Below are 132,182 nucleotides of genomic sequence, written 5' to 3' on the forward strand. Positions count from 1 at the left end.
AACCGTGTGGGTAGGGGAGGAGGTTGTAAATGAACTAAAGGAGCTGCTCTGTTGATGGGGGATGCGTTTGATGATTGAATGAGTGCAGTTAGAGTGAGTGAGGGAGGGACGGAGGGAGACAAACAAATGGGGATGGAAAGCTGTGAAATGCAGGTGAGAGTGTTGCAGAGCCTCGACACCAAAGGCAGACTGTGGAAAGGCCCAACGGGTCGGGCAGTGTGTGTGGGAGAGAAAAAGCTGGGTCAGTGTTCCAGGGAACTGCACAGCGGGATTTTCCGCTTCTGACAGAAAGAGAGAAGCGGAGTTTGGTGGGAATTTTGAACTTGACATTGAGTGCTGAAGGCTGCAGCGTGCCCAGACGGAAGGTGGGCTGCTGTTCCTCTGGCTTCTGCTGAGCAGCTTTGGACCAGTTGGGAGTTGGTTGGGAGAAGGATGGGGAATTAAAGTGAGAGGTAACTGGAGGATGTGGGTTTACTAATTCTCTATTTTCTCCCAAATCTGTAACAGTGAACCAGAAGAAGGTGTCTTTCTGCCAGGGTAAGTGAAGCGGATCGGTGTGTGTGACCGGGGAATTAAATGCTGCAAAGGGGCTGCAGTACTGGTGGGGGGCTCATCCTGAAGGAGGGGTGAGAGCATCAGGATCAGCCCCCAACCGGTACTGCACGCCTTTGGTCCACGTTTGGCCCACATCCCTCTGTACCTTTCCTATCCATGCACCTGTCCAGGTGTCTTTTAAACGTTGTCACTGTACGTGTCGCAACCACTTGCTCCGACAGCTCATCGCATAAACACACCACGCGCTGGGTGAAGAATTTGTCCCTCAGGTCCCTTTGAAATCTTTCACCCTTCACTTTAAACCTCTGCCCTCTAGATTTTGTTTCCCTTTCACCGGGAAAAAGAGTGTGTGCATTCACCCTATCCATGTGCCTCATGGATTCATACACCTGTGACTGGTCACCCCTCAGTCTCCGACCTTCCAAGGAATAAATCCCCAGCCTGCTCAACCTCTCCCTGTAAGTCAGGCCTGCATGTCCAGGCAACATCCTCGTAAATCTTCTATTCACCCTTTCTAGCCCAATGACACCTTTCTTACAGCAGGTTAACTGGACCTGTGCACAATACTCCTGGTGAATTCTCAGAAAAGTCTTGTACAACTGTATCATAACCTTACAAATCCTCTACCTAATGCCCTGACTGGTGAAGGCCAGCAAGTTAAACGCCTTCTTCAGCACCCTGTCTATCTGTGACTTCACTTTCAGGGAACTATGCACTTGTACTGTTCGTACCCTCTGCTCTACAACACTGTCCAGGGCCCGACCGTTCACTGTGAAAGTTCCACCCAGGTCTGACTTCCCAAAGAGTCACTCCTTGTACTATATAAATCGAAGGGCGTTTCCCATTCTTCGGTCCATTTCCCAGCTGACGAAGATGACCCTGTAATTTTCGATGAATTTCTTCACTATCTACGATCCCACCTATTGTAGTGCCATCTGCAAACATACTACCCATGCCTTGTAGATTGTCATGCAAATCTTTGATAGAAACGATGAACCTGAATGGGCCCCGCACCAATCCTTGTGGCAATCCGCAGGTCGCAAACTCCAGTCCTCAGAATACCCTGTGGCACATATCCGTCTACTTCCCACCATCGTCCGTGATGTGTCCAATGAGTCCTGAAGGCTGCAGCGTGCCCAGACGGAAGGTGGGCTGCTGTTTGTCCCAAGAATTGCAGAGTGCACAGCTGAGGTCTGAGCTCATAAACTTCACCAAGCTCCATCTCTGCACAGCTGACCCCCTAATTCTAGATCTGTTTCAGTCTCCTCAAGCTCATGGGACCCACAAAAGCCGGTGATACACGCTCCGCTGACATGTAGATGACAGTGGAACGCGGTGTCTGTAACCGTGTGGGTAGGGGAGGAGGTTGTAAATGAACTAAAGAAGCTGCTCTGTTGATGGGGGATGCGTTTGATGATTGAATGAGTGCAGTTAGAGAGAGTGAGGGAGGGAGGGAGACAAACAAATGGGGATGGAAAGCTGTGAAATGCAGGTGAGAGTGTTGCAGAGCCTCGACACCAAAGGGAGACTGGTGGAAAGGCCCAACGCGTCGGGCAGTGTGTGTGGGGAGAGAAAAGCTGGGTCAGTGTTCCAGGGAACTGCACAGCGGGATTTGCCGGTTCTGACAGAAAGAGTGATGCGGAGTTTGGTGGGAATTTTGAACTTGCCATTGTGTCCTGAAGGCTGCAGCGTGCCCAGACGGAAGGTGGGCTGCTGTTCCTCTGGCTTCTGCTGAGCAGCTTTGGACCAGTTGGGACGTTGGGTTGGAGAAGGATGTGGAATTAAAGTGAGAGGTAACTGGAGGATGTGGGTTTACTAATTCTCTATCTTCTCCCCAATCAGTAACAGTGACTCAGAAGAAGGTGTCAATCCGCCAGGGTAAGTGAAGCGGATCGGTGTGTGTGCGTTTGGCGGTAAATGCAACAAAGGCGCTGCAGTACTGGTGGGGGCTCATCCTGAAGGAGGGGTGAGAGCATCAGGATCAGCCGCCAACCGGTACTGCACGCCTTTGGTCCACGTTTGTCCCACATCCCTCTGTACCTTTCCTATCCATGCACCTGTCCAGGTGTCTTTTAAACGTTGTCACTGTACGTGTCGCAACCACTTGCTCCGACAGCTCATCGCATAAACACACCACGCGCTGGGTGAAGAATTTGTCCCTCAGGTCCCATTGAAATCTTTCTCCCCTCACTTTAAACCTCTGCCCTCTAGATTTTGTTTCCCTTTCCCCGGGAAAAAGAGTGTGTGCATTCACCCTGTCCATGTGCCTCATGGATTCATACACCTGTGACTGGTCACCCCTCAGTCTCCGACCTTCCAAGGAATAAATCCTCAGCCTGCACAACCTCTCCCTGTAAGTCAGGACTGCTGGTCCAGGCAACATCCTCGTAAACCTTCTTTGCAACCTTTCGACCTCAATGAGACATTTCCTACAGCAGGGTAACTGGAGCTGTGCACGATACTACTGGTTCATTGTCACCAACGTCTTGTACAACTGTATCAAAACCTTCCAACTCCTCTAATGCCCTGACTGCTGAAGGCCAGCAAGTTAAACGACTTCTTCAGCACTCTGTCTATCTGTGACTTCACTTTGAGGGAACTATGCACTTGTACTGTTCGTACCCTCTGCTCTACAACACTGTCCAGGGCCCGACTGTTCACTGTGAAGGTCCTAGCCAGTTCTGACTTCCCAAAGATTCACTCCTTGTACTATATAAATCGAAGGGCGCTTCCCATTCTTCGGTCCATTTCCCAGCTGACGAAGATGCCCCTGTAATTTTCGATGAATTTCTTCACTATCTACGATCCCACCTATTGTAGTGCCATCTGCAAACATACTACCCATGCCTTGTAGATTGTGATGCAAATCTTTGATAGAAACAATGAACCTGAATGGGCCCAGTACCAATCCCTGTGGCAAACCGCAGGTCACAGACTCCAGTCCTAAGCACACCACTGCAGCATGTCCGTCTACTCCCCACCATCGTCAGTTATGTCTCCAATAAGTCCTGAAGGCTACAGCGTGCCCAGACGGAAGGTGGGCTGCTGTTTGTCCGCAGAATTGCAGAGTGCACAGCTGGGGTCTGAGGAAATGAACTTCACCAAGCTCCCTCTCTGCACAGCTGACACCCTAATGCTAGATCTGTTTCCGTCTCCTCAAGCGCATCGGACCCCCAAAAGCCGGGGATACACGCTCCGCTGACAGGTAGATGACAGTGGAACGCAGTGTCTGTAACCGTGCGGGTAGGGGAGGAGGTTGTAAATGAACTAAAGGAGCTGCTCTGTTGATGGGCGTTGCGTTTGATGATTGAATGAGTGCAGTTAGAGAGAGTGAGGGAGGGAGGGAGGGAGACAAACAAAAGGGGATGGAAAGCTGTGAAATGCAGGTGAGAGTGTTGCAGAGCCTCGACACCAAAGGCAGACTGGTGGAAAGGCCCAACGGGTCGGGCAGTGTGTGTGGGGAGAGAAAAGCTGGGTCAGTGTTCCAGGGAACTGCACAGCGGGATTTGCCGGTTCTGACAGAAAGAGTGATGCGGAGTTTGGTGGGAATTTTGAACTTGCCATTGTGTCCTGAAGGCTGCAGCGTGCCCAGACGGAAGGTGGGCTGCTGTTCCTCTGGCTTTTTCTGAGCAGCTTTGCACCAGTTGGGAGGTTCGGTTGGAGAAGGATGGGGAATTAAAGTGAGAGGTAACTGGAGGATGTGGGTTTACTAATTCTCTATTTTCTCCCCAATCCATAACAGTGACTCAGAAGAAGGTCTCGATCCGGCACTGTAAGTGAAGCGGATCGGTGTGTGTGAGCGCGGAATTAAATGCTGCAAAGGCGCTGCAGTACTGGTGGGGGGCTCATCCTGATGGAGGGGTGGGAGCAACAAGATCAGCCCCCAACCGGTGCTGCACGCCTTTAGTCCACGTTTGGCCCACATCCCTCAGTACATTTCCTATCCATGCACCTGTCCAGGTGTCTTTTAAACGTTGTCACTGTACGTGTCGCAACCACTTGCTCCGACAGCTCATCGCATAAACACACCACGCGCTGGGTGAAGAATTTGTCCCTCAGGTCCCTTTGAAATCTTTCACCCCTCACTTTAAACCTCTGCCCTCTAGATTTTGGTGCCCTTTCACCGGGAAAAACAGTGTGTGCATTCACCCTATCCATGTGCCTCATGGTTTTATACACCTATGACTGGTCACCCCTCAGTCTCCAACCTACCAAGGAATAAAGACCCAGCCTGCCCAACCTCTCCCTGTAAGTCAGGCCTGCATGTCCAGGCAACATCCTCGTAAATCTTCTTTGCACCCTTTCCAGCTCAATAACACCTTTCCTACAGCAGGGTAACTGGACCTGTGCACAATACTCCTGGTGCATTCTCAGCAACGTCTTGTACAACTGTATCATAACCTGCCAACTCCTCTACCTAATGCCCTGACTGTTGAAGGCCAGCACGTTAAACGCCTTCTTCAGCACCCTGTCTATCTGTGACTTCACTTTCAGGGAACTATGCACTTGTACTGTTCGTACCCTCTGCTCTACAACACTGTCCAGGGCCCGACCGTTCACTGTGAACGTGCCACCCAGGTCTGACTTCCCAAAGAGTCACTCCTTGTACTATAGAAATCGAAGGGTCTTTCCCATTCTTCGCTCCATTTCCCAGCTGACGAAGATGCCACTGTAATATTCGATGAACTTCTTCACTATCTACGATCCCACCTATTGCAGTGCCATCTACAAACGTACTACCCATGCCTTGTAGATTGTCATGCAAATCTTTGATAGAAACGATGAACCTGAATGGGCCTAGCACCAATCCCTGTGGCACACCGCAGGTCACAGACTCCAGTCCAAGTCGAACCCTTGCAGCATCTCCCTCAACTTCCCAGCATCGTCAGTTATGTGTCCAATGAGTCCTGCAGCGTTCCCAGACAGAAGGTGGGCTGCTGTTTGTCGGCAGAATTGCAGAGTGCACAGCTGAGGTGTTAGCTGATCAATTTCACCAAATCTCCTCTCTGCACAGCTGACCACCTAATTCTTGTCCTGCTTCAGGCTCCCCCTGCGCATCGAACCCACAGAAGCCAGGGATACACGCTCCGCTGGCAGGTAGGTGACAGTGGAACGCGGTGTCTGTAACGGTGTGGGTAGGGGAGGAGGTTGTAAATGAACTAAAGGCGCTGCTCTGTTGATGGGGGATGCGTTTGATGATTGAATGAGTGCAGTTAGAGAGAGTGAGGGAGGAAGGCAGGGAGACAAACAAATGGGGATGGAAAGCTGTGAAATGCAGGTGAGAGTGTTGCAGAGCCTCGACACCAAAGGCAGACTGGTGGAAAGGCCCAACGGGTCGGGCAGTGTGTGTGGGGAGAGAAAAGCTGGGTCAGTGTTCCAGGGAACTGCACAGCGGGATTTTCCGCTTCTGACAGAAAGAGAGAAGCGGAGTTTGGTGGGAATTTTGAACTTGACATTGAGTGCTGAAGGCTGCAGCGTGCCCAGACGGAAGGTGGGCTGCTGTTCCTCTGGCTTCTGCTGAGCAGCTTTGGACCATTTGGGAGGTTCGGTTGGAGAAGGATGGGGAATTAAAGAGAGAGGTAACTGGAGGATCTGGGTTTACTAATTCTCTATTTTCTCCCCAATCAGTAACAGTGACTCAGAAGAAGGTGTCACTCCGCCAGGGTAAGTGGAAGCGGATCGGTGTGTGTGACCGGGGCGGTAAATGCAGCAAAGGGGCTGCAGTACTGGTGGGGGGCTCATCCTGAAGGAGGGCTGAGAGCATCAGGATCAGCCCCCAACCGGTACTGCACGCCTTTGCTCCACGTTTGGCCCACATCCCTCTGTACCTTTCCTATCCATGCACCTGTCCAGGTGTCTTTTAAACGTTGTCACTGTACCGGTCGCAACCACTTGCTCCGACAGCTCATCGCATAAACACACCACGCGCTGGGTGAAGAATTTGTCCCTCAGGTCCGTTTGAAATCATTCACCCCTCACTTTCAACCTCTGCCCTCTAGATTTTGTTTCCCTTTCACCGGGCAAAAGAGTGTGTGCATTCACCCTATCCATGTGCCTCATGGATTCATACACCTGTGACTGGTCACCCCTCAGTCTCCGACGTTCCAAGGAATAAATCCCCAGCCTGCACAACCTCTCCCTGTAAGTCAGGCCTGCAGGTCCAGGCAACATTCTTGTAAATCTTCTTTGCACCCTTTCCAGCTCAATGACACCTTTCCTACAGCAGGGTAACTGGACCTGTGCACAATACTTCTGGTGCATTCTCAGCAACGTCTTGTACAACTGTATCATAACCTGCCAACTCCTCTACCTAATGCCCTGACTGTTGAAGGCCAGCACGTTAAACGCCTTCTTCAGCACCCTGTCTATCTGTGACCTCACTTTCAGGGAACTATGCACTTGTACTGTTCGTACCCTCTGCTCTACAACACTGTCCAGGGCCAACCGTTCACTGTGAACGTGCCACCCAGGTCTGACTTCCCAAAGAGTCACTCCTTGTACTATAGAAATCGAAGGGTCTTTCCCATTCTTCGCTCCATTTCCCAGCTGACGAAGATGCCACTGTAATATTCGATGAACTTCTTCACTATCTACGATCCCACCTATTGTAGTGCCATCTACAAACGTACTACCCATGCCTTGTAGATTGTCATGCAAATCTTTGATAGAAACGATGAACCTGAATGGGCCCAGCACCAATCCCTGTGGCACACCGCAGGTCACAGACTCCAGTCCAAGTCGAACCCTTGCAGCATCTCCCTCAACGTCCCAGCATCGTCAGTTATGTGTCCAATGAGTCCTGCAGCGTTCCCAGACAGAAGGTGGGCTACTGTTTGTCGGCAGAATGGCAGAGTGCACAGCTGAGGTGTTAGCTGATCAATTTCACCAAATCTCCTCTCTGCACAGCTGACCGCCTAATTCTTGTCCTGCTTCAGGCTCCCCGTGCGCTTCGAACCCACAGAAGCCAGGGATACACGCTCCGCTGGCAGGTAGGTGACAGTGGAACGCGGTGTCTGTAACCGTGTGGGTAGGGGAGGAGGTTGTAAATGAACTAAAGGAGCTGCTCTGTTGATGGGGGATGCGTTTGATGATTGAATGAGTGCAGTTAGAGAGAGTGAGGGAGGGAGGCAGGGAGACAAACAAATGGGGATGGAAAGCTGTGAAATGCAGGTGAGAGTGTTGCAGAGCCTCGACACCAAAGGGAGTGGTGGAAATGCCCAACGGGTCGGGCAGTGTGTGTGGGGAGAGAAAAGCTGGGTCAGTGTTCCAGGGAACTGCACAGCGGGATTTTCCGCTTCTGACAGAAAGAGTGATGCGGAGTTTGGTGGGAATTTTGAACTTGACATTGAGTGCTGAAGGCTGCAGCGTGCCCAGACGGAAGGTGGGCTGTTGTTCCTCTGGCTTCTGCTGAGCAGCTTTGCACCAGTTGGGAGGTTCGGTTGGAGAAGGATGGGGAATTAAAGAGAGAGGTAACTGGAGGATCTGGGTTTACTAATTCTTTATTTTCTCCCCAATCAGTAACAGTGACTCAGAAGAAGGTGTCACTCCGCGAATGTAAGTGGAAGCGGATCGGTGTGTGTGACCGGGGCGGTAATGCAGCAAAGGGGCTGCAGTACTGGTGCTGGTGGGGGCTCATCCTGATGGAGGGGTGAGAGCGTCAGGATGAGCCTCCAACCGGTACTGCACGCCTTTGGTCCACGTTTGTCCCACATCCCTCTGTACCTTTCCTATCCATGCACCTGTCCAGGTGTCTTTTAAACGTTGTCACTGTACGTGTCGCAACCACTTGCTCCGACAGCTCATCGCATAAACACACCACGCGCTGGGTGAAGAATTTGTCCCTCAGGTCCCTTTGAAATCTTTTGCCGCTCACTTTAAACCTCTGCCCTCTAGATTTTGTTTCCCTTTCACCGGGAAAAGGTGTGTGCATTCACCCTATCCATGTGCCTCATGGTTTTATACACCTGTGACTGGTCACCCCTCAGTCTCCGACATTCCAAGGAATAAATCCCCAGCCTGCCCGACCTCTCCCTGTAAGTCAGGCCTGCATGTCCAGGCAACATCCTCGTAAATCTTCTTTGCAACCTTTCGACCTCAATGACAACTTTCCTACAGCAGTGTAACTGGACCTGTGCACAATACTCTTGGTGCATTCTCAGCAACGTGTTGTACAACTGTATCATAACCTGCCAACTCCTCTACCTAATGCCCTGACTGCTGAAGGGCATCTGTGACTTCACTTTGAGGGAACTATGCACTTGTACTGTTCGTACCCTCTGCTCTACAACACTGCCCAGGGCCCGACTGTTCACTGTGAAGGTCCTAGCCAGTTCTGACTTCCCAAAGAGTCACTCCTTGTACTATATAAATCGAAGGGCGTTTCCCATTCTTCGGTCCATTTCCCAGCTGACGAAGATGCCCCTGTAATTTTCGATGAATTTCTTCACTATCTACGAATCCACCTATTGTAGTGCCATCTGCAAACATACTACCCATGCCTTGTAGATTGTCATGCAAATCTTTGATAGAAACGATGAACCTGAATGGGCCCAGCACCAATCCCTGTGGCAAACCGCAGGTCACAGACTCCAGCCCGAAGAACACCCTTTCAGCATGTCCGTCTACTCCCCACCATCGTCAGTTATGTGTCCAATGAGTCCTGAAGGCGATAGCGTGCCCAGACGGAAGGTGGGCTGCTGTTTGTCCGCAGAATTGCAGAGTGCACAGCTGGGGTCTGAGCTAATGAACTTCACCAAGCTCCGTCTCTGCACAGCTGACACCCTAATGCTAGATCTGTTTCAGTCTCCTCAAGCGCATCGCACCCACAAAAGCCGGTGATACACGCTCCGCTGACAGGTAGATGACAGTGGAACGCGGTGTCTGTAACCGTGTGGTTAGGGGAGGAGGTTGTAAATGAACTAAAGGCGCTGCTCTGTTGATGGGGGATGCGTTTGATGATTGAATAAGTGCAGTTAGAGAGAGTGAGGGAGGGAGGGAGGGAGACAAACAAATGGGTATGGAAAGCTGTGAAATGCAGGTGAGAATGTTGCAGAGCCTCGACACCAAAGGCAGACTGGTGGAAAGGCCCAACGGGTCGGGCAGTGTGTGTGGGGAGAGAAAAGCTGGGTCAGTGTTCCAGGGAACTGCACAGCGGGATTTTCCGCTTCTGACAGAAAGAGAGAAGCGGAGTTTGGTGGGAATTTTGAACTTGACATTGAGTGCTGAAGGCTGCAGCGTGCCCAGACGGAAGGTGGGCTGCTGTTCCTCTGGCTTTTTCTGAGCAGCTTTGGACCATTTGGGAGGTTCGGTTGGAGAAGGATGTGGAATTAAAGAGAGAGGTAACTGGAGGATGTGGGTTTACTAATTCTTTATTTTCTCCCCAATCAGTAACAGTGACTCAGAAGAAGGTGTCACTCCGCCAGGGTAAGTGGAAGCGGATCGGTGTGTGTGACCGGGGCGGTAAATGCAGCAAAGGGGCTGCAGTACTGGTGCTGGTGGGGGGCTCATCCTGAAGGAGGGCTGAGAGCATCAGGATCAGCCCCCAACCGGTACTGCACGCCTTTGGTCCACGTTTGGCCCACATCCCTCTGTACCTTTCCTATCCATGCACCTGTCCAGGTGTCTTTTAAACGTTGTCACTGTACCGGTCGCAACCACTTGCTCCGACAGCTCATCGCATAAACACACCACGCGCTGGGTGATGAATTTGTCCCTCAGGTCCGTTTGAAATCTTTCACCCCTCACATTAAACCTCTGCCCTCTAGATTTTGGTTCCCGTTCACCGGGAAAAAGAGTGTGTGCATTCACCCTATCCATGTGCCTCATGGTTTTATACACCTGTGACTGGTCACGCCTCAGTCTCCGACGTTCCAAGGAATAAATCCCCAGCCTGCACAACCTCTCCCTGTAAGTCAGGCCTGCAGGTCCAGGCAACATTCTTGTAAATCTTCTTTGCACCCTTTCCAGCTCAATGACACCTTTCCTACAGCAGGGTAACTGGACCTGTGAACAATACTTCTGGTGCATTCTCAGCAACGTCTTGTACAACTGTATCATAACCTGCCAACTCCTCTACCTAATGCCCTGACTGTTGAAGGCCAGCACGTTAAACGCCTTCTTCAGCACCCTGTCTATCTGTGACCTCACTTTCAGGGAACTATGCACTTGTACTGTTCATACCCTCTGCTCTACAACACTGTCCAGGGCCCGACCGTTCACTGTGAACGTGCCACCCAGGTCTGACTTCCCAAAGAGTCACTCCTTGTACTATAGAAATCGAAGGGTCTTTCCCATTCTTCGCTGCATTTCCCAGCTGACGAAGATGCCACTGTAATATTCGATGAACTTCTTCACTATCTACGATCCCACCTATTGTAGTGCCATCTACAAACGTACTACCCATGCCTTGTAGATTGTCATGCAAATCTTTGATAGAAACGATGAACCTGAATGGGCCCAGCACCAATCCCTGTGGCACACCGCAGGTCACAGACTCCAGTCCAAGTCGAACCCTTGCAGCATCTCCCTCAACTTCCCAGCATCGTCAGTTATGTGTCCAATGAGTCCTGCAGCGTTCCCAGACAGAAGGTGGGCTGCTGTTTGTCGGCAGAATTGCAGAGTGCACAGCTGAGGTGTTAGCTGATCAATTTCACCAAATCTCCTCTCTGCACAGCTGACCCCCTAATTCTTGTCCTGCTTCAGGCTCCCCGTGCGCTTCGAACCCACAGAAGCCAGGGATACACGCTCCGCTGGCAGGTAGGTGACAGTGGAACGCGGTGTCTGTAACCGTGTGGGTAGGGGAGGAGGTTGTAAATGAACTAAAGGAGCTACTCTGTTGATGGGGGATGCGTTTGATGATTGAATGAGTGCAGTTAGAGAGAGTGAGGGAGGGACGGAGGGAGACAAACAAATGGGGATGGAAAGCTGTGAAATGCAGGTGAGAGTGTTGCAGAGCCTCGACACCAAAGGCAGACTGGTGGAAAGGCCCAACGGGTCGGGCAGTGTGTGTGGGGAGAGAAAAGCTGGGTCAGTGTTCCAGGGAACTGCACAGCGGGATTTTCCGTTTCTGACAGAAAGAGAGAAGCGGAGTTTGGTGGGAATTTTGAACTTGACATTGAGTGCTGAAGGCTGCAGCGTGCCCAGACGGAAGGTGGGCTGTTGTTCCTCTGGCTTCTGCTGAGCAGCTTTGGACCATTTGGGAGGTTCGGTTGGAGAAGGATGTGGAATTAAAGAGAGAGGTAACTGGAGGATCTGGGTTTACTAATTCTCTATTTTCTCCCCAATCAGTAACAGTGACTCAGAAGAAGGTCTCGATCCGGCACTGTAAGTGGAAGCGGATCGGTGTGTGTGAGCGCGGAATTAAATGCAGCAAAGGGGCTGCAGTACTGGTGGGGGGCTCATCCTGATGGAGGGGTGAGAGCGTCAGGATGAGCCCCCAACTGGTACTGCACGCCTTTGGTCCACGTTTGGCCCACATCCCTCTGTACCTTTCCTATCCATGCACCTGTCCAAGTGCATTTTAAACGTTGTCACTGTACGTGTCGCAACCACTTGCTCCGACAGCTCATCGCATAAACACACCACGCGCTGGGTGAAGAATTTGTCCCTCAGGTCCGTTTGAAATCTTTTGCCCCTCACTTTAAACCTCTGCCCTCTAGATTTTGTTTCCCTTTCACCGGGAAAAAGAGTGTGTGCATTCACCCTATCCATGTGCCTCATGGATTCATACACCTGTGACTGGTCACCCCTCAGTCTCCGACAACATCCTCGTAAATCTTCTTTGCACCCTTTCCAGCTCAATGACACCTTTCCTACAGCAGGGTAACTGGACCTGTGCACAATACTCCTGGTGCATTCTCAGCAACGTCTTGTACAACTGTATCATAACCTGCCAACTCCTCTACCTAATGCCCTGACTGCTGAAGGGCAGCAAGTTAAACGACTTCTTCAGCACACTGTCTATCTGTGACTTCACTTTGAGGGAACTATGCACTTGTACTGTTCGTACCCTCTGCTCTACAACATTGTCCAGGGCCCGACTGTTCACTGTGAAGGTCCTAGCCAGTTCTGACTTCCCAAAGAGTCACTCCTTGTACTATATATATCGAAGGGCGTTTCCCATTCTTCGCTCCATTTCCCAGCTGACGAAGATGCCCCTGTAATTTTCGATGAATTTCTTCACTATCTACGAATCCACCTATTGTAGTGCCATCTGCAAACATACTACCCTTGCCTTGTAGATTGTCATGCAAATCTTTGATAGAAACGATGAACCTGAATGGGCCCAGCACCAATCCCTGTGGCAAACCGCAGGTCACAGACTCCAGCCCGAAGAACACCCTTTCAGCATGTCCGTCTACTCCCCACCATCGTCAGTTATGTGTCCAATGAGTCCTGAAGGCGACAGCGTGCCCAGACGGAAGGTGGGCTGCTGTTTGTCCGCAGAATTGCAGAGTGCACAGCTGGGGTCTGAGCTAATGAACTTCACCAAGCTCCGTCTCTGCACAGCTGACACCCTAATGCTAGATCTGTTTCAGTCTCCTCAAGCGCATCGCACCCACAAAAGCCGGGGATACACGCTCCGCTGACATGTAGATGACAGTGGAACGCGGTGTCTGTAACCGTGTGGTTAGGGGAGGAGGTTGTAAATGAACTAAAGGCGCTGCTCTGTTGATGGGGGATGCGTTTGATGATTGAATGAGTGCAGTTAGAGAGTGTGAGGGAGGGAGGGAGGGAGACAAACAAATGGGTATGGAAAGCTGTGAAATGCAGGTGAGAGTGTTGCAGAGCCTCGACACCAAAGGGAGACTGGTGGAAAGGCCCAACGCGTCGGGCAGTGTGTGTGGGGAGAGAAAAGCTGGGTCAGTGTTCCAGGGAACTGCACAGCGGGATTTTCCGCTTCTGACAGAAAGAGTGATGCGGAGTTTGGTGGGAATTTTGAACTTGCCATTGTGTCCTGAAGGCTGCAGCGTGCCCAGACGGAAGGTGGGCTGCTGTTCCTCTGTCTTCTGCTGAGCAGCTTTGGACCAGTTGGGAGTTGGTTGGGAGAAGGATGGGGAATTAAAGTGAGAGGTAACTGGAGGATGTGGGTTTACTAATTCTCTATTTTCTCCCCAATCAGTAACAGTGACTCAGAAGAAGGTGTCACTCCGCCAGGGTAAGTGAAGCGGATCGGTTTGTGTGAGCGGGGCGGTAAATGCAGCAAAGGGGCTGCAGTACTGGTGGGGGGCTCATCCTGAAGGAGGGGTGAGAGCATCAGGATCAGCCGCCAACCGGTACTGCACGCCTTTGGTCCACGTTTGGCCCACATCCCTCTATACCTTTCCTATCCATGCACCTGTCCAGGTGTCTTTTAAACGTTGTCACTGTACCGGTCGCAACCACTTGCTCCGACAGCTCATCGCATAAACACAGCACGCGCTGGGTGAAGAATTTGTCCCTCAGGACCCTTTGAAATCTTTCACCCTTCACTTTCAACCTCTGCCCTCTAGATTTTGTTTCCCTTTCACCGGGAAAAAGAGTGTGTGCATTCACCCTATCCATGTGCCTCATGGTTTTATACACCTGTGACTGGTCACCCCTCAGTCTCCGACGTTCCAAGGAATAAATCCCCAGCCTGCACAACCTCTCTCTGTAAGTCAAGAGCGCTGGTCCAGGCAACATTCTTGTAAAGCTTCTTTGCACCCTTTCCAGCTCAATGACACCTTTCCTACAGCAGGGTAACTGGACCTGTGCACAATACTCCTGGTGCATTCTCAGCAACGTCTTGTACAACTCTATCATAACCTGCCAACTCCTCTACCTAATGCCCTGACTGCTGAAGGGCAGCAAGTTAAACGCCTTCTTCAGCACCCTGTCTATCTGTGACTTCACTTTTAGGGAACTATGCACGTGTACTGTTCGTACCCTCTGCTCTACAACACTGTCCAGGGCCCGACCGTTCACTGTGAACGTGCCACCCAGGTCTGACTTCCCAAAGAGTCACTCCTTGTACTATAGAAATCGAAGGGTCTTTCCCATTCTTCGCTCCATTTCCCAGCTGACGAAGATGCCACTGTAATATTCGATGAACTTCTTCACTATCTACGATCCCACCTATTGTAGTGCCATCTACAAACGTACTACCCATGCCTCGTAGATTTTCATGCAAATCTTTGATAGAAACGATGAACCTGAATGGGCCCAGCACCAATCCCTGTTGCACACCGCAGGTCACAGACTCCAGTCTGAGTCGAACCCTTGCAGCATCTCCCTCAACTTCCCAGCATCGTGAATTATGTGTCCAATGAGTCCTGCAGCGTTCCCAGACAGAAGGTGGACTGCTGTTTGTCGGCAGAATTGCAGAGTGCACAGCTGAGGTGTTAGCTGATCAATTTCACCAAATCTCCTCTCTGCACAGCTGACCCCCTAATTCTTGTCCTGCTTCAGGCTCCCCCTGCGCATCGAACCCACAGTAGCCAGGGATACACGCTCCGCTGGCAGGTAGGTGACAGTGGAACGCGGTGTCTGTAACCGTGTGGGTAGGGGAGGAGGTTGTAAATGAACTAAAGGAGCTGCTCTGTTGATGGGGGATGCGTTTGATGATTGAATGAGTGCAGTTAGAGTGAGTGAGGGAGGGAGGGAGGGAGACAAACAAATGGGGATGGAAAGCTGTGAAATGCAGGTGAGAGTGTTGCAGAGCCTCGACACCAAAGGCAGACTGGTGGAAAGGCCCAACGGGTCGGGCAGTGTGTGTGTGGGGAGAGAAAAGCTGGGTCAGTGTTCCAGGGAACTGCACAGCGGGATTTTCCGCTTCTGACAGAAAGAGTGATGCGGAGTTTGGTGGGAATTTTGAACTTGACATTGAGTGCTGAAGGCTGCAGCGTGCCCAGACGGAAGGTGGGCTGCTGTTCCTCTGGCTTCTGCTGAGCAGCTTTGGACCAGTTGGGAGTTGGTTGGGAGAAGGATGGGGAATTGAATTGAGAGGTAACTGGAGGATGTTGGTTTACTAATTGTCTACTTTCTCCGTAATCAGGAACAGGAACTCAGAAGAAAGTGGCGGCCGTGGCTCTCTGCTAGGGTAAGTAGAATTGGAGCAGTGTGTGCGAGCGGGGCGGTAAATGCAGCAAAGGCGCTGCAGTACTGGTTGGGGGCTCATCCGTTCGGAGGGGTCTGACCCCTCCGACAGTGACGGACAGAAGCCCCTCTCCTCATGCTGCCTCTCCAAGAGTAAGGTGGTTCTGTTCTGCAGGGTCTTGCTTCGCTTCTTCATCTACTGTGTGTGGTAACATGTGGAGTGCTCTGTGCCGTTGTGGTCTGCTCAACTGACGTAGGTAGTGACGGTGGAGACAGTGCAGCGGAGAATGACTGTGGTGGATCATCAGCGGCTGGGCTGCCATCTGAGAGATTTAGAGCAGACCCGACTGTTCTTGAGAGTTCAGAATAATTGGAGATTTGTCTGTTGGGAAGGAAGGAACGGGCGGTGAGAGATTACACTGTTGGGTATGTTGTACACTGTAATAGCAGTTCGAATACACAGAGAGGAGGAATTCTTCAGGGAAATCACAGGCAGTCCTGGTTCTGTCCCTAGGAACTGACTTCCCCGTCAGTCAAAGTCATCTGTTTAATTCGTATCGGAGCGCTTTGCATACATACCCTATCATTCTGCCATAACGAAACACGTGGAGTGTATACTGTATCATCAAACCCTTTATTGTTACATGTTGCTTGAAAAAAGCTTTAAAATGTGGATGAGTTTGCTCAAGGTCAGATTTCCCTGAGTTTGGCCATTCGTTACCTGGGAAGCCCCTGTCAGGTGAAGTGCACAAACTGTGGTGTGGTCGTAACATGGGGTTTTAATCATCCTTTTGTCAGCTGGATGGTCCATGTGTTAAGAGCAGGAAGGATGAAGGGTTTCTCAAATGTATCTCCAGGTTAATTTTCTTGACCACTATGTTCCTAGTCCAGTGAAGAAAATGACCTCACTGGATCTGGGGTTCTGGGGAATGAAGGGTTTCAAGGGTAGCTAGTTTGGGTAGGGGAGCATTCGGATAATAGTGATCATAATATGGTTTGAGTTCTGGTTAACTGTAAAAATGGAGAAGGAGAAGTTTAAAGTAAAGATAATGTACTATTGGTATTGGTATTGGTTTATTATTGTCACTTGTACCGAGGTACAGTGAAAAGCCTGTCTTACAAACCGATCGTACAGGTCAATTCATTACACGGTGCAGTTACATTAAGTTAGTACAGAGTGCATTGAGGTAGTACAGGTAAAAACAATAACAGTACTAAGTGTCACAGCTACAGAGAATGTGCAGTGCAATAAGGTGCAAGGTCACAACAAGGTAGATCGTGAGGACAGCGTCCATCAGTGGCACAGGTGAAGGGGAACCCAAGTTTGACAGGACTTTGGTCTCCTCCTAAGGGAGAGATGGTTCGGGTACAGTTGAGGCACATCCCATGAGGGACAGAGGAAGAACAAACCAATCCAGAGTTCACTAAATGATCAAAAGTATACAGAGCAAGGAAAAGCCAAAAGACGCTCCTGGGTTCGAGTGTTGGTTTGTTAATACCAGTGAGAACCAGCTGGCATACAAAAGGGTGCGAGGGAAATGAAATCTAAAACAAAGCAACAAGACCATGTGAGGGAAAATTGTCTGTCACTGTTTGCAGAGAAATGGTGAAAGGGAGGAGTGGGGCCCATTCTGGGCAAGCATTGCAACTTGCACATGGATGCTGTGGGCCCCGTTAGGTACTGAATGAGTATGTTGCTTTTCTCTGACAAGACAAGAACTACAGGCTGTTGAGCCTAACATCGGTTGTGGGAAAGTTACTGGAGGGGATTCTGAGAGACAGGACCTGCCTGCATTTGGAAAGGTGAGGAATGATTACGGGTGGTCAGCACAGCCGTGTGCATGGGAAATTTTGTCTCTTGAATGTGATTGAGTATTTGAGGAGGTGACCAAGAGATTTGGCAAGTGAAGAAGGTCGTCTAAAGTTACGTCAGGATCTAAATCAACCGGGAAGGTGGGTCTAGGAGTGGCGGATGGAATTTAACTCGGTCGTGCAAAGCAATGCATTTTGGGAAGTGAAACCAGGTCAGGACTTACACAGTGAATGCTAGGGCCCTGGGGACTGTTGTAGAACAGAGAGACCCAGGGAGACAGGTACATAGTTGTTTGAAAGTGGTGACACAGAGAGACAGGGTGGTGAAGAAGGTGTTTGGCGCGCCGGCCTTCTTCAGACAGGACACTGAGTACAGGAGTTGGGACGTCATGTTACAGCTGTACAAGACGTTGGTGAGGCTGCATCTGAAGCATAGTGTGCAGTTCTGGTCACCACCGATAGGAAAGATGTGATTACGTTAGAGACGGTGCAGTAAAGATGCACAAGGGCGTTGCTGGGACCGGAGGGCTTGAGTTATGAGAGGCTGAACAGGCCGGGACTGTTTTCCCTGGAGTGAAGGAGGCTGAGGGGCGACCTCATAGAGGTTTATAAAATCGTGAGGGTTTATAAGGTGGACGGTCACAGTGTTTATCCCAACGTAGGGGAATCTAAACTAGAGGGCAGAGGTTTGAGTTGAGGGGAGAGATTTAAAAGGGACCTGAGGGGCAGGGGTTTCGCACAGAGGGGGGTGGGTGTGTGAACGAGCTGCCAGAGGAAGGGGTAGAGGTGGGTACATTTACAATGTTTAGGAACATTTGGACAGGGATTTGGGCCAAATGCGGGCAAAAGAAACATGCTGGCTGGTACGGGACTTCCTGTGCTGTATTACTCTGGTTGCCCAACGCACCAGTGACGCCTCTTCTCCACACTTGCCCGGTCAAACATCCCCAGTCGTTTGGGAACGGTTCACTGCAGGGTCCGTCACCTTTCTGCCGGTCAGAGTCTTCCGTTCAGTGAAGGGACTTCTACTCCTCTCGGGCGGTTTAGTCTAACCTTTTTTTGTTCCAATTTTCAGGTGGGAAATCTGGTTCCTTGTGAAGCCCAGCGACGATTAATCATCGCGGGAGACACGCGAAGCCGTACGGAACTCCCCGCCCTGCTAAACACTGCTTTCTCAGCTACTAACATGCTCCCAATACCGGCTCATAATAATCACAAGACTGCGCACTTCACCCAGACTGACATCGGCTCCCTGCGACTGGCCCGGGTGCGACCATCACCCAGTCCGCGTCACACACCGGTCATCCCAGGCACGGCCACCGGACCGGGAACCCAGTTCTGCGACGTCCTCCGACGGCGATCCTCGGGCTGAGCCTCGTCGTCAGGAATATCGGACCCCGGCGGAGTCGGCGGCACTCAGGATTCCGGGCGGCGTTTGTGGAGGGATGTCCGGCCTGAGAACACCAAGCCCACATCCGCATGGGAGCCAGGACACGGTGCACGGACAGAGATGTCCAGCTCCGGGCTCCTCGTGCCTCTCCGTGTCCTTCCTGCGATCGGGAGTTCCGTCCACAACAGCGAGGACATCCCTTGGGGATGCCCGGGATTGCGGGAGGATAGCTGCCTGGCGTGGCCCCATCTGAGGTCACTGAGGGAGAGTCCACAGTTGGTTATCACACGGCTGCCAACATTGGACCAGTGCACACACTGGGCCGGACCGTGCGCAGAGTTTGATGCCACCCGTCTGCTCAGCTGACTCATTGGACTAACTATCCTGGACTCTCTGGTGATGGAAAGGGTTCTTGTATTTCGACGCTGTTACAGATGCTCACTGTGCAGGCAGTCGCGGCCGCTCCCACTCCGGGCTCGGTGCCAACCCTGCCACGCTGCCGACCTGTATGGCCGTGTAATGATCCAAAGCTGCGTCCCAATGTGCAACTTCTCAGTAAATCTTCAGCTGTTTGCATTAACCGGGTCTCTGTCTCTTGACAACATTCTCTGCCGTGGGTACCGTCAGTGCATTGGGAGGTGTTCTCAGCCGCGCCTCTCGCATCGAGAAGCCGGCTTCCAGGGAAGTGTCAACAGCGGCCTGTCTCCGGGTTCCCCTCCCTCCCTGCCGATTCTCCCCTGCTGCCCACTCCCTCCTGATTCGGTTCACCATGAAGGCACACTTCCAGCAGCCAAAAGCCTGGCGCCAGCTGTCGGTCTCTGCCAACAGCAGCACCCTACTGTTTCCGAGCGTGTGACAAATGGGATAACTCCCCCGAGGGATAGCATGGGCCCGACGGCACAAAGGGCCTCCCGCGTATGGGGATGGATCACTCACCCTGACTGCAGGGAGAGGTGGAGGGGTGGCTCTGGCCGCGGTTGGAGGTGGGCGGATGGCAGGCGGATGACCAGGGCAAGAACCGCCACACACACCGGTCACCCTGGGACAGCGGGGGCTGTCAGACGGCACCGGGTCAGACATTGACACACTCTCCCCACACACACGGCGGAAGCAGCAGGGGAGACGGTGCTAACGGGAGACGGGGAAACCGGGAAGACACGGGGACGGGGGGGGGGACAGGGATTGGGGAACGGGGCGTCACGGGGACCGGGGAACGGGGGTACACGGGGACTGTGGGGGACGGGGCGTCACGGGGACCGGGGAACGGGGGTACACGGGGACTGTGGGGGACGGGGCGTCACGGGGACTGTGGGGGACGGGGCGTCACGGGGACCGGGGAACGGGGAGACACTGACACGCTCTCACTCTAGACACTGGAATTTAGAAGAATGAGAGATTGGAAGTTGAACGCGTCAGGGTAACTGACAGGGTGGGTGCTGAGAGGATGCATCCCCTCTCGAGGAAATCTCGGAGCAGTGAAGCACTGTTTCAGTAGAGGAGGTCACCCATTTAAAAGCAGGTGAGGGTGTTTGTTCTCCCAGAGGGGGCCTTTACCCCAGAGTGCTGTGGAGGTGGGGCCACTGAATATCAGCTTAGAAACAGGCCCTTCCACCCATCATGTCCATGCTAACCATCAAGCTCCCATTTACACCAAGCCGGCACTCAACACCTTGTAATCATCTCACATTCTCTGAACGCCACTCGTCCTCCCATTAAACTGTAATTAAAATTGTTGAACCCATTAAAAGTTTACATGGGTCGTTTTCCAGGAAATTTCCAATGCTATATTCTAAAGATAATTTTACAAGAAAGGCAAACATGACCACATTCCAGAACTAATTCATTAAACTTAATGGTTATTACAGTATTGTTTCCAGCAACACAGAGTATTTTTAAGGAAATCAATTAGAAAAAAACTTACGGTTTCTGCAAATATTTTACCATGAATCATTGACAAAGCAAATGGATAAAACACTAGTCTGTAGGGATGTGCACAAGGTGTCACTCCCCCGTGCCGGAGTTCATTTTACACTGGACAACCGCACTCACCTTTCGTCATTTACTAAAACAAAAGGAAACACGTTTAAATTGTTGCTTTAAGTTCAACTCAGTTTCATCTTGCTCAGCATTTACATTTTCTATTGCTTTTACATTCCAGAAATGCTTCCAATGTGGTCTGAATACAATAGTGGTATCAATACGTTAGCAAGTTATTTATGCTGGGGTAGAGATTTTTAACTCATTGAACAAGGAAGATCTGAGAACATCTCTGCAAAAACAACTTCCGATGTAACTCCAATTTCAGATTCACTATAATTAAGAGATCACTGCAAAGTACAGGACCATTTCTGAACCTTCTGCTTGTCCTTCAACTATGTGAGACACAAGAGACTGCAGGTGCTGGAAAGGTTTGCTGAGTTCCTCCAATAGTCCGTTCTACTGATCCACTCCTGCGGAAGGAAGCCATGGGCTTGAGTTGGTCATATTCCGTACAGTTACAGACGTTTACATTACTCCAGTACAGTGTTAGTCACGTAAGCAAGGAATTGCATGGCACCCTGCTGTATATGACAACAAACTGAAGCTGAATCTGAATCCCCTTCTGCAATGTCTCCTCAAGAGGAGTCAGGTTTGCTTGAAGGTATCTTTATTAGTCACATGTACATTGAACCACACAGTGAATTATCTGGTCGCATCACAACCTTTCTTCCCTGTGGTTTGCTTCCTTCACGTATTGCAGAGTGTAGCCCGATGCTGTCAGACCAACAACGATGAACAAGTTTGCTGAAGTTTCCCTGGGGTTCCCTGGTTCTGGTTGCCTGTGGACGGCCCTGGTGGTTGGCAGTCAGTGGTGGCATTGCCTTCTGGTGCCCTTCACTATCGGGGAGAACCTCTGGAACAGGCAGAGCCCCGGCCCAGTTACTTATTCCTTGTGTTCCTCCGCCAGAACTGGGAAGAGCTCACAAGGCCAAGATAGATTGATCTTTGGTCTACAGGGGTTAAGGAGTGAGGAAGAGGTATTGGTTTGGCAGCCCATCCACCATCCTGAACACTCATCTCTTCCCCTGGTGGCGCAGAGCGGCTGCAGTAGGCACCACCTACAAGGTATACCGTGCTCACTCACCCAGGCCACTCCAACAGCACCCTGCAAACCCGCAGCCGGCAGCAGGCCCAGGGGGACACCACCACCTGCAGGTTCCCCTCCTGACTTGGAATCATATCACCAGTCTTTCACTGTCTGACGAGGTGTCGGGTCCAATACGGTGGAAATGGTTCCAATACATTCCCGGATTTTGACCAATGCGGTTTTAGGGTGATCTTTGAAAGAACATTCCAAGACTAAAGTCCACGTGGAGACAAAGGAGATTGCAGGGGCTGGAATCTGGGACAGAGACAGAACACTGGAAGAACCAGCATGTGTGGAGGCAAAGGGTGTATGTGGATGTTTCGGGTCAGGACCCTGCACCAGGACAGTCCACATTAACCAGACTAACGTGACCAAAGAGACAAACGACTGCTCGAGTGGGGCTGTGGTCAGAGCTTGCAGTCTATGGGCTCCACGGCCAGGTGCGGCCTGAGCTGCAGGTCAGCCGGGGAGCCAGGGCCGGGGCAATGATTGTGTCTGCAGGGATCCCATTCACGTAACACGTGAATCAAAGCAACACAGAATGTGTTAATGATGCCCATCCCCCCAGCAGTCTCAGTTCAAACAGGAGGGTACTAACCAGGGATCTTTCCTCACGTTCAGTCAATCTCTGCAATCTCAGTGTCAGTTTAAAGCCCGTATTTACCGCCCGTCCCCACCTGCCCCTGGAGAGGGTCGCGGTGAGCTGCGTCCTTGTACCACTGCAGTCCTTCCAGTCAGTGAGGGTGCCCCTACAATGCTGCTGGGGAGTTCCGGGATTTACACTCAGTAAGGACAAAGGAATGAGGAAACATTTCAGGATGGTGTGTGACTCAGAGGGGAAGCTGCAGGTGGTGGCGTTCCCCTGCTCTGCCTGGTGCTTAGACCAGAGCAGCACAGGAACAGGCCCTTCGGCCCACCACATCTGTGCCCACCATGATGCTAATCCAAACTAATCCCATCTACCTGCAGAAGGGTTATATCCCTCCAATCCCTGCCCGCTCGTGTGTCTGTCTAAATGCCTCAAACACCACTGTCGTATCTGCTTCCCCACTTCCCATGGGGCCCCAGTGTTCCAGGCACCCGCCGCTCTCTGTGTAAGATGTCTTGTCTCATCAACCTGCTTTAAGCTTTCCCCCTCTCACTTCAAAGCTTTGCCCTCCAGTATTTGACAGCTCCATCCTGGGAAAAAGACTCTGTCTAGCCTAGCGATTCCTCTCATAATTTTATAAACTTCAATCAGGTCGTACCTCAGCCTCTTCCTCTCCAGAGAAAACACAGAACACAGAAGATAGACCGGTACAGCACAGTGGGGCCACTATCTCAACCAAAAACAACCCAAGTTTGTCCAACCTCTCCTCATAGCTCATGCCCTCTAATCCAGGCAGCATCCTGGCGAACCTCTTCTGCTCCCTCTCCAAAGCCTCCACATCCTTCCTGTAGCAGGGCAACCAGAACTGCACACAATACTCCAAGTGTGGCCTGACTAAATTTTTATACAGCTGTAACATGACTTCCTGACTTTTATAATCAACAGCCCAATAATGAAAGCAAGCACGACTTACACCTTCTTTACCACCTTATCTAATGGTGTTGACACTTACAGGGAGCTGTGGACTTGGACTTCAGATCTTCTTTGTCCATCAGTGCTCCTCAGGGTCCAGTCAGTTACTGCATGCTTTCCTCTTACGCTCGATCTCCCAAAAGTGCAACACCTCACACTTACCCGGCCTGAACTCCTTCTGCCATTTCTTTGCACACATTTCTAACTAGAACAATATAGAACAGGAACAGGGCCTTCAGCCCACCATGTTGTGCTAAACTAATTAAGTTAGTAATTAAACACCTGATAAACTAATTCCTCTGCCTACACTATGTTCATCTCCCTCCGTTCCCTGCACATCCATGGGCCTATCTAAGAGCCTCTTAAATGTCTCTGTCGTATCTGCCTCCACCCCCACGACTGGCAGCACATTCCAGGCACCCACCGCTCTGTGTAAAAAAACTTGCCCCACACATCTCCTTTGAACATATCCCCTCTCACCTTAAATGCATGTCCTCCGGTATTTGACATTTCCACCCTGGGAAAAAGATCCATCTGTGCCTCACATAATCTTAACAGCTTCTCCCAGGTCTCCCCTCAGCCTCTGCTGCTCCAGAGAAAACGTCCCACCTTTGTCCAACAATCTGCTGGAAGAACTCAGCAGGTTGAGCAGCATCAAGGTTGTGTGTTGCTCCAGATTCCAGCATCTGCAGTCTCTTGTGTCTCCAAGTTTGTCCAACCTCTCCTCATAGTACATGCCCTCTAATCCAGGCAGCATCCTGGTGAACCTCTTCTGCACCCTCTCCAAAGTCTCCACATCCTTCCTATAATGGGGCGACCAGAACTGAATGCAATACTCCAGATGTGGCCTAACCAGAGTTTTATAAACTTCCCGACACTTGAACTCAGTGCCTCGACTAATGAAGGCAAGCATGTCATCTGCCTTCCTTACCACCCTACCAACTTGTGCAGCCACTTTCAGGGAGCCATGGACTTGGTCCCAAGATCCCTCTGTACATCAACACTGTTAAGGGTCCTGCCATTAACTGTGTACTGTCCTTTATATTTCACCTCCCGAAGTGCAACACCCCACACTTGCCCAAATTAAACTCCATCTGCCATTTCTCTGCCCATATCTGCAACTGATCTGTATCCTGCTCTATCCTCTGCCAGTCTTCTGCACTATCCACAACACCACTGATCTTCGTATCATCTGCAAACTTACTAACCCACCCATCCACGGTTTCAGCCAAGCCATGTATGTGCGTCACAAACAGCAGAGGTCCCAGTACAGATCCCTGAGGAACTCCACTAGTCATGGACCTCCAGCCTGAATACGTTCCATTGGCCACTACCCTCTGTCTTCTACGGGCAAGCCAGTTCTGAATCCAAAATACCGTTACCATGGACCCCATGCATATTAATCTTCAGGATGAGCCTCCTATGAGGGACTTTGTCAAATGCCTAACTAAAATCCATGAAGACAACTTCCACAGCTCTACCTTCATCAATCACCTCCTCAAAAAGCTCAATCAAATTAATAGGACATGACTTGCCCTGCACAAAGCCACACTGACTGTCCTTAATTAGGCCATGGTTTTCCAAATGCTTCTAAATCTCTAAGAATCCTCTCCAATAGCTTCCCTACCACTGACGTGAGACTCACCAGTCTATAGTTTCCAGGATTCCTTTCTTAGCTACTTGCCAGTTCTCCGGGACCTCGCCTGTGGCTAGAGAGGCCATTAAGATATTGTCAAGATAGCAGGCCCTGGGGATTTATCCACCTCAGTGTTCTGTAAGAGACCTAACACTACCTCTTTCTTTATCTCAAAATGCCCCGGCATATTAGCACATTCCACACTGATCTCCCCGTCCTCCACTTGCTTCTTCTTGGGAAATACTGATGCAAAGTACTCATTCAGGACCTCGCCCACATCCTCCGCCTCCCACTTCCCTCCCTTATCCTTGAGGGGCCCTCCCTGCTCCCTCGTTATCCTCTTGCTCTTGATGTATGTGTTGAATGCCTTGGGATTCTCTTTAATCCTACTTGCTAAGGACTTTTCATGGCCTCTCCTGGCTCTCCTAATCCAGTTCTTTTCTTGCTTCTTTATAATCTTCAAAGGCTCCATTTGATTTTGGCTTCCTAAACCTTACTTAACCTTCCTTTTTCCATCCTTGTCCGTCCTTCTGACTGGAACATCCCTGTCCTGTGCTCTGTGCAGTCGGTCTTTAAACACCCTGCGCATGTCAGATGTGGACTTGCCCAGAAATAGCTGTTCCCAATTAACTCTCCCTAGTTCCTGCCTAACGCTCCCATAATTTGCTCGGCTCCAATCTAATACTCTCCCACAGGGTCCATACTGATCCTTATCTATAGCGATCTTAAAACTTAAGGAGCTGTGGTCTCTGTTCCCTAACTGTTCTCCCACTGACAGGTCGGTCACCTGGCCAGGCTCGTTACCCAACACCAGGTCTAGTACGGCCCCTCCTCTCGTTGGACTATCGACATACCAATTTAAGAAACCCTCCTGGATGCACCTAACAAATTCTGCCCCGTCTAAACCTCTTGCACTAAGGAGGTCCCAGTCTATACTGGGGAAGTTGGTCCCCCACGACAACAACCCTGTAGACTCAGTGGATGAGCCCTCCATTATGTCCCACTTGAGTGCTGCTGTGATGTTGTCTCTTATTAATTGTGCAACTCTCCCCCTCTGCTACCTCCCTCTCTAAAACATTGAAACCCTGGAACCTTAAGCATCCATTCCTGTCCCTCCCTCAACCAAGTCTCTGTAATGACCACAACATCATAGTACCATGTACTGATCCAGGTCCGAAGTTCATCATCCTTACCCATAATACTCCCAGCATTAAAATAAACACAATTCAACCCATCCGTCCCGTCGAGTCTATTGCCCTGTCCCTGCCCATCTTCCTTACAGACTTCGTCATGATATCTACCTCTCTCTCAATCCCTCCACCTACTGATCTGGTGCTCTGGTTCCCACCCCGCTGCCAAACTAGTTTATACCCTCCCAAGTAGCACCAGCGAACCTCTCGACCAGGATATCGGTTCCCCTCCAGTCAAGGTGCAACCCGTCCCTCTTGAACAGCTCACCATTGCCCCAGAAGGGGTTCCAATGATCCAAGAACCTGGAATGTTGCCCCCTGCACCAATTCTGCAGCCACACGTTCATCTTTTCTATTCCTGCCCTGACTAGCATGTGGCACTGGGAGTAATCCAGAAGTTACTAGCTTTGAAGTCCCACTTTTCAGCCTCTTTGCTGACTCCCTATACTCACTGTGCAGGACCTCTTCCCCCTTTCTACCTAAGTTGTTGGTGCCAATGTGCACCACAACCTCTGGCTGCTCACCCTCCCCTGTGAGAATGTTCTGCAGACGTTCCAAGACATCCCTGACCCTGGCACCCGGGAGACAACACACCATCCTGGCGTTTCTTTGGTAGCCACAGAATCTCCTGCCTGCCCCCCTATCGAGTCTCCTATCACTATTGCTCTGCTGACTTTACCCTTCCCCACTGAGCCTCAGAGCCAGTCACGGTGCCACTGACCTGGCTGCTGCTGCTGTGCCCTGATAGATCATCCCCCTAGCAATATCCAAAGGGGTTGCTGAGAGGACTGGCCACAGGGAGACCCTGCACTGTCTGCCTGCTCCCTCTACCTTTCCTGGTGGTCACCCAGCTATCAGCTTCTGCCGCTTAGGTGTGACCACCTCGCTAAAACTCATATCAATGGTGCTCTCAGTATTTCAGGCGATCCTAAGTACGTCCAGCTCCAGCTCCAACTCCTGATGCGGTCAGTCAGGAGCTACAGCTAGGCGCACTTTGTACTGGTGAAGTATTTGGGGACACTGGCAGTCTCCCGGTTCTCCCACATCCCACAGGAGGGACATGCCGCTGCCTGAACTGCCATCCCAGCTACTCTAATAGGGAGAGTAATCCCAAGGAAAATCCACACTGACCTGTTTCTGCTGCTCAGGGTTCCCTCACCGAACTACAGCTTCTGCCCACGATGCCTGCCCCAAACTGTCTGCTCCACTGGACCCTGCTGAACCTGGTAAGATGCTGCTCAGCCTGGAAAACCGGCCTCTATCCTGCTGAATACTTCGACAACCGTCCTCGTCATCCACACAGCCGGCAATGTTTGTGTCGTAGGCAACTTACTAATGAGTCCACCTACGTTTTTGTCAGAGGTCCCAGCATGGATCCCTGTGGAACACCAGTGGTCACAGACCTCCAGTCAGAGAAGCGCCCATCCACCACTCCCCTCTGTCTTCTACGGACAAGCCAAATTTTTAATCCAAGCTACCAATTCACCATGGATTCCACACGCCTCAATCTTCTGGATCAGCCTACCTCATGGTTCTTTGTCGAAACCTTTCCTAAAGTCAGGTAGACAACATCCACAGCCCTACCCACAAAAACTCCGCAAAAACTCAATCAGTCTGTAGGACATGACCTGCCCCACACAAAGCCATGCTGACTGTCCCGATGCTTTACCAGCTAAAAGTAGATCCTAATCCTAAGAATTTTCTCCAATAACTTCCATACCACTGATGTCAGGCTCACTGGCCTGAAATTTCCTGGTTTGTGTCTTTCCGGATTTTGAGGTAACCCTTGGCAGTGTGTGTGCCCTCCCGGCTATCGGAGTAACCCTGGGCAGTGTGTGTGCCCTCCTGGATATCGGGGTAACCCTGGGCAGTGTGTGTGCCCTCCTGGGTATCGGGGTAACCCAGGGCAGTGTGTGTGCCCTCCTGGGTATCGGGGTAACCCAGGGCAGTGTGTGACCTCTCAGGTATTGGCGTAACCCAGGACCAAGGGTAACAGGGTGACACTGAGGACCAGTGCCCTCAGATCTCCCTTAAGCTTCTGCCCTTTCACCTTGAGCCTGTAGTTGTTGCTCAGGCCACGCTTGCAGTGATAGAGAGGGTGCAGGAGACAGCCACCAGTATGTTGCCTGGAATGGTGGACTCCAGTTACAAGGAGATATTGGATGGCCTCTGGGTGAGCTTATGAGGGTCTATAACATTATGAGGGGCATAGGTTGGGCAGAGTTATCCCCAGGCAGGAGAGTCGAGAACGAGAGGGCACAGGTTTCAGGTGATTGGAGACCGGAGGGGTAAGTTTTCCCACACAGAGGGTGGTGAGTATCTGGAACGAGCTGCCAGAGGAAGTCCTGGAGACTGGTACAATTACAGCGGTTAAGAGGCATGTGGACAGGAAATAGTTTGAGGAATCTGGGCCTAATGCAGGCAAGTGACTAGCTTAGATAGGCACCATGGTCAGCAGGGACGGGTAGGGCCGAAGGGCCTGTTTCTGTTCTATACAACTCCAGGATTCTCTGGGATTCACTCCCCTCTGAGAGGAGAAGACTTCCACTGTAACCCACTCACAGAGCCGCCCAGCCGAAGACCCTTGTAGTTGCTGAGAACAGTGCCCTGACACGTTAGTCGGTTTCTATCCCCGCACACGCTGCCTGTCACGCTGAGTGTTCTCGCAATGTTCGCTTTTCTTTCAGACCTGCAGCTTCTCCATTCCCAGAGAACCCTCGATTCGATGGTATCTCATGTTGTTTCATGATTTTGTGTGGAATTTATCAGCGAGTGGTGAGGGTCCAAATATGCAGCGTGACCCAGTCCCCCGGGACCTGCACCGTTTGTGCTGAACATTCGCTAACAGGATTGTCCGATGTGGATTCTTTCCAGAGATCCGGTCAATGTTATCAGTGGCAGAAAACTACCCCACCAACTCACCCACACCCCACCCACACCCTCATCTCACCCACACCCACAGCCCACCCACACCAACCCACACCCTCATCACACACACACCAACCCCCCCACACACATCACACCCACAAACCACCCCACAACCCCACCCACATCGCACCCACACCCACCTACAGCCCCACCCACAGCCCCACCCACACAGACACAGACCACACCGACGCCCCACCCTTATCGCACCCACAAACCCACCCTCATCCTCACGGATGCCCCAACCACACCCCCCATACTACACCTACACCCCTACCCTCACGCCCACCCACGACTCAAGCACACCAACACCCCACCCACACCCCACCTACACCCACCCACAACCCGCCCATACCCCACGTCTCCCCGACTTCCACCCACACTCTCACCCACAGCCTCACCCCACCCTCCATTCAACGACAACGCTCCCCACGACCACTCAACCCCCCCCCCCCAACAAGCAAAATCCCCCTCTCTGTCGACCGCCCTGCCCCGCTCCCCGACAGCAGTCCCCACCCCGGCCGCCCTCCCCGCTCCCCCCACCCTCCCCTGTTACAACTGGGTGCCGGCAGTCCCCACCGGCCGTCCAGCTGGGTGCGTCCATTGCCCCCTTAATCGGCAGCCCGGGCTGGCGCGGCGGAGGTCGGAGGGCAGCGTCAGCAGAGGGTGGGGCCGTGGAGCGAGTGTGATGCCCACCACGGCTGTGAGGTCCGGGGGTGCAGCCCCCGCCGGCACTCGGAACGAGAGTGTCTGCAGCAGGGCGCTGAAGAAGAGGGAGAGCTCCGCCTTGGCCAGACTCTCGCCCGCACACCATCTGCGGCCTGCGGGGGGAGAAACAGTCACAGACCTTCCCCCACAGCACAGGAACAAGCCCTTCGGCCCAGCAGGTCCGTGCCGGCCCACTAACACCCATCCCGTTTCATTATCTCCGCAGTCCCATCAATGCCCCCAGATCCTCCCCCTCTGGGGGCCGATTCACCCACTGACCCCGCACGTTTCTGGGACGTAGGAGGGAACTGGAGCGCCCGGGGAGACCCTCCCTCCCGGTCACAGCGAGAACATGCAAACTCCGCACAGACAGCGCCCGAGGTCGCGATCAAGCCCGGGTCACTGGGGCTGGGAGGAAGCCCAGCTGAGGTGCCCACCCGCAGCAGAGGGACAATGATCCGGCCCCGTCAGGTGGAATCCCCAGGATAAAATGCTGGGAAGACTCAGTGGGTCGGGCAGTGCCCGTGAAGAGGGAACCAGTTCACGGTTCAGGTCAGAGACCCTTCGGCTCAGACCTGCACCGGGCTCGGTGAGTCGGTGTCGCAGTCCCGCACACCTCGGCTCGCCGGTCCATCACTGTCGCTGGGCGTGACCGCGGGACCCCTCCCCTCCCCACCACCCCTGGGTCATACTGCGGGATCCCTCCCCTCCCCACCGCCCCTGGGTGTGACCCCTGGTACCCCTCCCCTTCCCACCGCCCCTGGGTCTGACCCGTGGTACCCCTCCCCATCCCCAGTGCCTCTGCATCTAACCCCAGGGACCCCTCCCCACCGTCCCGGCTCTCATGCCCGGTATGCCCTCCCCATACCGACAGTCCCTGACTCTGACCCCCGGGACCCCTAACCTCTCCACCGTCCCTGGGTCTGACCCCCGTGACCCATCCTCTCCCCACTGCCCCTGGGCCTGACCCCTGGTACTCCTTCCCTCCCCACCGTCCCTGCATCTGAACCGCCCCGAACGCCCTCCCCATCCTCCCGGTCCCTGATTCTCACCCCGGGGACCCACATCCTCCCCGCCGGGAGTAGGTCTGAGCTCCGGGACCTCTCCGCTCCCCGGCGGGGTGAGTGAGACCGCCGGGACCTGTTCCAGCACACTGCGGGAGCACCTTCACCAGAAGGACGGCAGGGGTTACAGGCGGCGGCTCATCCCCACCTTATCCGGGGGCAGTGACTCCGGGCCCTGCCCCCGACGCCCAGATCGGAGACCCCCATCGGCGCGCAGAACGTCGGGTGTGTTCTCCAATGTGGCCGGGACTTGGGTGGGAGCGAAGCGAGGTGCCGTTGGTCACTTCAGTGGGACGGTAGGGACTCCGCTCATCACTGGTGTCCAGCCTTGCCGAGGCACCGGACCCAGCCCCTACCTGCCGAGAAGGGCATGAAGGCGTCTCTCCTCACGACCCTCCCCTCTCCGTCCAGGAAGTGAGGCGGGTAGAACTCCCCCGGCCTCTCCCACTGACTTGTCCCGCAGCACCGAAGTCAGCGGCGGGATGATGTGAGTGCCCTGGGAGTCCAAGCAGGGTCAGTCAGTCAGGACATTGCACACGACAGCAGGCCACTCGGCCCCTCCAGCTGCTCTCCCATTCAGTGACATCAGCTCTGCTCTTACCCCGGTCCCAGCTCCACCTGCCTCCCCCTCCCCCACACCCACCATTTCCCCTAAACCTTGACCCCGAACGCACTCCGGGACCGCGTCTCCCCTGGGGGAAGAGAATCCCTCCCCACCTCTGCCTTCAGCGGGCACCTCTTCCTCCGCCCCCCCCCCCCCCCCCGCCGGTTCTGGATACCCCGGGCTGGGACAAGCTCCTCCCAGCTCCCACCCCTCCCCTCGCCCGACAGTCCCTGCACGACTCCCGCTCGCCCACTTACCTTGGGGATGAAATATCCTCGGAAGTTAACGTCGGCCGTGGTCCGGTGAGGAAGGTTCAGGGGGACAATGTTTGCCAACCTCTGCGTCTCATGGATCACGGCGTCCGTGTTTGCGGTCATCCAGCGCCGGACGCCGCTCCCTGCCGATCACTGTGTCCAGTCCCTCCTGCACTTTCTCCGGAGGAGAGAGGTGGCTTTAAGTCCCAGTCTGAATCTCGCCTGTTGTCCCAGGAGCGGGACAGAGTGACGGGGAATGGAAATCAACACACTGCAGATCCGAAATCACAGAGAGAGTGCTGGACACACTCAGCAGGCCGGGCAGCGTCTGTGGAGGGAGAAGGAGTTCAAACACCCTCAACAGAAGTGAGGCTCGGCCTTTGCAACCCGGCCTGATTTCTCCCGAGATACCAGGGACGGCAGATGCCGGAGGCCGGGCAGCAGCTGTGGGGACACAGGACAGTCAGCGTTTCTGGTCCAGACCCTGCGTCTGCGCTGAGAGCTGACGGGAGGCGGGAACCAGTGTAAACAGGTGGGGGGGGGGGGGAGGGCGGAGCAAGAGCTGGCAGGTGGATCCAGGTGAGGGGGCGCCCGGCAGTTGAGGGAGGGGCGAGTGGGAATGACGTCAAAGCCGGGGGGGGGGGGTTATAGGTGGGCTGAAAATGACAATCCGATAGGTGGAGCAGAGAATAAAGGCAGGGGAGGTGGGGAGGGGAACCGGCGGAGGGATGTGGGGGTGAGAGGAGAAGGAGGGTGGGGAGGGAGTGTGAGGGGCAGATGGGGAGGGGTGTGGGAGGGGCAGGTGGAGAGGGGGTGGGGAGAGAGGATGAGGGGAGATGGAGAGGGGGTGGGGGTGGGGGGCAGATGGGGACGAGTGGGGGGTGAGGGGCAGATGGGGAGGGGTGGGGAGAGAGGGTGAGGGGAGATGGAGAGGGGGTGGGGGGCAGATGGGGACGAGTGGGGGGTGAGGGGCAGATGGGGAGGGGTGGGGAGAGAGGGTGAGGGGAGATGGAGAGGGGGTGGGGGTGGGGGTGGGGGTGGGGGGCAGATGGGGACGAGTGGGGGGTGAGGGGCAGATGGGGAGGGGTGGGGAGAGAAGGTGAGGGGCAGATGGGGAAGTAGGACAATTAGGCAGTACAGGAAGTAAGCATCTCTCGTTCTGAATGTCCGGTCTCCTGGCCATCAGCAGGACGCCCAGCGAAAGGTGGTGGAGGTGGTCTCCATGCCAGCGATAAACAAATCGTTTGTCGTCATCAGCAAGTTGTGCTCATGGATGTGTGTGCCCGGATTGCCCGCTTCCTATGAGAGAAAACCAGGAGTGCTGGGCATCACTGGAGGCGTGGACCGGCCCGGTTGGTGCGACAACTGGCCGGGTGCATCGGGAGAACTCTCACGTCTTGGCCTGACGGACCATCGCCTTCCCCAAAGACCCCTCACGCCCCACTGTTGGGCCCCAGGGAGCTGGGTGTTCTCCAGGGGCTGCCATTTCTACCTGGGGCTGGAACTGATTTCGGCGAGACTGGGTGGCCGTTGTTCCGTTGATTGTTTGTGACAGGGGCGGCTCCGCTTCAGCTCAATGGGAGGTCATTCGGTCCCTGAAATGAAGGTCAACCCCTGACCTACACACCCCCTGCACCCGTCAGTTCTCCTCACGGGACAGTGAGAACCAAGCGCGCTCTTAACTTCCATTTCCATCCATTTCTTCACGTGGACCGGGGTGTCAGTGACCAGGCCAGCATTTATTGCCTATCCCTAACTGCCCCCGGAGAAGGTGGGGGTTGAACCGGCTCCTGGAAGCCCTGCAGTCCGTGTGGGGAAGGGGCTCCCACGGTGGTGGTGGGGAGGGAGCTCCAGGGATTGGACCCGGTGACGGTGAAGGAGCGGCGAGATGTTTCCGAACTGTGGGGGTTGGAGGGGAACCTATGGGTGGTGGTGTTCCCCTGTACCCGTTCCCTCGGCGGCAGAGGTGCTCCTGGGGTGACCTGGGTCAGCAACTGTCGCTATCGTGAACCTTGGGCCCGAAATGCCCCCACTCTAACCCGGTCAGGTTTGTCCGCCGCTGCTCCCACCACGGCGGCTCTTGGCTGAACATTGTCCTGACCCGCGCTCTGGTCTGCCCGAGACCCTTCTCTCCCGTCGCTCCCCAGAGCCCGGCAGACCGAGTCCTTACCTCCTCCTGCTTCACCATGAAGACATCGGTAAAGCTCCGCACCTCGCCCTCCTTCAGCGCCTGACGGTTCTCTTTGAGGAAACTTCGGAGGAAGTTGTGAACCCTGCTGATGTTCCGCGCTAACCTGCGGTGAGCTCCGGGGAGGTAGCCCAGCTGCGGGGGAAGGGTGAACGGAGGTGAAAGGGTTCTCTGTTCGGGAGAGGGGTCGGGGGCAGCGTCGGGGTCAGACACAGGGTGGGGGTTGGGTTCGGGGTCAGAGACATGGTGGGGGTCGGGGTCAGACACGGTGGGGGCTGGGGTCGAGGTCAGACACAGAGTGGGGTTTGGGGTTGGGGTCAGGGTAAGTAACAGGGTGGGGGTTGGGTTCTGGGTCGAGGCCAATGGCGGGGTTACAGTTCTGAGTGGGGTCAGAGTCCCGCTGGAGTACAGCAGCGGACAATGGGAAGAGTTTACCCGGTGTCTGACTGTGGAGACCGGGAGGAGGGAAGGGGACGGCTGTAACCTGGGGTCAGGTCCACCTCATCACCCACCTGATAAATAACTGCACCCGCACCACATCCACACACCTCCGGCCGTTATTCCCCAGGCCACCTGTGACGGGACCACTCTGCGCGGACTTACACCAGCCCCTGTCAGGAGTGGATCATCATCGTGGGGATGACCTGGGGGTCGGGGTCAGACACAGGGTGGTTGGAACCTGGAACCTGGAACCTCCCTGGTCCCCGTTGGGCCAACCCAGAGGTTCCAGATAAGGTGTCCAGGCCTGGAGGTGAAAGGCCACCACCCATTCTCAGTGTCCGGGTTGACGTTGACCTTTGCTGCAGGTTCTCCGTACACGTGGACTCACGCCAGTAACCTGCGACTCTCACCTGGACCTGAGGGGACGCAACAAGCTGCAGGTTTTCGTTCACCAGTTTGATGAGGGTGACAAACGTTTCGTCCTCATAATTAAATCGCTTTCCGAGCACAGTTCATTGGGCTGGTGGTGTCGAAGGAACGGCCTGCAATGAGAAGGTACATCTCAGGGAGAAGACACCGGCTTCCTGGTGGTGGGCGGGACGCGTCCCAGCGCCATCCCTGACCGCTCCTCACTCCGACCTTCCATCACTCCCTCCCTGCACCTCCCTGGTCCCCTTCGGGCCATCGCAGAGGTTTCAGGTCAGGTGTCCCGGTTTCCTTCTGGACCAAGCAGCGTTCCTGAGGCTTGAGGCGCAAACGGCCACCCACCCAGACATCTCCTGCTGTGGGTGAGCTGGTGCTTGGTTTGAGCTGTTGAGAGGAGCCAGCGACGGAGGTTGCTGCAACAGCCTCTCCCCTGACCCCTTGACCGGTCACATGTCCCATGTTCACATCCTCACAGCCTCTCCTCCCTCCCTCCACCACCCCACGCCCGGGACAGGCTGCACCATGAACCCCACCTCTCTCCCCGTTGAAAGCATCCAGACCGGTTGCATCACGGTCTGGGACGGCAATTCGAACGCGCAAGAAAGCAGGAAGCTGCAGAGAGTAGTGGAGTCTGCCCACCCAATACATCATGGGCACATCCCTCCCCACCATCGGTGGTGTCTACAGGAGGCGCCGCCTCAAGAAGGCAGCGTCCGTCGTCAAATCAACGTCCGCAAGCCTCCTCCTGCTCCCCGCCTCTGGTGTTCTTCTGAAGTGAGGCCGGTGCCTGTTTGAAGGGGGTGGTTCAGGCTTGCGCGGTGGTTACTTCTCCCCTGGTCCACCACTCCCCCACATGGGGCCATTGTCTCTCATCCCCCTTTCACCTGGTTCCACCTATCACCTGCCAGCCCCTGTCTCAACACTCCCCGTCCACCCCCACCCCATCCCAATCCCCTCCCCTTCCCGGGACATTTGTCCATCATCAACCCCTCACCTGGTCCCAGCCCCCCACCCTCCCCCATCTCGATATCTGGACCACCTGCGCTCTCCACTCTCAGTCCTGATGCAGGATCTCGACACGAAACGCCGACGATCCCACTATCTCCACAGAAGCTGATCGACCCGCTGAGATTCTCCAAAACAGGCTCATACAGCATGGAAACAGGCCCTTCGGTCCAACTCGTCCTTGCTGACCAAGGTGCCCAGCAAAGTTAGTCCAATTTGCCCACGTTTGTCCCATATCCCGCTAAACCTTTCCTATGTCCGTTGTCGTTATTGTACCACTTCCTCTGGCAACTCGTTCAACATTCGCTTCACCCTCTGCGTGAAGAACTTGTCCTCAGCTCCCTTTTAAATCTCTCCCCTCTCACCCTGAACCCGTGCCCTCTGGTTTTAGTTCCCCTTCCCTGGGGAAAGGACTGAGTTCATTCACCCTATCGATGCTCCTCATAATTTTATACACCTCTGTAAGATCACCCCTACCCTCCAAGGAATAAAGACCCAGCCTGCCCAACCTCTCCCTGTAACCAATCCCTCAAGTCCTGGCAACATCCTCGTAAATCAACAGTTTGTTTCTTGCTCGGAGTGTGGAGTGGACTCTTCCTATTCCCATGGGACACGGAGCCGTCCTTTCCCCCTGCAGGGGCCCAGTCCCAACCCGGGCCGTCCGACTCTCACCTTCAAAGGACTGAATCAGATCCTTCAGGTCGAAGCTTCCTCCAATATCGTCTCTTCGATCAGCCGCTTGCCCATCCCGCAGGGTGGAGATGGTGAACCGGCGCATCTGTTTCCAGGACTCGCCCTCGGCCAAGATCACCCCTGCGGGCAGTGAGACAGCGACAGAGCAGTGGCAGAGCATCAGCACCTTGGCTCCAACGTGGCCGTGGAATCCAGGGACAGGGGGCCCGGAGCCAGCGGCATCATTACAGGGGGCCCCGCCGGCTACAGGGTCACGGGTGGAAGTTTGTCCCAATGCCCCCTGAGACCTGAAAGCTCATGGGTGGTGTCTACGTGAGAGAAAGGCCTTCCGTGACCCCGGAGTTCTTCAGGGTGAACGTTTGGACCGTTTGCCTTTGACGCAAAGAACGCCCGCAACCCCCGCAACCCCCCCACGCCACCCCCACCCCCAGCGAAGGGTCGCCACGAACGGTCGGGAGGTGGCCCAGGTTTCACAGGTGGGATTGGTTGGGTAACGGGGAGCACAGCACCGCGGGACCCCGTCCCCCTCCCACCTCCGCCCCTCTATCTAGAGGGTCTTGTCTTCTAATTCCCGCCCGCCGGGTTGAAGGGTGGGAGTGGGTTCTGGCGCCGCCTGACCCCTCCTGGCCGGTTGTTCAGAGACTTGAAGATGAACACACGGAACACGGGAGGAACTCAGCGGGTCGGGCAGCATCTGTTGGGGGTGGGGGTGGGGGGGTGGTGTAGTGGGCAGCCGAAGGTTCGGTTCGGGATTCTTCATCTGGACTGCAACGCCGACTGCCCACCCTCCTCCACAGATGCTGCCCGACCCGCTGAGTTCCTCCAGCGTTCAGTGGGTTGAAGTTTGGAGTCTCGGACCTCCCCGCAGTTGGTCCACACAGCGCACGGCCGAGGTCACACTTAGCGAGGTGGGTGTCCCGGCATGGCGCCACCCATGATGTGGACCCACCGTTGTTTTCTGACCTCCTTTGTCATTCTGCTCTGGTGTTGCCCCATAAGCTCCTCGGCGTGGTTGACCAGAGCGTCCTTCACCACCTCGTAGCCCATCAGCACTACCGTCCGGTCCCCTCCCAGGCGCAGCGAGAAGATCGGCCCGTACCTCTCCGACAGCTGAAAGACCAAGGGCCGGTGTCATGGCGCCGCGTCACCGCCCGAGTGGTGCCCGTCTTTGGGAATTGCTGGCGGCAGGGGGATGGGAACACAGCCCGGTGAGTGAGTCGGGGGGGGGGGGGTCCCAGCCTCTCACCGAGGGCAGTGGGCGTCCCGACCCCGAGCCACGGGGGATGGGGGCTCTCTCTGGGCCGGCGGACGAGTGGGTGAGTTGGCCGCTGCATCACAGCGAGAGTCCGGCTGTAACGGGGAGGGGTGTGGGGTGGGGGTGGGGTGGGTGGGGTGTGGGGTGGGGGTGGGTGGGGGAGGGGTGGGGGGGTGAGCTGGGGGGTGGGTGGGGTGGAGGGGGTGAACAGCTTCCAAGCTGTCGGTGTTGCCCCAGTTTTACAACCCCGTTCCTTCCAGAGGTGGAGCCACATCTGTGGAGCGTTGTCTAAGTGTGAGGGGTGGGGACATGGCTGGCGACACTACCATTTATTACCCATCTATAACTCCCCCCCCCCCAGGGAGGGGAGGTGTCACCCCACACTAGCACACGGCCCTTCGGCCCACCGAGTCGGTGCCGACCAGCAAACACCCATTTGCACGAATTATTCTGCCCCAGGACTCCCCCAACCAGCGGCCAATTCCCCCATCGACCCGGTGGCTGTGGGACCTGGCTGGAGACCCGCGCACCCGGGCGGTCACAGCGAGAACGTGTAAACTCCACACAGACAGCGCCCGAGGTCGGGATCGAACCCAGGTCCCTGGGGCTGCGAGGCAGCGGCTCCACCCTGTCTAACCCCCACCACCCCCCCCCCCCACTCCGCCAGTGCCCGCCCTCCTTACCTCCATGAGAAACAGGTGAAGCTTCCGCAGATTTAGCTGATGTAAATTGCCGGTAACGGGCAGCCCCTTCGGACAGGGCGGGTAGCCGGCCACCGGGTCTCGCTTCGCCCTGAACGACATCAGGGGCCGGAGGAGAGCGCAGAGCACCAGGGCGGTGCTGACGCCGAGCGCAGGCAGCTCCCACAGGACCATTGTGGCGGCGTTGTGCTGTCTGAGCCGTGTCCAGCCTCACGGTACAAAGGGTGTCCCGCACGGTGCTCCCCCCTCTCGCCCACACACTCCTGTCGAATCAGCTTCAGGTCCCACAGTACAATGTTTGCACTGAAGTGAACAATTAACCAGAAATGATACTCCGATTGTTCTGCAGGGTTGATCAGTAATCTCCCTTCCGTAGATGACACAGTATCTCCATGTAGAATTGTTTGATCGGACCGTGGAGGGTCAGCGCCTGAAGGGGCACCGGTTGTTGTTTGTACAGACAGTTGGAAATGGAAAGTGGGAACACCAAAAGTTGGTGAAAGTCATTGCAGATCCACTGGGGCGGAAGCCACTAAACGTTGTAGAGGCGTGGAGAGATTCGGCAAGGTAACCGGCCGTTCGGCCCATCGAATCCACACCGGCCACCGACCATCCTGTAGACTAATTCCACCTTTATCCCATTTTATTTTATTCTCTCCGCAATCCCATCAACTCTCCCCAGATTCCACTCACCTACTTGGGAATGTGGGAGGAAACCGGAGCACCCGGGGGAAATCCACATAGTCACAGGGAGAACGTGCAAACTCCACACAGACAGCGCCGGAGGTCGGGATTGAACCCGGGTCGCTGGCGCTGGGAGGTAGCCGCTCCAACTTCCATTGCTGACTTTCATTTCCATGAAAGCATGTTGAGCGCGGTGGGACTAACGTTCTGAGATGCGTCTACTTCAATGTGAAGAGTATTGTAGGTGAGGCAGATGAACTCAGAGCGCGGATCGGTACGTGGAATTATGATGTTGTAGCCATTAGTGAGCCTTGGTTGCAGGAGGGGCAGGACTGGCAGCTCAATGTTCCGGGGTTCTGATGTTTCGGACATGATAGAGGGGGAGGTATTAAGGGGGGAGGGGTGGCATTACTCATCGGGGAAAATGTCACGGCAGTGCTCAGGGAGGACATACTCGAGGGCTCGTCTACTGAGGCAATCTGGGTGGAAGTGAGGAATAAGAAATGGACGACCACATTAATGGGACAATATAATAGACCTCCCAATAGTCAGTGGGATTTAAAGCAACAAATTTGTAGAGAGATAGCAGACTGTTGCAAGAAAAATAAGGTTGTGATAGTAGGTGATTTTAACTTTCCACATATTGACTGGGACTCCCATACTGTAAAGGGGTTGGATGGGATAGAGTTTGTCAAATTTGTTCGGGAAAGTTTTCTCAATCGATATGTAGAGGATCCAACTAGAGAGAGCGCAATACTGGATCTCCTCTTGGGGAATGAGACAGGGCAGGTGACAGGAGTGTGTGTAGGGGAACACTTTGGATCCAGTGATCATAATTCCATTAGTTTCAAGATAATTATGGAGAAGGATGGAACTGGTCCTTGGGTTGAGATGCTATACTGGAGGAAGGCCAAATCTGATGGCATCAGATCTGGCAGGCGTGGACTGGGATAGGCTGTTCTCTGGCAGAGAGATGCTTGGTAAGGTCTAGGCAGTTAGGAGCAAATGAGGTGCTTGTGGAGTATAAAAAATGCAAGAGAACACTTGAGAGAAATCAGGAAGGCAAAAGGAGGACACGAGGTTGCTCTGGCAGACAGAGTGAAGGAGAATCCCAGGGGTTTCTTTAGCTATATTAAGAGCAAAAGGATAGCAAGGGACAAAATTGGTCCTCTTGAAGATCAGTGTGGTCATCTATGTGTGGAGCTGCAAGAGATGGGGGAGAGCTTAAATGAATATTTTACTCTGGAGACAGACACAGAGTCTATAGAACTGAGGCATAGGTGTGGTGAGGTCATGGACCATATCCAGATTACCAAATAGGAGGTGCTGGCTGTCTTGAGACAAGTTAGGTTGGATAAATCCCCAGGGCCTGACCAGTTGTCCCCTTGGACCTTGTGGGAGGCTAGTGCAGAAATTGCAGGGGCCCTGGCAGAGATATTTAAAACATCCTTTGCCACGGGTGAGGTGCCGGAGGACTGGAGGATAGCTAGTGTTGTTCCCTTGTTCAAGAAAGGCTCCAAGAATAAGCCAGGAAATTATAGGCCGGTGAACCTGACATCAGTCATGGGTAAATTATTGCAAGGTATCCTGAGGGACAGGATATATAAGTATTTGGATAGACAGGGCCTGATTAGGGATAGTCAGTATGGCATGGTAGGTCATGTCTAACCGATCTAATCATCTTCAAGGAGGTTACCAGGAAGGTTGATGAGGGAAAGGCGGTGGACGTTGTCTCCATGGACTTTAGCAAGGCCTTTGACAAAGTCCCGTGTGGGAGGCTTCTCCAGAAGGTTAAGTCGCTCGGCATTCAGGATGAAGTAGTCAATTGGATCCAACATTGGCTTAGCGGGAAAACCCAGAGAGTGGTAGTAGATGGTTGTGTCTCTGACTGGAGGCCTGTGACTAGTGGTGTGCCACAGGGATGGGTGCTGGGTCCGTTGTTGTTTATCATCTATATTAATGATTTAGATGATAATGTGGTGAACTGGATCAGCAGCTTTGTGGTTGACACCAAGATTGGGGGCGTAGTGGACAGCGAGGAAGGTTATCAAAGCTTGCAAAGTGATCTGGACCACCTGGGAAAATGGGCTGTAAAATGGCCAATGGAATTTAATGCAGACAAGTGTGAGGTGATGCACTTTGGGAGGACAAACCAGGGTAAGACTCACACAGTGAATCGTAGGGCTCTGAGTTGTGCGGTAGAACAAAGGGACCTGGAAATACAGATCCATAGTTCCTTGAAAGTGGCATCACAGGTAGATAGGTCATAAAGAGAGATTTTGGCCCACTGGCCTTCATCAATCAGGGCATTGAGTACAGGAGTTGGGATGTTATGTTGAAGTTGTACAAGTCGTTGGTGAGGCTGAATTTGGAGCATTGTGTGCAGTTCTGGTCACCTACCTACAGCAAAGATATCAATAAGCTTGAAAGAGCGCAGAGAAAATTTACACGGATGTTCTTGGGACTCGAGGATCTGATTTATAGGGAAAGGTTGAATAGGTTAGGACTTTATTCCCTGGAGCACAGGACAGTGAGGGGACATCTTATAGAGGGACAAAATTATGAGGGGTATAGACAGGGTGAATGCATGCAGGCTTTTCCCCCTCTGGTCGGGTGAGGCAAGAACTAGAGGTCATAGGTTTAGGGTGAAAGGTGAAATATTTAAGGAGAATCTGAAGGGAAACATCTTCACCCAGAGGGTGGTGTGAGTGTGGACCGTGCTGCCAGCGGAAGTGGTGGATGTGGGTTCAATTGTAACATTGAAGAGACATTTGGATAGGTCCATGGATGGGAGGGGTTTGGAGGGATATGGTCCGGGTGCATGTAGATGGGACTAGGCAGAAAATCATGTCAGCATGGACCAGTTGGGCCGAAGGACCTATTTCTGTGCTGTAGTGATCTGTGACTGCCTCTCTTTCATTCTTGACCCCATGGTGGGATCATCCAGAAAGTCATGAGGCATGGGATCCATGGAGATTTGGCTGCGTGGATTTGGAACTGGCTTGTCCACAGAAGGCAGAGGGTGGTGGTAGGTGGAGAAAATTCTGCCTGGACGTCGGTGATCAGTGGTGTTCCGCAGGGATCTGTTCTGGGACCCCTGTTGTTTGTGATTTTTAAAAATGAATTGGGTGAGGAAGTCGAGGGATGGGTTAGTAAGTTTGCAGATGACACGAAGGTTGGTAGTGTTGTGGATAGTGTAGAAGGTTGTCGTAGGTTACAACAGGATATAGACAGGATGCAGAGTTGGGCAGAGACGTGGCAGATGGAAAATTGTGAAATGATTCACTTTGGAAGAATGAACTTGAAGGCAGAGTACAAGGTTAATGGCAGGATTCTTAGTAGTGTGCAGGAACAGAGGGATCTTGGGGTCCAAGTCCATAGATCCCTCAAAGTTGCCACACGTTGATAGAGCGGTTCAGAAGGTGTATGGTGTGCTGGCCTTCATTTGTCGGGAGATTGAGTTCAAGAGCCGTGAGGTAATGTTGCATCTCTATAGAACTCTGGTTAGACCACACTTAGAATATTGTGTTCAGTTTTGGTCGCCTCATTATAGGAAGGATGTGGAAGCTTTAGAGAGGGTACAGAGATTTACTAGCATGCTGCCTGGATTAGAGAACATGTCTTATGAGGAAACGCTGAGCGAGCTAGGGCTTTTGTCTTTGGAGCGACGCAGGATGAGAGGCGACTTGACAGAGGTGTATAAGATTATGAGGGCCATAGACAGAGTGGACAACCAGCACCTTTTCCCCAGGGTGGCAATGGCCAATACCAGAGGACATCCGTTTAAGGTCAGAGGAGGAATGTTCAGGCGAGATGTCAGAGGTAGGCTCTTTACACAGAGAGTGGTGGGTGCCTGGAACACACTGCCAGGGGTGGTGGTAGAGGCTGATACAATAGGGACGTTTAAACGACTCTTAGATCGGCACATGGGAGTTAGAAAAATGGAGGGTTATGGGCTGTGTAGGAGGGAAGGGTTAGACTGATCGAGGAGCAAGTTTATATTGGTCGGCACAACATCGTGGGCCGAAGGTCCCGTACTGTTCTTTGTTGTATGTTGTCATTTTCCATTCCCGACCTGACTGTACCATCAACAACCAGTTCGCCTTTCACCTGCTCTCTCCTGGTGACACTGACCTTCACAAGCAGATGAAACAATTACACCCACTGTTGCAATGGAGATAATATGTCATTTATGGAAAGGAATTTACTGATCAACCCGCAAAACAACTGCAGTATCATTTCTGGTTAATTAATACACAAATTAGAAAAAGATTGTCTGACGATGCATTTGTTAAAGGCACGTCCTGTTTGAACAAGTTAGTTTGAGTGTGTCGGTGAAACGAATGTATGTTCCGATGGGGTGGGGGGGGGGGGTGGGCGGGTCAGGTAGAAGCCACGGATATGGACTTGTTGAAGGCCAACGTGTCAGTGAAGCCGAGGTCCAGTGGATGGAAGGAAGGCAGTAACGGGGTCAGAGAGCAGTGGTGAGCAGCGGGAGGGCTCAGTGTGAGAACCGCTGAGGTGCAGTAACGGCGCGGATTTGGTGCCGAGAGCATCCTTTGAAAGGGCGGGGTAGTACAGACGTCAGCAATGTGGGGTGTGGGGTGTGGGGTGTGGGGGTGGAGGGGGGGGTGGGGGGGGGGAGAGAAAGCGATCGGTTTGTTATTGTCCCCTGTACCGAGGTAGAGTGACAAACTGTTTCACCTGCCGTGCGGAGGGACCGTGGGCAGGTTAATGCCCTGTGAACTCACAGCCTCCAGAGGTGGGGCTGCCCATAGCTCAAAGTCCCGGTCAACACTTAAACATCCAAATACCGGGAATAATGAAATATCGTTTTATGGAGTCACAGAGTGGTACAGCACGGAAACAGGCCCTTCGGCCCACCCCAGCCATGCTGACCTATTTACCCATTTACCTGTATGAGGTCCATATCCTTTCTGCCTTGTCTAAGTGTCTGCCTAACTGTATCTCAGACGCACTGACTGTATCTGATGCCACCGCTTCCTCTGGTAGCGAGTTCCAGATATCACCCACGCTCTGCGGACAACAGAACTCACCCCTCGGATCCCCTCCCACCTGTACCCTCTGGTGCTAAGGTCAGGGTACCCCCTGACCCTCGGGTACCGGGAACTAATCCCCTCACCCCCGGGAGTAACCTTCTTACCCCCGGTCCCTCCTCCCGGGAGAGTGGAGTAATCCCCTCAGCCCCGGGTAGTAACCCCCTGAGTCCGGGTCTAGGGGAGTAGGCCCTCACACCCGGGGAGTAACCCCGTCACCCTTAGGTCTCTGTGAATCCCACCCAATCCTCCCTCACCGCTGCCGTCCGGGGGCTGAAACTCCCTCCACGTAACCGCTCGCTCCATAAAGCTCACCGAGCCCTGGGTCGGAGGGCCGCACGTTCCGAGCGCTCCTTCACATCACCAGAACAGCCCTAGAAAAACACAGACTAAAGTGAGGGTGGAGAAATTTAAACAGCATTTAAATACTTAATCACGCCAGGTTGTTTGAATGTGCTGGGCGGTTTGTGATTAGAGGGCCCTAGCGCTGCTGGTGTTCTGATGCCGCCGGGAGAAGCGCTCCGCCCACCCTGAGCCCCGGCTGCTTTCACGGGCGGGCATTAACGCGGTACAGCGCAGGGTGTGGGGTGCACGCCAAAGTCCACGGCGGGGGGAGGGGGGTGCTTTCCAGGTCACCCGCCCCCCCCCCAACCCCCCGGCGGGACACAGAAGAGAGAGCGGGGAACTGAGATGGAAGGTCAGCCATGAAGGGATAGAATGGCGGGACATGCTCGAAGGGTTGAGTGGCCTCCAACTGCTCTGATTGTCCATGTTGCTGGGTCTGAGTGTGTGTCTGAGGTACCTGGTACAACACCGCTCTGCGTACAAGGACCTTGGTCCCACCTCCTGGGTCAACGCATGAGGTCTCCTCCCAGGAGCCCAGGTGACCACCGTTGTTGCACGGTGAATGCCTGAGCTCAACCCGGCAACCCGCACGACCTCGTATATCACGGCGTCCGTGAAGGGCAGGTTCTTTCTGGATTCCATCCGCGCCGGGGGGCAGCGCTGGCTTCCAACCTCCGCTCGATCTTCTCCTGAACCGTCTCTGAAAGACCCGGGCTTTCCCTTCTGTCCCCGCTGGGGGGTGAGGGAGGGGAGAGATGTTCACATGAACATCCCCTTGTGGAATGGTTTATAGAATATCCCAACCCCAGCCCGCTCCTCATGCTGGGACACCATGTAACGTGCCGGAGACAGGCCCTTGGCTGCTTTACCATCCCTGCAGCCCGCGGAGAACAGGGGACCGAAAGGCCCACGCTCGGTGCTCGGTACTTGCCGGTGTTACCCCGGGGAGGCAGCTTGGAGATGTCAGTGAGAGATGATCAATCTCAGGAGTTGGAGGATGTAGACCGGGGGGAGGGGGGCTGTTTGAGGGAAAGTCCACATCTAACACGTGGGAGTCCTTTAAAGGCCAACTGAGTTGTGTCCACGGCCAGCACGTTCCGTGAGGGTGAACGACAGGGGTGACAAGGTTCGGGAACCTTCGATGATCGCAGACTATGGGAGGTTTAAGAAGCTGAAATCGGACGGTGACCATGAACACGAAGGAAGCAAGAAAGAACTGAAACAATTAGGAGGGTCGAGGGGGCCATGAAATACCTTTGGCAAGTAGGATTAGGGGGAATCCCAAGACATTTCAGTAGGGACAAGAGGTAGCTCGGGAAGGGCAGGACCGCTCAAGGACACGGGAGGGAATCTGTGCGTGGAGCCGGAGGAAGTGGGTCCAAAATGAATACTTTGGATTGGTATCCCCGAGGAGAAGGGCATAGATGATGCTGAGATCACGGAAGCGTGCGTTGATATTTTAGGGCATGTCGATAATAAAAAGGCTTTGGGTGTCTCCAGAAACATTGAGGTGCAAAGGTCCCCAGGACCTGATGGGATCATTCCCAGGATACTGAGGGAAACAAGGGAGGAGATTGGTGGGGTCTTGACCGAAATCTTGGTAAATTGGTTTATTGTTGTCACATGTACCGAGGTGCAGTGAAAATTTGTTTTGCATGTCACTGAGGGAAAGGTAGCCACAACTGACGCCTGCTTGTCTAAAGGGAGTCCTGCTCCACTTTCCGACAGACATCACACTCGATCGACACAGGAAATGGTAGCTCCATAGTGGATTGTTAATGCATAGCGGGATCTTTCCCTCCATGTCAGCAAAACAAAAGAACTGGTCATTGACCAGGAGGGGGCCACTCCTGTTTCCGTCAATGGTGCTGAGGCCAAGAGGGTTGATAGCCTCAAGTTCCTAGGAGTGAACATGTCTTGGTCCTACCACATAGACACCACCATAGAAAGCTCATCAGCGCCTCTACTTCCTCAGGAGGGTAAAGAAACTTGGCATGTCGCCCTTTCACACCAATTTTTATCAATGCCCCACAGAAAGCATCCTATCCAGATGCAACTGATCTGCCCAGGACCTAAAAGTAACTGCAGAGAGTTGTGGACACAGCTCAGCACATCACGGAAACCAGCCTCCCCTCCATGGATTCTGTCTATTGTTCTCGCTGCCTCGGTAAAGCAGCCAACATAATCAAAGACCCCACCCGCCCCGGACATTCTCTCTTCTCCCCCCTCCCATCAGGCAGAAGGTACAAAAGCCTGAAAGCACGTACCACCAGGCTGAAGGACAGCTTCTATCCCGCTGTTATAAAACTATTGAACGGTTCCCTAGAACAATAATCTGGACTCACAATCCTCCTCGTTATGACCTTGCACCTTATTGTCTGCCTGCACTGCACTTTCTCTGGAACTAACACTTTATTCTGCATTCTGTTATTGTTTTCCCTTGTACTACCGCAACGTTGGAATGAAATGATCTGTATGGACGGCAGGCAAAACAAAGTTTTTCACTGCACCTCGGTACACGTGACAATAAGAAACCGATTTACCATTTTACCAACACTTCTACTCAATGTCTCAGCCGATGAAGGCAAGCATACCATACGCCTTCCTCACCAATGAAGGGTCTCGACCAAGATGTTGACTGTCCATTTTCCTCCTCAGATGCCGCCCGACCCACTGAGTTCCTCCAGCACTTTGTGTGTTGCTCCAGATTCCGGCATCTGCAGTCTCCTGTGTCTCCACCTTCCTCACCACTCTGTGTTCCCATTTTCAGACAACTATGTAACAGCATCCCCAAAGTCTCTCTGTTCTACAACCCTCCCAGGGCCCTGTCACTTACTGTGCATTTCCTGCCCTGGTCTAACTTCCCAAAATGATTCACTTGGCATGACTTAAATTTCACCTGTCATTCTGAGCAGTACCTCAATATCCCTCATCAGCCAGGGTTCCCTAATCCTGCCAGCCTTGCCCTTCACTCCATCAGGAACATGCTTGCCCTGAACTCTCCAGATCTCACTTTTGAAAGTTTCCCTCTTGCCCGACATCCCTTTACCTGTTAACAGTCTCTCAATCAACTTCTGAGTTCCTGTCCGACGCCATCAAAATTAACCTTCCCCTAGTGGAGGACTAACTTGAGGATCAATCCCATCTTTTTGCATAACTATCTTGAAATTAATCGAATTGTGGTCACTGGTGCAGAGGTTTACCCCACTGACACATCAACCACTTGGCAGATCATTTCCCAACAGGAGGTCCGGTGTTTCTCCCTCTAGTTGGGTCATCTCCATATTACTTCAACAACCTTTCTGGGACATACGGAACAAATTCTGCCTCACCAAAACCCTCAGCAGTCGCAGGCCAAGTTACTGGATGTTCTGCTGTAAACAATCAACGGCATTTCTTCTTCAAAGAATAAATCCTGTCAGACTCGGAAGTCTGTGACCAGCTGCCGGGGGTCAGAGGAATCGATGATTCATCCCTCAACTCTGCATCAGAGGGCTGGGGCAACCTACAAGGGCAGCACTGACACCCAGGCTCTCAGTCCTGGAGCACGACGGAGGGAGGTCCGCACTCCCTCCAGCATCGATGCACAGCACCCTCCAGATCCCATAAACCCCCACATCCCAACAAATATACCCTCTCCCCCACCTTCCCCTCTGCCCACTGCACCACCCCGTCAACATCCCGTCCATATACCCCTCCCTCTCACCCTGCCCTCCTCGCCCGTTCTCCCCTTCTCCTCCTCCCCTCCCACACTCTGCATTTCCCCCTCCCTCCCATTCCTCTCTTTCCTACTTTCCCTCCCTCCCCGTCCCCTTCTCCCTCCCTCCCCTCCCTCCCTCCCCCGTCCCCTTCTCCCTCCCTCCCCTCCCTCCCCCCGTCCCCTTCTCCCTCCCTCCCCCCGTCCCCTTCTCCCTCCCCTCCCTCCTCCCTCCCTCCCCCCCCCGTCCCCTTCTCCCTCCCTCCCCTCCCTTCTCCCTCCCTCCCCGTCCCCTTCTTCCTCCCCTCCCTCCCCGTCCCCCTCTCCCCGTTGCCACCCATTCTCCCTCCCTCCCATTTCCCTTCCCCTCCCTTCCTTCCTCCCTCCTACTTCCCTCTCGTACTCCCACTCTCTCTCCCTCCCTCTCCTCCCTATCTCCTCTCCTCCCTCCCACTTCCTCTCTCTTGCCCTCCCTTTCCTCTCCCTCCCTCCCTCTCGCTCCTCCCTCCCTCCCACAGAGTACAGGGAAGCAGGAAGTTGAGCGCCGCCGCACCGCACAGGAGCGGAGCGGAGTTCCCCGGCACTGTCTCCCGGCCCGGCCCTGCCCGGCCCTGCCCGGCCCTGCCCGGCCCGGCCTGTGCGGGACTACCCGGAGAGACTGGGCCTGGAGCGGCTGAGACTCGGTCCTGGACCCGGCGGCTGCGGGAAGCTGCAGTAACGAAGGCTCATCAGACAAGAGCTCACCTGGAGAGGGGAGGGAGGGAGAGGGGAGGGAGAGGGGAGGGAGGGAGAGGGGAGGGAGAAGGGAGGGAGGGAGAGGGGAGGGAGGGAGAGGGAGAGGGGAGGGAGAAGAGAGGGAGAGGGGAGGGAGGGAGAGGGGAGGGAGAGGGGAGGGAGAGGGAGAGGGGAGGGAGAAAGGGAGAGGGGAGGGAGGGAGGGGGGAGGGAGGGAGAGGGGACGGAGGGAGGGAGAGGGGAGGGAGAGGGAGAGGGGAGGGAGAGGGAGAGGGGAGGGAGGGAGAGGGAGAGGGAGAGGGGAGGGAGGGAGAGGGGAGGGAGGGAGAGGGAGAGGGGAGGGAGAGGACGGAGAGCGAGGAGGACAGGACCAAGAGGGAAGGGGACAGGATGGAGGGAGAGATGAGGGAAAGTCACAGGGAAGGGGAGGAGGGGAGGGAGAGGGGGAAGAGGAGCAAAAGAGAGGGGGAGAGGAGGGAGGAGGAGAGGAGGGAGGAAGGGAATGAGGGGAGGGGGAACCAGGGGCAGAGGGGAGGAGACAGGAGGCAAAGAGAGAGGGAAGGGGAGAGAAAGAGGAGGGAAAGGTTGGGAGAGGAGGGAGAGGGCGAGAGGTGGAGGGAGGGAGAGAGGCGCAAGGAGGGGGAGGGCGAGGGGGAGAGGTGGAGGATGAGGGAGAGGAGAAAGGAGGAGGAGAGGGATGAGGGTGAGAGGGAGAGGCGGAGGGAGGAGGAGGGTGGTAGGGAGAGAGAGGGAGAGAGGGAGCTGAATGGGGAGAGGTGGAGGGAGGGGGAGAGGGTGAGGGTGATTGAGGGTGAGAGAGAGAGGTGGAAGATGAGGGAGAGAGGAAAGGAGGGTGGGAGAGAGAGGGAGAGGCGGAGGGAGAGGGAGGGGGAGAGGCGGAGACCGAGGGAGAGGGAGAGGGAGGGGGAGGGAGAGAGGGAGGGGGAGGGGGAGGGAGAGAGGGAGAGAGAGGGGGAGGGAGAGAGGGAGAGAGAGGGGGAGGGAGAGAGGGAGGGGGAGAGGCGGAGACCGAGGGAGGGGGAGGGGGAGAGGCGGAGACCGAGGGAGGGGGAGGGGGAGAGGTGGAGACCGAGGGAGAGGGAGAGGGAGGGGGAGGGAGAGAGGGAGGGGTTGAGGGAGGGACGGAGAATGAGGGAGGCGGAGAGGGAAAGGTTGGGAGAGGGGGAGCAAGAGGGAGAGAGCTGGTGGGGGGAGAGGGTGATGGTGAGGGAGGGGAAGGGCACAAGGGAGGGGGAGAGGGAGAGTGGGAGAGGTTTAGGGAGGGAGAGAGAGAGGCCAAGGGAGAGGGGGACAGGTTGGGAGAGTGGGAGGGAGTGGGATAGGGAGGGGGAGAGGTGGGATGGGAGGGGGAGTGTGGTGGAGGGAGGGAGCGGTGGGGAGGGGGAGTGGGGCAGTAGGAAGAGGAGGGGCGGCAGGACTCCCCCTCACCTGTACTGCTCGCTCCATGAGGAGGAACTGAAGCTGTTCTGTGAGACGGACAGGAAGCTGATCTGTGGGATCTGCCGGGACAGCCGGGAGCACAAGTATCACCAGTACCTCCCGGTCAACGAAGCACTGGAGATATACAAGGTGAGCCTTGCCTTCAGACCCTCCCTCAGGGTGGAAGGAGACCGGCTTCACAGGCTCCCTGCCCAGTGTGGGATCAGATTCTGCCACGGGTGGGGCAGGAGGGGTCTGGCCTGGTGGGCGTGGGTGGTGGGGAGGTCTTCCTTCCACCAGGACTCCCTGATCCTGACACATGGACTCCCATCCCATCCCAACACTTCTTCCCATCTCATTCCCAGGATTCAGAGTCACACAGCATGGAGACAGGCTCTTCAGCCCAACTGGTCCATGCAGACCAAGATTCCCATCTGAACATCCCATTTACCCAAGTTTGGCCCATATCCCTATCCATGGACCTGTCCAAGTGTCCAAGGTAGTTGGAAAGGACCAGACAAAATATGTTCTCCCCTCGGGGGGGGGGGTTCGGATCTGGAACACACTGTCCAAGGAGATGGTGCAGGCAGAGGCTGCCACAACTGGACATGAACTGCAATCACCGAGGCAGAGAAGGTTATGGATCAAGTGCTGGGAAATGGGATGGTGCTCAGCGTGAAGGTGATGGGCTGAAGGGCCTGTCTCTGCTGTGTAAATGGCCACGACATCTCCCTTGAAGCCTTTGCTCTGCCTCCTCCCAGGATAAGCTGAAGTCTTCCCTGGAGTCAGCCAGTCGGAGGAAGGCCGCCATGCTGAAGGCCAAGTTCCAGCAGAAGCAGAAGATGTCCGAAGTGCAGGTAAGGCTGGGCTTTTGGTGGGACCTTCCCCGCCCCGCTCTCCCGCCCTATCCTGTCACGTCTCTCCCCCTGCTTCTCGCAGGAGCAGTCGCACAGTCTGCAGAGCCACATCAGGTTCGAGTTTGCAAGGATGTACCGCTTCCTGAACGAGAAGGAGCAGCAGCTGAGCCATGATCTCCGGGACATGGAGGGCCAGATACTGGGAGAGATGGAGGAGAACCTGCAGCGGATTCAGGACACGCTGGACTCTATCGAGCGGTTACTGGGACAGCTGCAGACCCACATCAACCAACAAGACGTGATGGCTTTACTCAAGGTGAACCATGGGATTTAGATCCAATGCACTGGTGCCTACTCGGGAGAAGTGGTGGGTCGCATCTGGCCCATGCAGGAATCTCAGCAGGTCCTGACCCATCTCACCACTGGGTTAAACGTCCAGTGATCCTTGCACATCTTGACACAGACAACAACCAACTCTTGTCATGCCTTTAAACAGAGAACACAGAAGACACAGGAACAGTCCCATCGACCCACGATGTCTGCCCTGAACACGACGGTGAATTCAACTAAATCCCTCCATTCCCTGCACTTTCATGTGTCTAACTGCTGCTTAAACACCACTATCGCATCTGCCTCCACCACCCCTGGCAGCCCGTCCCAGGCACCCACTGCTCTCTGTAAAAAAAACTATCCCACACATCTCCTTTAAACTTTCCCCCTCGCACCTTAAAAGCATGTCCTTTGGTTTTTCTACCCTGGGAAAAAGACTCTTGACTGTCTACCTTATCTATGCTTCTCATAATCTTCTGTGCCTATCAGGTCTCCCCTCAGTCTCCGCTGCTGCAGAGAGAACAACCCAGGTTTATCCAAGCTCTCCCTATAGCTCATCCCCTCTGATCCAGGCAGCATCCTGGTGAACCTCTCCTGCACCCTCCCCACAGCCCCACATCCTCCCCGTGAATGGGGCGACCAGAACTGCACTAGCAGGCAGATAATATGACCGCTCAACACCCTCCCAGTTCCAGCAACCCACAACCTCGGGCGCTGTCTGTGTGGAGTTTGCACGTTATCCCTGGGACTGAGTTGGGTTTCATCCCACATCCCAAAGACGTGTGGGTTGGTGGGTTAGTTGGCCACGTAAATCACCCCTTGTATCAGTGAGTGGTAGAGTCTGGGAGAAGATGGATGTGAACGAGGGAGAATAGTTCGTGGGGCTACAGGGAAATGGGAATGATCTACGGGGAGCTGGCATCAACTCGATGGCCCAAATGGCTCCTGTTTTGGGTCAGGTGAGTAAGGATCCCATTCCAGATCTCTATTCCCGGGTCTCTGATGACTCAGTAGGGGATGTGTTGATAAACATCACTCAGGTAAATGAGATGAGTCAGTGGGATCACCTCAGCTCCACACCCAGCTTGCAGTTCAGGTATTGCCCCACTGTTTACACTCACACCTCAGTAACAGGAGCAGACGGCCATTCTGCCCCTCAGGCAGCCCTGCTGTTCACTGCCCTCAGGGCTGACCCTGACCTCCCCATTGATAACTCTGACAAAACACCCAGTTTTTACATCACCTACATTGGCTCTGTCCTCACCTCCCCCACCACCAATAGACAGTGAGTCCCAGACCATCCCCACTCCCTGGGTCGAAAGGTTTCCCCCTCACCCCCTGTATCCTTCACCATAAATCTCTGCCCCCAGTCCGTGAACCATCCAGCAGTGGGAACACCTTCCCTCTGTTCACCCCGCCTCACCCCGCCCTGATCCCATCCACCCCCATCCCATCTCCTCCCAACCTTCTCTCTCTGAAGGCAAGTCCTGGCTTCTCCAGTCTCCCCCCCGGGGCTGAAACCCCCCCCTTCCCTGGAACCGTTCCAGTAACTCTCCCCCCCACAGCCCCTCCGGAAAGTACCTCCTGAAAGTACAGATCTATTGGACTCAACCCTCAGGCTGCAGTGACCAAGGTTTATATACAGACTGGTGGCGGAGAGGGCAGTATTTGTGTGATGTTAGTGTGTTGAAGTTTTCAGGGTTACTAAAACCTTTCTCTTGTCTGTTTCAGGAGGAAAGCATTTGGAACAGGAGGTAGGAAAACAAAGTGTTCTTGAAGTAACATACGTGTGTCAAACTTTAAAACAGATGCCACTGGGTTCTTATGATGTTCAAACTTTAATTTGCAGGTTCAGTGACAAGCACAGTTCACTGGAAGTGGTGAACCTGGACCTACCCCTGGGGATATTCAAAGGGCCTTTGCAATACACAGCATGGCGTGAGATGTTGGAGGCGATCAGTCCAGGTAAACAGACTGACATACTCTCAATTCCAGTCAGTGGAACAGTGATGGTTACAAGCATTCACTGAAGTGCTGGATGAACAGGGAGTAGGAAGATGCTACACACAACACTGGAGGAACTCAGCAGGTCAGGCAGCGTCCATGGAGGGAAACGGACAGTTGACATTTCAGGCCGAGACCCTTCACTAGGACTGACTTTTAACAAAGGGCAGGAGCAGGCAGAAACAATGGGCCTACCAGGGCAGTTTTGTTTGTGAATCTTGTGTAGGAGGTAAAAATGGACAGAATGGGGTTGGGGAATGACAGGTTGGAGGTTGTGGAGGGGAGGTCTCCGGGGGGAATGAGGTCTATAGGGTCTCGAACTGAAACATCGACTGTCCGCGTTCCTCCACAGATGCTGCCTGGCCCATTGAGTCCCTCCAGCAGTTTGTGTGTTGCTCCAGATTCCAGTGTCTGCAGTCCACTGGCTCCAGCGGTAGATGCTGGCTGTGTGCTGCCACTACCAGCAATGGGGGGGGGGGGGGGGGGGGGGAGGGGTGTGGGGGGGGGGTGTAATCTGGGCTCCTGAGCCTGCTGAATATTTCATATTGCGGGAGGATTTCAGTCTAAGAGCGGAGATGTTCCAAGTATACAGGCAGCACCTGGATTATTGTGCCCAGTTTCAGCTCGGGAAGGAAGCACGTGATGGAGGGAGGGGTTCGATTCCTGGGATGGTGGCTCTGCTGGATTCAAGGTGAGATTGGGTAGGTGTACAAGGGAGGAGGGAGCAGAGGGTCACACATGTTAATGGGGTGGTTGAGTGCAGCACAAAGGCTGGCAGGGTTTGGTAGGGTTAAATGGCCTGTGTAAGTAGTGGAAGCAATGACATTGAGCAGGGATTGGAATGGACACCACACATTCAGTTCTTATCATTTGACTGTCTGCATGTATGAAAAACCATGTTCCCTGTGAATAAATGTCTTACAGAACATTGGTCACTTTGACAAGAGGACAGTGACTGGCCTGGGTCAGGGTTCTGTGCTCCTCCAAAGGGCTGAGTGAGTTGGTAGAGGACTGGCAGATGGAGTGTAATGTGGGGAAGTGTGAGGTCCTGCACTTCAGTGAGAGGGAATCAAAGGGTGGATCATTATCTACATGGGGGGAGGCTGCAAGTGAGTGATGTTCAGAGGGGTCTAGGTGTTCTGGTGCATGAGTCACAAAACGTTAGCAGGCAGGTCCAGGAAATAGTAAAGGCAGCAAATGGCATGTTGTCCTTTATTGTGACGGGGCTGGAGGTTAAGAACGGGGAGGCTTTGTTGCAGTTGTACAGGGTGTTGGTGAGGCCACACCTGGAATACTGTGCACAGGTTTGGTCCCCTTACCTAAAAACCTCTTCTTGTAAAGGGTGGTGAGTGTCGGGAATTCTCTGCCCTGGTGGGTGGTGGAAGCTGGATCAATGGAAGCATTTAAAGTGAAGGTGGATAAATATCTGAAAGATCCAGGAATTGAGGGCTATGGGGAAGAGGGGTTGAGGCCAGCATAGATTGGCCGTGATCATATTGAATGGCAGGGTAGGCGAGAGATCGAGTGGCTTCCTCCTGCTCCTGTTTTGTTGAGCTTAAGGTGCAGAACCATCACAGTGCAACAGGGAACTGGATCAGAGGGAGTGAGGTGATCTACTCCTGCACCAGGGATAGATCCTTGGGTTCGGGACCAGGCATTTGGGAGAGACCCAAGTCCCATGGTGACTGGGAACAAGCAGGGGAACGTTACCGAAGGATCGCTCTACTAGGAGCTGGCATGTAGTCAATGGGCCGAATGCCCTCATTCTGAGCCACTACCACATCTTTTTCTTTATTCATTCAAGGGACATGGGCTTCAGGCTGAGTCATTCTGATTGCCCTTGAGAAGGCTGATAAAGGTGTATGGCATGCTTACCTCTATTAGTCGAGGCACTGAGTTCTGGAGTCAGGAAGTTACATTGCAGCTTTATAAAATTCTAGTGAGGCCTCGTCTGAGGTATGGCATTCAATTCTGGTCACCCCATTATAGGAAGGATGTGGAGGCTTTGGAGAAGGTGCAGCAGGATGCTGCCTGGATTAGAGGGCATGAGCTATAATGAGGGGTTGGACAAATTTGGGTTGTTCTCTCTGGAGCAACGGAGGCTGAGGGGAGACCTGATAGAGGTTTATAAGATTATGAGAGGCACAGATAGGGTAGACAGTTGGTATCTTTTTCCCAGGTTGGAAGTGTCTAATACTGGAGGGCGTGCATTTAAGGTGAGTTCAAATGAAATGTGCAGGGCAGTTTTTTTTAGAGAGTGGTGGGTGCCTGGATGTGCTGGCAGGGGTGGGGGTGGAGGCTCTTCAAAGTTAGGGAGGGAGTTCCGGTGATGGTGAAGGAACAGGAACATATTTCCAAGTGGGGATGGGGTGTGGCTGGAAGGGCAAATTCCAGGTGGGAGTGTTCCCCGTGCTTTTACCGCCCTTGTCCTTTGAGCTGGTGGGTTTGGAAGGTGGTGTCTGAGGAGCCTTGGTGAACTGATCCACATCCCTTCTGTCTCATTCCCCTCAGCGCCGGCCCCGCTGACCCTGAACCCCGACACGGCCAATCCCTGGCTCGTGCTGTCCGAGGATCTGCGCAGTGTGAAGATGGGAAACCAGCAGCAGACGTTGCCAGAGTTGCCGGCGAGGTTCGATCGGTGCGCCTGTGTCCTGGGGGCGGAGGGATTCACCACGGGACGCCACTACTGGGAGGTGAAGGTGGGGCAGAAGACTGAGTGGGACCTAGGGGTGGCCAGGAAATCCTGTGAAAGGAAGGGACGAATCCAGCGCCATCCCAAGGACAGATACTGGAGACTGAGTCTGAGGGGTCAGAGTGAGTACAGGATTTTCACGGAGCCTCCCACCTCCCTCAGCCTGGCCCAGAGCCCCCGGACAGTGGGCGTGTACCTGGACTACGAAGGGGGGCAGGTGTCGTTCTACGACGCGGACAGAATGGTGCACCTCTACACCTTCACTGACACCTTCACCGAGAGGCTGTACCCCTACTACTGTCCCTGCCTCAGTGACGGGGGCAGGAACTCAGAGGCCCTGAAGATCTGCTGGTTGAACAGCCCGACTTGTCGTAAAGTGCCTGGGGCATCAACTCGGCCCAGGCTGAACTCGGACACCTCTTCTGCTGTGTACCTGCACTACCAATAGCTCACCACTGTGAGATCGACGCACTGATTTTTGGCTCAAATGCCCTATGCAATGGTGGGTGTGGGGAGGGGGGGATTGATGTACTTAGAATGATGAGCTGATCACACAGTCACACGTAGAAACACACCCTGCAGCCCAACTCATCCATGCCGACCAAGATGCCCATCTAAGCCAGTCCCATTTGCCCATGTTTGACCCATATCCCTCCAAACCTTTCCGATCCATGTGCCTTTTAAGCGTTCCTTCCTCTGGCAGCTCGTTCCATAATACACACCACCCTGTGTGTGAAAAAGTTGCCCCTCAGGTCTCCTTTAAATATCTCCCCTCTCACCTTAAACATGTTCTCTGGCTTCCCAACCCTGGGGAAAAGACTGTGCATTTACCCTGTCTATGCCCCTCAGGATTCCTTACACCTCTACAAGATCTCTCAGTCTCCAAGGGATAAAGTCCTAGCCTGCCCAACCTCTGTCTACAAACTCAGTCCCTCGAGTCCTGGCCACATCATCAGCTGGCGGGACAATATATGGATAACCTTCAGACACACAAGGGTGTGTTTATGATGCAGATTTCCAAGGGATGTCTTCAGGAGTCCAGATGCCAGTGACACAAATTAACTCTGCACAGGGGGCTGCTTTGATTCACCAGTCCATTTAAAACCGGCAGCCTTGTGGGGCCACAGTAAAGCCCTGTGTACCGTTCTGCTCAACACTGCAAGAGAGGTGTGACAGGACCAGAGGGGGTGTATCTACAGGCTGAGGGCCAGGAGTTGGGGATGTGAGATTATATTTTCAAATTCATTCCCAGACGGTGGGTGTCACCAGCATCTAGTGCCCGTCACCAGTGGGTGTCACCAGCACCCAGTGCCCATCCCAGACAGTGGGTGTCACCAGCATCTAGTGCCCGTCACCAGTGGGTGTCACCAGCACCCAGTGCCCATCCCAGACAGTGGGTGTCACCAGCATCTAGTGCCCATCACCAGTGGGTGTCACCAGCACCCAGTGCCCATCCCAGACAGTGGGTGTCACCAGCATCTAGTGCCCGTCACCAGTGGGTGTCACCAGCACCCAGTGCCCATCCCAGACAGTGGGTGTCACCAGCATCTAGTGCCCGTCACCAGTGGGTGTCACCAGCACCCAGTGCCCATCCCAGACAGTGGGTGTCACCAGCATCTAGTGCCCATCACCAGTGGGTGTCACCAGCACCCAGTGCCCATCCCAGACGGTGGGTGTCACCAGCATCTAGTGCCCGTCACCAGTGGGTGTCACCAGCACCCAGTGCCCATCCCAGACGGTGGGTGTCACCAGCATCTAGTGCCCATCACCAGTGGGTGTCACCAGCACCCAGTGCCCATCCCAGACAGTGGGTGTCACCAGCACCCAGTGCCCGTCACCAGTGGGTGTCACCAGCACCCAGTGCCCATCCCAGACAATGGGTGTCACCAGCATCTAGTGCCCGTCACCAGTGGGTGTCACCAGCACCCAGTGCCCATCCCAGACAGTGGGTGTCACCAGCATCTAGTGCCCGTCACCAGTGGGTGTCACCAGCACCCAGTGCCCATCCCAGACGGTGAGTGTCACCAGCACCTACTGCCCATCACCAAGTGTTCCCTGAGAAGGTGGGGGCGAGCCGTTTCCTTAAACCGCTGCAGCCTTGGTGAGGTGGTGCACGGTGCGGTGGGGAGGGTGTCCCAGGCTGAGACCCAGCGACGAGGAAGGAACGGTGATATATTTCCAGCTCAGGACAGAGCGCGAGTTGGAGGGAACCTGTGTGTGGTGGTGTTCCTCTGCTGCACTCGCTCTCCTCCGTGGGACGGGGAAGAGGCTGTTGGAGCAGCCTGAGCAGATGGCAGTGGGCATCAGAAGCTCTGTGCTTCAAATCGTTCCCCACTGGGGAACCTTACAACCCTATGTTATCAGCACTGCGGTTTCCAGTTTCAGGTAACCCGCACACCCCTGGAGTCCTCCCACAACGCGCCCCCCCCCCCCCCCCCCCCACCGAGTTGTCCCACACACTCGCCTGTCCACCTGCTTTTCTTCACCTCTCCCCTCCCCACCTGGCTGCAGCCTCTATCCCGCCCCCTTCCTACTGCTGGGTCCTGACAATCCTTCCCTCTGTACCAATGTGTGTGGTCGAGACCATGCATCGACACACCCTTTGCCTCCACCACTGATGGCTGGAACTCCCTTCCCAAACCTCTCCACCTCTCTCCTTGTCCTAAACCTCCCGTCCCAACCAGGGAACTGCCCCGATATCTCGCAGTGCAGCTCAGGGACAGCTGGTGTTGATGCCTCAGGATGGGTTTGCTAGTGTAAGATGATTTTGATTGATAAGTAATCTATTTTGTACCAGGTGACTTTGCTTTGCTCTGTAAACTACTTGGGCCTGGGGAATCAGCAGGGACACCTCACGCATGCTGCAATGTAACTGGTGGGTGGTGAAGGGGTGGGGTTGGGTCACTGGGGGTGGGTTACCACTCCGATGTCCACCCAAGCTCCAACTCCAACCCCCATCAGACGAAGGGACGGGATGGACCATCAGCCACGTCTCTCTCCGACCCCGACAGGTCTGGACGGTGTACGCCAGGGTAGGTTCATGGATCGGGAGACCGGTGCTGTCTCTGATCTCTGAGACGCAGACCCTTGGACAGAAGCACGTGAATCCATGGGTGAATTAATCCAGCTTCAGTTCATGACTCATTCCAACCACGGAACAGATGTTGCAGGCTCAGTGAATGGTGGCGGAGGGGGGGAATGGAGGGGGAGGTGGAGGGAAGTGATGGGAGAGGGGCAGTGAAGGCAGGGTGAAGAGTGGGAAAGGAGCGAGTATGAGGTGAGTGGGAGTGAGATATTTCCTCGGAGAGTTGATCGCGTTTGGAACTCTCTTCCTGAAGGACAGTGGAAGCAAAATCCTTGAATATTTTTGAGGAAGGAGAATTCTTGAAAAGCCGGGGCTAAATGGGAGTGTGGTTACAGCAAACCAGTCACAATCCAACTGATTGATTAGCAGGTTCAAGGAGCTTGCTCCTGCCACTAATTTGTAAGCTGTAAATAACCAGCAGTCTCCCCGATCTCCTCAGACACTCTGACTGTCGAGTGGGTAACCACTGGTCCCAGATGTTGGATGCTATCTGACCTTCCCTTGTATAGCACCTTCCCCATTCCTATCTCCCAATGAGCTACAAGTGGGGACAACGAGGCTTGGTTCCATTGTTTTAATTCGTGCACATTCACTGGGAGAATTCAGGCTGATTCCCTGCCCGTTGTGGCTCCCATCAAACACCGTGAGGCTTGTGCCGAGTCCGGTCCTAGTGCACTGGACTCTGGGTTAATGCGGAGAGTTTGGGGGCACAGCTGAACATTCAGTCACCGCTGGGACCCAGGTTTAGCACGTTACCAGCCCCACATTCTGCACCCACATCCTGAATTCTCCCAACCGACAGATTACTTACACACGTACAAATTATCCCGGTCCCGTGACAGGCAGACTGACAGAATTGAAATGTTGCTGCAGTCGGCTCTTTGGGCCAACTGTTCCTTGCAGCTGCTCTACTCAGTCCTGTCACCAGACCTCTCTGTCCCTAAAGTGCAGTGCACACAGGGGAGGGGGTCGGAGGGAATGAGAGGGGGGCAGTGCAGAAATCAGAGGGGTGGCAATAGGAGAGTGAGGCTGAGGGGGAGAGAATGGGTCGAGGGAGGGAGGGAGAGACAGGGTGAAGACAGGGGGGATCACGGGACGGAGCCACAAGAGGGAAGGTGTGGGACAGGGCAGGTGGGGTCATGAGAGGAGGGGGGGTGGGAGAGGGGAAGGAGTACAGGCACCTGCACCGTTTGCCGGGGGGGGGGGGGGGGAGGGTGAAAGGGCACGGGGAGGGGAGGGGAGGGGACAGGGAATGTGACAGAGGAGGAGAGGAGGTGTGCGGGCTCAGAAGTTGGGTTTGTGCTTCTTCACCTCGACCATGAGGTGGTGGATGTTGATGAGGTCGGAGCGGACAGCCAGGTTCCTGAACGGGGGCTGTGCCAGCACCTTGTGGAAGCGGTGGTAGTACTGGATCAGCTGTGTCAGGGCTCCCTGTGGGGGCAGGAGACAGCAGTTACTGCCGGCTCGGCACCCGTGGCTGCTCCGCCATGGACACCCCGACCCCGCCCCCGCCCGTGGGTGCTCCGCGTTACACACACCCACCGGACACACCCCCCCACCCCACCAGACACACCCACACCCCACAAAAACCCCACCCCACTGGACACACCCACACCCCACAGAAACCTCACCCCACTGGACACACCCACACCCCACAGAAACCTCACCCCACTGGACACACCTACACCCCACAGAAACCTCACCCCACCGGACACACCCACACCCCACAGAAACCTCACCTGACACCCCCCCCCCCAACCGCACAGAACCCCTACCCCACTGGACACACCCCTACCCCACAGTAGCTCAGGAGGGAACATTCTCTGCTCCACACAGGACCACACCTCTCCCCACACTGGGGGGGGGGGGGGGGGGCACACGGACACCCCCTCCCCCCCACACTGGGGTGGGACCACATGGACACCCCCTCCCCCCAACTCTGAGGGGACCCCACAGACAATCCCTTCCCTACATCACAGACAGTCCCCACGGACAGACCCCAGCCCCACACCTCCCCCCACACCATGGACAGACCCCACCCGCACACCCCCACCAGGAAATGACCACACCCAACCACTCCGCCCCCACCAGGGGCAGACCCACGCCCCCACAATGGCGTCTGACCCCACACCCCCACACCAGGGGGCCAGACCCCACACCCCCACAACAGGGGCGAACCACATGGACAGATCCTACGCCCACCTCTCCCCACGGAAAAACCGCAACCCCACACCTCCACCTACACTGGGGGCCGGACCCCACACTAGGGGCTGACCCCACATCCCCACCCCGGGGGCCGGACCCCACACCCACCTGGATGATGCCGGTGCCGTTTTTGAAGTTGGTGAAGGACCTCATCACATCCTGACTCAGGTTTTCCACCGACTGCTTCCAAGTGGCCGCAAATCCACGGACCAGCTGCACCACTCGCCCTGGGTCAAACCGGGAACGGCCGGGTCACTGACCGGTCACAGCTGGGTCAGCGACGGGTCACAGCCGGGTCAGGGGTCACAGCTGGGTCAGTGACGGGTCAAGGCTGGGTCAGGGGTCACAGCTAGGTCAGTAACGGGTAACCGCTGGGTCAGTGACGGGTCACGGCTGGGTCAGGGGCCACAGCTAGGTCAGCAATGGGTCACGGCTGGGTTACTGGAGGGGCTGGGAGGGGGTGTCCTGCGTCACTGAGGGGCAGTGGGGGGGGGTGAGGGGGTCTGTCACTGTATGAGGCAGTGGGTCCTCTGGAGTGAGACCTCGGGACCAAACCCCACCCACACGGAAGGGATGGGTACCTCCCAGGGCCCTGGGTTACATCAGACACCACCCCCCCCCCTCCACAGGTCCACAAATCTGCCTCACAGACGGGGGGTGATAGGGGCTGGGGGAGAGACACAATGCCAGGGGTGGGGGGGAGAGAGATGCGACGCCGGGGGTGGGGGGAGTGACGCTGGGAGACGCCGGGGGTGGGGGGGGAGACTACTCCCCCTGGATCCGGCTCCGGGTGACCTTACCCTCCTCACACTTCAGCTTGTCCGTCTGCCCCTTCTCCATCAGGATCTCTGCCTCCTTCACGAACGCGATCATCCCTCCGAACGGCGGCGACAGCATCTCCTCAATGAACTCCTGCCGAGCAACAGAATGTTGGAGCGGGGGGGCTGAGAATGCTGGTGCACACTGGGAATGTTGGAGCGGGGGGGCTGGGAATGCTGGTGCACACTGGGAATGTTGGAGCGGGGGGGCTGGGAATGCTGGAGCGGGGGGGCTGGGAATGCTGGTGCACACTGGGAATGGAGCGGGGGGGCAGGGAATGCTGGTGCACACTGGGAATGTTGGAGCGGGGGGGCTGGGAATGTTGGAGCGGGGGGGCTGGGAATGCTGGAGCGGGGGGGCTGGGAATGCTGGTGCACACTGGGAATGTTGGAGCGGGGGGGCTGGCAATGCTGGAGCGGGGGGGCTGGGAATGCTGGTGCACACTGGGAATGTTGGAGCGGGGGGGCTGGCAATGTTGGAGCGGGGGGGCTGGGAATGCTGGTGCACAGTTGGAGCAAGTATCAGGAACCAGTCCCTCAATTCCCAGGTTGGGAACGCACGAAGTGGGACGCCGGGGGGCCGGGGATGCCGGGAGGAGCAGGGACACCGGAGCGCGGGGGGAGCAGGGGGAATAAACAGGGATGCCGGACCACTCTGGGGAAGCAGGTGCACCAGTTCCCTGCAGTGATGGGAGCAGTGGCTGTGACCCCAGCACCCAGGGTCCAAGCTAACCTCAGGCACCGCCCTGTCCCGGTCGGACGCCAGACGAGGAGAGGTCACTGACCTGAGTCCGGGCACCGAGCAGCTGTTGGAAACTCTCCACCTCCTTGCTGTCGTCAGTTGCCCGCTCCTGAAGAGACAGGAATTCCGGGATAAGGAGCCGGCATCACAGCAGCTGGCCCACAGACACACAGGAACAACCTCTGGCAGAGGGGGATCTGCACTGGACGGGGGCAGACTGCACACACTGACACCACAACACCTGCTCCCACCTCCAACACCCGCTCCCACCCCCTCCCACCCCCCCACCATCTCCTACCCCCCAACACCCGCTCCCACTCCCTCCCACCCCCAACACCCGCTCCCACCACCCCCCAACACCCCCCAACCCCCAACACCCGCTCCCACCCCCAACACCCGCTCCCACTGTCTCCCACCCCACAACACCCGCTCCTACCACCCCCCAACACCCGCTCCCACCACCTCCCACCCCAACACCCGCTCCCACCCCCAACACCCGCTCCCACTCCCAACACCCGCTCCCACTGTCTCCCACCCCATAACACCCGCTCCCACCACCCCCCAACACCCGCTCCCACCACCTCCCACCCCCAACACCCGCTCCCGTCTCCCACCCCACAACACCCGATCCCACTGACTCCCACCCCCCAACACCCGCTCCAACCCCCAGCACCTGCTCCCACCATCTCCCACCCCCAACTACCCCCATGCTGCCACCTCTGTCACCCTGCCTTCATGGGGCCCGGCATTCCTTGTGAGCTGAGGCATAGAGCAGCAGGGAGGCTGTGCTGGAACTTTTATGGAGGCACAGTGTTGCAGCAGGCAGAGCCGCTGCCTCCCAGAGACACGGGTTCAGTCCCGGCCTCCGCTGCTATGTATGTGGAGTTTGCATGTTCTCCCCGTGACCGGCGGGTTTCCCCTGGGGTGCTCTGGTTTCCTCTCACACCCCAATGCACGGGTTGGTAGGCTGTAAGTTGCCCTCACGTGTAGCCGAGTGGTGGAATCCGGGGAGAGTTGATGAGAATGTGTGGATGAGTGTAGGACTAGTGTAAATGGGTATTTGATGGACAGCACAGGCCTGGTGGGCTGAAGGGCCTGTTTCATGCTGTACCACTTTCCCCTGAAGGACACGTAACCCGGACGGGTGTCTGCCTGACACCTGGACCACGGTGAACCACCACACTCCGGTTGTGTAATTACAGGGGCTCCCCGGGTTACTGACGTCCGTACGGAAATCCAGCTTCATGCAAATTCTCCCATATATTTTACCAGCTAGGAATAATAATGCCATGGTATTCATTAATGACCGGAAATAGCATATATGGCATTTGTTTAATTACGCGTTGTGTTAGGGTGACTATTCAGTGAAAGGATAGAATGACAGCAGGCATACATAGAGCGATACGACATGGGTTACCGTCAAAAACGGACCCTGCTGACTCACGGGGAAATAGGTTTGCTGACAGTTCTGAGGAACAGAACCCTATGTAACCCAGAGACAGAGCAGGAACAGGCCCTTTGGCCCACGATGTCTGTGCTGAACACAATGCCAAATTAACCTACTTGACTTTAACTTCCCTGGCTGCCACAGTAGGGTTTGAACCAATGACGTTCTGGTCACCGGCCCAGCTGAACTAGTAAAACGTCCCCGGTCTGGTGAAGGTCCCGAACACCTGCTGAGAATCGCCGGCACACCCACAGCAGTGAAGCAGAGACCACGTGTGGAGAGGGAGAGGTGGGGGACTCACCATTAGAACACCCAGCATCATGTCATAGTTGTTAATGAGGAATATCAGCTGCTCCCGCCGGGAAGCGAACTCCGCTGCCATCCGCAGCACAAAGTTCTCCACCTCCACCTGCACAGCCAAGGACAAACATACGCCATTACCACACTTCCCTCGCCCAGAGAGCACATAGAAGGGCAGTCGCGGGGGCGAGCAGGACACGGCGCGAACCAGACACGGCCGGGAGTACGGCGAGCTGGCCAGCATTCAGCCCCTTGCCGTAGAATCCCTGGCACCACAGTCTGTGCAGGCATACCCAGGCCGAGCCCAGCCACTCAATGGAGCCCCAGATCCCCGGGCCAAACCAATCGGTCAGGCCGCTACGGAAGAACCACCCACTCAGTCACAAGGATGAATGTGGGTCAAGTGTATGGGTTAGAGGTCGAAAGAGCCATCAATAACACAGACCACACACTGAGGGTAATTCCTACAGGGAAAGAATGGAAAATGTTACGTTGAAAATGTTTGGAAGCTTGATGAGGTTGCTGTTAGGAGGGCCACTCAGTGTCACTCGAGTACTATAAAAAGGATAGAGGCCCAGGAAGTAGTGCATGGAACCAGGGTGCCCAGGCGTGCACGTGTGCACACACAAACACACGCACATGCGCACACACGCACGCACAGAACTGGGTTATTATCACTACACATGACAAGGTGGGAAATACTGAGACAGCCTCATGCCTCCAGTGAAATCCCAGACAGGGGCATTGTCGCCTCCTCGTTCCCTGTGGATGGGGAAACCTTTCTCCTGAGCTGCTCCATGGAAGGAGCATACCCGGGTCAAACACTGACCTGTAGCTGTGCAAGCAGATTGTGTGTCTTCTCATTGGGGTACGTTTCGTTGATGCTGACGATCGCTGATGAGAACTCTGCGTACCTTCGGGTGACCTGCGGCAAGAGGAACCACAGGAGATACAATCAGCAAGGGCCGAGACCACACAGAATCTCAGATGGTGATGAGGAGGCTTACAGGAGTGAGATAGGTCGGTTGGTTGAGTGGTGTCACAACAACAACCTCACACTCAACGTCAGCAAGACCAAGGAACTGATTGTGGGCTTCAGGAAGGGGAAGTCAGAGGAACACTCACCAGTGAGATACTCAGCAGGACAGGCAGCGTCTGTGGAAAGAGAACGTTAACGTTTCAGGTCAGCTGCTCTATTCAACTAGTTCCACTGTAAGGCCATCACCTGAAACATGAATTCCTTTCTCCATAGATGCTGCCTGACCTGCTGAGTATTTCCAGCACTTATTGGTATTTCATTGCATGGTAGACACTGTGTTTTAGGTTGCAGACATTAACAGCAGTACTGTGGGCTGGGACAGGTCCAGAACATGGGTAAGCACAGCTCAGATGTGCCACACCTTCCTCCGACAATAGGCTGGGCAGCCAGAGAGTCCCTGTGGAGGTCTGCGGTGGGGCTTGGGGATCTTATACCCAGAGGGCCCATGGGTGTCTGGGGATTAGTCCCCATAACAATTGCCTCCAACTAGTGCAGCATCAACAATGCAGGAGTGCTGTTAAAACATCTGCTGATGAACCAGGTTTGGAGAAGTTATTGGCAACTGACTAAAGGAATGTCCCAAAGGATGAGTGGTGGAGAGGTTTCAGGAGGGACCTCCAGAGCTTGGGACCCAGCCAGCCGAAGGCACGGCTGCCAACAGTGGGGATGAAATTTACCCAAGCTGAAGGTCTATTTGAATTTTGTTCAAAGATTCCCAGTCCCTTGTGTTCTTGTTGTCAGGCATGGGCACAGCTTCAGGACCACTTCACCCATTCCGAACGCCCCTCAGAGCACAGCCTGGCATGGGGTAGACTGACGGACCAGGCAGGTTGCATTGCAGCCAATGCTCCCATCAAGGGTGAAGCTCTCTTCGGGGTGTGCCTGATGTGTGTAGAGAGAAATGACTGGACCTGGCGTGTCTGTGAGAAGGAAAGATGTGGGTATCGCTGGCCAGACCGACGTACGCTGTCAGTGAGATGGAAGGTGATCTACCTCCTGAACTTGGGGATGTGGCCATCCCTGGCAGCATGTATTAACGCTGCCAACCCCCCACCCACGCCGCCCCCCACCCTCCCAAAGACCATTTCAGGGGGTTAGGAGTCAAACACGATGTTGGATAGAACACAGAATAGGATCAGGTCCTTCAGCCCACAACATCTGTACCGAGCACAGTGCAAAATTAAACCAAATCTCTTCTGCTTGTACATGACCCATCTCCCTCCATTCCCTGCACACTCACGTCTACCTGACACCACGATCGTATTTACTTCCACCATCACCCCTGGCAGCCATTCCCGGCACCCACCACTCTCTGTGGAAATAAAATGTCCCATAATCTCCTTTAAACTTTCCCCCTCTCACCTTAAATTCATGTCCTCTAGTGTTTGACAATCTACCCTGGGAAAAAGACTCTGGCTGGCTACTCTATCTACCCTCTCATTTTATAAACCTCCATCAGGTCTCCCCTCAGCCTCTGCAGCTCCAGAGAGAACAACCCAGGCTCATAGCTCATACCCTCTGATCCATCGTGGTGAACCTCTCCACACTCCCCACACCCAGTGAAGGTGGCTGAAGGTTGTTAGTGGACTGGAGGGCACTACAGGCTGCTGTTTCATGGCCTACCGATTGAGATAGATTTCACAAAATGAACTTTGTGCTGGGATTTGAAGCACGTCTCCAGGCCTCTGGAAGACCAGTTTGAAAACTCAGCCACTGTGTTCTACACTTGTACACAGTAAACGCCATCTCCATGCAAGCTGGGACCGGGATCTGTAAAGGACAATGTTCAGTCAGTGTCTGGGACCCAGAGATGTGTCAGCCTGTTGAACACTCTTACACAACCATCCGCAGGCCTGAGTGTCCAGTGACTGTGTTCAGACAGGGTTCCTTACGTAGTGTGGCCGGGTGTCGAGGGCGCCCAGTCTCTGTGGGTCCGTGTTGCGGATGCTCTGAATGTTCAGCTCCAGGATGTACTCGAACCTTGGCCACAGGATTTCCAGCAGAGTATCCCAGTACCTGGAAGGACACACTCTGTTACTCGCCTTGCTCCACATTGCACTGCTGCTGTGTGAAAGTGCTGAGGATTGAGGTTAAGAGCAGGCAGGTTACACTGCAACTGTACAGGGTACCGGTGAGGCCGCACCTGGAGTACTGCATGCAGTTCTGGTCTCCTTACTTGAGGAAAGATACACTGGCTTTGGAGGCGGTGCAGAGGAGGTTCACCAGGTTGATTCCGGAGGTGAGGGGGTTAGCCTATGAGGAGAGATTGTGTCGCCTGGGACTATACTCGCTGGAATTCAGGTGAATGAAAGGGGATGTTATATAAAATTATAAAAGGGAGAAATAAGATAAAGGCAGGAAGGTTGTTTCCACTGGTAGGTGTCACTAGAACTAGGGGGCATAGCCTCAAGATTCAGGGCAGTAGATTTAGGATGGATATGAGGAGACACTGCTCCTCCCAGAGAGTAGTGAATCTGTGGAATTCTCTGCCCAGGGAAGCAGTAGAGGCTACCTCTACTATATTAAAGACACAATTAGGTAGATTTTTGCACAGTAGGGGAATTAAGGGTTGTGGGCAAGAGGCAAGTAGGTGGAGCTGAGTCCACGGCCAGACCAGCCATGATCTCATTGAATGGCGGAGCAGGCTCGACGGGGCAGATGGCCGACTCCTGCTCTTGTTTCTTGTTCTTATGTGTTAGTACCCAAACTACCACAACAGCAGAAGGTCTATGACAGAGTCATGGAGCACAGAAACAGGCCCTTCAGCCCATCACATCCATGCTGACCCTTACCCATCTACACGAATCCCATTTACCTGCATTAGGACTGCATCCTTCTAAGCTTTGCCTGTTTAAGGTTGTGAGCAGAATGGAGAACAGGGACGGCAAATAGGTTTAAATACCAGGGTCCACCAGTTAACGGAGAGGTAGCGGGGACCAGAAGAGATGACAGAAGGCATGACCTTACCCAAAGCAATGACATTCATTTCTACAAACACAGAAAATGTTGGTCAGCCAGCCTCTGTGGAGAGGGTGAGGGCTGGAGATTCCCACAGCTGAGGGATCAAGGACAAGACAGAGATGATGGAAGGCACTTCCTTATCTGCAGCAACAAGAACTTTCACCAACATAACACCTCCAGTGTGACAAAAACATATCAAAATTTTCGCAGATGACACTCGACACTCAGCTGAGGGGGAAGACACCGTGAAGGTGTCTCAGACCAAAGACAAAAGTGGAGAGGGGATTCCAGAGGACTGAAGGGCAATAACGTATGGAAGGCTCAGGCTAAGGGAGACGAGACCGGTTCGAGACTGGTTCCAGAAACACCACAGCTCTGTGATGGTGACGTTAACCTCAGGGCAATCACATTTTCAACAGTGACTCCAACAGTTGAAGGTATCCTGACCTGTTGCATCAGGGTCTGGTACATCGATTCCAACGCACAGGAAGGCAAGAGGCTGCAGAGAGCACAGCCCGGTCCATCACGAGCACAGCCATCCCCACCACTGACAGCATCTATAGGAGGTGCTGCCTCACGGTGGCAGCATCTATAATTAAGGATCCCCACCATCCGGATCATATCCTCTTCTCGCTGCTACCGTCGGGCAGGTCCCACCACCAGGTTCAGAAGCAGCTACTTCCCCACAACCATCAGGTTCTTGAACCGACCTGCACAACCCTAACCCTACCTCAGCAACGGAAAACTATGGACCGCCTCTTGCACCGCCTTGGACTTTGTTTTTTTGCAGTAAGGTCTTGTTTTTGAGGTCCTTTCTCCCCCTCTCTCCCTCTTCACTGTCGTTATAATTTATATCCTCTGTGCCTGCGGTGCTGCTGCAAGGTTTTCACTGCACCTGCACCTGACCATACTTATGTACATGACAATAAACTCCACTTGACTATACTTCATTAGAATTTTGCAGGTTGTACAACACCTGGGACAGGGTGGAGGGTAACTGTAAATGCAGCCTCACACAGTGAGGGTGCTGTCATCACAGCGAGGAGGCGACGTTAATGGAATCGCAGGCTCAAAGAGCAGAAAGGATGCAATGTGACAAGATTCACCTTACAAACCCACTGGAGATTTCTGACTTCCTGTTCTCCAGTCACTGATATCCTGCCACATATTCCCAGCATTTTCATATATACATATCAAGCACAGAATGAGTTTTAATTTATAACGAGATAATCCATGCAAAATTTTAAATTTGGAATCTTTTGTAAATTCTGGAGCTTGCCCCAAACTATAATATCCTTGAGACATCACAGAATCTACTGGCACACAATGTGTCAAGACAACAAGAGCATGAACTTAAGAGTAGACACAGAAGACAGAAGATGCTGGAATCTGTAACAACCAACAAACTGCTGAAGGACCTCAGTGAAGCATCTGTGGAGGGATCAGCGGGTCAGGCAGTGTCTGTGGACGGAAATGGAGTCGACGTTTTGGGTCGAGACCCTTCCTCTAGATCAGGTCATTGACCTGTAACGTCGACTGTCCACTTCCCTCCACAGATGCTGCCCGACCCACTGAGGTCCTCCAGCACTTTGTTTTTTGCAGCATGAACCTAACGCAGGATTTATCCAATAAATCCGATAAATAACTTGTCATTCTTCAACACTTGAGAGAAACTAAAAATCTTAGTTGTGTCAGAAGGTGCAGAACTAAGGGGTTTTGGTTCTGCTGGAACTGACAAAGTTCAGTCAACAGCCAACACAGGGACATTGCAAGAAACCTACAGAATATGACCCATAGTGTCATGAGATCAGAAGCTGAGAGAGAGTGCTGGTGCACCTTGTGACAGCTGATGGAAGTGTTGGAAACCCCCGCAAGAACAGAGAGCATATTGGTATGTTTTCAAGTCAGTTTGATCAAGTGAAACCAGAGACAGTTGATAAACAGCCTGTCAGAGACCACAGGCAGTTACTCTGGGGAATATAGGTGCACCGAGGCGGCAGTGAGGTTCAAGTTAGAATACACCAGGGAGAAACTTATCTCGTCTCGGAGACAATACTCAAAACTTCATGTTAAAAATTGCATTCGATGGGGGGGGAGGGGAGGTTGGTGGTGGGAGCGGTGAATTAAGGTATCAAAGAATAAAGTTAATACTGAGGAAATAAAAATAGAACTTTGTATTTCAAATGACTAATCCAAGAATTGTTTCGGAGGCATTACATAGAAATAGGAGCAGGAGTCGGCCATCTGGCCTGTCGAGCCTGCTCCACCATTCAATAAGATCATGGCTGATCTGGCCATGGACTCAGATCCACTTACCTGCCTTTTCCCCATATCCCTTAATTCCCCTAATATACAAAATCTATCTAACTGTTTAATGAGGTAGACTCTACTGCTTCGCTGGGCAGAGAATTCCTGTTTTTCATCTAGATTCCAGCATCTGCAGTCCTTTGTTTCTCTGAGAATTTCACAGATTCACTACTTTCTGGGAAAAGCAGTTCCTCCTTATCTCCGTCCTAAAACTACTCCCCCGAATCTTGAGACTACATCCCCTGGTTCTAGTCTCACCCACCAGTGGAAACAACCTTCCTGCCTCTATCTTATCTCTCCCTTTCATCATTTTGTATGTTTCTGTAAGATCCCCTCTCATTCATCAGAATTCCAGCAAGTATAGTCCCAGGCGACTCAATCTCTCCTCATAGGCTAACCCCTTCATCCTGGAATCAACCTGGTGAACCTCCTCTGCACCGCCCCCAAAGCCAGTACATGTCTTCTCAATTACACCTCAGTGTATTCTGTCACATTGGCACAATGCATTGCTAAACTTCTAAGCAAGAATATATTAATAACTTGGACCAAATGGGAGCACTTAACCTACATTTTCTGTCTTTATTGCATTAAACTCCTCCAACATTGGTGAATGGGATCTAACGACAACTTATGGGACACATAGAGCTGATGACTGAAGGCATGTGAGGGACCCAGTGGGTCCACCACCAAATGGGGTCTGGGTTTATCATCTGTGGTGACTGAGAGATGCACTCAGTTCATTCCACTGAAAGTCAGGAAAAGTCTAGTGAAGAATAATTAATTAATAGCTTCTTCTGGGAGAAGTTTGCACCATTAAACACTTCTATGAGATGTCCAGTGACAGGGTGTGGGAGGTCAGAATGGAGTTGAGAAAACTGGTTTATTACAAGGTGTTTCACAGATGGGAGCTGGAGGGTTAGTGAGGGGGTCGTGAAGGTTTAACAGCATGGGACAGAATCAAAGGATCTTTCAAGTCAGACAAGTGATGTTCACACACTTGCACAGCACAATTTCTCTCAATAATGGCAAAATATCGAGGATAATGGAAGCCCAAACTAAAACAGGAACCTTTGGAAATACTCAGAAGGTCAGGTAGCATCTCTGGAGAGAGAAACTGGGTTTCACAACAATAACCTTGATCAGAATTGGGAGACGTTCGCTGTAATGAGTGTGGACAGGCAGAGAGGGGAAAGAAGGAAGGAAGCAGAGAACAAAAGGGAAGGTTGTGATTGGATGGAGTGTTGGGGTGAGGGAAGGGCTGAGTGAGGGAAGGGCTGAGTGAGGGGGGTGAGGAAAGGGCTGAGTGAGGGGGGTGAGGGAAGGGCTGTGAGGGGGGTGAGGGAAGGGCTGAGTGAGGGAAGGGCTTGTGAGGGGGGTGAGGGAAGGGCTGAGTGAGGGAAGGGCTGTGAGGGGGTGAGGGAAGGGCTGAGTGAGGTGGGTGAGGGAAGGGCTGAGTGAGGTGGGTGAGGGAAGGGCTGAGTGAGGTGGGTGAGGGAAGGGCTGAGTGAGGGGGGTGAGGGAAGGGCTGAGTGAGGGAAGGGCTGTGAGGGGGGTGAGGGAAGGGCTGAGTGAGGGAAGGGCTGAGTGAGGGGGTGAGGGAAGGGCTGAGTGAGGGAAGGGCTGAGTTGAGGGAGGGGCTGAGTGAGGGAGGGTGATAAAGTACTTTGTAAATAACAAAAGACTGGTCTGAGGAAGTGTAAGCAGCGGAAACTTCTTACAGAGAAGAGCAAGAAAACTCTGACTACCGGACGTGAAATGCAAAGGCTGGACTCGCTGAATATCTGAAATTGCTGAGTGGTCATTGGGTCCCCAAGGCTGTGACGTGTCTGGTCGGTGCAGTTCCTTTATCTTACGTTGGACTGGGGTGGGACACCAAGGCAGAAGGAGACCAGAGGGGGAGTGGATTGGAGATCTGAAGGACAGGTAACAGTCTGTTTCTCTCTCCACAGATGCTGCCTGACCTGCAGTTGCTTCCGTGTCACGTAGTTTAGTCTAAAACCTAAACCTTTACTTACTTATCGACAGCAGGGACGTTTCGCTTTGCCATGATGGTCTTGAAGCGGAGGATGATGTGAATGGACAGGAAGACTGCAATACTGTCAAAACAATCTGCAACGTAGGTGTCCATGTGTTTCTGAAAGAAAGAAATTAATGAACACTAACCAAGCCAGCAACATGGAACAATAGGCAAAATCTCCCAGTGCTCCTCTGGTCTTTTGATCAGATCAGACATCCAGGACTGGCTCGTGATGCCTTATAAGATGCAGCAAAACCACTGTGAACTCTGAAAACTGTGGAGGAGGTAGGACCAGCGAGGATGAGTGATTCCATGATCACCAGGGAACACAACAGGTTCTGCCCAGAGAGTGGTCCCGAGATGGGATCCTTGTTCATCAGTTGGCAGCGCACGACACTGTTCACCACTATAGTGCTGCCACAACTCAGCCCACGGCTTCAGGACATGGTGGGGACTACCGTACACGTGAGGAGTCCACATGGGCTTCCATTGACAGCATGAGTAGCTCAAAGGTGAGGGAAACACTGGTCAATTTTTCACATGCAAAGTCACATCTTATAGACATCACCCCTCTCCCATTCACACACAAACGTACGCCGGATGTCCTCAGCAGTTTTCACTCACTAACAGGGTACAGGCATCGTGGAAGAGCTGCCATTAATTGCCCATTCCTAATTGCCCCAGGGAAGATGGTGAGCCAATTTCTTGACCCAGTTGGGTAGGGCACTCCAGGATTTACACCCAGCAATAATGTTCTGGTAGAGAGCTGGCAATGAGAAAATGAGCTGAGTGGCCTTCAGCTGTGCTGTAAAACTTCTATGACCTGGTGATATATTTCCAAGTCGGGACGGTGTGACACTCAGAGGGGAACCAGTGTGTGATGGCGTCCCCCCGCACCTGCCACCCGCGTCCTTCACTGCGGTGGGAGTGTGTTTGGGAGGTACTGTTGGAGTGGCCTGGGCAAGTTACTGCAGTCCACTTTCTAGCTGTTGTGCACTGGATTGGGAAGTTATCCGGGTTCACGGAGAGGTAGCAGAGAAACGATATCATAGAGTCATATAGCACGGAAACAGGCCCTTCAGCCCAACTCATCCATGCTGACCAAGATGTCGATCTAAGCTAGTCCTGTATCCCTCTAAACACTTCCTATCCACCTACCGTTTAAACATTGTAATTGTACCTGTCTCTACAGCTTCCTCTGGCAGCTGGCTCCACATACCCACCACCCTCTGTGTGAAACAGTTGCCCCTCAGGCCCTTTTTAAATCTTTCCCCTCTCACATATCTATGCCCTCTAGTTTTAGACCCCCCTATCTTGGGGAAAAAACTGTGACCATCCGCATAAAACTGTGACTATACCTCTCATAATTTTATATACCTCTATAAGGTCACGCCTCAGCCTCCTGCACTCCAAGGGGGAAAAAGTCCCAGCCTCGCCTTCAACTCAAGCCCTCCTGTCCCGGTAACATCCACGTGAATCTTTGCTGCACCCTTTCCAGGTTAATGACACCCTTCCTGCAGCTGGACAGCCAGAACCGCACACAATACTCACCAACGACTTGTACAGTTGTATCCCAGTCTAGTCTCCAACTGAGAAGAAAACCAGGGAAAGAGGTGCTCACCTTTAAGGGGGAAAATGAGTGGGAAACCCCGGGAGCCAGGGGAAGGGAGTACGTCCTCGGACTGATAGCACCGAGCTCGAGGTAGAGGGTCACCTGTACTCCGAACTCTAACCCCAACACAACAAAGTTCAGAAACTGAGTACAGCACACAGACGCTACAGCAACACACGATTAACGCCACTCATGAAAGGACAGGTTCCCAGGATAACACAGCAATGCGCTGAAATATTCAGCAGCAATACAAGGAAAATCGCCCGTTCACCACAGCAGGAGTTTGGTTCCATAAACTTTAAGTTACCAAGAACATGGTGAGAGTTTTGCCCATGATGGCGTTGAAGAGATCTTGAGCAGAGTTCCCAGTCACCATGAAGAAGTCACAAAGGAAGAGGTATTCACGGCAGCTGTTATCGAGGAGGGCGTAGTGTTGGCTGCGAAACAGACTCTCGAAGGGATACTGAGGGGTGGAACAGATGACATCACATGGTAAATAAATATACCAAATGGTCACAAGTAAATTACTTTACCAATCCACAATACCCTCCACATTTTCTTAAAAGCTTTCCTTTTGATGTCAGGCACAGTACACTTTTGGAGACATAAGAGACTGCAGATGCTGTAATCCACAAGATGCTGGAGGAAGTCAGTGGGTCAGGCATGCTGGAATCTGGAGCAACACACAAGATGCTGGAGGAAGTCAGTGGGTCAGGCATGCTGGAATCTGGATCAACACACAAGATGCTGGAGGAAGTCAGCGGGTCAGACAGCATCTGTGGAGGGAAAGAGACAGTCGACGTTTCGCGTCGAGGCTCTTCATCAGTTCGGGTTGAAACGCACACAGGACACTTTTATAGGGGCTAGAGGGATCAAGGAATATGGGGAGAGAGCTGGGCCAGGATGGACGATCAGCCACGATCACACTGAGTGGCAGAGCAGGCTTGAATGAAAAGACTCAGCAGGTCAGGCAGTGTCTGTGGAGGGAGAAACAAGAATAAATATATCAAGTTCTGATGAAAAGTCTTTAACCTGAAATGTTAGCCCTGTTTCTCTCTCCACAGATGCTGCCTGACCAGCATTTTCTGTTCAGTTGGGAATATAACCTGGAGGAGGATGGAGCTCCCCGTCAGCCCCCATCCCCGAGGGATGGCAATGCTTACCCGAGTGTCGTTCTTCTGTGCTGCGTGAGGCACGATGATGGGTCCTTCCAGTTCCGACGACATGATCACATTACCACGGTTCCCCAAGGTGAAAATAGTGTTCCTGTTTTTCAGCGATGGTTTGGAGAAAAAGCGTGAGTGGTAGGTCAAGGTTAAACGATAATTGGCGGGGCCAGTGAACTACGAACTGTTATTTAAGTGAGAGGGCTCAGCTCAAAGCTTGTTTCATACACTGTTCTGATCAAACAGGGGCAGTACAACGATCCTGATTAGGAGAGTAATACAACAGAGTTTACAATTCTGGCATTGGTGGAGCCTGCCTCTTCACTGGAGAGATAGATCTCACCTGACAACCAGGGACCCTAGAGTCACTGCAGCTTAAAGAGACACCGGCTAGTTCACCCACAGAGGGCTGAAGGGCCTATTTCCATGCTGTATGACCTGAGTTTAGACCAGCCTCGCACTCGTCCATGTGGTCACACTGTGAAGGACAGCATTTTCCAGTCAAAGAGGAAGCCACTTCACCAATTGCCCCTTAATAAAGGAACCTTAATCCATGACTTACTCAAGTTGTTACAACAGGCAGTTTGAATTATTTTAATAAACTCTGTTCATAATCTTATTAGCATTTATGGGAGCTTGCTGTCCACAAACTGGCTGATGTGTTGCCTATAACACAGAAAAGGTTCAATGGCTGTGAGATGCTGTGGGATTTTCTGAAGGGACAGAAATGCTGTCTTTATGTCTGTTCGGCTGTGGAATCACTGGCAGAAGTGTGAGGCGCCGTCTCAAGAAGGCAACATCCATCAAAGATCCCCACCATCCGGGCTATGCTATCTTCTCACATCACAGCTCCCATCGGGCAGGAGGTACATTTAGTTCTTGAACCAACCTGCATAACCCTAATCACTACAGTTTAGCAACACTGTGACCACTTTGATCACTTTGCACTAAAATGGACTTTTCTGTTCTAATTGTGTTCTTTCTTGTAAAAATTGTGTATATGTTTAATTTACATTTTTCTTGTGAATGCTGCTTATACGATGTGCCTGTGACACTATTGCAAGCAAGTGTATCATTGCACCTATGCACACATGGACATGCAAATGACAATAAACTCAACTTTGACTGGTAAAACCTCATCAGCTAAACCTCAGTGGGACACGGGCAGGTGCTTTCACAGTCCTGAACAATTGTAGCTTTGTAAATCACCAAGGAACATGTCTTCCCCTGTGTAGTAACGCTGTGCATGCACCAGTGCCTTCCCCAGCCTGGGTCTGGTCCCCGTCCTCACGCACATACACTCAAGGGTTGGCTGCTTAACAATGTCACACCTGCTGATAGAGAGAAAACCTGGCAAATGGAGGTCATGCACTTTGGTAAGAGAGTCTGTGACTGTGATACAGAGGGATCTAGGTGTTCTAGTGCATGAATCACAGAAAGTTAGCAGGCAGATGCTGCAAGTAGTTAAGGCGGCAAATGGAATATTTTCCTTTATAGTAAAAGTTTGGAGCTTAGAAATAGGTAAGTTTGGTTCTAGCTGTGCAGGGTGATGGCGTGACCACACTTGGAACTCTGTGCACAGTTCTGGTCACCTTACCTAAGGAAGGATATAGTGGTATTGGAGGCAGGTCAAAGGAGAGATTCACCATGCTAGTCCCTGGGATGAGAGGATTGCCCTATCAGGAGAGGATGAACAGGCTGGATGTGTATTCTTTGGAGTTTAGAAGAGGGGATCCTGAGGGAACACAACAGGGTAGACGTTGAGGTGTTTCCATTAGTGGAAGAGTGTTGAACAAGGGGACATAAGATAATATCTTTATTAGTCACCTCTACATCGAAACACACAGTGAAATGCATCTTTTGCAAAGAGTGTTCTGGGGGCAGCCCACAAATGTCGCCACACTTCCGGCACCAACATAGTATGCCCACAACTTCCTAACCCATACGTCTCTGGAATGTGGAAGGAAACCAGAGCACCCGGAGGAAACCCACACAGACACAGGGAGAACGTACAAACACCTTACAGACAGTGGCTGGAATTGAACCTGGGTCACTGGCACTGTAATAGCGTTATGCTAACCTCTACACTACCATGCCTGCCCATAGTTTCAAGGTCAGGGGCTGGTCACTTAAAATGGAGCTGCACAGAGATTCCTTCTCAGAAGGGAGTGAATCTCTGTCCCCGGGGTTGGTGGAGGCTGGAACATTACAAGTATCTGAAATGGAGGTGGCCTGAGGGGCCAGGTGGCCTACTCCTGCTGTCTTGTGTTCTTGTGTCCTGGACCCAATATTACCCCTCATCCAACACCACTGAACATATCACAGGATCAGTGACGCACTGGGAGTCAGCTGCTGCATTTCCTGCACTGTGTCGGCGTCTGTTCTCCAAAGGGTTTTAACCAGCTGGAAGGGATTCTGGAGACATGAGAGAGTCTGCAGATGCTGGAAATCTGGAGCAACACACAGAATGCTGGAGGAACTCAGCGGGTCAGGCAGCATCAACGTTTCAGGTCGAGACCCTTCATCAGGGCTGGGATTATGGGATGGCGGGAACAACTGAGATGTTACTTGTTCTTGACTAGTTACTGCATTCTGCCACTAAAATGGACGTTGTTTTTATTTTGTTCTAATTGTGTTCTTTCTTGTAAAAATTGTGTTTAATTGATGTTTTTCTTGTGAATGCTGCTTATCTGATGCTCTGCCTGTGTTGCTGCTGCAGGTAAGTTTTTCATTGCACCTGTACACATGGACTTGGCCATACGACAATAAGCTCTACTTTCAACTTTATAACTACTCCTCAGCTGTTCAACTTAGCTCCCTCAAGCACACATTAAGGTGTTTAACATGGGGTGCAGAGACTGAAGTGGGAGAATCTTGGAAACCTACTGCCCCCGAGTCCCCTTCCCGACCACAAGTGGAGCCATTTAGACTTCCCCAATCTTCATCCATGCCAACTGTGCTCGACCAGTTCTGAGAGGGTTTCTGCCTCATCTCCATGGCAGGCCCTTGTGTGTGTTGTTTTGAATGAAGATAATAAAGAACTGCAGATGCTAGAAATCCATTTTTCAAACATTGTCTTTTGCCTACTTTGTATGTTAAGTTCAGCAGGGTTCAAGTTTACATTCATCAGCACATTGCAACAGTACATCCAGTCGCACTGGCAAAGGATATCTTTCTTCGCTGTGTCCTCCACTCCCATCAGATCATCCTTGTCGGCCACCTCTTCATACTGAAGGAGAGAGAAGGTTAGTGACCCTACAAGTCCCAAACGGCTCTGCACCCGTCGGCTAACGCGTTCACAGAGAACACAAACGGCAAAGAGACAGTAACTGGATGGGGATGTGGCAACACCCATCCCCCACCACAGCCCACCCACCCCAACCTACCCATCCTCACAACCCCACAACCCACCCACTCCCCACCACAACCCACCCTGTGGGAGGGCTGGGATGGGAGGGCCCTGACCTGCACTTTCATCAGCCGGCTGCTGTAGGACTTGAAGTACGACAGGTAGATTTTGCTCATGGTGTCGACGTACTCATCCCGGATCTCCTTCGCCACATGCCGCTCATTCGCCAGGAGGAACTGGTAGAAAAACCTGGCAAGGTGACCAGAACAGCCAGTGAGGGCATGAGGTGGGGGGGCAGGCCAACGGAACAACAGTCAGTGAGGGCATGGGGGGGAGGGGGCGGGGTGCAGGACAATGGAACAACAGCCGGTGAGGGGGCAGGACAAAGGAACAAGGCCACGACCAGGAAACAGACAGGCTCAGTGTCAGTGGGAACCCAAATATTGGAAGAGTTTACACACGCGGCGGTGTGGACTTTCCCATCTCCTGCCTGGTAACAGGCTGTAAGCAACCTCAGCAGAAAGCATGGGGCACTGAGATTTGAAGGCAGGGAGACGTCTGCCTTGTACATTGGCCCCGCAGTTCCGGGAACCAGGCGGGGAGACGTCTGACCTGTCCTTCAGTCCCACGTCTGGGAAGCGGGAGGAACATATGGAGAGATATGGTTAGAGGAACATATCCCACCTGTACTTCAGCAGTGCGTTCTGAGGAACCTGATAGTTGGTCATTGGCTTGCGGAACGAGTAGATCTTCTGGAGAATAAATTCCCGGATCTTCGAAACAGCCTGGACAAAAGTAACTGGAATCATTAACTCTTTCCGGTAGAGGGTGCAGGTTCCTTATACTTTACCGGCCACCTGGCCCCTCATTGAGATCCAGTCCCCCGCCCAATCCCCACTTCCTCTGATTCGTTAGTGTGTCCAAGCTTTTCCCAATTCTTGCTCCACATTTCCCAACTCCTACATTCTTCGATGTTCTCCCTCTCTAACAGCCCCGGTTCACTCACTGACCAGATAACCTGTTTACAGCTTATCCCCATGGTCACCCCGGCTTTACCCCAGAGACGTTCCTCCCCCCCCACCCTCCCTGCAGCTTAATGAGCTTCTTTACCCTCTTTCCCAGTTCTGACAGCATCTTCACTCTGAAACATTGACCCTGTTTTGGCCTGACCTGCTGAGTATTTCCAGCATCTTCCGTTTTCATTTTAGATTTCCAACATCTGCAGCTTTTGTGTTTTATTCTCCTCCTCTCCTTCTACGGAGAGGTCTGCTCGTTGTGTAGTTCTCCATACAGCAGTGTCCCAATTACTGTTCTGCCATGCCCAGTGAAACTATGTCGGCTTGAAGACAATCAATGTGGCTTCTTGTGAACCCAATGCCCTTCCCCACTCGTGACACCAGCAGGTGTCAGTGACACATTGTCCTGGCAGGGTTATACCATGTCCAACCCTGCAGGAATCCAGCATTAGGGGGCAGAATAAACATCAGAAGCAAAGATCAAAGTCCAGGAACACTTTACCCAAAGAAGTTTGGTGGTAACTAACATTAGGTCAATGGTTAATCCTAGATCTCAGATATCAAGGGATATAACTCGAACTAGGTTACAGATTATCTTTGATCTTAGCACAAGGCAGAACAAACTTAAGCACTGAATGGACTCCTAATAATGCACGAGAATCTCCCCACTCTGACTATGCTGGTGTTATGAAGGGACACAACACTACAAAAACAGGAAATGGATCGTCAGAGTTTCTACATTACATAACCAGGGGCCCATGGGAAAGTCATGTTCTTAGAGTCATACAGCATGGAAACAGGCCCTTCAGCCCAACTGGTCCATGCTGACCAAGATGCCCATCTAAGACAGTCCCATTTGCCCACACATTTGGCCCATTTCCCTCTAAAGCTTTCCTATCCATGGACCTGTCCAAATGTCTTTTAAATGTTGTTAATGTACCTGCCTCACCCACTTCCTCTGGCAGCTCGTTCCATATATCCAAGCCCCCTCTGGGTGAAGAAGTTGCCCCTTAGGTCTCTTTTAATTCTTTCCCCTCTCACCTTAAACTGCTGCCCTCTAAGTGTTTGTTTCCCTGGGAACAAGTTTCTCGGCAACTTGTAGTCCCTGAACATGGCTTGGCCCAATTCTTGGAGTCCGTACCTTAATCTTGAGGCGGTCCAGGATGTCCTGCACATCGGAACAAGCCAAGGTCTCCTTGAAGGACTGCTCCTTAACATAATTGATCTTATTATTGAGCTCATGGAGCTGCTCCAGAAACTGCTGTTCGGTCACAGGGGTGTCCAATATGATGCTGAAACAGAACAGGGTGGGGCTGTGAGAAGTGGTGACGGAAAATGGGTGCAGGCACCAAGTTAGCAGAACTCAAGGCTCTTACTGTTCCCTTACGGAACGGGGGCAGCAGTATCAGCAGTTGTTGCCACCCAGCACGTGTCCCACAAGGCCATTTCAGAGAGCAGTGAACAGCCAATCACGTTGGTGGGTCTGGACTCACGGACAGAGACCAGGCGAGGAGAGGACGGCAGATCTGCTCCCTGGCTGGACGTCAGTGTACCAAATGGGATTTAATCCGGTGGTTTCAGGGAATACAAGAAACTGCAGATGGGTCTCGCCCCGAAACGCCGACTGTTTCCCTCCGACATCTTGTTTTTTGCTCATGGTTACTGGGGCAGCTCTCTATCCCACGTCTACTTCACTGTATTGAAATTCTGCAGCTGGCACAGTGGGGGTCAGACGTCCGTCTGGACCAGGATTTAATCAGCATTGCCGTACCCCTTGAATACGGCACCGTCGCCGAGTCTGGGGGTTTGGTGGGGGGTGGGGGGCGTGCAGAGACAGACAGCTGGAGCAGTGGGCTGCGGACAAACAAGGGAAGCGTTCCCCACTCACGCGATCATGGTGTTGGGCACAACGAGCTCGTCGACCAGCTGGCTGAGCTCGCTGCGCACGGACTGCCGGTTCTTCAGCTTGATGTTCATGGCGATGGACTGCTCCTGCAGGGTCTGGATCTCGCAGCTGATGCTGCTCAGGTCACACTGGAAGGTGCTGAGCATCTGCTCCATTCTCTGCCACAAGGGAAAGAGGAGAAAGGGAGAGAGGGTGGATCTATAAAAAGCTTACATCACAACAGCAGGCCATTCAGCCCATCGTCCATGCTGGCTCTCAGCAGAGCAATCCCACCTGTCTCATCCTCCCACCCACCCCCCCACCCATTTCCCTGTGGGCCTGCACATGCCCATCACCTCTCCTTCGATTCTTTTTGTCACTTAGTCACACTAGGGGCAATTTACAGTGGCCAATTCCCACCGTTGTCTGTAAGGAGTTTTGTACGTTCTCCCCGTGTCTGCGTGGGTTTCCTCCAGGTGCTCCGGTTTCCTCCCACATTCCAAAGACGTAAAAGTTAGGAGCTGTGGGCATGCTATGTGGGCACTGTAAGAGTGGCAACGCTTGCAGGCTGCCCCCAGTGCATTCTCAGTAATGCAAAAAGATGCATTTCACTGTGTGTTTCCATGTACATGTGACTAATAAATAAATATCTTATCTTAATTAACATAACCGCACGTCTTTGGGATGTGGGATGAAACTGGAGTACCTGGGGGAAACTCACACAGTCACAGGGAGAGCGTGCAAACCTCACGCAGACAGCGCCCGCGGTCGGGATGGAACTCGGGACGCTGGAGCTGTGAGGAACTGCACCGACAGCTGTGCCACTTCACTGGTCTCTAACAATCCCACACCGATAGCAGCAACCAGCAGGACAGTGACTAAAGCCCCCGTGTAACAGGAAACCCTCACTGGAAGTCCCACAAGTCCAGGCACGATGACGTTCTAAACTGAAATAGAAGTAGAAAATGCTGAAACACACAGCCCGTCAGGCAGCGTCTGTGCATGGAGAAACAGAGCAAGCATTTCAGTCAGTGACCTCTCCTCTGATGGACGTTTGCTGGCTTGTAACTGCAACAGCTTCCCCCAGCACCAGAAGGGCCATACTGTGAAAGCTGCTCCAAACATCATTACTGACATGACAGACGCCAGCCGAATCCTCACAGACACCTCTCCGCTTCATGCGCCAATCAAAATGTTTTTACAGGTGTAGCCATTTATTTCTCAGCTCCATGGGGAAACCAGGAGCAGACGGCTCCAACTCCACCGCCTTCGGCAGCCCTCTGAGGGACCTGCTGTTGGTGGAGCTGTTCACCCTAGGGTGGGGCAGTTCACCCCAGGGGTGGAGCAGTTCGCCACTGGCTGCCCAGCCTCGGGAGCTGGTGCTGAACACGAGGCAGCAGTGTGTACGCAGCTGCGACACACCTACGTACGTGCGCACACTCACACACACGGTGTTTGGCCCCTGTAACAGTGGGCGATCTCCCCCACTGATTGCAAGCTGCAAGTCACTGTATTACTGCACTGAAGGAGGCCCAAAGGCCACTTGGCCCATCACCTCCCTCCCAGCTCCACATGACCAATCCAGCCAGTCTCCCTCCCCATAGCCCGGGAAATACTTGGTCTAGAGTTGATGCACTGGTGTCGACCTACCTCCAGGATGGTGTCACAGGCTGTGATCTGGTTGTGCAGGCTGGCGATATTCTGACTCTCCTTGATGTCTGGGTGGTTGATGCTGAGAAAAGCAGCAGGAATGCAGAGCGAAGAGCTCCATCCCTCCAGAGGAGGAGGCCAGGGCAACAGCAGCCTCCTGAGAGGTCCCTTAATGGCTAGTGGGACGGAAATTCCCGGGCACACACCATGGTGAGTAGAAGTGTCCTTATCTTGTGTCAACGATTGCTGAGATCGTGGGCCAGAGCTTGGAAGTTCAGCAGCATCCAGTCACCAGCTGTCACTGCGTAACCCTCAGAGTTCCCCCAGTGGGAACTTTGGACAAATCCCAAACACAGGAACCTTTATCTGGAGATGGCTCCCACACTGACCTACTCTTCCTGACAAGATAGTTCCATGCAGCGATGGTTACAAGCAGGCATCAGGAGTGGTTCTCCAGCTAACCCAGCCCTGAACTCCTTCCATACAGGCGATCATTCACTGCACCCAGCGGCAGCTGGCTTTCACATCTGCCCCAGACCACTGAGGCACCTTCCCTCTCCCTGCACCCAATTCCAGCAGCTGACCCACACCTCCACCACAGCATCGGTGGCCAGCTCTCTCACCTCACAGATAACATGACTGTGGGATCATCCCAGCCCAGATCCAAGCACAGAATGGGTGATATTCCAGAGGAAATCAGAGGGGGTGCTGCCCTGTGGGAGGTTAAACCAAGGCACTCTACTCCAGTCTGCAAAACACCTGATGGCTGTAATTTTGAAAAGGGACAGAAAAATTCTCTCCCTTGACCTGAAGCAATATTTATCCCCACCTCAGCCTCATTTTAAACATTAAGTTTCATTTTGCTGCTTATGGGATCTCACTGTGCACACGTGATTGCTACATTTCTGACAGCACCACAGTGGCTGCCCCACACAAGTCTGACATTAGCTGCCAAGCCCCCCAGAGAGATCTGGAGATTGTGAAAATCATGGCAGAAAGACAAATATTCTGCCTCCCTTTATTTCAGCAAGGCAGCCAGAGGTGCCCAGCTCCAATGAATCAAATCCCCACCATGGGTTTATTTACAGAGAAAATTAAACTCTTTAATAGCATCTGAATTAAAACTCCATCAAATTCCCTTCCCCCTTAAAGGGGTACACCAGTGGGAGACGGGAGAGGTCGTTTCTTTAAAAGGATACAGTCTTTAATGGAGGCATGTTCGATGCACTGTAGCTCCGTCTCCACCTGCTTGGAGTAGTGCCTCAGATCAACACCCTGTGCAGAAAGATTGGCCAGTTAAACCCCATTCTCAATAGCCACTGTGGTAATAACTGTTTGCAGAAACCTCCTGCAAGTCAGAGGTTTTCAAATAGTGGAGCTGTTGGAAAGTTAGAGAAGTGGAGAGGGGTGCTATTCCAAACTGTTCACATTCTGCAAAGAACAACCGCCGGAGAAACTCATCTGTGGAGGGAAATGGACAGTCAACATTTCAGGTCGAGAACCTTCATCTGATCTCTACCTGAAACGTCGACTGTCCATCTTCCTCCACGGAGGCTGCCTGACCCGCTGAGTTCCTCCAGCAGTTTGTTTTTTGCTCCAGATTCCGGGAAACATATGCAGTGTTTGCCCACCACTGACATAAGGCTCACTGGTCTGTAATTCCCAGGATTATCCCTATTACCTTTCTTGAACAAGGGAGCAACATTTGCCATCCTCTAGTCCTCTGGTACCACTCCTGTGGACAGGGGAGATGCAAAGATCATCGTCAATGCCCAGCAATCTCTTCCTCACTTCCCGTAGTAACCTGTAGTCACTCCAACAATGACCAAATCCATCCCATCTTAAACATCCCGGGACATTCTCTCTTCTCTCCTCTTCCATCGGGTAGAAGATACAGGAGCCTGAGGGCACGTCCCAGCAGACTTAAGGACAGCTTCTACCCCACTGTGATAAGACTATTGAACGGTTCCCTTATACAATGAGATGGACTCTGACCTCACGATCTACCTTGTTGTGACCTTGCACCTTATTGCACTGCACTTTCTCTGTAGCTGTGACACTTTACTCTGTACTGTTATTGTTTTTACCTGTACTACCTCAATGCACTCTGTACTAACTCAACGTAACTGAACTGTGTAATGAATTGACCTGTATGATCGGCATGCAAGAGAAGTTTTTCACTGCACCTCGGTACAAGTGACAATAATAAACCAATACACTGATCCAATCCCTGCACCTTCTGAGATGTTTGGACAAGCTTTACAAACTCTTCATAAAGTTTCCTACTGGCAAACTTCACCAGCCGTCTTTGATCTTCGAAACATACCGTCTTTAATGCTTCTTTCACTAGTTCGTCCTCGAGGTTGGCTTGTATGTGTGCTGCAATGTAAAAGCACACACCTTAGAAGATGGACTCAGGCTTTGAGAAAAGCCAAGATACTGCACAAATTAAATGTTTCACAGGTAATGACTGAGGCTTAAATGACAGCCGCAGTGCAAATCAAATTGAAAAGGGATTAGACCGCAAGAAATTGCAGAGAGTTGTGAATGCAAACCAGTCTGCCAGGAAAACCAGCCTCCCCTCTATTGACTCTGCACTTCCCGCTGCCTCAGGAAAGCAGCCAACATTATCAAAGACCCCTCCCAGCCCAGTCACTCTCTCCTCTCCTCCCCACATCCATTGGGCAGAAAATACAAGCTTGAAAACGTGCACCACCAGGCTCAAGGACAGCTTCTACCCTGCTGTGATAAGACTCTTAAGTGGACCTCTTGTACGATGAACTCTTGATCTCACAGTCTACCTCGTCATAGCCCTTGCACCTTATTGTCTACCTGCACTGCACGTTCTCTGTATCTGTAACACTATATTCTGCATTCTGTTATTGCTTTTCCCTTTGTACTACCTCGATGTTTTGGTGTTTGGAATGGTCAGTTTCGATGCCATGTAATACAGAGAACATCAAACAGTACAGCATGGGACAGGCCATTCGGCCCACTATGTTGTGCCGATCTTAATGCCAATTTATACTAAATGTCCTCCTCCTGTATATCATCCAAACCCCTCCATTCCCTTCATATTCATTTAAAAGCCACCAAACTGCCTGCTTGCACTCCTACCCCAGGTAATCCATTCCAGGCACCTACACTGTCTGCATATAAAACTTGCTCCGCATGTCACTTTTAAACTCCCACCCCTCCAACCACACTGCCTCCCCCACCCACCCCCGGCAACATCAAAAGCATGTCCTCCGGTGTTTGACAATTTCTACCCTGGGGAACAGATTCTGACTGTCCTGCCCTATCTGTGCCTCTCATAATTTTAAAATCCTCTATCAGGTCTTCCCTTAGCATCTGACATTCTTGGAAGAACAACCCAAGTTTGTCCAACCTCTCCTTATAGCTCAAACCCTCTAATCCAGGCAGCATCCTGGTGAACCTCTCCTGCACCCCTGCACAGTCTTCACTGTATCTCGGTACATGTGACAATAATAGACCAATTATTATTTACAAGATGTTCTGCACTTACTAACTATATAAAAGAACATGTTTAAATAAGAAAACATACAGAAAAATGGTAATAATTTGTTAACCTCCTGCACCTGTAAGTAGAAAGTCACACAAGTTGTACTGTTGCTTGGCTGCAGTAATCCACATTAAACCCACTGCCCCGATTCCCACTGATTGTACGGACAATTCTACAAGCAGTCGAAAGGTTTTTATTATGAAAAGCTGTCTTGCTAAAGCAGAACCAGTTAACAAGTGACCCTCCACCCTCACCCTGCATTAGGCTCAGGAGAAATAGTACTCACTGTCTACTTCATCAAGGATAAACTCGTCGGAGGTTATGTCCAGTTCACCCAGGATCAGCTCGTTGCCTGCCGCCTGACTCCTCTCCCCCTACACAGGAGAAACCGCTCGTGTCATTGTACAGACTCCAGCAACAACTCACACATGCACACTCACGTTTGACCCTGGATGGTGTTTAGAAGTGGATTTCTCCCAAGGTGTCAGTGGGTCACCCACTGACCACTCCCTTCAGGCTCTAACCTTCAGCCCCAGCAAGGTGAATTCTTCCCCTGGGTTTGGCCCTTCCGTGCCTGGCCTCGCTCCACTGTCCAAAACTCTGCTGCCAGAGGCCCAACTTACTCTGGTACTGCCCCTCCCATAGTGTGATGCTCCCTCCTCACTGCCTCTCCCTCCCCTCCCACAGCTTGGCACTCCCACCCCTCCCCCCACGGCACTTCCTTCCCACCTCCCCTCCACAGTGCAGCGCTCCCTCTCCCCCTCCCCTCCACCCACGCGGGCGCCCCCTCCCCTCGCCCCACAGCGCGCGCCCCCTCCCCGCCACCCACAGCGCGGCGCTCCCCTCGCCTCCCTCCCCTCCCCCACACCCACAGAGCAGCACCCCTCCCCCGCCCCCCACATCGCGGCGCTCCCTCCCCTCCCCTCCCCCCCACCCACAGCGGGCGCTCCCCTCTCCTCCCCTCCCCCTCACCCTCCCCCCTCCACTCCCCCTCGCCCCTCCCTCCCCTCGCCTCCCTCCCCCCCCCTCCCCTCCCCCCTCCCTCTCCCCCCCTCCCCTCCCCCTCCCTCCCCCTCCCCTCCCCCTCCCCCCTCCCTCCCCCCCTCCCCTCCCCCACTCCCCCCTCCCTCCCCTCCCTCCCCCCACTCCCTCCCCTCCCTCCCCCCTCCTCCTTCCTCCCCTCCCCTCCTCCCCCCCCACTCCCCCCTCCTCCCCACTCCCCCCTCCCCACTCCCCCCTCCCCCTCCCCCCACTCCCCTCCTCCCCCCCCACTCCCTCCCTCCCCCCTCCCCCCCCCCTCCCCACTCCTTCCCCCCTCCCCCCCACTCCCTCCTCCCCCCCCCCCCCACTCCCTCCTCCCCCCCCTCCCCCCCACTCCCTCCTTCCCCCCTCCCCCCCACTCCCTCCTTCCCCCCCTCCCCCCACTCCCTCCTTCCCCCCTCCCCCCCCCCACTCCCTCCTTCCCCCCCTCCCCTCCCCCCCCACTCCCTCCTTCCCCCCCTCCCCCCACCCTCCCCCCCCCTCCCCCCACTCCCTCCTTCCCCCCTCCCCCCCCACTCCCTCCTCCCCCCCTCCCCCCCCACTCCCTCCTCCCCCCCTCCCCCCACTCCCTCCTCCCCCCCTCCCCCCCCTCTCCCTCCTCCCCCCCTCCCCCCCACTCCCTCCTTCCCCCCCTCCCCCCCACTCCCTCCTTCCCCCCCCACTCCCTCCTTCCCCCCCCTCCCCCCCCACTCCCTCCTTCCCCCCCCCACTCCCTCCTGCCCCCCCTCCCCCCCACTCCCGCCTTCCCCCCTCCCTCCTTCCCCCCTCCCCCCCCTACCCTCCTTCCCCCCCTCCTCCCCCCGCCCTCCCTTCCCCCCCTCCTCCCCCCTCCCTCCTCCCCCCCCTCCTCCTCCCCCCCCTCCCCCCCCACTCCCGCCTCCCCCCCTCCCTCCTCCCCCGCCTCCTCCCCCCTCCCTCCTCCCCCCTCCCCCCCACGCCTCCTCCTCCTACACCCACTCCCTCCTTCCCCCCTCCCCCATACCTCCCTCCTCCCCCCCACTCCTCCTTCCCCCCCTCCCCCCACTCCCTCCTCCCCCCTCCCCCCCCTCCTCCTTCCCCCCCTCCCCCCCACTCCCTCCTCCCCCCCGCCCCCCCCTCCCTCCGCCCCCCCTCCCCCCACTCCCTCCTCCCCCCCTCCTCCTCCCCCCCCTCCCCCCACTCCCTCCTCCCCCCTCCCTCCTCCTCCCCCCCCTCCCTCCTCCTCCCCCCCCTCCCCCCCCCTCCCTCCTTCCCTCCCTCCTCCCCCCCCTCCCCCCTCCCTCCTTCCCTCCCTCCTCCCCCCCCTCCCTCCTTCCCTCCCTCCCCTCCACTCCCTCCTCCCCCCCACTCCCTCCTTCCCCCCCTCTCCCCCCACTCCTCCCTCCCCCCTCTCCCTCCCTCCCCCTCCCCCCCCCCCTCTCCCCCCCCCTCTCCCTCCCTCCCCCCTCTCTCTCCCTCCCTCTCTCTCCTCCCTCCTCTCCCTCCCCCCCTCTCCCTCCCCCCCTCTCCCTCCCCCCCCGCCCCCCTCTCCCTCCCCCCCTCCCTCCCCCCCCTCCCCCCCCTCTCACCTCCCCCCCCTCTCCCTCCCCCCCTCCCTCCCCCCCTCTCCCCTCCCTCCCCCCCTCTCCCCTCCCTCCCCCCCCTCCCCCCCCTCTCCCCCTCCCCCCCTCTCCCCTCCCTCCCCCCCCTCCCCCCCTCTCCCCCTCCCCCCCTCTCCCTCCCCCCCCCCCTCCCTCCCCCTCCCTCCCCCCTCCCCCCCCTCCCTCCCCCTCCCTCCCCCTCCCCCCCCCTCCCTCCCCCTCCCCCCCCCCTCCCCCCCTCTCCCCCCCCTCCCCTCCCTCCCCCTCCCTCCTTCCCCCCCACTCCCCTCCCTCCCCTCCCCTCCTCCCTCCTCCCTCCTCCCTCCTCCCCCCCCCCCAGTGGGGCGCTCCCTCACTGCCCCTCCCACGGCCCGGCGCTCCCCTTCACCTCCGTCGCCATGACGGCCACATCCGGGTGACGTCTCACCTCAGCGGAAGGACAACAGCCGGAATCCCGCCCTTGAACTACAACTCCCAGCGTCCCCCCCGCCGCCGTGACGTAGGCGGCTCCCAGGGAGACGCGGCCTTGCCCGGTGCTCGCAGCCTGGGGCTGTATTTCTGCTGTCTGCACCCCCCCCCCCACCCCCCGCCGGGGCTTCTGCGTGTCGTGTCACCGGTGTCCGGCGTTACCGGTGTCCGGTGTCCAGCACTGGCTCAAGCCCGAGCTGCTGCACTGGGTCAGTCTCCTGGGAGTGAAGTGCAGTCCTTGGCCGTGGAGACGCCAAGACTTGCTGCCTGACCTGCTGAGTTCCTCCAGCCTGACCTGTGTGTTGCTCCAGGTTTATCATCACTGATTTATAAGGCGTGAAATCCCACAGGACTGAAGTCCAAGGGCATTGGTGTCCCTTTTAATTCCACCACTGGCATCCCTGGAGAGGCTGCAGGGACACCTGTGGATTAGTGCTCCGGCTGAGGTTGGCCCGCGGGCACCCGTTTATACCATGAGCCGCGGGCATCTGATCAGCTTTACCCGGGCGGCGGAGAGCGGCCGTGCCTGGGAAAACGGCGAACGGCGTAAGTCCCGCTCTCCTGGCTCCGGGGAGAAGGGGGGACTGGACGGCGAGCAGGCGAAGAGGTTCTACGAGAGCCTCCTCGCATCGAGCGATGAGCCTGGCACCAGTTCAGTCCGTCAGCGCGAGGCCGTACCGAGGAGGGTGAGGACAGAGGGCAGCGGCGGTGGTGGACGTCAGGCTGAAGGAGGGGAGAGGAACGGACACTTGTTGCTGAGATCTGCCCAGAACGGGGACCTGAAAATGCTTCGGAGGTTGCTGGAGACAGGAGCGTGCGATATAAATTTTCGGGACAGTTATTACTGGACTGCGACCATGTGTGCCGCATACAGTGGCCAGCTGGAGGCGGTGAGGTACCTGCTGAGCCTCGGGGCTGCTTGGATCGGAGTGTGTGATTCCACTGGTCGGGATGCCCTGGATCTGGCCCGACAGGCTGGACATAGGGGAGTTGTCACTCTCCTGGAGGAATACCACACCTGGCCAGAGGAACAAGAAGACCAGAGGTTTGAGTTCATGGCAGCCTGGAACAGGCTGTGAGTCAGCCTGCATGACTTCCCAAAAAATCGCACCATCCTTGCCTTCCACCTTCCCACTCGTACACTTAAGGTTCCGCTTGTTAAGCTGCTGTGGAAAGTTAGATGGCATGGGATCCAGGGACAGTGAGCTAATTGGATGCAGAATTGGCTTCTGGGAGGAAGCAGAAGGTGATGGTGGAAGGTTTTTGTTTTTGACTGGAGGTCTGTGACTAGTGGTGTTCCCCTGGGCTTGGTGCTGGGCCCATTGCTATTTGCTATCTATATCAATGATTTGGATGAGGATGTACAAGGCATGGTTAGTAAGTTTGCAGATGAAACTAAAATAGGTGGTGTCTTTGACACTGAAGATGGTTACCAGGATTTACAGAGGGATCTTGAGCAGCTGGATAAGTGGGCCAAGGAATGGCAAATGGAGTTTAATTCAGATCAGTGCGAGGTGTTGCATTTTAGGAAGGCAAATGAAGGTAGGGCTCTCACAGTGAACAATAGGGCCCTGGGGAGTGTTGTAGAACAGAGGGACCTAGCAGCACAAGTAACACACAGAAAATGCTGGAGGATCTCAGCAGGTCAGGCAGCATCTATGGAGGGATATGAACGGTTGATGTTTTGGGCTAAGGACTTTCATGAGTACAAGTACATGGTTCCCTAAAAGTTGTGTTGCAGGTAGACAGGGTGGTGAAGGTGGCTTTTGGCACGCTGGCCTTCATCAGTCAGGGCACTGAGTATAGAAGTTGGGATGTTATGTTGTAGTTGTACAAGATGTTGGTGAGGCCACATTTGCCAAGGTGGGACGGTGAGGTGTCTGCCCTGATGTCAGCCGTCTACTGCTGCTGAAGTGGGTTGACTTTACGGAAAAGGCTGTTCCCAGGTTACTGGTGGGTGATGTCCACATAGGATCTGTGAAGTGGCAGACTGTGACCACTTTCAGCCACTTATGCCAGCTTCTGCTGGCTGCAGATCCAACATTACACCTGCTCCATTAGTGTGCGGTGCAGCTTGTTAACAAGTTGTAGAATTGCGGTTGTGTAAGTCGTTGGTGAGGCCGCACTTGGAATACTGTGTTCAGTTTTGCTCACCCTGTTATAGGAAAGATCTGGTTAAACTGGAAAGGGTGTGGAGAGGATTTACGAAGGTGCTGCCAGGCTTTGAGGGCCTGCGAGAAAAGGAGAGCTTGGCCAGGCTGGGTCTTTATTCCTTGGAACGTAGGAGAATGAGGGGCGACCTTATAGAAGTGTTTAAAATTATGAGAAGCATGGATGAAGTGGATGGTGACGGTCTTTTCCCCAGGGTAGTGGAGTCTAAAACCAGGGGGCATAGGTTAGGGAATGGGGAAAGATTTAAAAGGGACCAGAGGGGTAAGTTTTTCCACACAGAAGGTGGTGAGTGTGTGGAACGAGCTGCCAGAGGAAGTGGGTGAGGCAGGTACAACAGGACCATTTAAGAAGCACTTGGATATGTACATGGAGGGGCAGGGCTTGGAGGGATATGGGCCGAACGCAGGAAATTGGGACTAGCTGGGTGGGCACTGTGGTCGTCATGGACTGGTTGGGCCGAAGGGCCTGTATCCCTGCTGTACTGCTCTATGACTCGTATGCCCAGTACTGGGGTGAAATCGGTGATATGTGGGCGAACTTTCCGTAACAGGTTATTTTTCAGGTTGGAGGCTTCTCCCACGCAGGAGCCATGTTGTCCCTGTGTGTTGTGGGGAAGGCAGGGTTCCTGCACCAGACTGACTGGGCAGTGAATTGTGCAGAGCACCGCAGGCCATACAACTGTATTTACGTCAGTGTCTCTGTCAGGCCACAGACCATAAGATATAGGAGCAGAGTTAGGCCATTCGGCCCATCGACTCTGCTCTGCCATTTAATCACGACTGACTATTTTTTCCTTAGTCTCATTCTCCTCCCTTCTCCCTGTAACCCTTAACCCCCTTCCCAATCAAGAACCTATCAATCTCTGCCTTAAATGCGCCCAATGACTTGAACTTCACAGCCCTGTGTGGCAATGAATTCCACAGATTCACCACCCTCCGGCTGAAGAAATTCCTCCTCATCACAGTTCTAAGGGGACGTCCCTTTATTCTGAGGCTATGCCCTCGGGTCCTCGACTCCCCCACTGATGGAAACGTCCTCTCCAAGTCCACTCTATTCCAGGCCTTTCAGTATCCAAAGGTTCCAACCCCCCCACCCCCCCCCCCCCCTTCTGAACTCCATCAAGTACAGGCCCAGAGACATTAAACACTCAGATTAAGCCGTTCATTCCTGGGATCATTCTTGTGAACGACTCTGGACTCTCCAGGGCCAACACATCTTTCTTTAGATGCAGGGCCTAAAATTGCTCATAATCTTCGAACTGCAGTCTGACCAACGCCTTATAATGCCTCAACAGTATGTCCTTGCTTTTATACTCTAGTCCTCTCAAAGTTGCATTTGCCTTCCTTACTACCGACTCAACCTGCAAGTTAACCTTTAGGGAATCCTGCAGCAGGACTCCCAAGTCCCTCTGCACCTCCGATTTCTGAATTCTGCGCCTAATTAGAAAATAGTCTGTGCCTTTACTCCTTCTCCCAAAGTTCATGACCGTACACTTCCCTGTGCTGTATTCCATCTGCCACTTCTCTGCCCACTCTCCCAACCCGTCCCTGAGCATTGGTTGTCTGCAAAGTGTCCGCTGTTTCAAATTAAAGGTGGGCTTTTCCTTACACCTGCAGGGAGGGGCCACTGCAGAAGAAGTTCTGCCAGGTCTGCAGACTGGAATACCAGGAGGACAGTGTTGAACAGCACGAGAGGTCGACGTTACACTTGTTCAGTCAGAGCGACAAGCTGCCGCCGACACATTACTTCATCCCCGAAAGTAATGTTGGCTTCCAGCTCATGCTGAAAGACGGGTGGAACCGGGAGACGGGTCTCGGTCCAGATGGGAAGGGCCGGAAGTTTCCCATCAGGACTGTGCTGAAGAGAGACCAGAAGGGTCTGGGTTTCCAGTCGGACCTGAAGCCGAAGGTCACCCACTTTGGCGCCCTCGACTCCACGGCTGTGCGGCAGCCGAGGACCGCCGTCAGTCGCACGGAGAAGGCTGCCACGGTCAGCAAGAAGGAGGAACGCAGGAGGGAGGCACGGATCAAGGCGTGGGAGAAGGATCTGAGGACTTACATGAATCTTTAGGGACTTCCCGTCAGCCTTAAGTGTTTGACTGAAAGCCGTTCAGTGCTGACGGCGCGGTCAGCCTGCTTCAGTACGTTGTTCTCCCCCTCGAGCACAGAAATCACCGCCTCACACCCCAAACCACCTCCGACAGTGCCACTCTCACCGAGCCCTGTCTTCACAGTGGAAGAGACTAAAAGCATCTCAATAACGGTAGAAATCCAGGGGTAACAGGAAGGATTGGGACTTAAAACAATCACTAGAGAAACAGTTCCAGGCATTCTAAATGCCAGCGGGTCCCTGGACCCAGCGGTTAAAGAGGTAGCTGCTGTACTGGGTCAGTGCCACAGTGTCAGAGGTGCTGACTTGCCAGCTGCTGCCTCCCAGCTCCAGAAACCCAGGTCCAACTATGCCCTCTGGTGCTGTTGGTGTGGAGTTTGGTTGTTCTGCCTGTGACTGTGTGTGTTTTCCCTGGGGGGTGCTCCAGTTTCCTCTCACATCTCAAAGATGTGCAGTTCAGTAGGTTAATTGGCCGCCATAAATCGGCCTGGTGTGAATCTGGGGGGCAGTTGACAAGAATGTAGGGAGAATTAAAAACTGGGATTGATGTAGGGTTGGTGCAAGCGGGTGTGGACTCAGTGGGGTCGGGCTCGGGCTCTGTGTCTCTGCCTCCATGAAACCTTGCCTGCTTCCTTGGGTGGACTCAACTGATCCAGGGACACGATATAAACAAAGACCAGGACAGTTGTCCCAGTGTCCTAGGGAGGGTGAGTATTTATCCGTCACATCATCTCCTCGCACTGTGCAAATTGGCAGTGGTGTTTTACAACAGAGCCGCACTGAAACCTGTGCCTGTGAGGTGCTGTGGGACCAGCTGAGGCTGTGGGAGGCGATCGTGTATAGATCTGACTTCCGAACCAGAACCTCTGAGTACAGGAGCAGATAACTGACTGCAGTCAGTCAGCATTCTTTAACAGTGCATCTCTGGAGGTTAGAGTGTTCGGTGAAAAGTAGAGGCGCTGGGGTGCCTTTGAGATTGCATCAATCAGAATCAGGTTTGTCATCACTGACTTTGCGTTGGCTGCGCCCAGCTTCAGTGCGTCCTTCAGCACGTACTCTGAAGGACTACAGTTTAGGGGTCTTCTGCCACTGGAGAGGGAGGGGCGGGGACGGGCGAGAAAGCCCCTAAATATTGTAAATACGGACTGGGTAGTTTCCAGGGAGCCACACATGTGGCATCGGTGCTGTTTTCTATATAAAAAGGTAACACTAATGAATGATCTGTACAAGAATGTAAAGGTTTGCACTGTTTTGTAATTGTATATAGTTTGTCTTTTATTATGAATAAAGTTTATTTTGTAAAAAAAAGTTTCTCATCACTGACTGGTATGACGTGAAATTTGTTGTTTTGCAGAGGTGACTGGTGGCCGGGGAAGGGGTGGTTGAGCAGGGGGAGGGGGATGGAGGGGGAGACCATTGGAGGGGGATGGAGGCAGGCAGAAAGGAAAGAGCTGGGGAGGGGAGGGGAGGGGAGGGTGGGAGACAAGATATCACTATGTGTCTATCTAAGAGTCTTTTAAATGTCACTACTGCACCTGCCCCCACAACCCCTGCTGGCAGTGTGTTCCACGCACCCACCACTCTGTGTACAAAAACTTACCCCTGACATAATCACCTTAAAATTATGCCACCTTCTGTTAGCCATTGTCGCCCTGGGAAAAAGTCTCTGAATGTCCACTCGATCTATGCCTCTTATCATCTTGTACACCTCTATCCAGTCACCTCTCATCCTCCTTCCCTCCAAAGAGAAAAGCCCTAGCTCACTCAACCTATACTTATAAGACCTGCTCATCAATCCAGGCAGCATCCTGGTAAATATCCTTTGCACCCTCTCTAAAGCTGCCACATCCTTCCTATAATGAGGTGACTAGAACTGAACACAATACTCCCAAGTGTGGTCAAACCAGTTTTATAGAGCTGCAACATTCCCTCGCGGCTCTTGAACTCAATCCCCTGACTAATGAAGGTCAACACGCCATACGACTTCTTAACAACCCTATTAACCTGCGCAGCAACCTTGAGGGATCTATTGACGTGGACCCCAAGATCCCTGTGTTCCTCCACACTGCTAAGTGTCCTGCCATTAACCTTGTATCCTGTCTTCAAATTTGATCTTCCAAAGTGTATCACTTCACACTTTTCTGGATTGAACTCCATCTGCCACTTCTCAGCCCAGCTCTGCATCCTATCAATGTCCTGTTGTAACCTACAGCAACCTTCTACACTGTCCACAACACCACCAACCTTCATGTCATCTGCAAACTTACTGACCCTCCCTTCCACATCCTCATCCAAGTCATTTATAAAAATCACAAAGAGCAGGGGTCCCAGAACTGATCCCTGTGGAACACCACTGGTCACCGACCTCCAGGCAGAATACGCTCCATCTACCACCACCCTCTGTCTTCTGTAGGTGAGCCAATTCTGAATCCACACAGCCAAGTTTCCCTGGATCCCATGCCTCCTGACTTTCTGAATAAGCCTTCCATGAGGAACCTTATCAAACGCCTTTTTAAAATCACCACATCCACTGCTCTACCCTCATCAATGTGCTTTGTCACATCCTTAAAGAATTCAATCAGGCTCATGAGGCACAACCTGCCCCTCACAAAGCCATGCTGACTGTCCCTAATCAGCCTATGCTTCTCTAAATGCCCATAAATCCTGTCTCTAAGAATCTTCTCCAGTAATTTGCCCACCACTGAAGTAAGACTCACTGGTCTGTAATTCCCAGGGTTATCCCTACTCCCTTTCTTAAACAAAGGGAAAACATTTGCCACCCTCCAATCATCTGGCACTACTCCTGTGGCCAGTGAGGAAGCAAAGATTGTCACCAAAGGTGCAGCAATCTCTTCCCTCTCTTCTCATAATAACCTTGGATATATCCCGTCCGGCCCCGGTGACTTATCTATCCTAATGTTTTTCAAAAGTTCCAGCACATCCTCTTCCCTCACATTGACATTCCCAAAGCGTATCAGTCTGTCGTACACCATCCTCACAAATGTCAAGGACTCTCTCACTGGTGAATACTGAAGTATTCACTAAGGACCTCCCCTACCTCTTCCGACTCCAAGCACATGTTTCCTCTTTTATCCCTGATCGGTCCTACCCTCACTCGAGTCATCCTCCTATTCTTCACAAACATGTAGAACACCTTGGGGTTTTCCTTCATCCTACTCACCAAGGCCTTCTCATGCCCCCTCCTAGCTCTCCTAAGTCCATTCTTCAGCTCCCTGCTGGCTACCTGGTAACTCTCCAGAGCCCTGTCTGATCCTTGATTTCTAAACCTTAGGTAAGCTTCTTTCTTCCTCTTGACAAGATATTCGACATCTCATGTCAACCACGGTTCCTTCACTCTACCATCCTTCCCCTGCCTCAATGGGACAAACCTATCCAGAACCCCATGCAAGTATCCCTCAAACAACCTCCACATTTCCACTGTGCACTTCCCCAAGAACATCTGTTCCCAAGTTACGTTCCCAAGTTCCTGCCTAATAGCATCAAAACTCCCCCTCCCCCAGTTAAATACTTTCCCATATCGTCGGCTCCTATCCCTCTCCAAGGCTATGGCAAAGGACAAGAAGTTATGGTCACTGTCTCCGGTCACTGGAGATGAGCAGGAACGGGGGGTGGGGGAGAATAAAATGTCATTAATGTATGTTGGTGCCTGCTGGTCAGTGTGAAGCGGATGGGTTATTGGGCCTGTTCCCAATCTCCAACCCTGCCCGGGACCGGATGTGGTTAGATCTGGAGATGATGCTGTTCAGAAGATTCTTTGAGACGCAAAACTGATGGTTATACAGTAGGTGTTCATCATAGTGCAGGGCAGGCAGGGCAGCTTGTACCAGCAAGCAAGGCAAGTAAAACGAAGCAACAGAGGAACCTGGCCACGTGCTCTCCCTTTATCCTGCAAACCGGTCTAAACCAGTTCGAGAAGGAAACCTGTGAAAAGGTACCACCCGGGTCACACCAGTTGTACAAAGAACATGCAAAAGTAACACACACACACACACACACACACACACACACACACACACACACACACACACACACACACACACACACACAAAGTGAAATGGACAGTGGACGTTGAGTCAAGACCCTTCCCCAGTCCTGATGAAAGGTCTCGACCTGAAATGTTGACTGTCCGTTTCCCTCCACAGATGCTGCCCAATGTGCTGAGTTCCTCCAGCATTGTCTGTTGCTCCAGATTTCCAGCAGCTACAGTCTCTGGTTTCTACAGAATTACAGAGCCAAATATACAAAGTCTACAGACAAACATTAGTGGAAAGAAAGCTAAAACTGCAAATAAACAACAGTCTGGACACGAACCCAACAATAACTAATGTCTGCGATCAGGACACACTGACCCCATGATCCACGTGTCAGCCTGTGTCCCTGCAGCAGCCGGGGCTCGCGTCTCCTACAGTGGAACAGTGAGAGGGTGAAGGGCTCCCACTGCAGAAGGTCAGGCTGCACTGCCCCAGCCTTTACTTCACCCGGCGCACATTTACAATGGAGGCACAGGAGACTGCAGATGTGAAAACATGTTGGTGAATTTTACTTTTACAAAATGTACAAAATGTATTACAGCATCATTACACAGTGCTTCAGTCACTGCAGAATAAACACATCCAATGCAATGTTCATTAGATTTCCGTGAGAATTAGAACATAAGTAAAAAAAAGGGAAACAAAACACAGAGACAGAGCACACATACAGGACACAGGACAGACAGTGAGAAATTCACAGCATCGGGTCCTGCTGATGGAGGGGTGCCAACAACCCTCGATTTACCCAATAGTTCATACAGTCAGAAATGAGACACACCAGGGCCCCCCACGCTCCTGGTTCCAATTCACACAGAAGCAGACATCCCTGCAGCCCCCGCGTTCAGCACTCTGCACTCTCCATGGTGGTCCACCATTTGCTTGTCTTTCCCTGTGAGAGAGATGGTCACAACATCAGTTCCCAGCACTGACCAGTTAGGGCAGCCAATCCCCCCCCCCCCCCCCCCCCCGTGCACCGGGGGCAGTGTCTGAGTTCTTGGGTCTCTGGCTACTGCCTGAATGACCCAGGTTCAATCTGGACCTTCGCTGCTGTCGGTGTGGAGTTTGCACGTTCTCCCTGTGACCGCATGGGCTTCCCCCGGGTGCTCCCACACTCCAAAGACATGCAGGTCAGCGGGTTAACAGGCCGCTGTGATTGTTCCTCATGTGGCAGTGAGTGGTAACATTTGAAGGGAGTTGAAGGGTCACTTAGAAAGTTGACAACACCGTGTGGTGTTGAATTTAACATCATAAAAATCATTTCAATGTTAAAGTAAAATAATAAACTGACAACTGAAACTACAAATGTTGAAAGGTAGAAGAGATATTAATAATCCACAAAATACTCTAAAATTGTCAATTTTGTCCCTCAGAGCAATTATAAAAATGTGTGAACCAAAGGCTTCACATCGGTGATTTCTACAAACCTCATCCAAGAGTCATTTCCAGGGAACCACATTCCCCTGGTGCTGGGTGTGTGAGAGGGAAGAGGTTACAGTGAAATTGGTGGAGATGAAAGTGATGGGACTGGTCTGTGAGCTGGCACAGACCCAATGGGCTGAATGGTCTCCTGTCTTGTGAGGAAAGGTGAACATTAACGGCCCCGTCCTGACTCACCAGCCCATTCCCCACTGGCAGTAAATGCAGAGGATCAGTCTTCATCCATTGCATTCTGTCCTGGGAGGTCACAACGAGGACCGAGGAAGGTCAGAGTGGCGCAGGAGGTGCCCAGCACTGCCCCGGGACACCTGCATCACAGACAGTTCTCAGTGCTATCGAACACACGGGATGTCCCGATTCCCCCCGATCCACATCCACTCCATCCAATATCCGGGGAACGGGACGAGGAGAGGAGGCAGAGGGAGGTGACGGTGAGGAGGATACTCACGGCTCAGTAGGAATTTCCTTAGTAACAGCCCCAAGATTCCCAGAACAGCAAGCACTGGGAGGACGAGGATGATCATCCAGTAACTCCTGGACCCTGGAGGAAAGAACACCAGACAGCAGTGAACTTCCAGGATCCATTTCATGATCAGGAACCCGCACATTGAACCTCAGCCTCCGGAAACTGGAACTCCCTCCTCACATCTCTCAGCACAGCTCCTGTCCAGTGGAGTCCTGGGGCAGTTTCTGGACCCCAATCTGTCCCCACCTTACACCCTGCTCAAGGAGTGACTCTGCACCCCTCGGCTCCACTTCGGGACAGGGCCCACAAGCAACAATGCCAGGAACATGTGGGGAGACCGGGGGGGGTCCCACCATCCCGGTGACCCAGGGAGCCTGATGAAACGGAACATGGGACTGGGACACGGCACTAACCCCACTCACCGATGGCTCGGTCGACACGAGGCAGATTTGCAGTGACTGGGTTGCTGCTTTGCAGACTGCAGCGATCTTCTGCAATGCAGGTGTAGGTGTGGCCATTCAGCCCATCATTCAGCAGGTACAGCACGGTTCCATAGAAGGTGTAGTTCCCAACTCCAGTGTCTGTCCGACTCTCCCACCGGTAGGTGATGGAGCTGCTGCTGACAGCTGAGCAGTTCAATGTGAGATGTGAGGAGTTCCCGGTGATCTGCACCTCTGGCTTGGACACCAGCTCTGTAAGGAGAGTTTTTTCAACTATTATTTTAAATTCCTGAAAACATCAACATTATAACGAACCCATCAACTCCCCCAGATTCTCCCCCTCACCCACACTCTAGGAGCCATTTCTAGCGGCCAATTAATCACCCACATGCTCGTCTCGGGGACGTGGGAGGAATCCGGAGCTCACAACAGAAACTCATACAGACAGCACCGGAGGTCAGAATCAAACCTGCTGCACCTCAGAGCCCTGAGGAATGTTGTAGAACCCAGGGACCTTGGACTGTAAGTAAATGGTTCCCTGAAAGTGGCATCGCAGGTAGACAGGGTAGTGAAGGAGGTTGTTGGCACGCCGGCCTTCACCAGTCAGGGCACCGAGTATGGAAGTTAGAACACAGAACAATTACAGCACAATTCAGGTCCTTCGGCCCACAGAGCTGTGCCGAACATGTCCCTACCCTAGAAATTACTAGGCTTACCCATAGCCCTCTATTTTACTCAGCTCCATGTACCTATCTAACAGACTCTTGAAAGACCCTATCGTATCAGCCTCCACCACCGTTTCCGGCAGCCCATTCCACGCACTCACCACTCTCTGAGTAAAAAACTTACCCCTGATATCTCCTCTATATCTGCTCCCCAGCACCTTAAACCTGTGTCCTCTTGTGGCTACCAATTCAGCCCTGGGGAAAAGCCTCTGACTATCTACCCGATCGATACCTCTCATCATCTTATACACCTCTATCAGGTCCCCCCTAATCCTCTGTTGCTCCAAGGAGAAAAGGCCGAGTTCCCTCAACCTGCTTTCATAAGGCATGCTCCGCATTCCAGGCAGCATCCTTGTAAATCTCCTCTGCACCCTCTCTATGGCTTCGTTTGGGAGGTTACGTTGCAGTTGTACAAGGCGTTGGTGAGGCTGCACCTGGAACATTGTGCACAGTTTTGGTCACCCTGCTACAGGAAAGATGCCATAAAGCTGCAGAGGAGATTTACGGGGATGTTGCCAGGACTTGTGGGACCGGATGAGGAGAGGATGGGCAGGCTGGGTCTTTATCCCTTGGAACACAGCAGAGTAATGAGTGACCTTATAGAGGTGTATAAAATCATAGGGGCATAGATAGGGTGAATGCACACAGCCTTTTCCCAGGGAAGGGAATCAGGAACTAGATTCAAGACTTCCAGAGTGAGGTGGTGTGTGCTGGGCAGAGGCCTGAGAGCAGAGAGAGACAGTCTGGTCCTGCTAACAGTGAGTGGTGGAAGGTTTGGGCAATGACGGGGTCCCCTGCAGTGGTGTCTGGGGGTTGGGAGGTGGGAGCCTCCCATTCTGGAGTTGGGAATGGTGGGTGGTGACACCACTACTCACCTCCCACACACAGCTCAAACTGCTCCCGGTCCCGGTTCCTCAGCTCACTCCCAACGTAGTTTGTCTGCACCTCGTACGTCCCGTGGTCACTCAGCTGCACGTCCCGCAGCTCGATAAAGTCTCCTTGTTGGAAGTGAACCCGGTGCCTGTAGGACGGGCGGATCACGTACGGAGTCTCCGGGCTTTCCGACTTCCAGGCCAAGATCATCAGACTGTCAGGAGATATTCGGCCAAGCGTCACCTCGTACTTCTCCTCACTGCTGTGGAGGATGGGAAACCTGATCGATCCACCCACAGGGACGGTGGTGACAGAGTCCACGGAGGCTGATGCTGTGGCTCTGCACAGGGTCACAGAGTGAAGGGCTGCAACAGAACAACGAGTGCTCATTGGACACAAAACCGCACTGGGAGACGGGCAGGGGAAGGAGGCAGAGAGGACATTGGCCGTCATTAGTTGGGCACAGAATACAAGGGCGGTGATGATATGGTCCGTCTGTGTAAACCTGCGGTGAGGCCACACTGGATACTGTGCAGTCTTGGTCCCCACACTGTCCGAAGGACATGGTGGCACTGGAGGTTATCCAGCTGCTGCCTGGGATGGAACGGTGATGAGGAGAGACTGGATTGGCCGGGCCTGGTTTCCTGGGTGTGGGGGGAACATTTTGAGAGGTAATGGAGACATTTCCTCGTAGCAGCAGGCACAGGTTTCAGGTAAGGAGGCAGAGGGTTAGAGGGGATTCGGGAATCTGGAACACACTGCCTGACAGGGAGGTGGAGGCAGAGACTCCTGTGATACTTAACAAGCATATAGACCAGCACATGTCCTGACAAGGCATAGAGGTACAAGAGTCGGGACTACAATGGTCAACATTGACATGATGGGCCGAAGGGCCTGTCTCTGTACTGTACAGTGCCCAGGGCTCAGACAGAAGCCACCCCTCAGTCCATCCAGAGAGAAGCAGCAGGAGGAATATTTCCCCGGAGTGGATTGTGCCAGTACCTGCCAGTATCCACAGCAGTTCCCCTGCCTTCCCACTGGAGTGTTGCATCCCTCACAGCTATCTGGGTCTGAGTCACCTCACTCCGGTTACTTCTGCTGACCACGGGTAGACTTCCGGCTGTGCAGAATTCCAAATCCGAGCTGAAACCAGAGCTGGAAGAACAGAGAACAGTACAGCACGGAACAGGCCACGATGTCGGTGACAACCACCCTGCCAAGTTAAAGCAATCCCATCTGCCTGCACAGGATCCAGATCCCTCCATCCCTTCACCTGTGTCTAAATGCCTCTCAGATGCCATTATCGTGAGTTTCCACCCCCTCCCCCGGCAGCCCATTCCAGGCACCCACCGCTCTCTGTGTTAAACCTGCCCTACACGTCTCCCTTCAACTGCCCCCCTCACCTTAACCACATGCCCTACGGTAGTTGACAGTTTCACCCTGGGTAAGACTGTCTCCCCTGTCTATGCCTGTCTAAACTTTACAAACCTCTATCAGGTCTCCCTTCAGCCTCCGCTGCTCCAGAGAGAACCCAGGTCTGCCCGACCTCTCCTTGTAGCTCATGCTCTCTAATCCTGGCAGCGTCCTGGTGAACCTCTTCAGGAACAGCTACTTCCCCTCCGCCAACACATTCCTGAACGGTCCATGAACCCACAAACACTACTTCATTATTTCCTTTTTGTTTGCACATTTTGTAATTTATAGTAAAATTGGTAAATTGGTTTATTATTGTCACTTGTAGGGAGGAACAGTGAAAAACTTGTGCTGCATACCGTCCCTACGGGTCAATTCATCACACGGTGCATTGAGGCAGTACGGGGTAATCTCCACGTCTTGCTCTGAACTGCTGCCGGAATACAAACGCTGCGTGCGGCCCAGGTCAGTGATAATAAACCTGGTTCGGATCTTCACCAGAGCCTCCACATCCACCCTGTGGGGACATCAGATGCTGGGATCTGGAGCAACACACAACCTGCTGAAGGGACCCAGCGGGTCGAGCAGCATCTGGGTGGGGAGGACAGATGCAGGTTTTCCATCCAAAACGCCGACAGCTCCTCTCCCCACAGATGCTGCTCGACCCGCTGAGTTCCTGCAGCAGACTGCTGGTTGCCCCACACCTTTCCTGCAAGGGGGCGACCAGAACTGTTCACACTGCCCCACAGCTGATGTAACCACGGTCTGACACCCCTGCACAAGGACCCAGCAGCCCGACCGGTGACAGGACATTTCACAGGTCAGTGTGGGGACACGGAGACGGACCCAGGGGAGGGAGGGAGCTCTGAAATCTCCGGCTCCTTGTGGGTTCCTTTACCGCCGGCAGATGAACACACGGCGTCCCGGGACAGTGGCCCAGAAAGAGTGCCGTCCTCACCCTGGCGCCGGGAGGGCAGTAGCCCTCAGAGAACAGCAAGATCCCAGAGGTCGGATACGGATCGGTGAAGGGCGGGGGAGGGACGGGTGGGTGTCCGGGAGAGAGAGACACAGTCACTCACCAGGGCCGGGAGTCCGCCGATACAGAGCTCAACCTGCGGATCCTGCTCAACACTGAGCAGCGACCAAGAACAGCCGCAAATTCAAACCAAGCACTTCTCTGGTTGTGGAATTTCACTGGATGAAAATCAGCCAATGAGTGGGGCAAATGTCAACCATCCCCGCCCCTCTGTCCTCACCCGCCCCTCCCCTCCCCTCCTCTCCTCTCCCCTCCCCTCCCCTCCCCTCCCCTCCCCTCCCCTCAGTCGCGGGACACCACTGTTCGTGCTGGGAGGTGCGGCAGCACACAGTCTGCTGGATGGGTTCAGCCGGTCGAGCAGCTTCTGTGGAGAGAGGGACGCTCGACAGACCGGGTCGAGACCTTGTTTGAGGCACCTCACACCCCTCATCCACCCCCCAGACCCCTCGTCCCCTCCCCTCTCCCCAGCCGCCCCCTCTCTCCCTTCCTCCCGCCGAGTTCCTGCAGCAGTTGGTTATGTCGAACAAAGAGCTGGTGTCTGTGCCTCACGGTTCCGCCCAGCGGCAGCTCCCGGCCTGTTTAACAAGGTTCCCGAACCTCCCGCTTCTCTCCCATGGAATCATGTCATTGTACAGGACAGAAACGGGCCCTTCGGAGCCACTCGGCCGGGCTGGTCGTTCCACCTCGACCACCCCCATTTACCCCCCAGCCTTCCGCCCTCCCCCCTCCTTCCCCCTCCCGCCCTTTCTTACCCCTTCCCCGCTCCCCCTCCACCCACCTCCCCTCCCCCCTCGCTCCACCCACCCCCTCCACATTGGTCCCCCTCCCTCCACCTCTTTGCACATTCTTCTCCGTCACTCACCCCTCCACCTCCCCCTTTCCCCCACCCCCTCTTCCCCCTCCCCTCCTTTTCCCCTCCACCTCTCCCCTTCCCCTCCTTCTCCACCCCACTCCCCTCGCCCCCGTACCCTCACAATCCCCATCCCCTACACCTCATCCCCTCCCCCGCTACCCCTCTGCCCTGCACCCCTCCCCACTCTCCCCACTCTCCCCCCTCCCTCCCCACTCTCCCCCCTCCCTCCCCACTCTCCCCAGCTCCCCTCCCCCACCTCCCCTGAACTGGATTCAAGACTTCCAGAGTGAGGTGGTGTGTGTTGGGCAGAGGCCTGAAAGCAGAGAGAGACAGTCTGGTGCTGCTCACAGTGAGTGGAGGAAGGTTTGGGCAGTGACGGGCTCCCCTCCAGTGGTGTCTGGGGGTTGAGAGATGGGAAGCTCCCATTCTGAGGTCAGGGAGGTGGGAATGTGGTGGGGACACTTCTTCCCCTCCGCCAGCAGGTTCCTGAACGGTCCATGAACCCACAAACACTGCTTCATTATTTCCTTTTTGTTTGCACCATTTATTTTGTAATTTCTAGTAAGTAACAGCAAGATCCCAGAGAGCGGGTAGCGAGTTCCCAGAGCGGCTGCGGATCGGTGAAGGGCGGGGAGGGGGGCGGGGGCAGATACAGGGCTCACCGTGCGGATCCCGCTAAACACTGAGCAAGGTCCAAGAACGACGGCAAATTCAAATCAACAGCTTTTGTGGGATGTAACTGGATCAAAATCAGCCAATGAGTGGGACCTGGGGTGGGGCAACATTCTCCGTAACCACCCCGCCCCCTCTGTCCTCACCCACCCGGGCGAGAGAGACTGTGGACGCCGGGAGGTGTGGCCACACACAGTCTGCTGGACGGACTCTGTGGAGAGAGGGACGCTCGACAGTCGGGGTCGAGACCTTGTTTGAGGCACGTCGACCACCCCCCAAACCCCACCCCCCCCCACCCACAAGAGTGATTGTACCCTTCCTATTCCTGAGTTCTACCCATATGTCCGAGCCTCCATTATGTCTCCCCGGAGTGCAGCTGATATATTATCTCTAATTAGCATTGCAACTCATCCCCCCCTTTACCCCCCCCCCCTCTCTATTCTTCCTAAAACTTCAAAACCCTGGTACATCGATCACCCATTCCTGTCCCTCCCTCAACCAAGTCTCTGTAATGGCCACAACATCATAGTACCATGTACTGATCCATGCTCGAAGTTCATCACTCTTGTCCAGAATACTCTGAGCATTGAAGTACAAACACTTCAAACCGTTCGCCCCATCACGTCTGTTACCAGGAATCTGCCTAATGCGACATTCCCTGACATCAGCCCTCCGGCCCCTTCCCTCACTGACTGACCTGGTTTTCCCGTTCCCATCCCCCTGTGAAGCTGGTTTACTTTCCAGAATGCCACGGATTTTCTGGTAGCGCATTGCCCCCGTCAACCAAAGGAGAAGGTGGGAAAGTCCAGGCTGTGGTCTGATCTCTGTAGCTGGGAGAACCCGGGGATGTTTGCAGAACTGTTTTGATGGGCTGCCTCACAGCTCCAGCAGCTGGGATTCATGTGGCCTTCCCTGGGGCCTGTTAGATTTAGGCAAAGCCCCCTCCATCCAACTACCCTCCAGCCCTCATGATTGGTTATCCCTCTCAGGAGGAACCTGGGAACTGGAACATCCCATCCCGGCCAGTTCCCTCTGCACCGTCTCCAGTGCAGTCACACTGCCGCTCACCGCCACTCCTTCCCCCTTCCACAGGGGGATGAATAGAGCTGGAGTCTGTGTGCCCTCTCCCCTCTCCTGCACCCCCATCCCACTCCTCCACCCCCCTCGCCACCACGAATTTTCAACACTCCCCAATTCCGAAACCTGGGACTCAACACCTCCCTCTGTAACTGGATCCTTGACTTTCTGACCAACAGACCACAATCAGTGAGGATAGGCAGCAATACCTCCGGCACGATTATTCTCAACACTGGTGCCCCACAAGGCTGCATCCTCAGCCCTCTACTCTACTCCCTATACACTCATGACTGTGTGGCCAGATTCTGCTCTAACTCCATCTACAAGTTTGCAGATGATGCCCCTGTTGTAGGCCGTATCTCAAACAGCGATGAGTCGGAGTACAGGGAGGAGATAGAGAGCTTAGTGGAATGGTGTCATGATAACAAGCTTTCCCTCAATGTCAGCAAAACAAAAGAGCTGGTCATTGACTTCAGGAAAGGGGGCGGTGTACATGCACCTGTCTACATCAATGGTGCTCAGGTTGAGGGGGTTGAGAGCTTCAATTTCCTGGGTGTGAACATCACATAGATGCCATGGCCAAGAAAGCTCACCAGCGCCTCTACTTCCTCAGGAGGCTAAAGAAATTTGGTTTGTCCCCTTTGACACTCACCAACTTTTACCGATGAACGGTAGAAAGCATCCTATCTGGATGCATCACAGCTTGGTACGGCAACTGCTCTGCCCTGGACCACAAGAAACTGCAGAGAGTTGTGGACACAGCCCAGCGCATCACGGACACCAGCCTCCCGTCCTTGGACTCTGTCTTTACCTCTCGTTGTCTTGGTGAAGCAGCCAGCATAATCAAAGTCCCCACCCACCCGGGGCGTTCTCTCTTCTCTCCTCTTCCATCGGGTAGAAGATACAGGAGCCTGAGGGCACGTCCCACCAGACTTAAGGACAGCTTCTACCCCACTGTGATAAGACTATTGAACGGTTCCATTATACAATGAGATGGACTCTGACCTCACGATCTACCTTGTTGTGACCTTGCACCTTATTGCACTGCACTTTCTCTGTAGCTGTGACACTTTGTACTGTTATTGTTTTTACCTGTACTACATCAGTACTCTCTGTACTAACCCAATGTAACTGCACTGTGCAATGAATTGACCTGTACGATCAGTTTGCAAGACAAGTTTTTCACTGCACGTCGGTACAAGTGACAATAATAAATCAATACCAATACCAATACCAATACCACGGAATTTTCGACACTACCCGAGAAGGGAAGCCCCTTGAAACCCATCGTCGCTTCCACAGCTCTGTGTCTCAGGGCAGCCCCTAGTCCGTGCACTCTGTCGATTTCGATGGGCTTCAACGGACAGCCGGGAGCGGGGCTCCTGTAAACGGAGCGGAGGGAGGGGGACCTTCGGTAAACAGAGCGGGTCCTCCGGTGGGTTGAAGGGACCACGTGGATCGTGGGCCCGGGTGAGTCTGAAGGGATTGCGGGGAGCGTTGGGAGCCGGAGGGACATTGATGTCCGGTGGGATCTCGGCCCACGGCTCGCTGGAAGTGGCGACACGGGCAGATCGGGAGGGGACGAAACTAAATGGATCTACACGTTCCGAGCTACAGTGAAAAACTTTGTTCCGCATGATCCACACAGATCATTTCATCACATCAGCACATCGAGGGAGTACGATACAGAATGCAGAATAAAGTATCCCAGCTCCAGAGAAAGTGCAGTGCAGGCAGACGGCGTGCGGGCAGATTGTGAGGGCGAGTGGAGGTGAACGGCACGCTGGCCCTCAGGGTCAGGGTCAGGGTCAGGGTCAGGGTCAGGGTCAGGGTGTTGAGTGTAAAGCTGACACGTCAGGTCGCAGCTGCGTAAAACTTGGATGGAACAGAGGGGTCCGGGGGCACCAGTGGGATTCAAGATGAATAATTGTCATCGGTATTCACCAGGGAGAAGGATTTGGGGGTGGGGGTGGGGGTGGGGGGGGGGGGGGCGCTGATATTCCGGAACCTGTGTGTGTCAGCATGGTGCAAGTGTTACAGATATTGGTCCACGTTAAGGTGGATAAATCCCCTGGGCTGGATGGGATCTATCCCAGGGAAGCAAGGGAGGAGATTGATGGGGCCCTGACGGAGATTGTTGAATGTGTGTTCGCCACGGGTGGGGTGTCAAAGGGCTGGAGGACATTGAATGCTGGTCCCTTGTTCAAAGCCAACAGCAGGGACCGGCCGGGAAACGGCAGGCGGGTGAGCCTTGCATCGACAGCGAGGAAGTGACTGGAACGTTTCCCGGGGACAGGCTTCCTGTTCACTTGGAAAGGCCGGAGAGACTGATGAGGACTCCGCGTGGTTTTGTGTAGGGGACACCCCGTCGCACAGATCTGACTCAGCGGGTCCCTGACAACCCTGCTGGGGGTAGGCGGGGCGGTGGATCTTCAGCGGGGCTTTTGACAAACTCCCACGTTGTCGGCTGGGCCAGAAGTTTAGGCACATGTTCTCCACCGGGTGCCGGTGAACTGCATTCAATCCTGGCTTGATAATCAGAGGGGTGGTGGCGGCAGAGGGAGAGAGGGGGAGGAGGAGGGAGAGAGGGGGAGGAGGAGGGGGAGGGGGAGGAGGAGGAGGGAGAGAGGGGGAGGAGGAGGGAGGGAGGGGGAGGAGGAGGGAGGGAGGGGGAGGAGGAGGGAGGGAGGGGGAGGAGGAGGGAGGGAGGGGGAGGAGGAGGGAGGGAGGGGGGGAGGAGGGAGGGAGGGGGGAGGAGGGAGGGAGAGGGGGGGAGGGAGGAGGGAGGGAGTGGGGGGAGGAGGGGGAGGGGGAGGAGGGGGAGGGGGAGGGGGGAGAGGGAGGGAGGGGGAGATGGAGGGAGGGGGAGGGAGGTGGGTGGTAGGGGGAGGGGAGGGGGAGGGGGAGGGAGGAAAGAGGGAAGGGGGGAAGTTGGGGGAGGGGGATGGGGAGGGGGAGAGGGGGAGGGAGGGGAGAGGGAGAGGGGAGGAGGAGGGAGGGGTGAGGTGGGGAGGGGGAGTGAGGGGAGAGGGAGGGAGGTGGGTGGGAGGGGTGAGGTGGGAGGGGGAGATGGAGGGAGGGGGAGTGAGGGGAGAGGGAGGGAGCGGGGAGGGGATGGAGGAGGGAGGGGGAATGGGGGTGGAGGGAGGGAGGAGAGAAGGTTGGTGGAGGCGAGATGGGGTGAGGGGGGAAGGGGAGGAGGGGAGGGGGGAAGGGGAGGAGGGGGATGGGGAGGAAGGTGGAGGGGAGGGGGAGGGGGGAGGGGGAGAATGGGGAGGGGCAAAGGGGAGAGGAGGGGGAGGGGGAGAGGAGGGAGTGAGGGGATGTGCAGGGAAGGGGAGTGAGGGGGAAGGGGAAGGGGAGGGGGAAGGGAGGTGGGAGGAAGGGGGAGAGTGAGGGGGAGGTGGGAGGGGGAGGGATGGAGGGGGGAGTGAGGGGGAGAGGGAGGGAGGGGAGGAGGGAGGGGGAGGAGGGGAGAGGGGGATGGGGGTAGAGGGAGGGAGGGGCAGGTAGAGGGAGGGGGATGGGGTGAGGGGGCGGAGGTGGGGAATGGAAAGGGTGTAGGAGGGGGATGGGGAGGGAGGGGAGGGGAGGAGGGGGGAGAGGACGGAGGAGGGGGAGAGGAAGGGAGGGGAGGAGGGGGGAGTGGGGAGGGAGGGAAGGGGAGGGAGGGGAATGGGAGAGGAGGGAGTGGGAGGGAGGGGGAGAGGGAGGGAGTGAGTGGGGGGAGACGGAGGGTGGAGGGGGAGGGGGTGGAGGGGGACAAGGGGGAGGAGGGGGAGGGAGGAGGAGAGGGGGAGGGAGGAGAGGGGAGGGAGGAGAGGGGCGGGAAGGAGAGTAAAGGAGGGGGAGGGAGGGGGAGAGGGAGGTAGGTAGGGGGAGAGGCAGGGATGGGGGTTAGAGGGAGGGAGGGGGAAAGTGTGGGGCAGTGAGGGGGAGGGAGGGGGTGAGAGGTTTGAGAGGGGAGGGAGGGGTAGAGAGGGTTGTGGGAGGGTGGGGGAGAGAGGGGGAGGGTGGGGAGAGGGAGTGGAGAGAGGGAGTGGGTAGAGGGAGGGGAGAGGGGAGGGGGAAGGGGGAAGGTGGGGAGGAGAGGGGTGGAGGGGAGGGAGAGGGGGAGCGAGGGGGAGAGACGGGGCAGAGGGAGGGGGAGGAGGAGAGTGGGAAAGAGGGGAGAGTAGGAGAGGGAAGGGAGAGGGGAGGGAGGGGGTAAGACGGGGAGGACAAGAGGGGGAAGGGGGGAGGATAAAGGGGAGAGGGAGCAGGGGGAGGGGGACGAGGAGGGAGGGGAGTGGAGGGGGAAAGGGGGGAGGGGAGGAAGGAGGGGAGGGAGAAGGGAAGGGGAGGCAAACTTGTCTTGCAAACCGATCGTACAGGTCAATTCATTACACAGTGCAGTTACATTGGGTTAGTACAGGGTGCATTGATGCAGTACAGGTAAAAACAATAACAGTACAGAGAAAGTGCACAGCTACAGAGAAAGTGCAGTGCAATAAGGTGCAAGGTCACAACAAGGTAGATCGTGAGGTCAGAGTCCATCTCATTGTATAAGGGAACCGTTTCAATAGTCTTATCACAGTGGGGTAGAAGCTGTCCTTAAGTCTGGTGGTACGTGCCCTCAGGCTCCTGTATCTTCTACCTGACGGAAGAGGAGAGAAGAGAGAATGTCCTGGGTGGGTGGGGTCTTTGATTATGCTGGCTGCTTCACCAAGACAATGAGAGGTAAAGACAGAGTCCAAGGAGGGGATACTGGTGTCCGTGATTAGCTGGGCTGTGTCCACAACTCTCTGCAGCTTCTTGCGGTCCTGGGCAGAGCAGTTGCTGTACCAAGCTGTGATGCATCCAGATAGGATGCTTTCTATGGTGCATCGGGAAAAGTTGGTGAGAGTCAAAGGGGACAAACCAAATTTCTTTAGCCTCCTGAGGAAGTAAAGGCGCTGGTGAGCTTTCTTGGCCGTGGCATCCACATGGTTTGTCCAGGTCAGGTTGTTGGTCATGTTCACACCCAGGAAATTGAAGCTCTCAACCCTCTCAACCTGAGCACCATTGATGTAGACAGGTGCATGTACACCGCCCCCTTTCCTGAAGTCAATGACCAGCTCTTTTGTTTTGCTGACATTGAGGGAAAGCTTGTTATCATGACACCATTCCACTAAGCTCTCTCTCTCCTTCCTGTACTCCGACTCATCGCTGTTTGAGATACGGCCTACAACGGTGGTATCATCTGCAAACTTGTAGATGGAGTTAGAGCAGAATCTGGCCACACAGTCATGAGTGTATAGGGAGTAGAGTAGAGGGCTGAGGATGCAGCCTTGTGGGGCACCAGTGTTGAGAATAATCGTCCCGGAGGTATTGCTGCCTATCCTCACTGATTGCGGTCTGTTTGTTAGAAAGTCAAGGATCCAGTTACAGGGGGAGGGGGTGAGGGAGCAGGAGGGGGGAAGGGGGAGGGGGGAAGGGGAAGGTGGGAAGGAGGGAGGGAGGGGGAGGGAGGGGGAAGGAGGGAGGGAAGGGGGAGGGGGGAGGGAAGGGGGGAGGGGGGAGGGAGGTGGGGAGGGGTTGAGATGGAACGACCAGCCCGGCCGAGTGGCTCCGAAGGGCCCGTTTCTGTCCTGTACAATGACATGATTCCATGGGAGAGAAGCGGGAGGTTCGGGAACCTTGTTAAACAGGCCGGGAGCTGCCGCTGGGCGGAACCGTGAGGCACAGACACCAGCTCTTTGTTCGACATAACCAACTGCTGCAGGAACTCGGCGGGAGGAAGGGAGAGAGGGGGCGGCTGGGGAGAGGGGAGGGGACGAGGGGTCTGGGGGGTGGATGAGGGGTGTGAGGTGCTTCAAACAAGGTCTCGACCCGGTCTGTCGAGCGTCCCTCTCTCCACAGAAGCTGCTCGACCGGCTGAGCCCATCCAGCAGACTGTGTGCGGCCGCACCTCCCAGCACGAACAGTGGTGTCCCGCGACTGAGGGGAGGGGAGGGGAGGGGAGGGGCGGGTGAGGACAGAGGGGCGGGGATGGTTGACATTTGCCCCACTCATTGGCTGATTTTCATCCAGTGAAATTCCACAACCAGAGAAGTGCTTGGTTTGAATTTGCGGCTGTTCTTGGTCGCTGCTCAGTGTTGAGCAGGATCCGCAGGTTGAGCTCTGTATCGGCGGACTCCCGGCCCTGGTGAGTGACTGTGTCTCTCTCTCTCCCGGACACCCACCCGTCCCTCCCCCGCCCTTCACCGATCCGTATCCGACCTCTGGGATCTTGCTGTTCTCTGAGGGCTACTGCCCTCCCGGCGCCAGGGTGAGGACGGCACTCTTTCTGGGCCACTGTCCCGGGACGCCGTGTGTTCATCTGCCGGCGGTAAAGGAACCCACAAGGAGCCCGAGATTTCAGAGCTCCCTCCCTCCCCTGGGTCCGTCTCCGTGTCCCCACACTGACCTGTGAAATGTCCTGTCACCGGTCGGGCTGCTGGGTCCTTGTGCAGGGGTGTCAGACCGTGGTTACATCAGCTGTGGGGCAGTGTGAACAGTTCTGGTCGCCCCCTTGCAGGAAAGGTGTGGGGCAACCAGCAGTCTGCTGCAGGAACTCAGCGGGTCGAGCAGCATCTGTGGGGAGAGGAGCTGTCGGCGTTTTGGATGGAAAACCTGCATCTGTCCTCCCCACCCAGATGCTGCTCGACCCGCTGGGTCCCTTCAGCAGGTTGTGTGTTGCTCCAGATCCCAGCATCTGATGTCCCCACAGGGTGGATGTGGAGGCTCTGGTGAAGATCCGAACCAGGTTTATTATCACTGACCTGGGCCGCACGCAGCGTTTGTATTCCGGCAGCAGTTCAGAGCAAGACGTGGAGATTACCCCGTACTGCCTCAATGCACCGTGTGATGAATTGACCCGTAGGGACGGTATGCAGCACAAGTTTTTCACTGTTCCTCCCTACAAGTGACAATAATAAACCAATTTACCAATTTTACTATAAATTACAAAATGTGCAAACAAAAAGGAAATAATGAAGTAGTGTTTGTGGGTTCATGGACCGTTCAGGAATGTGTTGGCGGAGGGGAAGTAGCTGTTCCTGAAGAGGTTCACCAGGACGCTGCCAGGATTAGAGAGCATGAGCTACAAGGAGAGGTCGGGCAGACCTGGGTTCTCTCTGGAGCAGCGGAGGCTGAAGGGAGACCTGATAGAGGTTTGTAAAGTTTAGACAGGCATAGACAGGGGAGACAGTCTTACCCAGGGTGAAACTGTCAACTACCGTAGGGCATGTGGTTAAGGTGAGGGGGGCAGTTGAAGGGAGACGTGTAGGGCAGGTTTAACACAGAGAGCGGTGGGTGCCTGGAACGGGCTGCCGGGGGAGGGGGTGGAAACTCACGATAATGGCATCTGAGAGGCATTTAGACACAGGTGAAGGGATGGAGGGATCTGGATCCTGTGCAGGCAGATGGGATTGCTTTAACTTGGCAGGGTGGTTGTCACCGACACCGTGGCCTGTTCCGTGCTGTACTGTTCTCTGTTCTTCCAGCTCTGGTTTCAGCTCGGATTTGGAATTCTGCACAGCCGGAAGTCTACCCGTGGTCAGCAGAAGTAACCGGAGTGAGGTGACTCAGACCCAGATAGCTGTGAGGGATGCAACACTCCAGTGGGAAGGCAGGGGAACTGCTGTGGATACTGGCAGGTACTGGCACAATCCACTCCGGGGAAATATTCCTCCTGCTGCTTCTCTCTGGATGGGCTGAGGGGTGGCTTCTGTCTGAGCCCTGGGCACTGTACAGTACAGAGACAGGCCCTTCGGCCCACCATGTCAATGTTGACCATTGTAGTCCCGACTCTTGTACCTCTATACCTTGTCAGGACATGTGCTGGTCTATATGCTTGTTAAATGTCATAGGAGGCTCTGCCTCCACCTCCCTGTCAGGCAGTGTGTTCCAGATTCCTGAATCCCCTCTAACCCTCTGCCTCCTTACCTGAAACCTGTGCCTGCTGCTATGAGGAAACGTCTCCATTACCTCTCAAAATGTTCCCCCCACACCCAGGAAACCAGGCCCGGCCAATCCAGTCTCTCCTCATCACCGTTCCATCCCAGGCAGCAGCTGGATAACCTCCAGTGCCACCATGACCAAGACTGCACAGTATCCAGTGTGGCCTTACCGCAGGTTTACACAGATGGACCATATCTTCACCATCCTTGTATTCTGTGCCCAACTAATGACGGCCAATGTCCTCTCTGCCTCCTTCCCCTGCCCGTCTCCCAGTGCGGTTTTGTGTCCAATGAGCACTCGTTGTTCTGTTGCAGCCCTTCACTCTGTGACCCTGTGCAGAGCCACAGCATCAGCCTCCGTGGACTCTGTCACCACCATCCCTGTGGGTGGATCGATCAGGTTTCCGATCCTCCACAGCAGTGAGGAGAAGTACGAGGTGACACTCGGCCAAATATCTCCCAGCAATCTGAAGATCTTGGCCTGGAAGTCAGACAGCCCGGAGACTCCGTACGTGATCAGCCCATCCTACAGGCACCGGGTTCACTTCCAACAAGGAGACTTTATCGAGCTGCGGGACGTGCAGCTGAGTGACCACGGGACGTACGAGGTGCAGACAAACTACTTTGGGAGTGAGCTGAGGAACCGGGACAGGGAGCAGTTTGAGCTGTGTGTGGGAGGTGAGTAGTGGTGTCACCACCCACCATTCCCAACTCCAGAATGGGAGGCTCCCACCTCCCAACCCCCAGACACCACTGCAGGGGACCCCGTCATTGCCCAAACCTTCCACCACTCACTGTTAGCAGGACCAGACTGTCTCTCTCTGCTCTCAGGCCTCTGCCCAGCACACACCACCTCACTCTGGAAGTCTTGAATCTAGTTCCTGGTTCCCTTCCCTGGGAAAAGCCTGTGTGCATTCACCCTATCTATGCCCCTATGATTTTATACACCTCTATAAGGTCACTCATTACTCTGCTGTGTTCCAAGGGATAAAGACCCAGCCTGCCCACCCTCTCCCCAACCGGTCCCACAAGTCCTGGCAACATCCCCGTAAATCTCCTCTGCAGCTTTATGGCATCTTTCCTGTAGCAGGGTGACCAAAACTGTGCACAATGTTCCAGGTGCGCCTCACCAACGCCTTGTAAAACTGCAACGTAACCTCCCAACGAAGCCATAGAGAGGGTGCAGAGGAGATTTACAAGGATGCTGCCTGGAATGTTGACCATGTCAATGTTGACCATTGTAGTCCCGACTCTTGTACCTCTATGCCTTGTCAGGACATGTGCTGGTCTGTATGCTTGTTAAATGTCATAGGAGGCTCTGCCTCCACCTCCCTGTCAGGCAGTGTGTTCCAGATTCCTGAATCCCCTCTAACCCTCTGCCTCCTTACCTGAAACCTGTGCCTGCTGCTATGAGGAAACGTCTCCATTACCTCTCAAAATGTTCCCCCACACCCAGGAAACCAGGCCCGGCCAATCCAGTCTCTCCTCATCACCGTTCCATCCCAGGCAGCAGCTGGATAACCTCCAGTGCCACCATGACCAAGACTGCACAGTATCCAGTGTGGCCTTACCGCAGGTTTACACAGATGGACCATATCTTCACCATCCTTGTATTCTGTGCCCAACTAATGACGGCCAATGTCCTCTCTGCCTCCTTCCCCTGCCCGTCTCCCAGTGCGGTTTTGTGTCCAATGAGCACTCGTTGTTCTGTTGCAGCCCTTCACTCTGTGACCCTGTGCAGAGCCACAGCATCAGCCTCCGTGGACTCTGTCACCACCATCCCTGTGGGTGGATCGATCAGGTTTCCGATCCTCCACAGCAGTGAGGAGAAGTACGAGGTGACACTCGGCCAAATATCTCCCAGCAATCTGAAGATCTTGGCCTGGAAGTCAGACAGCCCGGAGACTCCGTACGTGATCCGCCCATCCTACAGGCACCGGGTTCACTTCCAACAAGGAGACTTTATCGAGCTGCGGGACGTGCAGCTGAGTGACCACGGGACGTACGAGGTGCAGACAAACTACTTTGGGAGTGAGCTGAGGAACCGGGACAGGGAGCAGTTTGAGCTGTGTGTGGGAGGTGAGTAGTGGTGTCACCACCCACCATTCCCAACTCCAGAATGGGAGGCTCCCACCTCCCAACCCCCAGACACCACTGCAGGGGACCCCGTCATTGCCCAAACCTTCCACCACTCACTGTTAGCAGGACCAGACTGTCTCTCTCTGCTCTCAGGCCTCTGCCCAGCACACACCACCTCACTCTGGAAGTCTTGAATCTAGTTCCTGGTTCCCTTCCCTGGGAAAAGCCTGTGTGCATTCACCCTATCTATGCCCCTATGATTTTATACACCTCTATAAGGTCACTCATTACTCTGCTGTGTTCCAAGGGATAAAGACCCAGCCTGCCCACCCTCTCCCCAACCGGTCCCACAAGTCCTGGCAACATCCCCGTAAATCTCCTCTGCAGCTTTATGGCATCTTTCCTGTAGCAGGGTGACCAAAACTGTGCACAATGTTCCAGGTGCAGCCTCACCAACGCCTTGTACAACTGCAACGTAACCTCCCAACGAAGCCATAGAGAGGGTGCAGAGGAGATTTACAAGGATGCTGCCTGGAATGCGGAGCATGCCTTATGAAAGCAGGTTGAAGGAACTCGGCCTTTTCTCCTTGGAGAGATGGAGGATGAGGGGGGAACCTGACTGGGGTGTATAAGATGATGAGACGTATTGATCGGGTAGATAGTCAGAGGCTTTTCCCCAGGGCTGAATTGGTGGCCACAAGAGGACATAGGTTTAAGGTGCTGGGGAGTAGATATAGAGGAGATGTCAGGGGTAAGTTTTTTACTCAGAGAGTGGTGAGTGCATGGAATGGGCTGCCAGAAACGGTGGTGGAGGCTGATACGATAGGGTCTTTCAAGAGACTGTTAGATAGGTCATAGAGCTGGGTAAGCCTAGTAATTTCTTGGGTAGGGACATGTTTTCGGCACAGCTTTGTGGGCTGAAGGGACTGAATTGTGCTGTAATTGTTCTGTGTTCTAACTTCCATACTCATTGCCCTGACTGGTGAAGGCCGGCGTGCCAACAACCTCCTTCACCACCCTGTCTTCCTGTGATGCCACTTTCAGGGAACCATTTACTTACAGTCCAAGGTCCCTGGGTTCTACAACATTCCTCAGGGCTCTGAGGTGCAGCAGGTTCGATTCTGACCTCTGGTGCCGTCTGTATGGAGTTTCTGCTGTGAGCTCCGGATTCCTCCCACATCCCCAAGACGAGCGTGTGGGTGATTAATTGGCTGCTAGAAATGGCTCCTAGAGTGTGGGTGAGGGGGAGAATCTGGGAGAGTTGATGGGTTCATTATAATGTTGATGTTTTCAGGAATTTAAAATAATAGTTGAAAAAACTCTCCTTACAGAGCTGGTGTCCGAGCCAGAGGTGCAGATCACCAGGAACTCCTCACATCTCACATTGAGCTGCTCAGCTGTCAGCAGCAGCTCCATCACCTACCGGTGGGAGAGTTGGACAGACACTGGAGTTGGGAACTACACATTCTATGGAACCGTGCTGTACCTGCTGAATGATGGGCTGAATGGCCACACCTACACCTGCATTGCAGAAGATCGCTGCAGTCTGCAAAGCAGCCACCCAGTCACTGCAAATCTGCCTCGTGTCGATCGAGTCATCGGTGAGTGGGGTTAGTGCCGTGTCCCAGTCCCATGTTCCGTTTCATCAGGGTCCCTGGGTCACCGGGATGGTGGGACCCCCCCCCTCTGGTCTCCCCACACGTTCCTGGCATTGTTGCTTGTGGGCCCTGTCCCAAAGTGGAGCCGAGGGGTGCAGAGTCACTACTTGAGCAGGGTGTAAGGTGGGGACAGATTGGGGTCCAGAAACTGCCCCAGGACTCCACTGGACAGGAGCTGTGCTGAGAGATGTGAGAAGGGAGTTCCAGTTTCCGGAGGCTGAGGTTCAATGTGCGGGTTCCTGATCATGAAATGGATCCTGGAAGTTCACTGCTGTCTGGTGTTCTTTCCTCCAGGGTCCAGGAGTTACTGGACGATCATCCTCGTTCTCCTAGTCCTTGCTGTTCTGGGAATCTTGGTGCTGTTACTACTCAGGAAATCCCTACTGAGCCGTGAGTATCCTCCTCACCGTCGCCTCTCTCTGCCTCCTCTCCTCGTCCCGTTCCCCGGATATTGGATGGAGTGGATGTGGATCGGGGGGAATCGGGACATCCCGTGTGTTCGATAGCACTGAGAACTGTCTGTGACGCAGGTGTCCCGGGGCAGTGCTGGGCACCTCCTGCGCCACTCTGACCTTCCTCGGTCCTCGTTGTGACCTCCCAGGACAGACTGCAATGGATGAAGACTGTTCCTCTGCATTTACTGACAGTGGGGAATGGGCTGGTGGGTCAGGACAGGACCATTACTGTTCACCTTTCCTCACAAGACAGGAGACCATTCAGCCCATTGGGTCTGTGCCAGCTCACAGACCAGTCCCATCACTTTCATCTCCACCAATTTCACTGTAACCTCTTCCCTCTCACACACCCAGCACCAGGGGAATGTGGATCCCTGGAAATGACTCTTGGATGAGGTTTGTAGAAATCACCAATGTGAAGCCTTTGGTTCACACATTTTTATAATTGCTCTGAGGGACAAAATTGACAATTTTAGTGTATTTTATGGATTATTAATATCTCTTCTACCTTTCAATATTTGTAGTTTCAGTTGTCAGTTTATTATTTTACTTTAACATTGAAATGATTTTTATGATGTTAAATTCAACACCACACGACCCTTCAACTCCCTTCAAATGTTACCACTCACTGCCACATGAGGAACAATCACAGCGGCCCGTTAACCCACTGACCTGCATGTCTTTGGAGTGTGGGAGCACCCGGGGGAAGCCCATGCGGTCACAGGGAGAACGTGCAAACTCCACACCGACAGCAGCGAAGGTCCAGATTGAACCTGGGTCATTCAGGCAGTAGTCAGAGACCCGAGAACTCAGACACTGCCCCCGGTGCACGGGGCGGGGGGATTGGCTGCCCTAACTGGTCAGTGCTGGGAACTGATGTTGTGACCGTCTCTCTCACAGGGAAAGACAAGCAAATGGTGGACCACCATGGAGAGTGCAGAGTGCTGAACGCGGGGGCTGCAGGGATGTCTGCTTCTGTGTGAATTGGAACCAGGAGCGTGGGGGGCCCTGGTGTGTCTCATTTCTGACTGTATGAACTATTGGGTAAATCGAGGGTTGTTGGCACCCCTCCATCAGCAGGACCCGATGCTGTGAATTTCTCACTGTCTGTCCTGTGTCCTGTATGTGTGCTCTGTCTCTGTGTTTTGTTTCCCTTTTTTTTACTTATGTTCTAATTCTCACGGAAATCTAATGAACATTGCATTGGATGTGTTTATTCTGCAGTGACTGAAGCACTGTGTAATGATGCTGTAATACATATTGTACATTTTGTAAAAGTAAAATTCACCAACATGTTTTCACATCTGCAGTCTCCTGTGCCTCCATTGTAAATGTGCACCGGGTGAAGTAAAGGCTGGGGCAGTGCAGCCTGACCTTCTGCAGTGGGAGCCCTTCACCCTCTCACTGTTCCACTGTAGGAGACGCGAGCCCCGGCTGCTGCAGGGACACAGGCTGACACGTGGATCATGGGGTCAGTGTGTCCTGATCGCAGACATTAGTTATTGTTGGGTTCGTGTCCAGACTGTTGTTTATTTGCAGTTTTAGCTTTCTTTCCACTAATGTTTGTCTGTAGACTTTGTATATTTGGCTCTGTAATTCTGTAGAAACCAGAGACTGTAGCTGCTGGAAATCTGGAGCAACAGACAATGCTGGAGGAACTCAGCACGTTGGGCAGCATCTGTGGAGGGAAACGGACAGTCAACATTTCAGGTCGAGACCTTTCATCAGGACTGGGGAAGGGTCTTGACTCAACGTGCACTGTCCATTTCACTTTGTGTGTGTGTGTGTGTGTGTGTGTGTGTGTGTGTGTGTGTGTGTGTGTGTGTGTGTGTGTGTGTGTGTGTTACTTTTGCATGTTCTTTGTACAACTGGTGTGACCCGGGTGGTACCTTTTCACAGGTTTCCTTCTCGAACTGGTTTAGACCGGTTTGCAGGATAAAGGGAGAGCACGTGGCCAGGTTCCTCTGTTGCTTCGTTTTACTTGCCTTGCTTGCTGGTACAAGCTGCCCTGCCTGCCCTGCACTATGATGAACACCTACTGTATAACCATCAGTTTTGCGTCTCAAAGAATCTTCTGAACAGCATCATCTCCAGATCTAACCACATCCGGTCCCGGGCAGGGTTGGAGATTGGGAACAGGCCCAATAACCCATCCGCTTCACACTGACCAGCAGGCACCAACATACATTAATGACATTTTATTCTCCCCCACCCCCCGTTCCTGCTCATCTCCAGTGACCGGAGACAGTGACCATAACTTCTTGTCCTTTGCCATAGCCTTGGAGAGGGATAGGAGCCGACGATATGGGAAAGTATTTAACTGGGGGAGGGGGAGTTTTGATGCTATTAGGCAGGAACTTGGGAACGTAAATTGGGAACAGATGTTCTTGGGGAAGTGCACAGTGGAAATGTGGAGGTTGTTTGAGGGATACTTGCATGGGGTTCTGGATAGGTTTGTCCCATTGAGGCAGGGGAAGGATGGTAGAGTGAAGGAACCGTGGTTGACATGAGATGTAGAATATCTTGTCAAGAGGAAGAAAGAAGCTTACCTAAGGTTTAGAAAGCAAGGATCAGACAGGGCTCTGGAGAGTTACAAGGTAGCCAGCAGGGAGCTTAAGATTGGACTTAGGAGAGCTAGGAGGGGGCATGAGAAGGCCTTGGTGAGTAGGATGAAGGAAAACCCCAAGGTGTTCTACATGTATGTGAAGAATAGGAGGATGACTCGAGTGAGGGTAGGACCGATCAGGGATAAAAGAGGAAACATGTGCTTGGAGTTGGAAGAGGTAGGGGAGGTCCTTAGTGAATACTTCAGTATTCACCAGTGAGAGGGGCCTTGACATTTGTGAGGATGGCGTACGACAGACTGATACGCTTTGGGAATGTCGATGTGAGGGAAGAGGATGTGCTGGAACTTTTGAAAAACATTAGGATAGATAAGTCACCGGGGCCGGACGGGATATATCCAAGGTTATTACGGGAAGTGAGGGAAGAGATTGCTGTGCCTTTGGTGATGATCTTTGCATCCTCACTGGTCACAGGAGTAGAGCCAGGAGCTGGCCAATGGGAATTACAGACCAGTGAGTCTTACTTCAGTGGTGGGCAAATTGCTGGAAGATATTCTTAAAGACAGGATTTATGTGGTGTACATGGATTTTAGTGAGGCATTGTTAAGGTTCCTCATGGAAGGCTGATTCAGAAAGTCAGGAGGCATGGGATCCAGGGAAACTTGGCTGTGTGGATTCAGAATTGGCTCGCCCATAGAAGACAGAGGGTGGTGGTAGACAGAGTGTATTCTGCCTGGAGGTTGGTGACCAGTGGTATTCCACAGAGATCAGTTCTGGGACCCCTGCTCTTTGTGATTTTTATAAATGACTTGGATGAGGATGTGGAAGGGTGGGTTAGTAAGTTTGCAGATGATACAAAGGTTGGTGGTGTTGTGGATAGTGTAGAAGGTTGCTGTAGATTACAACAGGACATTGATGGGATGTAGAACTGGGCTGAGAAGTGGCAGATGGATTTCAATCCGGAAAAGTGTGAAGTGATTCACTTTGGAAGATCGAATTTGAAGACAGACTACAAGGTTAATGGCAGGGCTCTTAGCAGTGTGGAGGAACAGAGGGATCTTGGGGTCCATGTTCATAGATCCCTCAAGGTTGCCATGCAGGTCAATAGAGTTGTTAAGAAGGTGTATGGAGTGTTGGCCTTCATTAGTCAGGGTATTGAGTTCAAGAGCCACAAGGTGATGTTGCAGCTCGATAAAACTCTGGTTAGACCACACTTGGAGTTTTGTGTTCAGTTCTGTTTGCCTCATTATCGGAAGGATGTGGAAGCTTTAGTGCAGAAGAGATTTACCAGGATGCTGCCTGGATTGGAGAACATGTCTTATGAGGATAGGTTGAGTGAGCTCGGGTTTTCTCTGTGAAGAGAAGGAGGATGAGAGGTGACTTGATAGAGGTGTACAAGATGATAAGAGGCATAGATCAAGCAGACAGTCAGAGACTTTTGTCCAGGGCAACAATGGCTAACACGAGGGGACATAATTTTAAGGTGATTGGAGGAAGGTATAAGGGCGAGGTCAGGGGTAAGTTTTTTACACAGAGGTTGGTGGGTGCATGGAACGTGCTGCCGGCAGAGGTTGTGGGGGCAGATGCATTAGGGACATTTAAGAGACTCTTAGATAGACACATGAATTTTAGAGAAATGGGGGGCCATGTGGGAGGGAAGGGTTAGATAGATCTTAGAGCAGGATAAAATGTCGGCACAACATTGTGGGCCGAAGGGCCTGTACTGTGCTGTAGTGTTCTACGTTCCCTCCAGTACCTGTCTCCCACCCTCCCCCCTCCCCTCCCCCCTCCTTGCTCCTTATTTTTGTCTGTCTGCATCCATCATCTGCCTGAGATGGTCTTGCCCTCCTTCCCCCTCCCCCACCCCAGCTCAGCCGCCCTTCCCCTGTCCACCAGTCTCCTCCGGCCCCTGTCTCCCCCCCTCCCCCCTCCCCCTCCCCTCTCAGTACTGATGCAGGGTCTCCACCCAAAACGTTGACAGTTCTTTCCCCCCACGGATGCTCCTCGACCCGCTGAGTCCCTTCAGGATTGTGTGTTGCTCCAGGTCCCAGCGTCTCCGGGGTTGGCTCGGCCGCGATGGTTGACGTGGGGACACCGGAGATGGCTGATGCTGGAAGGTGGAGCAACACATCGTCTGCTGCAGGGACCCAGTGGGTCTGTGGTCTGCTGGAACCCCGGCAGCAGGGGAGAGGGGAGGGGGAGATGGGGCCGGAGGAGACTGGTGGATGGTGGAGGGGTGGTTGAGTTGGGTGGGGGGGGGAACAGAGGTGAGGGAGTGGGAGGGACGGAGGGGAGGGGGGTGGGAGACGACTGCTGGAGGGAGAGAAGCAGGGACTGCTGGTGGGGGACCCACGAGGTGTGAATGGGTCTATTGTGGGGGGGGGAAGGGGTAGGGTGGATGGGGGTTGGGGGGGCTGTAATCTGGGTGATGTCCAGCCCAATGGCAGCAACAGTAACCCTCCCTCCCTCCCATCCCCCTCAGATCCTCCCATTACTGCCCCACTCCCTCCAGTGCTACCCCCCCACCACCCATCTGCCCCCCTACCCCTCCCACACACACCCCCAGGGCTCCCCCACCCCATCTACCCTTCACCTCACTCACTTCCCAGATCTAGGGCTAGCGGCTGGGAAGAAGCCCTTCCTGCCCTGACTGGCCGTGGGAAGGCCACCAGCTTGGACCCGGTGGCCAGTTGTCCAACCACACTGTGCCCCATGGTCCGGGCACCTGGCACCCCTGTGTTGGGTTCTCCAGCTTCAGGTCGCTTGGTCTCTGGGTCCTCCACCTAGGATATTGGCTGAGATGCAGGTTCGGTGGGGGTGGGGGTGGGGGGGCTGAAGAAAGACCCTTTTGACCCCAAAGGGGGTTGGACCTGGAATTATGGCCTGAGGGGGCTGGGGCGGGGAACTCTCACAATGTTTAGCAGCTCTTCAGATGGGTCTTTGAAAATCCCAGGTGGAGAAGGGTTGGTGAGCGGAATTAGTGGGTCCTGCGCTCAGAGTGGGTTCAGTGGTTGGAGGGCCCGTAACTGCGCTATAGTTCTGTACCACACACAGTCTCTCTCTCTCTCTCTCCCACTCTCTCCATCTCCCTCTCTATCTCACCTTATTGTCCACCTGCACTGCACTCCCTCTGTAGCTGTGACAATTCAGGGTTAGAGTACTCTTTACCCTGCATTCTGTTGTTGTTTACCCTGTACTACCTCAATGCACTGTGTAATGAATTGACCTGTACGATCGGTGTGCAGGACAGGATTTTCACTGAACTCGGCACAACTGACAACAATAAACAATTCCAACTCCAGTTTTCTCTCTCTCCCCCCTCTCTCTTCCCCCCCCATCTCTCTCTATCTCTATATAGCACACGCATTGTATCCTTCTCTCTCTCTCGCTAGAGCTTTCTAACTCTCCATCTCTCTATGTATCTCTCTGTATAGTCTCTCTCTCCCCTATACCCTCTCTCTCTCCCTATATCTCTCTCTCTCTCTCTCTCCCCTATATGCCCCCTCTCTCTCTTTGTCTCTCTCTCTGTCTCTCTCTCTCCTTCCCCTATACCCCCCTCTCTCTCTACCTCTCTCTTTATATAGGTCGCTCCATCTCTCTCTATAATGCTCTCTGTCTCTGTGTTAGGAGCACTTACCTATCCCACACTCACTCACACTCACTCACTCACACTCACTCACTCATTCACACACACTCACTCGCACGCACACACACTCACTCACTCACTCACACTCATTCACTTACACTAACACACACACACAGTGTTTGGGAGGCTTTGGCTGCTGTAAAAGTTGTTCACTGTGGTGCCGTGGGTAATATTTAGACCTTTTTCGCTGCAGACTCACGGGCCATTTAATGTGACCCCTCCGGCTTGTAGCGGGGGTCCGATCCGATCCAGGCGGTGAGTTGGAGCCGACACAGGGGCCAGGACTCCGCCCCGTTTCCCCTGCAGTTTGTGCTCACCTGACGTGTGCTCCCCACAGAACTGGGTGTTCCTGTTTACAACCCGTGGGCACTGTGTCGTCGGGGGTTGCCAGCTCCCGACAGACACCACAAATATGATGCGGCATTCGGCCGGTCTCAGCAACCCCCGTATTACCCGAGGGAGGTGCGCAGCCCTGGGCCGTGACTCACCGTCTGAGCACGGCAGCTGTAACCGGAATCCAACCCAGCCCCTAACCCCAGGGAAGGGTCCCGGGGAACGGTTAACCCCTTCACAACAACCACCCCCTCCCTTCCAATAATCCTCCCATTAACTGTGTATCTTCTTTCACTTGACCGTCCAGAGTGTGAATGAATTTTCAGAAGAGCTCAGATGACCTGCTTGGGGCAGGTTGGGGTGTGAACAGCGGTGAGAATGGCGGACCAGGGGTGGCAGAGTTGTGATGAAGGCAGACGCAGGGGTCTGTGAACTGTCTGTCCTCGGGGCTGGAGCGCACGCTGTGGCTTCTTGTAACCAACAACTAACTCCAGCCGGAAGCAGGAATTATCAGGTCAGATTTAAACCAACCGGCACAACCCTGATCACCTCTACAGGTTAGCAACACGATGACCGCTCCGATCACTTTGCAGTAAAATGGACTTTTGTTTTGTTCTGTTTTTTTGTTGTAAAAATTGTGTGTAATTTATGTTTACTTGATGCTTTTCTTGTGAATGCTGCTGATCTGCTGCTCTGTGCCTGTGATGCTGCTGGAGTAAGTGTTTCATTGCACCTGTACACACACGGACTCGTGCGTGTGGCAATAAACCCGACTTCGGCATCGACCGAACCAACCACCACACCAGTTCCTGTGCATTCATTGCAGAGACTCTGGCCGTCACTGGCAAAGCATTTGGTGTCCATCTGTAACTGCCTGTCCTGGTGAAGGTGCTCCCACAGTGTTGTTGGGGAGGGAGTTCCAGGAGTTAAAACCAGGACCGGCGATATATCTCCAAGTCATAGAATCACAGAGTAACACCGCACGGAAACAGGCCCTTCGGCCCAACTGGTCCATGCCGGTCCCAGCTCGTCCCATTTGTCCGCATTTGGCCCCTGTCCCTCCAAACCTTTCCTATCCATTTACTTATCCAAATGTCTTTTAAATGTTGTTATTGTTCCTGCTCACCCAGTATCATCAGAAACCCTTCACCCTCTGCATGAAGAATTTGTCCCTCACGAAATCTTTCCCCTCCCACCTTAAACCTGTGTCCTCTAGTTTTTGATTTCCTTTCCCTGGGGAAAAGACATTCACCCTATCTATGCCCCTCCTGATTTTATACACCTCTGTAAGGTCACCTCTCAGTTTCCTACGTTCCAAGGAATAAAGTCCCAGCCTGCCCAACTCAGGCCCTTCAGTCCTGGCAACGTCCTCATAAATCCTCTGCACACATTCCATTTTAGTGATGTCCTTCCCATTACAGGGTGACCAGATACATTAATGACTGCATGGCCAGATTCTACTCTAACTCCATCTACAAGTTTGCAGATGATACCACCGTTGTAGGCCGTATCTCAAACAGCGATGAGTCGGAGTACAGGAAGGAGATAGAGAGCTTAGTGGAAATGGTGTCATGACAACAACCTTTCCCTCAATGTCAGCAAAACAAAAGAGCTGGTCATTGACTGGGGGCCGTGTACATGCACCTGTCTACATCAATGGTGCTCAGGTGGAGAGGGTTGACAGCTTCAAGTTCCTAGGAGTGAAAATCACCAATAGCCTGTCCTGGTCCAACCACATAGACGCCACAGCCAAGAAAGCTCACCAGCGCCTCTACTTCCTCAGAAGGCTGAAGAAATTTGGTTTGTCCCCTTCGACACTCACCAACTTTTACCAATGCACCATAGAAAGCATCCTATTTGGATGCATCACGGCTTGGTACGGCAACTGCTCTGCCCAGGACCACAAGAAGCTGCAGAGAGTTGTCGACACAGCTCAGCACATCACGGACACCAGTCTCCCCTCCATAGATTCTGTCTACAATTCTCACTGCCTCAGTAAAGCAGCCAACATAATCAAAGACCCCTCCCACCCCCGGAAATTCTCTCTTCTCCTCCCTCCCACTGGGCAGAAGATACAAAAGCCTGAAAGCACGTACCACCAGGCTCAAGGACAGCTTCTATCCCGATGTTATCAGACTATTGAATGGTCCCCTAGTACAATAAGATGGGCTCTTGACCTCACAATCTACCTCATTATGGCCTTGCACCTTATTGTCTGCCTGCACTGCACTTTCTCTGTAACTGTAACACTTTACTCTGCATTCTGTATTGTCTTTACCTTGTCTTACCTCAATGCACTGTGTAATGAATTGGTCTGTATGAACAGCATGTAAGACAAGTTTTTCACTGCACCTCGGTACAAGTGACAATAATAAACCAATTCCAACTCCAAAACTGAACACAATACAGGAGGGTGTGGGAACAGGAGGGTTAGGGTAGGGTGTCGCCTACTGCTCTAGTCCTCCCTGGTGGGAGCGGTGGAGACCCCTCCTCTCTCTCTCTCTCCTGCCCCCACAGTCTCCCATCGCCGCAGTACACAGAGAGACCCGAAGGACTCTGAAGCAACCTGCTGGAGAGACTCAGCAGGCCGGGCAGCGTCTGTGGAGGGGGAAAGAGAGTTGTCGACCTGTCGGGACAAATCAGGATCCTGAGCTGGGGCGGTACCTGCCGACGGAATAAAAGCAGGGTCATTAAAGGTTGCCACAGGTCTGGCCCACGCCCTGTTTAGCTGTGGGGTGGGGGGTGGCGGTTGGTCGGGGGTGGGGTGGGTGGGGGGAGGAGTCTGCTGATATAAAAGGCAGCACCCAGAGAGCTGGCTGGAGAGATCGCTGCAGACAGTAAGTCTCCGGTAGGTGGTCTGTGTGTGTGCGTGGGGGGGGGGGGGTTGAGGTGGGTGTGGGGGGGGTGGTGGTGGTGGTGTTGGGACCGTTTCACCTCCGGAAGAGGCAGTGGGTCCCGGCTGGACGCGCGGAGATTTGGGCCGGTTTCCCGGGGCCATCTCTACACTGCCCTGGCTGGTGGCGGAGCCTTGCGCCGGTGGGGTGGCGGCCGGACACGGGCCGGTTTTGGGTCGCTGGTTGGGGCGGTGACCCTCTGTCCTCTCGCGTCTCCCAGCGGACCCCTCAGACCGGGGTGACACCGGGATGTGGGGGTGCGGGTAAGTTCTGGGCTCCGGGGGAAGGATTGCGCCGCGGGACGACGGGTTGAGTCAGGGAAGGGGGTCCGCACCGGGAAGCGGACCGAAGCAGCCGCTGGGGTGGGGACAGGTTAACACCAGGGCGCCGGGAGCCGAGAACCCCAGGTACTGGGAGTGGGGGGAGCAGGCTGGCTGGCGGAGAACTGAACGGCACAGGGAGAGGGGAGAGAGAGGGAAAGGGAGGGAGGGAGGGGCGGGGAGGGAGCGATTGGGAAGGAGGGAGGGGAGGGGAGCGAGCGATTGGGAGGGAGGGAGGGAGGGAGGGAGGGGAGGGGCGGGGAGTGAGGGAGGGGAGAAGCGAGGGGAGGGAGGGGTGAAGCGAGGGGGAGAGGGAGGGGCGGGAGGGGAAGGAAGGGGAGGGAGGGAGGGGCGGGGAGCGAGCGTTGGGGAGGGAAGCGGCGATCAGATCCAGAAGCCGCGGCCGTGGAAACGCTCCGGCCACAAATGACCAGTCGGGGGCTGCGGCGGGTCGGGGGAAGAAATCCCGGCCCGGGACATTAGATCGTGGGTTTAGATCCAGACGAATCCAGCGGGAGCGGCGTCGCCAGCGCGGGGTGTGAGAGACCGCGATGGCGCGCCGTTTGCGGAGTGTGTGTGTGTGTGAACTGTGTGTGTGTGAACTGTGTGTGCGTGGGCATGTGAGTGTGAGTGTACACACGTGTGTGTGCACTCCTTGAGCGGGTGTACGTCTCGGGGGGTGGGGGGCAGTATGTACGTCTCGGGCGTGCCTTACCAGGGGCTGTTCACACATCAGACACCGGTTAACCCACAGTAAGTGTCCGGGGAGCCGTGTCCGGGGGGCGGAGGAGACCGGGACCCCACCAGAATGCCCATGATTGGCGCAGGCGGATAGAGTCCGGGGAGCAGTGTCCGTGGGGAGGGGTCAGGGTCCGAGGGGTGGGGCAGTGTCCGGAGGGGCACTGACCGAGTGCTGGCGGATGGGGTCAGATGACCGGCCGTGGGTCAAAGCGGTTTCTGCGGCTCCCCGCAGGAAGGGGCCGGTGTGAGTTCTGCCTTCCCTTGTCCCTGCATTGCAATTGCGCCGGCTCCCTCCTGGGCAGGGCACCCTGCGGTTCGGAGCAGCGGGTGGTCACAGCTGGGGTATCGCGCAGGGGATACAATGTCAAGATGAGGGTGTCACCCTTCCGGAGAGCAGGGGTGATCCCGTCTCTGTGGGGGAGGCGAGCCTGCGGAATTCCCCCACCCCACCCTGAGACAGGCATTTGGTGTAAGGCTGGGGGGTGGGGGCGGGGGGACATCAAGTGTGGTGTCAAGGGGAGGGAGGTGGGACGGGAGAGAGAGGCTGAGTGGTTCTGTGACTGGATCTGACCCGAGAGAACGACCAGTGGCTGGTGTGATAACCCTGGCTTCGGACCCCGGCCACAAGTCGCAGACACCGTCATCCTTTCCCTGGACCCCAGCCCCTCCTACCCCACCCCACCGGACCCCAGCCCCCACCCACTCTCCCGGACCCCAGCCCCTCCTACCCCACCCCACCGGACCCCAGCCCCCACCCACTCTCCCGGACCCCAGCCCCTCCTACCCCACCCCACGGACCCCAGCCCCTCCTTCCCCAGCCCCTCCTTCCCCAACACCCCCGGACCCCAGCCCCTCCTACCCCACCCCACCGGACCCCAGCCCCCACCCACTCTCCCGGACCCCAACCCCTCCTACCCCACCCCACGGACCCCAGCCCCTCCTTCCCCAGCCCCTCCTTCCCCAACACCCCCGGACCCCAGCCCCTCCTACCCCACCCCACCGGACCCCAGCCCCTCCTTCCCCAGCCCCTCCTTCCCCAACACCCCCAGACCCCAGCCCCTCCTACCCCACCCCACCGGACCCCAGCCCCCACCCACTCTCCCGGACCCCAGCCCCTCCTACCCCACCCCACCGGACCCCAGCCCCCACCCACTCTCCCGGACCCCAGCCCCTCCTACCCCACCCCACGGACCTCAGACCCTCCTTTCCCCATCCACCCCACGGACCCCAGCCCCTCCTTCTCCAACACCCCTGGACCCCAGCCCCTCCTACCCCACCCCACCGGACCCCAGCCCCCACCCACTCTCCCGAACCCCAGCCCCTCCTTCCCCACCACACCGGACCCCAGCCCCCACCCACTCTCCCGGACCCCAGCCCCTCCTTCCCCCACCCCACCGGACCCCAGCCCCCACCCACTCTCCCGGACCCCAGCCCCTCCTACCCCACCCCACCGGACCCCAGCCCCCACCCACTCTCCCGGACCCCAGCCCCTCCTACCCCACCCCACCGGACCCCAGCCCCCACCCACTCTCCCGGACCCCAGCCCCTCCTACCCCACCCGACCGGACCCCAGCCCCCACCCACTCT

The 132,182-nt window shown here is 54.3% G+C and overlaps 7 protein-coding genes across 9 annotated transcripts in view; 4 read left to right on the forward strand and 3 right to left on the reverse strand.

Annotated features, from left to right (window-relative positions):
• The window catches only part of LOC127585791 (uncharacterized), a 24,887-nt gene extending 5,496 nt beyond the window's left edge, over nt 1-19,391 (forward strand). The window contains exons 5-18 of the mRNA XM_052043490.1: nt 508-537; nt 2,398-2,433; nt 4,298-4,327; nt 5,599-5,652; nt 6,184-6,219; nt 7,491-7,544; nt 8,074-8,109; nt 9,943-9,978; nt 11,257-11,310; nt 11,842-11,877; nt 13,676-13,711; nt 14,983-15,036; nt 15,569-15,613; nt 18,497-19,391. Coding sequence (XP_051899450.1) covers nt 508-537; nt 2,398-2,433; nt 4,298-4,327; nt 5,599-5,652; nt 6,184-6,219; nt 7,491-7,544; nt 8,074-8,109; nt 9,943-9,978; nt 11,257-11,310; nt 11,842-11,877; nt 13,676-13,711; nt 14,983-15,036; nt 15,569-15,613; nt 18,497-18,536 — 577 coding nt within the window. The 3' untranslated portion in view covers nt 18,537-19,391. The remainder of the gene's footprint in view (nt 1-507; nt 538-2,397; nt 2,434-4,297; nt 4,328-5,598; nt 5,653-6,183; nt 6,220-7,490; nt 7,545-8,073; nt 8,110-9,942; nt 9,979-11,256; nt 11,311-11,841; nt 11,878-13,675; nt 13,712-14,982; nt 15,037-15,568; nt 15,614-18,496) is intronic.
• Nucleotides 19,392-29,802: 10,411 nt separating this feature from the next.
• LOC127585792 (cytochrome P450 2K4-like) lies at nt 29,803-48,569 on the reverse strand. Its single transcript, XM_052043491.1, is given in 12 exon segments — nt 29,803-30,071; nt 31,379-31,476; nt 31,478-31,518; nt 31,884-31,992; nt 31,994-32,058; nt 34,051-34,343; nt 34,688-35,006; nt 36,675-36,753; nt 37,583-37,743; nt 38,572-38,892; nt 44,588-44,704; nt 47,286-48,569. Coding segments are annotated over 10 exon segments (1,626 nt in total). The 5' UTR covers nt 38,764-38,892; nt 44,588-44,704; nt 47,286-48,569.
• LOC127585793 (zinc-binding protein A33-like) lies at nt 45,817-57,619 on the forward strand. The gene is made up of 8 exons (XM_052043492.1): nt 45,817-45,859; nt 48,933-49,086; nt 50,447-50,696; nt 51,308-51,403; nt 51,486-51,719; nt 53,465-53,487; nt 53,583-53,698; nt 56,249-57,619. The coding sequence occupies exons 1-8, from the start codon at nt 45,817-45,819 to the stop codon at nt 56,875-56,877; spliced, it is 1,545 nt and encodes a 514-aa protein (XP_051899452.1). The 3' UTR covers nt 56,878-57,619.
• Nucleotides 57,620-60,073: 2,454 nt separating this feature from the next.
• On the reverse strand, nt 60,074-90,565 carry vps52 (VPS52 subunit of GARP complex). Its single transcript, XM_052043665.1, has 20 exons — nt 90,540-90,565; nt 87,838-87,925; nt 86,355-86,407; nt 85,228-85,303; nt 84,029-84,096; nt 82,382-82,557; nt 81,635-81,785; nt 80,162-80,262; nt 79,594-79,726; nt 79,300-79,357; nt 76,126-76,259; nt 75,270-75,425; nt 73,349-73,467; nt 67,958-68,081; nt 65,856-65,951; nt 65,028-65,135; nt 63,323-63,388; nt 62,520-62,631; nt 61,828-61,946; nt 60,074-60,945 (listed from the first exon to the last, which is right to left on the reverse strand). Exons 1-20 carry the CDS (start codon nt 90,549-90,551, stop codon nt 60,799-60,801), a joined length of 2,097 nt encoding a protein of 698 aa, XP_051899625.1. The 5' UTR covers nt 90,552-90,565; the 3' UTR covers nt 60,074-60,798.
• Nucleotides 90,566-90,645: 80 nt separating this feature from the next.
• On the forward strand, nt 90,646-96,199 carry gpank1 (G patch domain and ankyrin repeats 1). The gene is made up of 2 exons (XM_052043685.1): nt 90,646-91,664; nt 94,408-96,199. Exons 1-2 carry the CDS (start codon nt 91,093-91,095, stop codon nt 94,859-94,861), a joined length of 1,026 nt encoding a protein of 341 aa, XP_051899645.1. The 5' UTR covers nt 90,646-91,092; the 3' UTR covers nt 94,862-96,199.
• A 3,260-nt stretch (nt 96,200-99,459) lies between these two features.
• On the reverse strand, nt 99,460-105,476 carry LOC127585934 (uncharacterized). Of its 2 annotated transcripts, XM_052043689.1 has the most exons (7): nt 105,386-105,431; nt 104,666-104,823; nt 103,896-104,048; nt 102,896-103,258; nt 101,278-101,547; nt 100,838-100,930; nt 99,460-99,841 (listed from the first exon to the last, which is right to left on the reverse strand). In XM_052043689.1, exons 3-7 carry the CDS (start codon nt 103,942-103,944, stop codon nt 99,759-99,761), a joined length of 858 nt encoding a protein of 285 aa, XP_051899649.1. In that variant the 5' UTR covers nt 103,945-104,048; nt 104,666-104,823; nt 105,386-105,431; the 3' UTR covers nt 99,460-99,758. The 2 variants fall into 2 exon arrangements, with proteins under 2 accessions (XP_051899649.1, XP_051899648.1); XM_052043688.1 differs by lacking the exon at nt 104,666-104,823 and having other exon boundaries at nt 105,386-105,476.
• Nucleotides 105,477-114,013: 8,537 nt separating this feature from the next.
• On the forward strand, nt 114,014-121,356 carry LOC127585933 (SLAM family member 9-like). 2 transcript variants are annotated; one of them, XM_052043686.1, is made up of 6 exons: nt 114,014-114,110; nt 115,450-115,602; nt 117,622-117,984; nt 119,316-119,585; nt 119,937-120,032; nt 120,998-121,350. In XM_052043686.1, exons 2-6 carry the CDS (start codon nt 115,554-115,556, stop codon nt 121,078-121,080), a joined length of 861 nt encoding a protein of 286 aa, XP_051899646.1. In that variant the 5' UTR covers nt 114,014-114,110; nt 115,450-115,553; the 3' UTR covers nt 121,081-121,350. The 2 variants fall into 2 exon arrangements, with proteins under 2 accessions (XP_051899646.1, XP_051899647.1); XM_052043687.1 differs by lacking the exons at nt 114,014-114,110; nt 117,622-117,984 and adding exons at nt 114,695-114,832; nt 116,221-116,583 and having other exon boundaries at nt 120,998-121,356.
• Nucleotides 121,357-132,182: the final 10,826 nt, after the last annotated feature.

The sequence above is a fragment of the Pristis pectinata genome, chromosome 34 (genome assembly GCF_009764475.1).
Source record: "Pristis pectinata isolate sPriPec2 chromosome 34, sPriPec2.1.pri, whole genome shotgun sequence".
Lineage (NCBI taxonomy): Eukaryota > Metazoa > Chordata > Chondrichthyes > Rhinopristiformes > Pristidae > Pristis > Pristis pectinata.

Coding starts and splice junctions, on each gene's coding strand:
- LOC127585793 (XM_052043492.1), top strand. CDS start 45,817: ATGATCGCAGACTATGGGAGGTTTAAGAAGCTGAAATCGGACG. Junction 50,697..51,307: donor AAGCACTGGAGATATACAAG/GTGAGCCTTGCC, acceptor GCCTCCTCCCAG/GATAAGCTGAAGTCTTCCCT. Junction 53,488..53,582: donor GAAAGCATTTGGAACAGGAG/GTAGGAAAACAA, acceptor TTTAATTTGCAG/GTTCAGTGACAAGCACAGTT.
- LOC127585934 (XM_052043688.1), bottom strand. CDS start 103,944: ATGCAACACTCCAGTGGGAAGGCAGGGGAACTGCTGTGGATACTGGCA. Junction 103,259..103,895: donor ACTGCTGTGGATACTGGCAG/GTACTGGCACAA, acceptor GTTCTGTTGCAG/CCCTTCACTCTGTGACCCTG. Junction 101,548..102,895: donor GTTTGAGCTGTGTGTGGGAG/GTGAGTAGTGGT, acceptor CTCTCCTTACAG/AGCTGGTGTCCAAGCCAGAG.
- gpank1 (XM_052043685.1), top strand. CDS start 91,093: ATGAGCCGCGGGCATCTGATCAGCTTTACCCGGGCGGCGGAGAGCGGC. Junction 91,665..94,407: donor GAGGAACAAGAAGACCAGAG/GTTTGAGTTCAT, acceptor TTACACCTGCAG/GGAGGGGCCACTGCAGAAGA.
- vps52 (XM_052043665.1), bottom strand. Junction 79,727..80,161: donor AACGCACTGCTGAAGTACAG/GTGGGATATGTT, acceptor TCACCTTGCCAG/GTTTTTCTACCAGTTCCTCC. Junction 62,632..63,322: donor TGCTCGGTGCCCGGACTCAG/GTCAGTGACCTC, acceptor GTTGCTCGGCAG/GAGTTCATTGAGGAGATGCT.
- LOC127585933 (XM_052043686.1), top strand. CDS start 115,554: ATGCAACACTCCAGTGGGAAGGCAGGGGAACTGCTGTGGATACTGGCA. Junction 119,586..119,936: donor TCGTGTCGATCGAGTCATCG/GTGAGTGGGGTT, acceptor TCTTTCCTCCAG/GGTCCAGGAGTTACTGGACG. Junction 120,033..120,997: donor CAGGAAATCCCTACTGAGCC/GTGAGTATCCTC, acceptor TCTCTCTCACAG/GGAAAGACAAGCAAATGGTG.